Here is a 144179-nt window from a genome sequence, read left to right as displayed (position 1 = left end):
AGTTTATTCAGTCTGAAACGCATAAATATAAATTGTAGTTTGGGATCCGGGAAACATCTCAGATAGCTAGGGGCGGTGTTGTATTTCCTAATAGTTTTGGCAAATTCTTTTAAGGCGACAGGTGCAAATACCTACACATTGCCTAACCCAGTCAAGTATATGAATGTTTTGTTTAATTCTGCCTGGGATTGATGACAGAAGGACTTTGTCACATCCCGCCTACCATAGTGCCATATTACAACATTCTCTAAAAGAATTTAAAACGGCCGACAAACCTTTTAACTAAAATCTCTTTTAAAATACAATACATAGCATTTGCTGGAGGGTTTAGGATTTTGTAGAGTATCATCAAATTATTAGGTAGTACAACAAAGCTTATTGATTGCAGCCCTAGCTCCAAATGAATAGCGACTAATGGAGTACATTTCGGAAGGCTCAGGAGACCTTACCATACCTGCCCCTCAATAACATTCAACTCTGTCCCCAGCGGTGCCCTCTACTTCAGCACCGTATAAGGGTGGGAAAACCTTTTGTTTATAGAACCTCAGTATAGGGATCATCAAAAATGTACATTTTTGTTTGATTTATTTCAACTGTGTACAGAATGAGGTAAATTTACTACATAATGTCCCTATAACCTCGGCCCTGCTAAAAGAGTTGGATATAGAAAACCCTAGACATGTCATACATTTGCAGGAAACTAGTTTAAGCTTGTCAGTAAACCGGTTGCCCCCAGCTAAATTCGTACCTTTTTTAAACTTAAGAATAGGTGTTTTAATGGTATTTAAACTAAGGTTATTTTCTATCGGGTAACACTGCGTGCCACTTAGCGGACATAGTCCAATTGCTGTTGTGCCCATTAGTAATAGCTAGGAATCCAAGATGCTTAGGTCCAATTTGTGGAGGAAAGCATCTGGTTCCAGCTAACGTTTCTACTACGTTGCTTAGGTACAGATTAAATGCGCAGGGAGCCAACACTCATCCCTGCCTGAGACTTGTCTTGGTTTCTACTTCCTGTGTTACCCTCCCTTCCATATCCAACCTCACTTGTATTTAAGTATCACTATGCAGAAGAAGGATTGCCTTCAACAGCCCCACTGGCAGCCCGCTAGACCACAGATTGTTCCACAGACCATTTCTATTGATGTCATTTAAGGTGGTATGGATGTCAGGAAATGCAATGTAGAGATGTGCATTTTCCTTCCCATTTAATTGACCTTTTAATATTTTCACGATAAACCTGTTTGGAGATACCCTACCCCCTTCCTAAAACCTGCCTGGGATGGTGATAGTCTGCCCAAGCTCTTCACCCAATCTTCCAGATACTATAGCACTATGCCAGCAAAGATTTTAGTTAGAGAGTCTAGTTGTACTATTGGCGTATAATTCACTGGCGAGTCACGGTTTCCCTTTTTCTTATAAATAGGGACTATAAAGCTTTTATACGACAAGCTAGGCAGTCTTCGACTCTCTTTATATTTGTTCAAACAAGGGGCATTAAATACTAGCTGTGAGACGCCAGGTATGAGACGCGGACATAGATGACTAATGATTTTTGGTTATAAACTTTTATTCATATCAAGTAGGGGTTAGAAAATGCTTCACTATCCCTAATCTAGGAGGTATTTCCCTACCTCAAACACAAACTAAGGGGACTATCCTTTGTCAAGATGTCCAACGCACAATATATCCTGTGCCTGCAATCCTATTCTATCCCTCACACTCTAAACTAACTCTGAGGTGCAAAGGATAGATAGTCTCTGAGTCTCAAACGTGTTCAAATGTTCAAATCCAACAGAAAGGTATGATTCAAACAAAAAGTTCCAAATGGACAAGGTTTATAGCTCCAGGGAATGGCTCCCTTCCCCCAGCTTCCTTTTCACCAATATGCAAAAGTTCAAACAATGAATAAGCAAGCTCCTTGTAACCCAAGAGGTTAACTCCCTCCTCTCAGTGTGCTCACAGGTCCAGGGAATGTCTCCCTTCCCCAGATTCCTCCTTATATATATTTTATTTTTATTTTGTTATTTAAACAAGTTTATTACAAACCTTTTTAAAACACAATTAGAGCCAACACCAGGAGACAATACAATTTACCTTCCTCTTATCAAATTTCATGACAATTTCAACTTTCTGAGTCATCGTGCAAATGAATTCATTAATAATGTAGGCACATTGTCTAAGTAGAATGTTAGGGCAAAAATAATTGTTTTGTTATTTCCCTCCATAAAAGCAAATCCACCATTCTTCCGCACACATCAAAGCACTTTGCATTATGTGTGCACTAGGTGTTTTGTTCGCAGTGATATCAGGGCAGGGCAAAACAGGGTCATGTGTTTTAGAGATTCTTTTGCCCTCTAACAAAATCTGCATCTCCCTTCACCATGAGCATGGAGTTTCAACACAGTCTCTCTTTGGTTTCATAGAGGTTTAGCCGAAACTTCATATATTTAGAAGGGAATTTTTCCAGATAATTCGGTAACTTATTGTACCGTCTACATTCAACTGCAGAGTTTTGCATCAATCTGTGCTGTTGGTGTTGATCAATGGTATCCACACAGTCCTGGTTTCACAGGTTTTTTTTTTTCTCACTGCGTTTGGGTTTGTTTGAAGGGTGTCATTATCTGTATTCAATTGCTTTAGAATTTTTTCACATTGATCTATCCAATTACATAAGATTGTTTCATTTTTCATCCATCTAGATTTGGACGAGATCTCAAATTGTGGAAGTGGGTCTGCAGAAGCCATTTTGCGATATACAGCAAGCGTATTCCATGTCACTCTTGCATTAACTGAGATGAGCCCCGGCTCATATCAAATGCATGCAGTTGGCGTTCCCTTTGGTAGCCACAAGACTTTGCCCCAAAAGCTGTTATCCAATGATGCCCACAAGGAAGACGGCATCCCAGAGCACATTCCGCTCCATACGTTAGCACAGGCATCACCTTTGCTTAATATAACTCTATCACAGACTTGAGTGAAAATTTGCCACATTTTTTATTTAGCAAGGCGTCTTGTGCAGCGACTTGTTTGCATTTCGCCTTAGTTTTCAGAACCCATGGAGCATCATTGATGTTACTGTTTATTAGCATACCCAGGTATTCCGTCTGGTTAACGCATTTCACAGATTATTTTCCAAGGTTCCACTGATGTTGTTTTATTGTGGAAGTTTTCTTTCCTCTAAGGTTTTGAAGTATGAGACTTTCAGATTTTGCCGGGTTTGCTTTTAACCCATTCATTTCTACATACTTCTCCAAAGCCATCAGTTTTCGTTGTAACCCGATGGGGTTACATCCAGCAAGACTAAATCATCTGCAAATAAGATCCAACCCAAGTGTGTTCCATTACTTTTGGGTGGAAATGCAGGTACACTTCCCAAGGTTTCTCCTATATCAGCGATTAAACATATTGAACAAAATTGACGCTAATGGGCATCCTTGTTTGACCCCTCTGTATGTTCTTTTTGGGGCAGATAGCGTTCCTTCTTGATCTTATCTGATTCTTATCTCAGTGTCTGAATGCCAGGCCTTAATTGCCAAGATCAGGCTTGCTGGACAGTTCTGTTGTTTTAACTTTGTCAATATGAGTTCCCTATCCACGCTGTCGAAGGCGTGGGCTAGGTCAATAAATGCGAGGTAGATTTTATTTTCTTGTCTGATTGCCTCCATTTCTTAGCACATTAATCGGGAAGAGATTCTGACCACAGCCCGTGCCTTTAACGAAGCCTGTTTGCCTTTGATTATATGTTGTTGTTAATTTGGTCCACTGTGTCAGTTGATGTTGCAATTGAGTGGCAAAATAAATTCCTAGCACATCAAGGAGGGCAACTGGTCGGTAGTTTTTAGGTTCTGTTCGTATTGCCTTTTTAGATATACCTACCGTATGCCTACCCCCGGAGGACCAGGCCAGGCCCAGCACCCCCGGGAGCAGGCATCACGCCCCCGGGTAAAAGCCCAGCGGCCCTTTATAGGGGCTCTTTGGACATCAGTCCTGGCGCCATAGGCGCCAGGCTCATAAGGGGAAGTGTTTGGTGCACTTACCTGAAGCAGACCATGCTGCACACTCACCTGATGCAGACCATGCTGCATGAAGAACCAAGCCAAATGAGGCTTAGGAGGGACTATTTTTCTGAAGGAACTATTTTGTTACTTGGGTGGGGCTGCGGAAGAATACTCACCTGGAACTTCTTCCAAGGCTATTTAAGCCACGCCCGGACAGCCACACGTGCTTCGCGTTGTTCTGCATCCCAGCAGCTGAACGCTCACCGTGTCTGCTCCTGCACCTGGACCACCTGTAAGGAAGAAGAGAAGAGAAAGGTGAAAACCAAGAACTTATTCAACCTTCTTACCTGCATCCGGAATCTTCACGCCAGCATTCCTGAAGGAAGACTTCCATTTAAAAGCACGGCGTTGCTCGCTGCAGCGCCGCGCTTCACTCACCTGTTCCCGAGACGCCGCCCGGCTCCATCGCGGCTCTCAGCACCGGTCGCCACATCTCTGCACCTAGGGGAGAGAAGAAGAGACAAAAGGTGAGCAAGGGAACACAAGAGGAAAGCCGAATTTTCAGCCATATTACTTACCGGCTTTTCTTGGTGAACCATTCCACATCTCGGGTCGGCGCCGCATCTTTGGCAGGTACCGCACCCCGGCCCCTATGGGGAAAGGACAAAAGACATTACTGGGGAATTATAAAGACATTTAGAGGGGTCGCCCTCATCACTAACTCACCTGATTTTACCACCGGCAATTTAACCCCTCAACGCATCGCCTTTGTTCTGCACCTAAAATAAAGGACAGATCACAGGTTAGGAAAAAACAACATAAAAGGAGGCTCACACTTGAACTTTTGCATCTTCATACTTACGGCGTATCGCTCAGAAAAGTCAAGTGGATTTGCCAGCGCCATTCTGAAAACCAGTGAAGTAACTGGACGAACGCGCGCCCCTGCACCAGAAGCAGGATGGAGAGTTCATCCTTCCAAACCATAAGAAGGATATTCCTACGGGCCAGACAAGCAAGATTTGGGGGTCCTGTTCAATCGGTGGTCCGAATTCTGCGCATCACGCTTGAAGAGGCCACAGCAACCCAGACCAGACCAGCGCCTCCGTGGGAGCCAGGTGAGCGTTACAGAACGCGAAGCCTTCCTACAAATTCCCACCCAGGCGCTATGGAAACTTCTGAGACTGACCAGTTGGCCCAACTACTGGGGAAATTACGGGCCAAAGTACACGCTGCTCGTCAAGACACTAATGCTCTCAGGAGGGAAGTGATTGTAACAAAGGAAAGAGCTGATGACCTGGCTAGACAGCTTTTGCAAGGTCAAGCTGGACAAACTCCTTTACCCAGTTCCGGAGGGAACCCCGCTCCTGTGCTTTCCAGTAACCCGGTGCAGATTAATCTACCTGGAAACATGCCGCTGGCCCCACCCGAACGCTTTGCTGGGGACCCCAAACGATTCGCCGTATTCATGAATCAGTGTCGTTTGCATTTCCTGTGCAGACCTGGGGCCTTCCCTAATGACCAGACCAAGGTAGCCTTTGTATTGTCATATCTCAGCGGCAGTGCTGCCGATTGGTCAGTTCCACTGGTAACTCAAGATGACCCGATTCTTCGTGATTTTCAAGGATTTCAAGCAAGCATGGAAAGGTTATTTGCTCGTCACTCCCAGGGGCAGGCTCTAGATGACGAACTTCTATCTCTGCGACAGGGCAATCAAGACCTCCTTTCCTACATTGCAAACTTTAATAAACTAATTGTGGAAACTGGGTGGCCAGAGGATAAAAGAATCACGTTATTTTATCGAGGTCTATGCAGAGAACTTAAAGATGTCCTGGCCCAAGTTGTAAATCCGCCCCAAGAATGCTCAGAATATATAGACTTAGTGGTCCAATTGGATCACAGACTGCAAAACAGAAAAGCAGATCGGTCCAAGTTTGAGACCCGGGTGTTAGTCAAGACCCACGCTAACCGCAAGGGGGCTGAAGCCTCTGAGCCAATGCAAATCGGAGGAGTTAAAGGACCTTTAACTCAAAAGGAACGTGAAAGAAGACGGCAGATGCACTTATGTCTTTATTGTGGTTCCTCTGGATACTTTCTACGAGATTGCCCGGCAAGGCCGCCCAGGAAGGAGGTAGGAACCGCTGATAAAATCCATGAAACCTCTGTATCGGGAAATGACCCCGCCCGACAAGCGTAGGGGTCCGCTTGCTGAGCTTGAAAACAAACTCTCAGACCTCGCATTTCATTGTGCCAATGATCCTCGTAGATCCGGAACAGCCTAAGCGGTTGCATGCAATAAAGGCATACATCGATAGTGGGGCTATAGGAAACTACGTGGATCGTGAATTGGTCTCCAGGATTAACCTCCCTCTGCGTCCTAAAACCAGCAAAGATGTCATCACCACAGTTGATGGAACCGAAATTGCCTCGGGACCGGTAACACATTCCACAGCTGAGGTGACACTTGTAGGTCTGGACGGCCATCGGGAGGCAGTTGTGTTTGATGTAAATAAGGCTCCACAGTTTCAGGTTATTCTCGGAATCCCTTGGTTAGAGACACATAATCCTCGAATTGATTGGCGAGCGAAGAGAATAACCTTTCCAGAGTGTGCACGAACCTGCTACCCAGAAAATCTGAAGATCAGTCTAGCATCAGTAACCTCTGTCTCCATGCAATTACCTCCGGAATACCAAGACTTTCAGGACGTCTTCCAAAAGGAACAGGCCAACACGTTACCTCCTCACAGATCGTACGATTGCCAAATCGATCTGGTGCCCGGTGCACAACCCCCTTGTAGCAGGATTTATGCCCTTACTGAGCCGGAGAATCTGCATTTGAGACAATATTTAGATCAATACCTAGCCAATGGTTTCATTCGCCCGTCAAAGTCTCCGGCATCCTCGGCTTTGTTCTTCGTGCCAAAAAAAGAAGGCGACCTTAGAACTTGTATCGATTACCGCGCATTGAACCAGATAACTGTTAAAAATTGTTACCCTCTGCCTTTGATCCCTGAACTCCTTGACCCGGTGAAGGACGCTTGCATATACACCAAGTTAGATCTCCGGGGGGCTTATCATCTGGTACGAGTAAAAGAAGGCGACGAATGGAAAACGGCCTTCCGTACAAAATATGGACTATTCGAATACCAGGTGATGCCTTTCGGGTTGTGCAACGCGCCTGCTGCCTTCCAATTCTTCATGAACGATGTCCTCGGGAACTCATCGATGTCTGTGTTGTCGTGTATATCGATGACATTCTGGTGTACTCCTCTTCAGAATCAGATCACAGAAAACATGTCAGGGCCGTCCTTGAGAAATTGTGCCAGCACAAACTGTTTGCAAAACTGGAAAAATGCGTTTTCCATACCACCGAGGTTGAGTTTCTAGGATTCATCCTGACACCTAAAGGGGTCCGAATGGACTCACGGAAAGTGGATGCCATCCTCAAATGGCCATCACCTAGTTCGGTGAAAGGTGTCCAAAGCATGCTTGGTTTTGCCAATTTTTATCGCAGGTTTATCCCGGAATTTTCACGGGTGCTGCAACCCATCACTGCACTCTTGCGGAAGAATAAACGTTTTGAATGGACCGAGGAAGCTGAACAGGCCTTTCAGGAATTAAAAGCTAAATTTACGTCCGCACCTATTTTGAAACACCTGCGTCCTGATCTCCCATATATAGTCGAAACTGACGCATCCAGCTTAGCCATGGGAGCTGTCCTGTCTCAGAGAGACCCCGAAACCAACCAACTGCACCCCGTAGCATTTTGGTCCAGAAAGTTCTCGCCGCCGGAGATAAATTATGCAATCACCGATAAGGAATTATTAGCCATTAAGTCCGCCTTTAAGGCTTGGCGGCATTATCTTCTTGGCGCCAGGCATATCATCACCGTGATCACTGATCACCGAAATTTACAATATTTAAAAACTGCCAAGGCTCAGTCTTCACGACAGCTCCGATGGGCTTTATTCTTTGCTGAGTTCGATTTTGTAATCACTTACCGTCCCGGCTGTAAGAATGGCAAAGCGGACGTGCTATCTCGAATTGGAATGGGAGAAATGGACACAAACTCAGAACCTGTGCTGATAATTCCCGGACAAAGAATCTTGGGGATAACCACTTTACAAACCCTTGAAGACATTCAAGCACTTGTAAAACTTTTCCTGGACTCTTCAGCCTTGCAGGATTGGATCAAAAGGGGGTCTGACTTTTCAATCAACGATGGCTTACCTTCCAAGGACGTTTATTTTTGCCAGAAAAGGAATTGCAAGAACTGGTTATTTCCCGTCATCAGGATACTCTGATGGAAGGACATCCTGGCATTGCCAAAACAGAGGAAAAAATTAAACGACAATTCTGGTGGCCGTCTGGCGAAAGGATATTAAATCTTTCGGGATGTCCTGTGGAGTTTGCGCCCAAAACAAAGGTCAAAAAACAAAACCCGCCGGTCTTCTTCAACCCTTAGACATTCCACCAGCACCTTGGCACACCTTGTCACTAGATTTTATCACGGACCTGCCCTCTTGTAATGAATACAATACTATTCTGGTTGTGGTGGATTTATTTTCCAAGATGGCCCATTTTATTCCGTTGAAAGGATTACCTTCAGCTTTTGTTCTTGCCAAGGAATTCCTCGAAAATATCATCCGTCTGCATGGATTCCCATCCATACTAATCTCCGATCGGGGAAGCCAGTTTATTTCTCATTTTTGGAAAAAGTGTTGTCAACTGGCACAAATCGACGTAAGACTCTCAACCACACACCACCCACAGACCGATGGTCAGATGGAGAGAACAAACCAGACCCTTGAACAATATCTACGATGTATGTTGCACCAATCGGAGGGTAATTGGAAGGATATTTTATGAATGGCTGAATATGCATACAATAACTCGATACACTCTGGAACTGGTCAGAGCCCCTTTTATACCCTATATGGACATCACCCTCGTACTTCAGACTTGGACTCACCTTTGAGCCTCGAAATGCCCGCAGTGGACCATTTGCATTCTACGATTACTCAAGCCTTCAAGGATGCTACTGCACCCTTACAACATGCGAAAGGGAAATACAAAAAGAATGCGGATCTGCATCGAAAGGAGGCGCCTCCATACCAAATAGGGGATCGAGTATGGTTGGCTACCAAACACTTATCGCTCAAGGGACCTCGGACTTTTAATCCAAGGTATTTAGGCCCTAACTCGATCAAAGCTATAATTAACCCAGTGGCAGTTAAGCTAGATCTACCAGCTAACATGCGGATTCACCCCGTTTTTCATGTGTCGCTTTTGAAACCAGTGCAACCAGGAACCAGATTAATAAAGCCACCAGAACCAATCCAGATAGATGGGGAGCCTGAATTCGAGGTGAAGAACATTTTGGACTCTAAGATCTCAAAATCAAAACTTTTCTATCTAATTGATTGGAAGGGGTATGGGCCTCAAGAAAGATTTTGGGAACCCAGCAACCACGTACATGCACCTCGGCTAGTAAAAAGGTTCCATCGGAATTTCCCGAACAAACCGAAACCTCCTGAGGGAACGACCTTGGGAGGGGCCTTGGGGGGGGGGGGGAGAGGGCTGTCATGATGCCTACCCCCGGAGCACCAGGCCAGGCCCAGCACCCCCGGGAGCAGGCATCACGCCCCCAGGTAAAAGCCCAGCGGCCCTTTATAGGGGCTCTTTGGACTCTGTCCTGGCGCCGTTGGCGCCAGGCTCATGTTGGACATCAGTCCTGGCGCCATAGGCGCCAGGCTCATAAGGGGAAGTGTTTGGTGCACTTACCTGAAGCAGACCATGCTGCACACTCACCTGATGCAGACCATGCTGCATGAAGAACCAAGCCAAATGAGGCTTAGGAGGGACTATTTTTCTGAAGGAACTATTTTGTTACTTGGGTGGGGCTGTGGAAGAATACTCACCTGGAACTTCTTCCAAGGCTATTTAAGCCACGCCCGGACAGCCACACGTGCTTCGCGTTGTTCTGCATCCCAGCAGCTGAACGCTCACCGTGTCTGCTCCTGCACCTGGACTCCAGCCACGCCCGCCTCGAACCTGGAACACCTGTAAGGAAGAAGAGAAGAGAAAGGTGAAAACCAAGAACTTATTCAACCTTCTTACCTGCATCCGGAATCTTCACGCCAACATTCCTGAAGGAAGACTTCCATTTAAAAGCACTGCGTTGCTCGCTGCAGCGCCGCGCTTCACTCACCTGTTCCCGAGACGCCGCCCGGCTCCATCGCGGCTCTCAGCACCGGTCGCCACATCTCTGCACCTAGGGGAGAGAAGAAGAGACAAAAGGTGAGCAAGGGAACACAAGAGGAAAGCCGAATTTTCAGCCATATTACTTACCGGCTTTTCTTGGTGAACCATTCCACATCTCGGGTCGGCGCCGCATCTTTGGCAGGTACCGCACCCCGGCCCCTATGGGGAAAGGACAAAAGACATTACTGGGGAATTATAAAGACATTTAGAGGGGTCGCCCTCATCACTAACTCACCTGATTTTACCACCGGCAATTTAACCCCTCAACGCATCGCCTTTGTTCTGCACCTAAAATAAAGGACAGATCACAGGTTAGGAAAAAACAACATAAAAGGAGGCTCACACTTGAACTTTTGCATCTTCATACTTACGGCGTATCGCTCAGAAAAGTCAAGTGGATTTGCCAGCGCCATTCTGAAAACCAGTGAAGTAACTGGACGAACGCGCGCCCCTGCACCAGAAGCAGGATGGAGAGTTCATCCTTCCAAACCATAAGAAGGATATTCCTACGGGCCAGACAAGCAAGATTTGGGGGTCCTGTTCGATCGGTGGTCCGAATTCTGCGCATCACGCTTGAAGAGGCCACAGCAACCCAGACCAGACCAGCGCCTCCGTGGGAGCCAGGTGAGCGTTACAATATGGTACAATTCAGTGTAATGGGATATCCACTGCTTTTCGGACACCATGTTACTTAGGATTGTTTTTTGTGATGCATCTAGATTGTTAATTATTTTCCAGAAATCTTTAGATGTTTTTTGTGTAAGCATATTCATCATAAGTTCTGCGTCCCTTTGTTCCATCACACACTTATGTGCAATTAGTCAATTCTAATGCTTCTGCTTGGCTTTCTTTTTTCCTTAAGTGCCCTTAATGCATTGCTGGTCTTCATGATGGATCAAATGTCTTTTCACAAATTTCTCTTTTTTATTAAGACTTCCATTTCGTGCGCATGTCGCCTGGTAAATCCCTTTTTGCATGAGTTTCCATTGTTTTCTGCATATTGTTCCAGTAGGGGGCCATATTCCTGAATGTCACGAGAGTTGTTGTTTCTCGTCTCTTGAAGTCCTCTTGTGATGTAATTCACTCTGTTTGCGTCCATTTTTAATCTAGATTTATTGGGTTCCACAGTAAGGGTATTTCTCCAAGCCAGACCCTTCTTCTTTGGACTGCCTTCAATTGTGATTTTTACCAGGTTATGGTCCCTCTGAATCATTTGTATTACATGCAAGAATCTGGTTTTCTTAATAATTTGTTCTGAGGCCAAGACATAGTCAAGATCAGATTTTTGACCATGTCTTCTCCATGTTGCTTGCGGTGGGACATCTCCTGCTGTGTTTCCATTCATTATCAACAGGTCCCTGGTCTCCATTTCCTCCAGCCAGTGGACCACCTGCAAACTCTTGCTTTTGTGTTTAGAAGCCTTCAGTTTTTCATCCCTGTCTAGTTGGACACATTCAATGTTCAAATCTTCACAGAGTATCAAATTTGGAGATGCTTCTGTGGACATAATATTGCCAATTATGTTTAAAACCTCATCAACAAAAGAGGTCGTTCCAACAGCATTGTGATTCCAATACAAGTTTATAATATGGATCTGTTTTCCTAGGTCTTTCATTTGTAGTGCTGTTTCAATTGCAGTCACTTGTATATAAGGGGATTGGTTGTACATGCTCATTATACGAAAGCCACTTGTTTTTTTGATCAAGGTTAACAACCCAGCCATTGGACGGCCCCTAACTCCTTTAACAGCAGGATTCATGTTTATTTCGTAGCCTTCTACGAGTGGGGTAACAGCTAGCCAAGTTTCTTGAAGGCAAATAATGTCTAGTGCTTTTAGCTTCACCGATGTATTGTTATATAAATGGCTAAATCCCCTCGTATTCCAAGTGCCTACCTCAATTGATGAGGCTGTTGACTGCGGTTGGCATTAACTTTGATTGTATCCTCCTAAAGCCCAAGCTAACCAATTCCATTCGGCTTCTCTCTCAGTGTCATTGGCTTGTTCTGCATTTTTATTTTTGCTTCTGCATCTTTACAGTGTCCTGCAATTGATATTTTTATTTGGTCTTGCTTTCTAGGGATGGTCATCGCAGAAATCAAAGACTTTGGGCCTCATTACACGGATGGCAGAGAACCATGGCGCTATTAGCGCCATGGTTCATGCCGGTAAAATACCGGCACCGCCTTGGCGGAAAGGGGAATTACCGCCCCATTCTAAGGTTGGCGGGGCGGTAATTCCCCCTTCCACCATTGCCCTTCCCCATTCCCATTTTTGGCCCATAGGGCTCAATGGGAATGGGGAAGGCGCTAATTACGGTACCGCAAATTGCGGTACCGTAATTAGCTCCCTGGGTCCCTTTGCAGGTTGGTTTTTAATGCCTGCAAAAAGCAGGCGTTAAATCCCCCAACCCGCAAAGGGACCTCGTAGTAAGGCGGTAAGGATTTACCGGTACCAGTAAATCCTTACCGCCATCCATGTAATGAGGCGACTTGTACCTGTGAGCTTAGAGCAGCCTGCATTCTCCGACTGAACCAGGCCTCTACTGGGCCTAGTCACTGGTTCACTCCTCTGAGACTGATTGCCAGAAGGCTCCTTCATGTGTCACTGGGTAGGGGGTTACAGCGCCTCTTCTCGCTTTAGTCTACTGTGGTGTTCACTATGACAAAAGCCAATGGATTGAGAGAAGTCGCAGCACTTAGTAACAGTCGCAAATAATTTGCGATTGTATATGCAACTGCACTCGGCCGTGGATTGATTCTTCTGTGAATTCCACAGTTTTTATATTTTTGGATACAATTGTTCTCAAGCAGGGTATGTGGTGAAGTAACCGCAGCACATTTTTCCTGTTTAAGATAAGGCCGTCCTTTATGGGTAGAATACGTTCTAACAATAAGCAGTGATTTGTGGAGGATTTTTTTGTTTCGTTTTTTGCCACGCATAAGCGCGGGGCGTTTCTTTTCTAGTCGCCCCACGTTATCCGACCGTTATTTTGATAATTTGCCTCAGACTCATCCTTTTCATGTGAACGCTCTGCTGGTTCAACTCTGTATATAGTTTGTTGAGTGGAGTCTTGTCCTTTGTGGTTCGCAACTCGGCCTTGTTTTGATAGCAGGTCTTTTACTAAGTTTTAAGATTCAATCCGCTCTCTTTTTTCAGCAATGGTCATGAATTTCCAAGAGTCCCTTTCACTATTATTCTGTTCAAGGTTGGGGCTCCGTTATTCCCCTTTTTGTAAAAGTACAGCAGTGGGCAGAATTCTAAGACAGAGCTTAATGTACAAATATTTTTCTAGTTTGGAGATGATATAATTCAGGTAGTCTTCACAGCTTTTGTGGTTTTTAATAGCAAAATATCGGGCCAGGGATTCAGAGGCCCTGGATTTCAGCACTATTTTACCAGCCACCTTGGCCAACACAGCCCTCTTTACCTCTTGTTTTAGAATCAAGATGCAGGGCAGACAGGTTGGACCAATAATCCCCAAGCCCCATACCCTCCCAGCGAGTTTCTATCATGTGTAGCCCATTTCAAGGAAGTGCCCCCTTGGTGGGACAGAACATCCAACAGTGCCTCTCTATATTTGCAGAGGTTTTTGTTTGTCCATAGGCAAACCCAATAAAGCACTGATTCGATCCCATTCATACCAGTCTCTAGAAGGACTGGCATATTTGTCGCACTGCTGGGCAGCCCAAGTATATTTTTAAGATATTTATTGTCCACCACCGTTAAAGATTGAGTGTTCATCTGACCCCACAACTCTGCCCCATAAAGTGCAGCTTGTCTTGCCTGAACTCTGTATACCCCCAAGGATACACAGACAGCCCCATTGATATGCTCATTGGTAAACCGGGCGAGGGCACCCCCATACCTAGCCAGCTTTGACTTGGCCTTCTCAAGGTGTGAAGACTAGCTGCAAGAACCCATGACTCTCACCCCAGGTAGTCATATGTAGAATCTTGCTCAATTCCCCCCACCCCCCATCCAAGTGAAATCCCTTTGCTTTCTCCTGACATTGGTGTTGAAGATCATGGACTTCGTTTTACTGATATTAAGTGACAGCCCATTCCTCTTGCAGAAGTCAACAAAAATGTCTAGCTGCTTGCTGGCACCAACGGGTGTCAGGGATAAGAGCACTGCATCAATTGCAAATAACAGGGCTTGTATCCTCTCACACGCTAGGGAAGGAGCATCAGTTTGTACACCCAAGAGCTTCTTAATAAGACCATTAATAAAAATACTGAACAGTTTGGGAGCCAGGATGCACCCCTGGTGAACACCCTTATCAATATCTATGCTACCAGAGGTGCTCCCATCAGTTTCCCACTGAACCACAGCAGTATTTCCAGTATGTAGACCCTGGATGGCTAGGTCACCTCTCAGAGCCAATGTCTTGCTATGGTGTCAAAAGCAGTACGTAGGTCTATGAAAACTGCTTAAACACTAGTCTTTTTGAGGAACAAAAATGTATCGCATACCAACCGCAGGTGCCAACTTTGGTCGATTGTGCTCAAGCCTTCGCAGAATCCTGCCTGTCGGTGATCAGTGATCCCATTAATCCTAGCCCAATCATCCAGATGAAATAGTAGTGCTCGAGCAAACGTTTTCCATCCTGCATTCAATAACAAAATTGGCGGGTCGTCACAGGGGCCTTTTTTGTGGATTGGGATAATTTCTGCGCTAGTCTAGGACACATGTACCAGATCTTTGCTCAGGATTGCGTTCAATAATTTAGTCAGGTATGGCACCCAAACGGTGAGTTCGTTTTTGTCGAAATCTATCTGAACCCTATCCGGGCCTGGTGCTTTGCCCACCATTTGGGCCAGAAGCGCCTTCTCTATACCTCTAGGTTAGAGAGTAACAACAGGGCACAGTTGTGTACACTCCCAGCACCATCACCTACCCTATCCTGGCTCATTCTTGGGCATGATGCCCCTTCAGGCCGATAAAGGTTCCCATAGGGGGCATGGCTATGAAGCCATGTGATAGGCTGTGCTTTTGGTGGAGCTCCTGTTGATCCTGAATGACAGTCAAAAACTGTGTAAGAAAATGCGAGATGCAACACAATATTGGAGGAGCAGTTTATGAAGATATACGGCACACAAGCAACATGGCATCGCAATGATCGACGCTTGTATGTGCGAATTATGAGCAGTGGAAACTTTCTGAAGTTTGACGGATTCAAAACCAAAATGGCTGCCCGCTCAGGACAATGGAATAGAACAGAGACATAAAAGGCTGCAGAGAATTCTCTGCCCAAGTGTGTGCCAAGACCACTGACAGCAGCGAAAGTGGTCGTTTACGTGTAGCAGCAGAGCAATGCACGGCTGGCGCAGCTTAAAGATTTTCAATGAAGGCGCTAGTGTGGTCTCCATTGAATAAGAAGAGTTTCTGCAACAGTATTAGGGACGGAGCTACGAAGCGCCCATGATGACGGGGAGGCTTGCTGACGGGAGTCTGCTACTGTTGCAGATTCAGTGAACTGACAAGGCTGCAGGAGAGAGACACGTGAGAACAATCACGGTGGGAAAGATACATTGTGACCCATACGCGGAAGACACTTTCAGCAGTACATGAAGGTTGCTCGCTCGGGAGATAAGAGCAGCGAGGTCGGAATGGCACGGAGGCATGCTGTACCCAGTCGCTCTTCAGAAGCAGAGTGGATAGAACCTGGGTTATAACACGCCGACTGCGGTTATACAGCAAGAGAAAGAAAGAGGACATAATTGTGGAGTCCAGGCATGGCGGGTGCAGCCTGGTTTATTGTGAGTACAGCCAATGCGGTTGCCGGTGGATAAACTGCAGATGGAAGGTTAAGGCAGCAACAGAAGTATAATCTGTTCTACACAAGGGTATATGTCCATGGCCAGATGGGATGAGACACCAGATCGAAGCTCTTTAAGGAACGTAGTGCACTGGCAGTCCCAGGATCCTTTGTCCAGCGCTGGCCTACCTGCAGGTATGTGACTGGCCACTGGGGCACGCGGCCGCCGGTACAACAGAGCATTGACCCGCATGGAACTTGGGAGTTCACCTCGCAGTGTGAATGCCAACCCAGGCCTGTGGGGACTACACAGTGGGATATACGCGGGCACCCAAACAAACGCCTCGCTGCGTGTGCATGAACAGAGAATGTGAGGTTGCCAGTGGAAAGGGCTAAGGGCATTGGAGCTTGGTGGATGGACATATAGTCAGAAAACATGCAACACCCCACAAGCCAAATCACAGTGAGGAAAGGCCAGAAGGTACATGAAACCCCACTCACCTGTCATTGGATAGCTTAACCAATACATAACAGAGGTCGGAGTACCAGAGGAAAAGAGAGCGGAGCTGTACGCCTATGGGGGACTCCCACTGGGACTTCAAGGCACTAGCCAGCAACAATGACAAGCGTGTAGTCGCAGTGGGGGCAAGAAGTGAAAGGAGTCGGTGCATGCAAGGGCATCTCACTCGTAGTCAAGTGCCAGACGAGTGCCCGGGAGAGGTGACGGAATAAGACCCAGTCGAGTCAGGGATGGCAGACAGCTCCTGTAGTGGGTAGCCCAGAGGAGGCAAAGCAGGGTGGGGGATGCTTCTAAACCAAAAGGGACCCGAGGACTTGGAAGCCTGCAATAAGGATACGAAAGGCACCCAAGGAGCGGAAGGTCGCCAGACCACGACGAACCAGAGGTTCATCGCATCACATATAACAACTATAAAACAGAGTACAGTGTCAGAGGCGGGATGGCATCCAAGCCCAGCAAATCTAAAGGGAAGCAACCCACAGTGGAGAATTATGCAAAACCAGCACAAACCATGGATGCTGTAAAGACACTAGGGAAAGGAGAACAGAATGCAGATGACCCTAGAAGTTTAGATCAACATATTCTAGATGCCATTTCAGAGCTGAAAACGTCCCTGGAATTCAAAATCGATGCTGTGAGTGTTGATGTTAACCTCCTGAGGCAAGATGTTAGAGCATTAGCAGAGCACACAGGTATGCATGAAACAGAGATGAAGGCGAACACGGATACCTGCATGGCCAACTCTCAGGAAATGCCAAACTCCGGCAACACTCCAAAACTTAGAAAATAGAGCAGAAGAGGCAGAAGGAAGGGCACATAGAAACAACATATGGATTGTTGGGCTCCCAGAGGGAGAGGAAGGCTCGGACCCGACCGACTACATTGAAAACCTGTTGCTGCAGGAGATTGGCGGAGGGTCCCTCACCCAAGGATTCACAGTCGAGAGGGCGCACAGAGCACTGGCTAGGAGACCACCACCAGGAGCTCCACCCACACCAATTATTGCCAAAATACTGAACTATAAGGACATAGAAAAGATCTTGGAATATTTTTGGAAAGGAGGGCCGATCGACGAGGCATCGGCGACCATCACAGCGTACCCGATCTACACGTTTTTGGTACAAAAGCAAAGAATGCATTACGTGGTGATCAAAAGAAGATTACGCGCAGCTAATCTTAAGTATATGTTGCTTTACCCAGCAAAGCTGATGGTCATACACAAAGACCGCACAATCTTCTTTGAGACCCCAGAGGATGTCACGAAGTGGATGGACGCATTGATCTTTCCATCGGATGCAGAAGACCCTACCAGGAGCAGAAGTGATAAGTGAATCCACGTTGTCCGTATGATGTACATTTGAAATGCTTAACAGACCATTGGATAACGGATAAACTAGCGAAATCGCAGATTTATTGGAGAGCAGTAACAATGATTGGCATAACGCAGGAGCACCTAGGTTGTCAGGTTTAGACAACGCCGGGAGCACACTATCACCCCAGTAGAGTAGTGTTTCGATTTGTGGGTGCTAGTAGTATAGTGTCTGCCCGCTGTGCTCCGTGTTCTGGCTGCAGAGCTGAGTCCGGAACGAGATGTGGGGAGGCCTGAGCTTCATATTAAGAGCTGGGCAAATGTTTGGGACAGTCTGGGGACGCGAGGGTAGGGGAGTTGGGGTGTTTTTGGGGAAGTTGGCCTACGTTCACATACCACAAGAGGGGGGTGGAGAGAGGATCAGGAGAGCAGCAATGGGGGTGATCAATGAGAATGGGTGACCTAAAGTTTATGACCTGGAATGTCAGGGGGCTGAATAGTTATATTAAAAGGAACAGAGTAATGACTTATTTGGAACGTCAGAGGGTGGATATAGCCCTACTGCAAGAGACACACTTAACTAAGGACAGGCAGAAGACCTTGGCATGGAAATGGCGTGGGGTGACCCTAGGTTCTACTTACTCAGCCTATGCCAGAGGAGTGCTGATTTGGGTGGCACGGAACGTCCCACTTAAAGTATTGCAGACCTATCGGGATACAGAAGGTAGGATGGTTGTATTGCGGGGCAGGGTGGAAAACAAAGAAATTTGCATCATGAACACATATGCTCCGAATCATGACACAGCTGCATATTTCCAGTCCTTATGTGCCAAAATAGGCCAATATAGAGACGGGGTGCTACTATGGGGGGGGGAGATTTTAACTGTATGCTTAACCCATTATTAGATAGATCAGACTGGAAAGTGGTGCACCCAACTCCCGCAGCGAAGGCCTTAAGTGCACTGCTGCGCACTTTCAAATTGGAGGATCTGTGGAGATGGATGCATGGACTAGACTGTTTGTATTCTCACTATAGTGCCCCTACTAACCTCTACACGAGGCTGGACTATGTTATGATAGGGGGGAATTGTTAGGGGAGATTGTTGGTGCTGAATATAAAGCAAGGGTCCTATCGGACCATGCACCTCTGATGGTTACATGGCAGGCGCTCCCCCTTACCCCCCCGAGGGCCAGGATTCCAACATGGAGGTTCAGGGTTGAGGCACTCAGGTCTAAGATGTCTAAGAGAAAGAGTGAAGGAGTATTTTCTTCATAATACAGGTAGTGTTAACACAGCGGGCACACTGTGGGAGGCTTTTAACGTGTAGGTGAGGGGGGAAGCTATGTCACAGTCTAAAGGAATGCAAGGTGTGATACTACAAGAATTGCAGGGGGGCAGAAAAGAAGCTGGAGAGCATAGCTCGGACGGGGACAGGTCCTCAGAAGAGGCACGGGAGGTGTCGCGTATACAGCAGGAATGTCAGAAACACTAGGACAGATTGAGCAATTTAAGTTAAAAGAGATACATTGAGAGACAGCACGCCGAGGGGGACAAGCCTGGGCGCTTGTTAGCCTGGCTTTGCAAGGGTAAGAATAGACGACAACCGATAAGGGCAGTAGTAGGGAGTAATGGGGATTGCTAGAGACACATGAGGAAGTGAATAGATGCTTTTATGAGTATTATAAACATTTATATGAGGAGTCCTCAGGCTGTGATGTAGCGCAGATAGTGGATGCACTGTCGGAGATAAGAATGCCCAAGTTGAACGCAGAAGAACAGGAGGGATTGGAGGTTCACATTACAGTAGAGGAACTGGAGCACGTGATTAGAGAGCTGTCGACAGGCAAGATCCCAGGGACAGCTTGGCTCCCCAGCGAATTTTATAAGGAATATAAGGCTGAGATACTACCTCCACTACTGGATATGCTTAACGAAGTGCTAGAAACAGGCAGACTGCCTGAATCGCTGAGGGAATCGGTAATAGTTCCCCTCTTGAAACCGAACAAGCCAGACACTGACTGTGGTTCGTACAAGCCCCTCTCGCTACTGAATCAGGATGTGAAAATACTTACAGCGGTAATGGCACGCAGACTTAGGCTGCTTATAGCCAAGCCCATACATTCAGACCAGACAGCCTATGTCCCGCATAGAAATATAACTAGTAATCTGCACAGATTGCATCATGTGATAGATTGCACTCAGGGAGAGGTGCGACAACTAGTTGTGGTGTCCTTGGACGCAGTCAAGTCTTTTGATTCGTTTAGATGGCCATAGCTGTTGAATGTGTTAGAAGGGTTTGGTATGGGACCGACATATTTTAAATGGGTGGAACTGCTCTAAAGCAAACCGGTATCTAGGGTGAAAACAGGTACAATAATCTCAGAACAATGGCAGTTAAGTAAAGGTACAAGACAGGGATGTCCGAGTTCTATGATGCTATTCATATTCGCGTTGGAACCGCAGGCGATATATTTGAGAGACAAATATGGAGAGGCAGGGATAGCAACACCTGAAGGACAACATTTAATATCACTGTATGCAGACAATATGTTGCTTTACCTGCAACATCCAGAGACCAATTTACAGGTTATGCTGGATGTGATGGAATGTTACGCTACTCTGTCGGGTATAATGATTCATCCGCATAAGTCCATTCTGTTCCCGCTGGGGGAATACCTGGAGAGCCTGTTGCACAGATTGCCGGTGATGCCAATAAAATGGGAACTAGATACGTTTCGCTATCTCGGAGTGTATATTTATCATGGCCAAGGCACTGCATGGGATTGAAAAGTCCAGAACATTTTGGGCAAAATTGCCACTATCCATGATGGGGAGGTGGCGCTGTTGGAGATGGTGGTGCTGCCAAGATTACTACACTTTTTCACGAATTTCCCATTTGCGATACCTAGGCAGTTCTTTACTAAATTGAATAGTATATGTAGAGATTTCTAATGGTGTAATCCTAGATGTAGGTTAGCACTATGGAAACTCCAGAACATATACAACCTAGGGGTGATAAAGCTGCCTAATTTTGAGGTGTACTTTGTTGCTAGCCAACTGCAATTTGTGGCAAAATGGCTGGTGGATGTGCAGACACATGAGTTACAGTTGTTGCAAGCACCAGAAGAGAGGTTTTATTTGAAAGAAATTCTATGGATGGTAAACCCTTGCAAGGCCCAAGGGAGTGAGTGGCCAAATGAGGTTGAGTGTATGAAAATATTGTGAACCTAATGGAGTAGTGACAGTGGGAGATTTGATTAAGGGAGGGGTTCCTAAAGAGTTTGGGGCTTTGGTAGAAAAGGATGGAGAGCACCCAGGTCAACACATGACGCACTCCTGTCTATTGCGGAGTATACGACAAAGGTGGCCGGAAGCGGGATGGCAGATGGACGAAACAATAGAGTCACTTCATGATGTGGCGGAAAGCGGGCATGAGGTGTCAAGGATATATGAGTTACTAACGTTCAAGGTGGGGGAAGGAGCTAGGACAGATGAGACAACAGTGGGAGGCGGACCGAGGAGAAGCCATGTCAAATGCAATGTGGAACAGGGCCATGGTGTATCATAAGAAGGTGTCTAGGAACTCTAGGTTGCAGCAGATACAATTGTATATGACCCACAGGGGGTATTTAACCCCGTACAAAATAGCAAAGTTTGGGCACGCAGCGACACAAACCTACCCGAAATGTGGAGAGGTTAATGCAGACTTGACTCATATGTTTTGGGCTTGTGTGGAGGTGGGCAGGTTTTGGGGAGAGGTGGCTCAAACGCTAGCAAAAGCCTATATAATTCTGGATATCGGATCCCTCTGGTGTGCTTACTGGGGGGCTTTACCAGACCAAAGAGGGCCAAACATTTAAGCAAACTTAAAGATCTGGCATATATATTGGTGAAGCGCTGGATAGCGATGGGGTGGAAGGCACAAGCAAGACCTCAGGTGCAGCTATGATGGAAGAACATGGTAAAATGGGCGAATGCAGAAACGGTGGTATGGCAAGAAGCAGTGGGTAGGACGGAAGATCAATGGGAGGGAGGGGTGGTAGCCTGGAGGCAGTTAATTGAGGAGTTGGTCACCTCCACAGCAGGTGGACAAGAGCTGGCACATGATCCGGACAGTGATGGACAGCCTTGTGAGGTACGGAATATAAATGTTGATGTGGTATAGATATATGTGGTAAAGTAGGCTAGGGTAGGAGGGAGTTGGGGTGTGTGCTGGGTTTAAACGGACCATGATGATGTAAATGTACTGAAGAGTATAACATGATGTGATGACTGTATGTAGTTGAGTTAAATTGAAAATATATATATATATATTTTTTAAAAAGGTTCCCATAGTGCTCAACCCAGGGTTGCTCTGGGATGCATCCATGAAGGAGATTTTGACCTGACCCTTGAACCACCCCCATCATGGCCCAAAAGCCCTTTGAATCACCTCTGCCTATTGCTTCCAGCAGGGTTTTCCAGGTCTCTTTTTGCCACCCCCTCTTTTTATTCTTCAACAACTTCCAGTATTCCATTCCAGCCATCCTTACCTCCCCTCCCAGAGTGGGTAGTGGGCATTTCACAGCGGCTATGAGCCGTCCCTTAGCCTGCCTGCAGTCCTTATCATACCAGGGGGTAACTATTTCAGTCAGGGTACGCACAGCCTACGCAGGCTTGGAAAATCAATGTCCACCACGGGCCATGATTTGCTCATGCAAGGAGATTGGAGAAACAGGCTCACATGGGTCTGCCCTTGCATAATCATCCAACAAATGGATGATATCTTCATAAACCAATGGCAGGACTGCCTCAATATCAACTCCTCTCCACCTAATATTTCTCCTAGCATGCCCCACGTTTTCCAAATGTACTGCAACCTCCCCTGTACCGGTTGTCCTGCTACTGGGTACTGCACAAAAATAGTCACTCATCTCCAGGACCAAGGGATGATGGTCACTCTCAGCCCTCTTGTGTACAGAGAATGCTTTTATCGAATCCCAGGCCTCAAGTTTCACAAACATGTAATCAATTTTACTCATGGTCAGGTTATTATAAAACATTGGAACTGCTGGTAAATCTCCTGGGAATCGGCCATTACATGCCCTAAGGTTAGCAGACATTAACAAGACAGCCATATCGCCCGCATGTTTGTGCTGTCTCAACAGGAAAGCAGAATTCAGAGCACCCAATCCCCAGTGACTATCCTCTTCAGACATTATATCAACCAAGCCACGAAGTGGCTCCATCTGGAGATTAAGGTCCTCCATAACTAATATCTTCAAAGGTCTAGGCAAACTCAATCGCCAGTCCAGCACTTTGCTGATGATCCTCTCATTAAGATCCATACCATTATCCGATAAGACCCTGTTGTAAAAATGTATCAGCAGGATCGACAAATCGTCCCAAAATTTTAGATGAATCACAAGAAGATCAGGGGAAGCCATATCTGTTTGCAAGGCTGATTTAAACGAAGCAACGTTCACCCACATCACCAAGCCCACGCTGGGACCGGCTTTCGCCGCCTTGCTCACTGGAATAAAGAAAGTGGCGTACCCTTGGATATGAGGGAATTTCAGAGCCCAGGATTCCTGCAGACAATTCACCCCAGAGCCCCGAACAAAGGTGAGCCAGTCAGTATCAAGGAGATACTTATTAAGCCCAGCGATATTCCACGATAGAACCCGCACCCCAGTGGAAAAATGAGCCAGGCTGCCCTGCAACCCGCCACCCCACCAGCAAACGCAGACGGTATTACCAGCACCAGTATTACTGGCAAATCTCTCAATAGTGTCCTATGGGACTCCATGGAATGGGGATTTACCACCATTGCTGGCATTTGGAATAAAACAGTAATTCCGCTAGACTGAGTGCCGGTAATGGTAATACAGGTTGACGGTATTCTGGCGGTATCACTGCCAGGATACCAGCAGCCTCGTAATGAGGTCCAATGAAGGCCTGTATGTTAAGTGACCCTAAGACCTTTCAGGACCACTCTGATAAAGTCCCCTCTCCCCTGTCAGGACTGCAAAATAATGGAATCAAAGAGTTTATGACACAGGGGCGAGAGTGCATTGAGCATTTGAGAACTGTAGCATGCCAGAATAAGGACACAGACTCTTGTTAGACATTTCTGAATGTATATTTATCAAAGAAAAGGGTTAACGCCTATCTTTCCCTACTTCTGTGGGGGTATTCCCTACCTAGCAAACTAAGGTGCTCATCAGTCGTCAGTGAATGCCTTAAAAGAATCTGTCCCTATTTTAACTAAGGACAGGAGAATGGCTCCCTTCTCCTGGGTTCTTGCCCGTCGCAAAGTTATATACAATAACTAATCTTCAAATAGTTCTTTGTGACTTCTTTAATTAGCTCAACAGTTCCTTTAGCACTTCATTACTCTTTTTGTTCATCTCAGCAGTAGCTTCCTTGGTTCGATACTGATATCCTTTCTCTTGTCAGTGTCTCTTATTGGTTGGTTACTTTCTTCTTTAATTCTATGATTACTCTCCTTCAATTCTTTATCTCTTTGGGTTATACTCCTAATGTCCTTACTGAGACGCAGGGACCTAAATGGATGGCGCTAATTATCTCCTGGTTCACATGAAGGGGGGGGCTCGATAGCATTCCCTTGTTTGCAGGCGCCAACATCAGCGCCTACTGTATATTCAAGGTATTGTACCATTTTCCACTATCACCTCTAGCTGGTGACAGAGCGCTATTCCAAGGAAAGCAGGAGGCAGTGGTGAAGGACCTGTGCTAATCTGCCCAGCACTGGAGTGCATGTTCAAAATGCATTCAAGCTATGTGGCGGCCTGAAGAGAGCGCACACTATCCAGGTGCCATGCTTCTAATGTTGCTCCCAGACGATACACAGTCATCTACAATGGAAATAATCTCCCACCACAGGCAGGAGGACCTACCCTAATTTAATATGAAGCCTAGGAGCATTTGTTTTGTGAGCAGGTCTGCACTACAGGTCGGCTGTTTGATCTGTGGTAGACCCCCGAGCTAATCCATGGACATTCTACAATTCATACGGGGGAATGATTCATCAAGTTAAAATTCAGCTCCACGAGTAAGGCTGTCACGTTTAGCAGTGAATGCGCGCTAGGTAGGAAGTGATAAAGTGAGTAACTTTGTAATCTGCATCCTTCTAGCTCGGGCCACTTTCATGTTAGCATTGTGACCCTCTTCCTTTTATCACCCATGGCAGTGTGCTGCTGCTCTTTAGTGCTGAACGTTTTAAGGCATTTTAACTTGGCAGACCTTTTCACACACCCTCCCTAAACGTTCACATTTGAACAGTATGCTATAGCAAACTAGAGTATCTTACCAAATAAGTGCATGGGGGTGAAAGGAAATGGTGAAGTCAGGTGAAAGGGGGTGCTTAGTGCTGCGGTTTTAATCCTCCAACCATAACCTACATTTACGCTGAAAGTGCCAGAAAACAGAGTGGAAACTTTCTGTAAAGATGTATTCCTACTTTATTGTTTATTATTGGTGGTAGTGGGACTATCTCAGAAAGCAGCTCTCTGTTTGGCTCAAAGTAAACCCTATTAGCCAAATGTTTTTCTTTATAATGCTCATGGGCAGAGTTGCGATTCAACTGAAAGAGCAAAAAAAATACCAACAGGTTTGCACCAGGCTGTACAATAAATAAGGGATAGATTTAGTGGCAAATGTGAGAAACCTTAAGGTGTCTCCCTGACTAGTGCCAGGGGACCTGTCATCCAGGTGGCCAGGACACAGCAATCGCTGTTGGATCCAATTCCTGGGGGTGGGCCAGTGAGGGAGCATCACCTGGATGGGGGTTCTCGGGGAGTGGAAGTGGGACACCAACGGGTGAGATGCGATATCCCCCTTATGTTGACACCTTTTCCCCAACCTACCAAGTATATTGTGCAAAAACTCTACCCCCCCTTTTCCAACATGAACACTTTCGCATATCAAGAAGGACAACAGACTAACACCCAGCCCATTTACCTGATATGTCCCAATACAAGGGTCAGGCAAAGTCAAGCAGTTGACCAGAATTACACACACCCAATGGCCCTTTCCCTTCCCCACAGGGATGAAAGTGGAGCACAAGAGCACAATACGAGCAAGGCAGACCGCACGTCGAGAGGGCTAACTCAGCACAGCAGTTCAAGAGGAGCAGAAAGGCATTGCAAGCCGAGAGGGTGACAAGGAGAGAAGTGACCTTGCCCTTTCCGACCAAGACCAGTGAAACCTCTGCGGAAGGAATCGTAAGATCGCGAACAATAGCCAGCGTGTGTTGCAGCAGATGTCAACGGTACACAAGACCCACCTCCGCTGATAACCAAGGCTGGGAGAGACGCTCGTCTCAGTTGTACCAACCTTGACTCCAAGGAGAAGAAAAGCCGAGCAGTTCATCACTGCCAGTGAGTAGCAGGGAGAGCCTGATACGAAATGTAACTCTGTTGAATGAAAAGTAGCAAACAGCTAATTGAACTGTGAAAGCATAAAGAACCACTGATACGGAAAAGGGGGAAAACCAGCAGCAGAGGCGTCCAGCACCACGTGGGTGCACACTCAGGAAACACTGGGCGATTACCCGATTGTTGAAACTACCATTACCAGAAGAGGTTGGGAAAGGCCAGAAAGGGGGTCAAAGTGGTCATACAGGGGTCCAGTAAAATTCTCTGTACAGTCAAAAGTCTTCGACAGGCAGATGATTGTGAAGCTAAGAGAATTGAATCCCGCTTCGTAAAACTGATGACAAAGTTGGCAAGAGTGAACCCGAAGGAGGGATGCCGATAAACAAGGGGCAAAGTCTAAAGTCCCAATATACACTGTGTTGACAAGAGTGAACCTGGCCGAGTGATGTCCACAGTGAACTGTTTAAAAAGACATTAAGGTTTGTGAACGTCACAGACAAAATTACACTGAAAGCCATAGTGAGCCTGACGAAGCGAAGCAAACATTCGAGAAGGGTGTGAGCCCGAGAGAGTGGGATCCAGGGGTAGAGAAGGCATCACCCAATGTATGTACCAAAAGGAACTTTGTTTATTAGTACCCCGGAGGTGTGCGCAGCCTTTGTAACAGCGAACTTGATTGGTGCATACCTGCAAGACCATCCTGCGTTCTACTCCTCGTGCTGCTTCACTCGCTGTCATTTCCTCCATTTCATGTGCGTTGCTTCCTCAACAAAAATGTGACATTCTGCTCTTCTCCGATGCAGCACTTTGACATCGTCATATTTCCTTCTCGCTGTGCCTATCATCCGCTGCTCGGCTCGCATGGCAGACCAAGTTGAAAGCACCTCTACGGAAAAGTTCATTACACCGGTTTTGCAGAACCAACTGAACTTCAATGTCCTCGGCAATCATACTGTGGAGGAGTGGCTGGAAAGCAGTGACAACGAAACTAAAGACAGACACCAGGGTAATAGTGCCATTGGTCCCTTGCCTGTTTCTACTAGTGTGGCATCTGTAACTAAAAGACATGCAACTGTGGGCACCATGGACCTCGATACAATAGAATTTAGCAAATCTGAGGCAAATTCCCAGCTTGCAACAAAATTGGCTATTCACACCCTTAAAAGTTGGCTTTTCCAGAAAGGGTTCAATCCTTCCTTTGAATATGAACCTGTGCATTCTTTATCAGCACTCCTTTGCCAATTTTATGCTGAAGTGCACACCGCCTCTGGAACCGAATACCAACCACAAAGTTTGATTGCACAACGCGCTGGAATCAATCGGCATGTCAACAACCCCCCCAATTAGCCAAAAGTTGAACATAATGCACAACAAGGCCTTTGTAAGTGCAAACAATGTTTTTTTGAGCATCATCAAGCGTCTCTGCCGTACCGGAAAAGACACGTCTGCCCACAAACCTTCTCTTTCGTCTGCTGACCTACACCAATTACGTACCTGTGGAGTTTTTAGCCTCAAGTCTCCAGATACACCGCAGTTTAAAGTTTCGTTTGACATCCAAATTAATTTTGCATGGCGTAGGCGTGAAGGACTGCAACAGTTACCGCACAACACTTTTACTGTCATCCCCGATGAAAACGGAAACAAATATGCCAGCCTTACGTTCAATGAGGTCACCAAAAACCACCATCCCCTGCTAGAACGAGATTGCAGTAACTTTCGTGGCCACATGTATGCTACTCCTGATTCCCCCGACTGTCCTGTTCATTCCTTGCTCCAATACATTTCCCGGCTTCCAGCAGATGCCCCTTCTTTCTTTTTTGCTCCCCGCAACCTCACCAAGGAACAGCTACGCACCGAACATACATGGTACTCCAACAAACCATTAGGAAAGAACACACTTGGCACTTTTATGGTTAAGATTGGTCAATGTGCACATTTACAAGGTCACTATACCAATCATTCCATCCGTGGCACAGCTGTGCAACTCCTCTCCAATGCCGGGCTTGAAGCACGGCAGATAATGTCTGTCACCGGACATGGTAACCAGTTATTGGAAACCCCAATCTGGAGAAAGATTGAAATTGTCTGCTATCCTTCATCATGGATCAAGCAATGTATCCTCTTGTTCATCATCAGCAATGTGTACCTCCACAAACAAACAGTTTTCCACCACTAGCAAATGATATTCCCTACTGTTCCGCCACCTCATCTGTCACCTTCCAAAACCCTGTTTGTTCCTCCAATTCCTTCCCTCAATTTGCAAATTGCTCATTTACATTCCTTGGGAATGTTCAATTCAATGCTAAGTGATGCATTTCCTTCTTTGGTTTATCAAATTTTATGTTACGGCTAGATAAAGCTCTCTTTTGTATTTGCTCCTAAGTTTGACAACCTCCCTCCCATGTATTAATCTCCTTGCTCCTTCTCCATTTTATTTTTACTTTCTCATTTTGGATCCCTCCACCTTATCTTCCTTTAATGTCTCCCTAATGATCTCGCTCTAAATTCTGCCCCCCACCTGAAACTCTCCTACTATTTTTCCCCATTAAACCTCTCATTTCTGTCCACTTTTTTCCCAGTCAACTCATTAACCCTCACCCTGTAGATCCTACTTTCCTGCTTTGCCAAAGTTGATGTTATTGTTACATAAAGCTACCTTTTTATTTTTGTTCTCCAAGCCGCACATTGCCGCCTATAATATATTGCTCTGTATTTCTCTTCTTCTTTTCCTGAGGCAGTCCATGCTGTCCACCATAACGCTGTCTTAATTGTTTTTAAATTAAAGTCATGTTTCAACCTCCTATTTGTTTAATTTGTCATTTAACTTATGTATATGAAAAACTGTTATGGTTGCATTTAGGAATCCTCACCGCCACAACCTCATGTGTGCTTAATGTGTTTCTAAAGCACTGGCACCAGTGCAAATGAATGTAGAATATGGCCAATGCAAGTGTAAAAGCCTCCTTTCCCCCTTCCCAACATGGCCGCCCGCCGTCCCGCGTCACCAAAGAAATGAAGCAACGCACATGAAATGGAGGAAATGACAGCGAGTGAAGCAGCACGAGGAGTAGAACGCAGGATGGTCTTGCAGGCATCCCATTCGCTTCACTATGCACGGCGTTGTAACGATCCGAATGAGCACACGCAGATCCGATTCCACGCGCAAGGCTGGAACAAAAGGTAAGTTTAAATAAATCACAAGATATTGCTTTTAATATTCCGGACTCACGCCTGGAATACCAATAGCAATATGCCCCTCACGGCAAGGGCATTACCGACTCTGGTAATGCCCCTGCTGCGAGGGGCATATTGCTTAATTATTTTGAAACCCATCAGATCCTCAGAGGCAAGAGACTTTTTGTATAAAAGGACTTAAACACTGAAGGCCCCGATTGTTGAAATTGGAACTGTTTGCTCATGCTGGGAAAGCTCAAGCGTGTGCTGTGCTCCAGAATCCTACCTTATCCTGTGCTTAAAACATGGGGAAGAGAGACACCAACTACTGCATCCTGATTTATTATTTGCGAACACTTCCTTCTTTTCTTATGAACATTATCCCACATTTCTTTTGTATTTAGCGTAAGGATTGGCAATAGGTTTGTTTTAGTACAGGCCTTTTTATTTGACAAGACACCACTAGGACTGCCTTATTATTGTTTGATGGTCGAAGCTTGCTCCCATCTTAGATTTAGGTTTAGATGAGCTGTTTTTCCAACCTACCTATACAGTTTGACAAACTCCCTTGAACTGTGATCACTTGTGTCTGTCTTTACTGTTGCCACCATGAGTTCCTTACACTACATGTGCACCAGTGAAGAATTACATCAGGGCAGTGTGCCTGGGTTGCTAGAAACCTGTGATTAGTAGGTTCTATTTGCATCTCTGCAATGTGCGTGACGCATGGTGATGTGCAATGCATGCAAAAGTCTTACAAAAACAAATACCCTATGGGACCCACTTCAGCTCTCATGTGCTCTAGTACATTGCAAATATACCATTGCCTCACTGCAATCTGCTCAAGAAGTAGAACCCGACATGACTGCTGGAAGGCACTGGTCAATCAGTGCAGTGTGCTTGAACATATGGAAACCACAGTTAAATCTAATGGACAATTTTTACTTCTGTAACGGTGTGGGAAATGTAGAATTGCAGCAGTGAGGTCCTGCTTGCCTCTACCCCCAGGGAGGGTATTGCGGAGCAGGCTCATGCCCCTAACTTCATGGGGGTGGAGAGGGCTCCCCCTTGGGGAGAAATTAGAATTCTTGAGCTTCGTCACATACCTTTCCCCTTCTCCATTGATCAGAAAGCAACTTAGTAAGTGCACATTCTCTTGTTCTGGTCCCTTTCAATGTTCCACTGTGAGGAAAAAGGACTGTAAATCCAAATACCGCCTCATTATTCTGGCATGGTGTCCTTCCTTAGGCTCAACCACGTTGAGGGAGAGTGTATAGGGTGTTCGACGCCATCATGTTCTCAGGAGAGTATGGCACTGAGTCCTGTTTTGGAGGAGCCTGTCTGCAGTATACAAGGGTGCTGACTTTTGGTTTTCATTAAGAGGGTGAGATTTATTTTTTATTTTGAACATTATTTATCCGATTGCTGCAAAAGTTAGCACGATTTGTACCAAGAAGTTGTTCTACACATTTTAAAATTGTTGTTTAAAACATGGTATTCTGTTGTAAGATGTCTAAACGAACATAGCATAATGGTTTGCATTTAATCACGAGACTAGTACAAACAGAGCTTTCTGAATGCAATACAGTTTACTGATATTACAACTACTACAGGCAATCATTAGATGAAAATGTGTTTTCACGTTCAGTACCCATCTGATAAATTCATCCACAATGGTGTCCATGTCTGAAAATTGCAATGTATCAGTATAACCATTTTAAATAAAGCAATGCTGATGACCCAAGATCTGCCCACCACAGGGGAGTGAGGTAGACCATAATGCATGCCCATTCAAGCCAGCCACACAGCTCAGACAGCAAACAATGAGGTCCGAGCCGGCTCCAATGTGCTGTGATTTGATATAAAGCACAGGCCTGCCTGCTGAGAATGGAATGCTGTCTCAGACATGGAACCATTCCTGATTTTCGATCCATAACTGCATGAATCGGATCTATAAATCATATTTAAGCCAGCGACCATGGTTTCTAAGGGCCAGAGGGTTGGGAGAAGTGAATGCACATGGAAACTACAGGGCTGGCTAAAAATGTGTCAGGACTGATGGAACCATTTCAAAATGATGTTTTTTAGCCCTCTTACCTTTAGCCGAAAAAACCAGTCCAAAGTACCCTTGGGATGTATATATTTATAATAGAGTCAAAGAATGCAGCAAGGGGGTTAATAGCTGCAGATTATCACGCACAGGCAGTGAGCCGGGAGCTGAAACACTAAATGTCCAGTGGAAATCGATGAATCACTCTTTGACAGCAAGCCGCTTATGTAGAGGAAACAAATGCAATGAGGTGATAAGGTTGTTGCAAACTATAAATGGCCTAAGGCAGGTGATGGCCTGAAGGAGCCAGCAACGGGAGCCTGCAACGTCTGCACTGCAAAGCACACCTTTAATTCATGACTAAAAGGCGCACGTTGCTGTGTTGTAAACTGCAAACATAGGGCAGCTTCTCGGCTGGGAGGGGAGGGAGGATCGGACCCCTGAGGCTCGGGGCTCATTTCAAATGAAAGCATTTTCTCAGCACCGTTAGTAGGGCCTCAGAGGGGCCTTGCACTTCAGAAGGTCTGTGGTTCTGCTGCACCGGTTCGAAGGTGGCAAATCTCTTCCTGGATCTTTGCTGCCTCCGCGGGGGTATTGATGATTTTTCTGTTTTATACCTTTTTTGTTTCTCAGAGTTTGTGTCTTCGCTGATCTACACAATCCCTGCATCCTCCCCTCTGCACTTGTCTTCCCTTATGCCCTTCCATCTCGCTTCTCATTCCAATATCTCTCCATCCTCCCACTTCCTTCCCACTCTCCCTCTGCCTTCTCCCATTTGTCACTCCCTCTTCTTCGCCTCCCTCTCTTTATCCTTCAAATGCCCAATTTTGCTCTCACACGAGTTGCTCCCTCTCATCCCTCCTGCTTCCTCTCTCCACACATTCCACCCCAATCCCCACCCCATTCCTTCTTCCTTGCTCACCCCTGCTCGACCCCACTTACCCATGCTCTTTCTCTCCCCTTCCTTGACTACCCTCCTCTACTCTCCACATTTCTTTCACTTGCCCACCCCCTGCCTCTTCTTCACATCTTTACCTTCCTCCATTTCCTTTCCTCCACTCCTCTCCATATTTCCCTCTCTTCCATTCCTTTCTGCCAGTCTATTAGGTAGGTGGACCTCTGGTTGCACACAGGCAGGTGCATTTGCATGCTGAGCCATCTTTTTGGAGTTTGAATTAGTGGCCTCGAGTTTAAAACAGCCAAGGAAACGTGGCCCTGGAGAGTTTGGGGGCTTACTCTCTGCTTAAGAGAGGGTTATTGAGACGGCAGCAAAATCATTGGGGTCAGCAGAAGAAGCAAATAAAAAGAGGAGGTCGACAGGTGAGATGAATGGGAAAAAAGGATTTAAAAAATGGAAATTAAATGAAAAAAGTAAAAGTAAAAGCAAGAGGTGATGTTGAGGCGGCCTTCCCACTTTGAAGTTAGAAGCACTTAGCTAATTTTGCAAGATGCTAACACCTCACGCCTCACAAAGTGTGAGCTCAGCAGGAGAGGAGCCAGAAGGCCCGTCTTGCAGAGTGAACGTGTAGACAGCCAGTGTACATGCATTTTGAGACTGCCAGGCTTCGCTCAATCCGGATTTTGTGTCAGTTTTGTTTTTGGTTACACATGCAAAGATCCTGCATGCAAATGCTTACAAAATACAGTCCACGGGGCAAAATGGCACCTGTTTTAGGGGAACGGGGTCCACTACCCCTTTTGCCTCATCCCCCGTGTACTTAGCGCCTATAGCTGTATACATTATGTGTTCAGGTCTGGCATCTTCAAGACAGGGTCACTAGAAGAAAGAAAGAACGTGCTTGATCTTCCTTATTCTACAAGAGCTTTCTGAGCTGTGCATTCTTGAGGTTATCTGTAAGGTTGCGGCTAAGCTGTAGTAATTAGGTATGCAACTTCTATAATAACCTGTCAAACCTACAAAAGCCTTGAGTTCCCGCTTGGTCGTAGGTGGGGAAGTTTGTTTGGCAGCCTTAATCTTTTCACTGTGTGGTTGGACTAAACCATTCCCCAAAAAAAACCCAGGTAGTCTATGGCAGATTGTGCAAGGTGACATTTTCAGGGGTTGGCAGTTAGACCAAACTTTGGAGCGCACAAGTAATTTTGTATAGATTGAATACGTGTTCATGCCAACTATTACTATGTATGACTATGTCATCTCTGTACCCATACAGTCCCCCTTTTTTCTTCCTGCACTTATCAGACTCCCCCCAGAAGCTCACTGTCTCCCAAGCCCTAGTTCTCTCTAGGTTGGACTATTATAATAGCCTCTTTCTGAATCTACTGGCCTCTACTCTACGCCCTTTGCAACTAATCCAGAACAGGACTGCGAGACGTGTCCTTGAACCTCATGCCCTGGGACTGTATCTCTCCAGACCTGAAATCTCTCCATTGGCTCCCAGTGGATGCAAGGATTAAATTCAAAACCCTCTGCATTGTCCACAAGGATTTCTGGGGCCTGGGTCCAAAATACCTTCAGCTATCCCTCTGCAAATACCCCCCTTCTCGAGCTCTTCGCTCTTCTACCTCCAACTCCCTCAGGGTCAGTCATTTTTCAAAGAAATGAGTCAAGGGTACATCCCTGTCTTCGGCTGGGGCCTCCATCTGGAACAGCCTCCCTGTCACTATGAAACTTGAGGAGAACCATCTCTGGTTCCGGAAGCACCTCAAGACCTTCATCTTTGCTTCTACATTCACCCCTCCTCTCCCCAGCTGATCTGTTCTCTCTTGGCACTGTGCACCTGGCCTACCCTCCGTCTTCCGGGCCCAGGTCTGGCCTACCCTCCGTCTTCCGGGCCCAGGTACCTGCTCACTCTGCCGCCAACCCGCACTGCCTCCGGACCACCCATTGCACTGGGGTCTGTATCTGTACCCATACAGTCCCCCCCCCCTTTTTTTCTTCCTGCACTTATTAGACTTACCCTGTCTGCTGCCTTACACCCAGCACGTGCCACTTGTTGGCTGCACTACCATCGTTTGTTGCCTTTATTATTTATCTGCCTTTTCTTTTTCCTATGCTCCACACTTTCCATTTCTCCCGCTTTCATGCACTTTTCCTCTCCCATGCACTTGCACATTCTCAATGTTACTGGGCCTAGCAAGATCGTTGTTTTTGTTCTCCCTTGTTCCCCTCCCTTGCCTTGTTGCGCTCTGAAACACTTGTGTGCGGGCGCGATACAAATACAATTTCAATATCTAGGTAAGATCCACGAAATGTTGAGTAATGTCTCAACATCTTGTACATAAGGTGCTGAAAGGTGTCAGGTACCCAATGAAGACCAAAAGGAAGGACGTAAAATTGAAACAGACATTGAGGTGTTGAGAAGGCTGTTTTCTCTCAGTCTGATGGATTCAATGGGACCTGCCAGTAGCCTTTAGTTAAACCTATAGTAGATATGTATTTGACTCAGTTTTTCAATTAGGTTGTCTATCTTCATCACAAGGTAATTATCAGATATAAATATCGAGGTGAGTTTATGATACAAAAATGCCATGTTTGGTCTGGTTTCGCTGCCAACACAATGGTGGAGACCAGGGGCTCTCAGATGGTTCGATAATATTGGCCTTCAGCATCTCGCTATTTCCTTCTCGATTATTTTCCTCCTAGCTTCCGGAATTCTTTGAGTAAGTTTATTTGCATCTTCTGTCTCCGGTCTGGTTGTGATATTAGATAGTTCAGTGGGCCTTTTCTCTCTAGTATCTTATAAGGCCTGAACCACTTGGAGACCATCTTATTTTCCCAAGTGGGTAGTAGGATCAGGATTGATTGTCCGACTGAAAAGGAATGGGGACCGCATGTTTATTATAATTTGCCTGTTGATGTTCTTGGGATTGTCTCAGGTGTCTCCATACAATTTCTCTTACCATCACCATGTGAGATCATAGATTTTGAGTGATTGGAGAAACTGGTGCGATGGCCTCTTCTCTCTCGTCCCACATGTCTCGCAACATATCCAATACATCTCAGGGTTTTCTTCCATAAAGGAGTTCAAAGGGGGAGTATCACAGAGAGGGTTGAGGGGAGGTCTTCTTTACTGTAAATAAGGCCGAGGTTATTAGTGTTTTAATATAAAGCAATTCGGTCACCTCCTGCATTATCCGGCACATAAAGGCAGTACCTTGGTTCATAAGCATCTCTTTTGGAAAGCCTACTCTGGATAGAAAAGGTAGTAAATGTTTTAGTATTTGATGCATGGTGTTATTTCACAGAGGGAAGGCTTTTGGGTATGGAGTAGCGTAGTCCACCATCACTCGGATGAAACTATTTCCTAGTTTGGAGGTTTCTAGTGGGCCTATGATATCCATAGCTATCCTTTAGAAGGGAATGTCAATGATAGGCAATGGTGGTGCAGTGGGAACCAGGGTGGTGGTTGTTTTCTGACAGATCCCACATGTCAGTACAAACCTTTGTATGTCTACAAATATCCCTGGCCAATAGAACTTGGGTGTTATCTGGCTTTGGGTTTTTCCCACTCCTTGATGGGCTGCAGTCAAGTGAGAGTGGGCTAATTCTAAGACCATCCTTCAGTGACTTTGTGGGACTACTAGTTGGGCACAATGTACTCCCTCTGTGGTGGTATAACCCGGATATAACAACACCTTTCTTAGAAAGAAAAAGGGACCGGCTTGATTCCTTGTGTCTTCTTCTGTTATTTCTTTAGCTGAGGCTTCTGTGAGTATGGGGTAATTCCTTTGGGCAAATGCTAAATCAGGAAGGGGGTTAATCTTGAGCTTCTTGGGGAGGTTTTTCCATACTGGGTAGATCTGCTTCCCCAAACCCTTCTGTGCCTCTATCTGTTTTGTCTTGGTTAATTATCTCTTGGGGTATCGGGAATAAGGATATTTCTAAGATTCCCTGCGCTACCTTTTACCCTCTTTTACTGTGTATGGGTTATTGCTATGATTGTGTAGGAGGATTTTAGCATTGCTTCGATAGTTAGGATCGATGACTCCCGCCATAACATCTAACCCATGTCTCCATTTTAAACCTGATTTGGAGGTTAGTTTTAAGTATTTTCCTTTAAGAGGGCTGTTTAGAAGGGGCTAAAGTTAGTCCATTGGGGATTAGGCATCTTTCACCTGGTGGTATTAGGATTTCAGTAGTGTTTTGTCAGTCAAAGCCTATGGATTCTGCTGTTGCTACTGTAGGGGCTTTGGCCTTAGGACTTAAAAGTTGGAGAACCTTGCTATTTACCAAGTTATCAGTTAGAACCGATCCCACCCCGACACCATATGTGACAGGTCAGAAGAAGGGCACAAACTCTTGCTAAACATTTCTTAATGTATATTTATTCAAGAAAAGGGTTAACAACCATTTTTCCCTACTTCCATGGGGTATTCCCTACCTAACAAAGGTACTTGTCAGTGAATTGTCTTAAAAGAATGTGTCCACTGTCCCAAAAACTAACGCTAAATGAACCTGAAAATATTTTAACTAAAGACAGGAGAATGGCTCCCTTCTCCTTGGTTCATGCTCCTCGCAAAGTTGAATTCAATAACTAATCTTCAAATAGTTCTTTGTAACTTCTTTAATTAGCTCACAGTTCTTTTTGCACTTCATTACTCTTTTTGTTCTTCTCATCATGTAGCTTCCTTGGTTCAATAGTTGTCAAAGTCTCTTATTTGTTGGTTACTTTATTCTTTAATTCTATTTCTAATATTTAATCTTCCCTTTTCCCAGGGTAGGGTTATCCAACCTTTCTGTAATTCTCTGTTGCAGGTTCTTTCTCTTTTATTGGATTCATGGTTCCTGGTCTTTGTAAGATACATATCCTTTAAGATATACATTTCTTTAGCCTTACTCTCAGGACTTTTTTTGGCATATGTTCCTTCCATAGAGGGATGATATTTTCCTTACTTTGACTGTAAGAGTAAGATTACTCTCATACAGATTAACCTTCAATTCGTTATATCTTTGGGTTATACTCTCAATGCCTTTACTGAGACGAGTAGGAAGATTTTCATAACTATTCTCAGTCACTTCTCTCAATGGTATATTCTCATTATTAAGACTGGGACAAGTATGCATGTTCACAATGATTTTCATTCTCTTTTCTTCTCAGTGGTAGACTGACGAGTATGAATATTTATATATTGATTTTCATTCACTTCTCTTCTTCTCATTGGTATATTTTCCTTGATTGGGAGGAGTATGCGTGGTCATATAATGATTTTCCTTTCTCTTCCCCGGGTCTCCCGATTCTCTCAGGGATAACGTCCATTGCCTATGTGTATGTATTATTAGATTGCTGTATTAACAACAACACTTCAATGGAACGCTTCTGTTTCTATGAGCACATTTTGTGATACATAGAGTAGTTCATGCGAGGTCTCCCGATCACCATTCATATGTTGCTAGCAACCCCATGTAGGGCCATTTGTGATGTCATCATTGATGTCCTATGTGTTCGTTTTAGCAATGCATCGTGGTGGCCTGAGCTATGGTTGCATAGCTTACCATAACTGGTGAATTTCTTTGGTGTTTCGATTTTATCTTGCAAACTTACCGTCCCTTTAACAATGTTTTTCCATGAATTTTATAGGATTTTATTAGTGCGACTTAAACGCAACATCCCTTTAAGAAAGTTTTTGCAGTGAATATATATTTGTACCTTTCCTTCATAGTTCCAAAAACATAATTATTTAAGGTGCAGAAAGAAAAGTTTTATAACAAGAAGGCATTTCAGAAAAAGAGACCCTCCCTTCCCCCCATGTTTCTTCTGCTCTTTCAATGTCTGTCCAGTGCCTTTGGTTAAGGATCCACAAAGTTTTCCTATTAAACAAAAGTGGGAACTCCTACCCCGTGTTTCTCTTCCCTTCCAAGTCTCTGTTTTACAGGCGGGAACGACCTCTCCCTTGAGCGTCTCCACTGGTTTAGATTTTTACACTTTCTTGAAGAAAAAGTTCCCCTTTTCATTAGCTCCTCTTCTCCTCGCTGTTCAATACTTTACTCTTAGTGTTCACAATTCTAAGGGGTTTGACTCTTCCCATCAGTTTCCTTCATAAATATGATTCTCTTATTGTTCAGCCTCTCACATTCAGTGTTTCCATTAGTTTTAATTGCCTACCATTCTTCCTTTTTCCATTCGCGGTTCTCTTTTTCCATTCCCCTTGTGTACTCTCCTGTCAGGGTATTTGGGACTTTCTCATTCTTCCTCCAATAAGGGGTATGGTCCCTCCCTTTTATACTTGTTTCTCACAATTGCACATTCACTTTGCTTCTTACTCCTGGTTTACTCTCCTGCCAGGATGTCAAATTAGTAAGTCACTGTCATTTTCTCATGGTTGCAAGTCCCAGACTCACTGTGCATTTGGTTCACTAACCTGCCAGGGCTTCTCCCTTCTCCAATTACTCTTTCTTCTATCCACAATATTATAGTTGACCAATATTGTGTCACTGGGCCCTTGTTTAACAAGGTTCATCGCAGTTTCCACTTTCCCTTTCAAACATTGGGCTTCTGCCCCTTTTCCAATACTGTTCATATTTACATTAACTTCTCTTTTGAAACATTGGGTCATCCACCCATTTTCAATATGGTTCACAAAATTCCAATGCCTTCAAATGTTTCTCTTTGCCCCTCTCGTGCTGTTTCTGTGACAGAGCATACATTTTCAGATGGTCTGGTGACCCATTGTTTTCTCTGGGCTTACCGGGCGGCTTGAGTGTCTCTTGCGTCTCTCCTTCTACGTTTGGTTCAGTTTGCGTCCCGTAAGTCGGTTGGCACTTGTTTTGCTTTCTTCTGCTGCATACAGCTCCCACTGCCTCAGGCTCTCAAGCAGTGAGCATCCGTTGTTCCGGTTTCTCTGCGCATCGTTGGGGGTCAGCCTTCGTGCTTCTTCAAATGCTTTGTTCACATCCAACGTTCTGATTGGCATTAGAACAACTTACCATCAAACTCCATCTCACCTCTCTCTCAAGTCTGTCAGCTGTGGCAGTTTTAAACTTCCCGGCATGGTTTAGCTATTTTCATAGTTTAGACCACAGCCTTGGCTTACCGCTTATGGTCATCTACATTGCTCCATCCCTCTTCCTCATCTGAGTACTCAAAAGTGTGGGGTGGGGGTGAGGCGCATAAAGTAATATAGAAGAAGAATATGCAAATATACCCAGTCTATCACAATAAGCCATATAGGTATTTTGTACAGGCACATGGATGTAATTATGGCTGCAAGATTATTTTGGTGTAGTATTTTCTTGTCTCTCTGATTTATTTATTTATTTTATTGTTCACTTGTTAGGTGCTTATATAGGAAGCAAATGCTATTTCAAAGCGCCCACAGGGCAACAGGGAGGGGCCAGGGGATGGTAGACAATGACATTACAATGTTAAATAATTAAATACAACAATATAAGAAGAGACAATGGGGAGGGGACGACAAACCTACTATGCCTTGTGAGTGTTCAGAACGTGCGAGTGGAGAGGGGTATGGGATAGGTGCTGTGGTGCTTATGGAGAGCAGCAGGTGAAGTGCTATGAAGAAAGGTAAGGTTAACCTCCCGGGGTGGAGGGTGAGCAAGACAAGTGCAGAGGATAGACAGCAGTAGGGATGATAAGATTTGGGAGGTCAGGGCCCCGAGGATGCATAAGAGCCCTACACACCAATCAATCTACTGTGCGATTAGCAGGGGAGAGGGGGAGGGAAGGAAGGAAGAGGTCAAGAGGAAGGTCTTGAGGCTTTTTCAGAGAACTTAAGAAGGTGCTGCTCAAGACGAGGGAGGCTGTTCCAAAGAAGGGAGCCCGCTGAGGAAAGCGATCGACCACCTGCTCCCCGTTTAGCAAACCACTTTACAAGGAGTTGGTGCCAGAGGAGCGCCGGTGTCTAGAGGGGGAGTATTTAGTCAGGAAGAGTTGTGGATAGAGTGGTCCCGGCCCCAGAAAGCCTTGTGGATGATGCAGAGGGATTTGAATTTAATCTGTGCTGCGATTGGGAGCCAGTGAAGACTCTGTAGGGCAGGAGAGATGCAGCCGTTGGGCTTGAGGCCAAGGATAAGTCTTGCGGCCCTCTTCTCGATTAGCTGGAGGGGTTGCAGAGTGGACGAAGAAGGAGGCTATTGCAATAGTCAAGCCTAGAGAGAACCAGAGGCTGGGTAACATTGAGTCTCTGGGGGAAGGTGAGGAAAGGTAGAATTACTTTCAGAAGGAAAAGCTGAAAGTGGGACTTCTTGGCAATGTCTCGAGTATGAGGGGGGAAGGAGAGAGAGGAGTCGAAGAGGACTCTGAGGTTTCTGCCTTCCGAAGAGGGAGTAGGGAGAGAGCCATGGAAGAAGGCCAGAGTGAAGGAAAGAAGTTGGGTGCCGAAGTCCCAATAGGGAGGATCTCTGTTTTGCTGGCATTGAGGCAGAGATATTTAGAAGTGTACCAGGCCTGGATGGCTGAGCGGCAGTCTGGGATGATGGAGGGTGCAAAGGCATCTGTAGGAAGTTTGAAGAAGAGTTGTGTGTCGTCAGCATAGCACTGCAAGTTTGGGGAGAGGGAGGGAATTAGGTGTGCCAGCAGAGTAAGGTATTTGTTAAAGAGCCAAGAATGGAGCCCTGGGGGAACTCCACAAGTGGAGAAGGAAGTGGGGGAGAAGGTGCCTAGTATGACTTTGGAACAGCGGTCAGTTAGGAAGGAGGTAAGCCAGTCTTGTACCCGCGCCGAGATACCAAGGGTGTCATGGAGCCTTTTTATGAGGATGGATTGGTTCACTGTGTCAAACGCAGAAGAGAGATCAAGGAGGATGAGGACAGCAGGGGAGTTGGAATCAAGGGATGCGAGCAGGTATTCACTGGTGTTAAGAACAGCAGTGTCCGTGCCTCTGGGCACTCAGAATCCAGATTGATGGTCATGGAGACCACCAACAAGTTCAGTGTGGGAGTTAAGTTAGGGCAGAGTTGGCTTCTCAAGCAGTTTCCCCAGGAAAGGGGTGATAGAGATGGGGCAATAGTTGGCTGGGCAGGAAGGGTCTGCTGATGATTTTGTACGGAGGGGGCACACAAGGGAGTGCTTGAGAGAGGATGGAAAAGAACCAGTAGCAAAGGAGTGGTTACAGAGATCAGCCAGAGTAGGGGTGACAGAGGAAATGTTGTCCTTGATGGTTCTAGATGAGCAAGGAGCAACCTGTTTGGAAGAGACCTACATGGAGTTGACAACTCTGGTGACTTCTTCCGGAGAGAGGGGGGTGGTGGGGGGTGGAAGCGGGAGTGGTTAGCGGAGGCAAGAGGTGGGGAAGGGTTGGAAGAGTGTGTGACAAGGCTGTTCAGTATGTCCTGGGTTTTGGTGCTCAAGTGACTGGCGAGTGAATTGCAAAGGCCTGGGAAGAAATAGGGGAAGAGGATACTGTGGACGGGTTGGCAGGTTCCCTAGATTTTGAAGAGTTCAGCCGTGTTGTTGGATGCATCAGATACTTGTGCCTGAATGTGGGCTCTTTTTTTGGCACGGATAGTCTGTGATACCTTTGGAGCAGGCAGCAGGCCAGTTTGTCAGAGGGTGAACCTGAGGTTTGCCACTTCCGTTCTGCAGTCCTGCACTTATGTTTCAGGACTGCAAGTTCAGAGTTGTACCAGGTGTTACACTTAGAGGCAGGTTTCAAGCAGATCCTCATGACTGGCGCAAGGATGTCAAGGTTGTTGGTAATGGAGAGATAGGTTTCTGGGAGCAGAGTCGGAGTTGGGTGGGCAAGGGGGAATGAAGGTGGAAGTGAAGGCAGCAGCTAACACTCGTTTCATCAGACAGATGTCTGTAAACAAGGTTGGCAGGGCTTTTGGAGGAGTTGTCACAAGGCCATAGGGACCCAGGTGGGAGGCGAGAAGAGAGTGGTCAGATCAAGAGGGAGGGGTGACCAGAGGGGAAGTGAGAGGGAGGTTGGTATGGTTGATGGCGTCCAGCGTGTGTCCGGCAGAATGGTTAGATCAGAAGGAAGAATGGAGAGGGATAGAGAAGTGCAGATGTCAATAAAGAGGGTGGATGCTGTGCACAGGAAGTGTATTTGGATGTTAAAGTCACCCAGGAATAGCAGGTTGGAGGTGGTTGAGAGTAAGGAGGAACTGAAATCAGCCCACTCAGAGAGAAACAGAGGCAGCGTCTGTAGGCCAGTAAATGGTAGCAATAGTCAGGGTGGAGAAGGGACTGATGGTCAATTTGAATACTAGGCTCTCAAATGATGAATAGAGCTGAGTGGGTAGAATGGAAGGAGGAATCCAATCACGGAAGATTAAGGCAACCCCACCGCCAGTTCAGTGAGGTCGAGGCTTGGAGGTGATCTTAAAGCCGTCTGGTAAGAGAGAATCAAAGGAAGTGACTGAGCTGGCATTGAACCAAGTCTCAGTGAGCATATGTCAAGATCAGTGTCTTCAAGGAGAAGGCAGATGTCAGCAGAGTGTTTGTTGGCTGAGCGTGCATTGAGGGTCGCCAGGTGGAGACTATCACTGCCTTCGAAAGTGTTTTGAGGTGGAGTACAGGGGCGTGGTACTTTAGTTAGAGGTGGCCGAGTGGGAGGGAGTAAGGAAAGAGGCAGTAGAAGGAAGAAAGTTGATGAGAGACAGCAGGATCCGGTCCACAAGAAGGAGGTTGGCCTGAGGGCCTTGAACCAGGATGGTGCCTGTGAAGTAGACATCAATGCAGCACAGAGATGAGAAGAAGCCCACCAAGGAGACTTCCCACTTGGTGCTGCCATTAATGGGAGAGGAAGAGTAAGGGGAGAGAGTAGAGATTAGAAGTTTATAGGTCTGCAGATGGGACAGAGAAAAGGATGTCAGTGAAGATTTCTCTGGAGGATGCATTGGCATAGGTGTCTGCAATTGGGAGGCCAGGGCTTGCAGCAAGAATGTATTTTTATGCTTTTTCCGTCCAGATTTTGTGAGAGAGGGTGGATAGGTGATAGAATAGCATCAGAGCAAGAGGAAAGACGTGAGTGGCAGTGATAAAGCGGGGGCTGCATTGCACAGTTCTGACCTTAATTCACAGGCGGCCGCATGGATGCTAAGATTAACAGTCACAAAGCAATGCAGGATGTAGGCAGAGATTTTCTTTCAAATTACAGTAACAAAGCAATGCAGGATGTGACCACACCTACATTGTCTTCCCCTACGTGATCCTCCTGCAGATAGCCCCTGCCAGAGTCATGTAGCTTCTGCCTTTCCCTGGCCACGCAAGAGAAGCTTCCCTCCAGAGAATCAGTGACAATATGGCTAGATTTGTCACAGAGTGAAAATAGTGATAAACCTGGATACTCACATGCATGAGTATACGCAAACGGATGACTTCCCCATCCCCAAACAATGGAGAGCCCCATTACTCCTCCTGGGTCAATATTCTCATATCCTCAGGAACCCCACAATTGCACAGAGCACTGGGTACATTTCGACAGAGGGGGAATGCTGCTACATGACCTGGAGTCCGGATGAACGCGTGAGATGTGGCAGTACAATATGGATACCCAAAGTGCCCTATCTGGGAGAGAGCAAAAGAATAGGAGTGGTCGAGGACTTTGTTAGGAGGCAGATGAATATGTCATCCATAGCTTCTGTCCCTCCCCCACATCAATACCGCAAAGGTGCAAGACGTTACTCACTGAGACAGCCGTTCCGCCCTTATCCCCCAGAGGTACAGCAGAGCCTGGGGACAACGTGATCTGAAGGTGGCCAAAGTATTCACACTAACGTGACAGTAAGAAAGCATGCATTAGACACAAAAAAACAGGCACTCCACATGAAGAACATGTATAATAGGCAATATATGCATTTATACATGAAGAAAGTTAGCATAGCATCCACAGACATGAAGAACACAACATGACCAATTTATAAACTGAAGGCAACAAACGACATGCAAGAGGGTAGTCAGGCAGCCATCTTCTTAAAAATGGGAACCAAAGCTCGTCTCTGAATGAGCGCAGACCTGAAAGCCTCTAGAAAACTCAAAAGGCTGAATTCACAAAAACACATCTGTGCAGAGCTCAGACAGTAGCTGGCAGCTATCGCCAAGCTTAGAGTAAAATAAGGGAGGGTTGGTCTGGCTGAATGAAGGCATGAGATAGCAATTCCCAAAATTACGCCCAGATGAATTAAAGTTTTACAAGAGCACAACCAGCCTGTGTTATCCAGGTGCAGTACAACAGTAAGCCAAACGATTCTATGAAGAATAATTCAAGTGTCCACAGTGGCAATAGAAAACACGACCCATGCATTAATATTAGCTGAAATCTTAATGAATAGAAGGTAAATCTATTTCAAACACGGTCCCATTGCACATGACCCATAATTGGAGAACACTGGCCATTCATTAAAAGTGAAAACAGATAGGACACCTGCAGTACTCCCTAAAACGAACAGGTAGAAACAAGACACCACGCAAGGCGAAGTACAAAAGGATGGCCCGACAATTAACTGCTAATCGAAGGAAGAATGTTCCATGGGCCTCTCTCGCCCTACTATCAGTTTGGCTCATATCCCGACGACCTGTCAAGTGTTCAAGGTTTGTTAGCAATGTGCCAACCTATCAAAGTCCTTAGAGACAGGCCACCAACCAACCAGTAGTATGCCAACCAACCCCTTGCCGTGAAGATGTAGTTTAACCTTTTATCAATATAGGGGTGGTTCCAGGTGGAGCCATCAGATACTTGTAACCCAATGAAGTGTTTAACCTGCATGGAATTTATATGTAGCCAAACCCACTAACCTATCCGCGTAGGTTTTGTAAGCTGAGTTTATGTAGTTTTGTAGTACTTAAGCAATTGTTTTTGATAAGCCTGTCGAGAGCGATGATATTTCAATGCTTGTATGCTGTCCCGGCTTTGTTTCAATGTGAATAAAGTTGGGTTTTGCTGTGCACTTGGTCTACTCCGTCACTGAGTCGGGTTTGGATTGACTCCCCATTCTCTGGGTCTATTTGGGATTTTGGGCCGTATTAAGACCACTAAAGGCTGTTCAAACACCTGAGGTGAAGAATCAAAAGAGCCCTGAAAGAAGGACATGACATGTTATATGGCATTTGTATAGCACCCAATGACATTGGTATGGCCTCAAAGCACTCTGGGGTGAACACCCTTAGAGGACCGAAGTCTGAGGTATGAGAATTGAAGTTGCATTTTTTAGAATGCGTGTTTGCATTTTAGCCAGCGCAAAAGTAGTGAAGGGATGGCTAAGTCCCTGCTAGCGACCCATTGAGATCTGGCTAGTGGATGGGTGCTGTGATAGACTGTCAGGAGAGTAGGGGAATCAAGGAGACGGATTATGTGCCCAGCTGGAAAGAATGTTTCTCGTGGTACTCAGCTGGATTCTAATGACAGAGGTGATGTGCGTTATGAAGTCAAGCAGTGAATTGCTGCAGATTTATGCGGGATGCGGCTATGTTCCATTGAGGTGGAGTGCTATATGTACCAGGGGGTTCCTGTAGGCTTTGAGATGCAAACCTACAGCTCTATCCCTGTGGGAAAAAATGCAGGGTAGTGGCACCAGACAGCAGCGAGATTCAAAACTTAAGCCTACAACACTGCCTCTGTGGTAAAGATGCAAGGTAGTGGCAGAAAACAGCAGCAAGATTCAAAGTGCAGGACTACAACACTGCCCTGTGGGAAAAGAGGCAAGGTAGCAGCACAAGCAGTAGCTAGATTCAAAATACACCCAGACCCAAAATACAGGCCTATGGAAAAGGATGCAAGGTAGTGGTACAAAACAGTAGCTAGATTCAAAGTACAGGTAGATACAAAATACCGGCCTACGGCACTATCCCTGTGGACAAGGATGCAAGGAAGTGGCATAAAATAGTTGCATCAAATCGAAATTACAGACCTTTAGCTGTACTAAGGGTACAAAACAGGGCTAAAGGGTACAGAAAGTGTCGCCCTTACCGGCTTGTTACAGCAGATAGGGTCATGGACTTGCAGGGGCTGGGGCACTCAGGGTGAACAAGCAAACAGGTGATGTAGGTGCCCAGGGAGGGCCCCTTTGCCTGAGCCCTAAGCCGGATGCCCCGTGCAAAGGGCTCAAATAGGTGTTCTGGATCTCGTGGCATGGAACATCAATCAGAGGCAGCAACGGCGGGAAGTGGCAGGGGACAGGAGTGGCCTGGCATCATCCCGGAAGGGTCCTGGGCGAGCCCTGCATCGCTGGGATTGCTGCAGAAAAATAAATAAAATCAAGCCCCAAACAGGGCTAATACCTGGAGAGGAGGAGGGCTGCTAGGCCCTGGGGAGTGCTCTGTGAGTCACGTGGCCTTCAATCTCAAAGCAAAACCTACATGCAATGGCTGGCTCCCCCCTTGGACCTCTAACCCCCACCCCCCAAAGGCACGCAGAGACTGTGCCTGCTTTCTAAACTTGCTCTGGAAATAGAAATACAAATCTTAATCTATAAATTGGTCTCTTCTAACAAGGTTGACTCTCCAAATCATAAGATCATTGTTTACAATGGCCATCTCTCTCGTTGCAATTAGATATTTCTTCTTTCCTCAAATACGTAGATGTTGCAGCACTTCCAGTCTAATCAGACGGGTACCATCCCTGTTCTGGTTCTTGACATTCTAGAAAAGGCAACCAGACTGTGGCATACACGGTCCTCTTATCGCTCAAGGAATAGGAACCGTTTTTCTGTAACGGAATCTCACATAACTTGCGTACCAGTCTACGTGGTCAGGGGATCCCTATGATTTTCGTTTCTGGGCTAAAAGCAGCACTGCCGTGAAAAGCCTTTTCCAATAATTCAGGGGATCTGCAAGCTAATTTAAGCTTCTGCAACTGTGTTCCCAATAGGTCCATTATTGGGCTACTATGCAGTTTTGCAAGATTTGTCTGCCTCTTTAAATATGGAGTCCCAATACGGTATCAATTTAGGATAAAACAACCAGACATGCATGCAGAAACCTGTCTACCCCCTACAGAGACCAGATTGCCCTTTATATAGACCTAAATTACCTGGCGTAGTAAACCACCTATGAAGCATCTTGTCTGATTGTTCTCCATGCTGACTACAGGTGGATGACTTAAGGGCACACTTCTAAACCTGTACCCAATCCTTTAGAGTGATATCCCACCCTAAATCTCTTTGCCAGGCCTTAATGCGGGGCCCTCAACGCTAGAGTGTATAGAAAATACATGCGCTCTGAATTCTGGATATCAAGCATTTGGATTTGGTGGCAGAAAGACCAAGCCTTCAAAGGTGGTTGGTGCCATGATGCTCCTCCAGCCCCTCTTTACTGTGAAGCCAGTGTCTCAGTTGCCAATATATAGATCTTTCGGATTGACCCCACTTGAATTTATCTTTGAACTCCAGATAAGATTTAACTATACCATTCTTAAACATCTGTCCAGTAAACTCACATTCCCATCTAACCATTTTTCATAACAGAATCGCAATATGCCAGTGTCAACTGGGAATTCCCTTGTATTCTAGTGGACAGGCCCAGAAATTAAGTAAACCCATCTTCACCACTAGTCTATCGCAGACCTGAAAAGTAGCTGCAGAAGGTGAACACTCCCTCACTGCCATCTATCTCCTTTGGAGGGAGCCAGAGCACATACCGAAGTAGCTGGTCCACAACATCTTCCTCTTATTTTCCATGCTATGTAGGGCTGACCTACTCATTAAAAAGGTGCAACTGTTATGCTTGGTAGTATCTTAAATCCAGAAAGTCTAAACCCCCCAGTCTCCATGCCAAGGTCTCCCTTGGTTTGCCCCCTCGGCAAATAAATCACATTGTGTCCCTTTGCAGCATTATGATTGTCCATCTGGCATATCTAATGATACGTTTTGGAGGCCATAACCTTGGCAAAATATTAATTTGGTCTCAGATGAGCCTACCTGTGCATGAGATAAGAGGGTGCTCCCAGAATCTTAAGTTCTCTATATTTGTTTGTTCATCAGAGTGATGTCCATCTTGCTAGAAATACTTCAGGGAAAATAGTCTTCAGGGCCTCCCATCAATTCTCCAGTGTATTGAAATTGAACATTTTGGATTTCAAAAGATTAACGCCACTTCAAATTTCACAGAATCTGCTGCAGTGATGGCAGAGCAAAACGTAAGCAAACAAAGAGATATTCTATACCATTGCCTCCGTTGTAAATACACACCATCTCAGGGAATTCCCAGAGGATCAATCACCAGGGAAAATAGAAGGGACAAAGGACACCCCTGCCTGGTCTCCTCCCTAGCCAAAAAGGATTCTGAAAGATAGACGTTTGAAGAGATCTTTGCTTATGGGCATTATACATGGCAAATATGCCATGCATTCATTTTTGTAACTAGGTTGATTGTCCCCAGAAACCCCACTCCCCTCTCAGGAAGTCCCTTTCAACCCGGTCAAAGGCCCTTTAAGCATCTAATAAGCCCAGGTCAATGAGTTTACAGACATTGTCGGATCCATGTGATTTGTTTCACATTTGTTTTATCAATTTTTTTTTTTTAACAGATCTTAAATAACGAAAAATACAGATTTATTTTTTCTTTTTATTTTTGGGGTTCCCCCAATCCACGTTTCCCTATGTCTATAACCCTTCCCTAACCCCCTGTCCATCCATTTTACTCCCTTACCCCACCCCCATATATGTTTAAAAAAAGAAAATACGTGTTTTTTCAGTATTTTGGATTTGTTACAAAAATGTTTGCGAAAACATTTTTTGAAAATATCACTGGGTGCCACATTGACAGCTGCTTAGCATCCTGCAACACCACTACATTGGTCTTCTTTAACCAAGTTGTGGGAGAACTTGTTCTATCCTTTTAGCTAATATGGTTGCATATATCTTCACATCCACATTTAGGAATGTTATAGGTCGATAAAAAGCATATCATTCAGGATCTTTCCCTTGTTTTGGCAGCACTGAGTGGGTCTTCCAACTAACCACAGGCCTACGATGGAGAAACAACATACTTTGGAAAACAGAAGACACAGAAAGACACAAAGGCTCTGCTTTTTCCATTATGGGGGCCGAACACTGGAACGTGCTACATCAGGAAATTCACACCCTAAAGGACCACCTGAAATTCAGGAAAAGACTAAAAAATAACCCTCTCTGAAACATCAGAATCTTAAACTTCTAACTACAACTGACCAACACATGCCAATACTACAGTCATGAGGCAGGCCCTCTGGACACAAAGCATTCAAAAGGGGGTGAATGGGGATAAGGATAGTGTAGGGGCAAAGCGTTTGTCTTGGATGCAAGACAACGGAGCGCAACAGGTTCGAATCCCGATCTTGTGCTTAGCAACAACTTGTTGGTATTAAGCGCGTTATAAATTAACAATTATAAATATTTATTTTTTTATTGTGGATTTGATCAAATTGTGATCTTACACACATTTACTTCAAATATAAAAAACAGAATTCATCACATAATACATTACATGTCATAAAAAAAGGAAAACAGTTTTACATAAAAAAAAAGGAGTTATCAGAATTACTTGGGCTTGTCAATGAATCTAATTACTGTGAATCGTGACGGCTCCTGATTTTACAATTACACCCAATTCTTTCAACATTTTCACGATCGCATATGTTAAAAGGGTGTCCGTTCCTGCAGATATCGAATTCCACAGATCATTTGGATCCATATAGTTATTTACCAGACAAATAAATCTTCCCAAGTGTTTTGTTCTCGTTAGTGCCAGCATCGGGCAGTCCACAAGTATGTGCAGGAGAGTTATTTCCCCATCTGGCATAAACCTTTGGAAAATGCCATCACCCTCCTCTTTTTCTTTTTTCCGCACCTTGTTAATTTCCCTGGTTGGTAAGAGGTTTAATCTGAATCTTAAGAATTATGATCTTGTGATGGGGCATAGAAATAGGTTAAGGTAATTTGGCAGTTTACCAAGGTGTTTGTCAATTATTGAGAAGCTGGAGTGCAGTTTATATTCTCTAGTAAATATGATGGTATAATCCAATACATCTCTCTAAGCCTTTTCTTTACATCTAAAGGATTGCCTATTAAATCTGAGCATACTTTATTTATTTCCTTCTGGAGGCTGTCTGCGCCACAGCTAGAATCTCTTTCAGGAATGGCAATGTTCCCGTCATCAGATGATTCAATAGGTTCTCTTAGGTGCCAGGATATTCCTCGCCGGGGTTAGGACCTGCCAGTGAAACCAGTATTCCAATGACAAGAGGCCTAGTTCAAATCGTAGTGAGGCCATTATAAAAGCTTCATCCACTTCACACCTCGAAGGTTTACAATTAGCAGAGATCAGGGTACATTTCTCGATAGTACTCAATACCCTTGTCATTATTCGGAAAGATGTTCTTTTTGCTGCTTTCCTCCCATACGATTGATTGTATGGCCGATTGCTTCCTTTTTGCAAATAACCTATACTGGTGATAGTTAGACTCTGCAGGCATGGGCCAAAGATTTGTCATGTTCTACTCACAATTGTGCCAAAAGAGATCTCCTCATCTCAAGAACTTGCTGGCACATGTGAAAAAACGATTTAGTTAAGAGTCCATGAGCTATAAAGCACCAAGAGGAGCACTTCCTCTGTGTTCGAGGTAGAATGGGGCCCTTACGGATCATTATTGGCCATTCTCATTGGCATGGAGGAAATTATAAATGTGTTAGTAAGAGGTGGGAGGCAGGATGATTTATACCCTTATCAGGGACTTTGACCCCCTAAGGGGGAGTTTCCTCCAGAGGGAGCCTGGTTACCCTGTGCCCTAGGCGGTTAAGTATAGCAGATTCTCCCCAATCTTAAAGGAGGTGGCTCCACTTTGGGGAGAGATGACGATCTCCCCGGATTCATCACACCACAAAAGGGACATCTAGGACAATCCCTTAGCAGAGGGACACAGGCCTTCTGGGCTCACTATCACTCACCTGCTATTGTTCTCTAGAAGCCACCAGCATTCCTCTGGAGACATTAGCTGCAGCCCCTTTTCCTCCTCAGTGAAGCCATTTCAATAGATCCATTGCTACCTGCACCCCCAGTTCTCCGGACTGGGGCCTCAGGGGCAAGCTTGGTGGCTTCCAGACAAATAGACCTGCATAGTATCGCAAGGCATCAGGACCAGCAAGAGGGTGCTGTACATGACAAGCAAGGCAGCTTAATGAATTGGGACTAGCGATCTGGATGTCAGAACCACCATGGCAGCAAAGGGCACAGGGGATTGGGTGGTGGTTCGAGATACTAGTGCAACAGAGTATTGTAGATTAGAAGGGAAGGCATTTTGAGAATCAGAGGTACTTTTCTAGTAATGACAGTGGCTTAGGTTGGACTTTGCGGCCCAGCGGGACTGCTGAGCCTAGAAGACATTTGGTTTTCATCTAGATAAAAAAATTATATGGTGCCACACTGCAATCTGTCGACCATCAATTATTTTCATTAAACATTTGTTAGATGGTAAATTGGGATATTGCATTCCAGTTCTAACAGGCATGCCTTCTTACCATCACATTGGCTTGGAATACCACCAAAACGGCCAGCGACAGGTTGAAGATACATCCCCAAGGTGTCCGGTCAAAGGGTCCGAATACATGGTTTCGAAATACAATAGTTTCGAAACAAAAACAGGATTTTACACTAAAAAGGGCGGTTGGGGGGGGGGGGGGGGCTTTTTCCACCTACTGTTTAATCCAGTAGGCATTTTTATTTATGTGTGCTTTGTAAACATCAGTTGACAGTGAGACTATTGAAAAGGGTCATCCCTTCTCTGCATACAATATTACGGCAGTGAAAGCCTAATCGCCAAGTCCTTGACAGGCGTGTGTCATGATGGATTAATTTACAGAATATATTAAACACTTCTGGGAGAACCCATCCATTGACCTTTGGGGTGGTAAAAGGGCTCCACGATGCCGGTTTAAGGTGTTGTAATGGTCTTTTTCCAGCCGGCCAGCCAGCAAATGACACCTACTTTGGACAAAAAGGTTCATCAAGAATAGACTACACCCTGGTCTCGGGTAATAGGTCTTGGCATAGGGTTGGGGCCTTCGAGGTCCTTGAGCGACCACAAACCAATTACGGTTTCTCTCATAAATCCTATTGTCTCACCATCCAGGGTGATGGGACCAAACTACTGGTTCAGTAGCCCATGGCCATGCTAGACGACCGATCAAATATCAATTTGGAACTGCTGAGTCGAATGCTGTATGATAGAGTCCTGTCTCAAATAGAAGCAATCTGTAAAACTAGCACCCGCACCAAAGATATAAGTCTTGAATTATGTAGCGCTGCAGGAGGGACTGGGGTTTCTGCTATCTGCCCCAGCCAAACGAAGCAGGGAAGGGCCCAATAAGTGGTTAACTTGGTTTGATAAGGACAGTCTATTAGCTAAAACGGCACTAATTGCATATACGAGAGGGGCCGGCCTGGCGGACAGGGATTCCCTCCAGCTCATGAGAAGATTGTATAAGATATTACTAGCCACTAAAAAGAAACGGCACATGCAGAGATGGTCACTTATCCAAGAGTGTGCCAAGGCCAAAAATGGTGTAGGCTTCTGGAGGTTGATTACCGACTCCGATCCAAAAGGCGACATTAAGGCGCCGGAATGTATAAACCCGACCAGGTGTCGTAATTATTTTGAGACCCTGTACAGTGACCACCATACGCCTGACCAACTGCCCCCCACGAGAGTACCCTGCCCAGTTGCACTTGCACCTATAAACCCTGCAAACCATCTAAAAATCACAATTGATGAGGTGGTAAGGGCCATTCGAGTGCAGAAAGTGGTGGATTTGTATAAAAGCGAAACGGTCGTCTGGGCACCAGTGCTTAATAGGGTTTTTAATGCTATCCTGTCCCAGGGCCCGGCCCCAGAGACTTGGACAACAGCAGTGATTGTCCCCATATTCAAGAAGGGGGGCAGGGGTGACCATATCAACTACCGACCCATATCGCCATTGGATGTGACAGGAAAAACCATTCCAAAAAGGTAATCATGTAGAGCATCCAACGACGTGGATCGAGGAGACCAACCAGCAAAGCCACCTCCAGACGGTGTTCCAAGTAGGAAAAAGCAATGTCGACCAAAGCTTGCGGTTCAATTTAATTATCCAGAAACATCTAAGGATACTGTATGGGGTCTTTGTGGACCTATGCAGCTTTCAACAGTGTCCCCAGAGAAACCCTTTGGACAGTCCTGAGGGCCAAAAATATCCCTGAAGAACTGCTACGCCCGATCCAATTCCTCTATTAAAACAACAGGGCAGACGTTAGATTGGAAACGGGGGGGCGAAGTAAAAAACCAGTTCCAGATGGTTAGAGGGGTTCGGCAGGGATGCACTTTGGCACCCATTCTATTCTGCCTATATATAAATTCGATAATTGAGAAACTTCAGGAGGGAAATGGTGACTCCCCGAGGATGGGGAGCGAACGTATCCCGGTCCTCTTTTTCCCAGACAACGCTGTCCTTTTGTCCATTTCCCCGATGGGTTTGCGGCGTGTCTTGAGCATGTTTGAAAGCGAGTGTGCTAACCTAGGATTAGTAATCAACACTTCAAAACCTAAGGCTATGGTCTTCTCAGCAAAAAACGCAAATACAAAGTCTTCAAACTTGCAAGCAAACTGTAGTACGCTAGAGCATGTGAACTGGTATGACTACCCGGGGATCTGATTTTCTAACGGGCAGGGTGTCGAAGGGAAAACCAAGTGAATAAAGCCAATACCGTACTAGAAAAAGCCAGTGGGGCGGTTAAGGCTTATTATGTAAGACATGATAGGGTGTGCTGGGCCAGGCTTTGGATCTATCAGGCACAGGCAAAGGCAGCGGCTATAAACAGCGCATAGGTCTGGGGCTATGTGGATAACTTCGCCATGAGAATAACAGAACATTTCTGAAAACTATCCTGTCACTAGCCCAAAGCACGGCAACTAGCTCCTCTTGTATGGAATGCAATCTTCCACCAATTGATGAGGAGCTTGCAATTCGACCCATTTTTTATTGGGTTAGGATTTGGGGTAGACAAGAATTAGAGGAATATCGACAGACCTTGATACATGTGTTCTCCTTGAGAGGCTGGCAGAAGATCCCTTGCCTGTCGCATGTTAAATACTGGGTGGCCTAGTTATGGCTCTCTCCCTATTGGCAGAGCCCACGTCAGATGGAGCACAATGCCAAGAACAGAGTAAAGGATGCTTTCAGAAGATACAAGGACATGAGAGCCTGGACCACAACACTCGCTTTGGCCCAGGCCCGGCGCATCTTGCCACAAAAGAGTCCCCAGGTTTTGAAGATGACCTGAATACCCTCAAACCAGCATATGCTTGGGCACTCTACATGAGGCTGCCCCTGGGATTGCTGCCATTACGAGATATAACTAAAATGTGGGCACAGTCAGAAAATGTATTGCATCCACTGTGCGAGAATGGGGTGGAAACAATGGTGCACTTTTTTATTATTCTGTGAGTCATTCAAAGATCTGAGAGCAATGTACCTGATACCCCTATTAGAATTGTTAGCGAAGCCACCCGCCTATGCAAGGAGACTACTGATTTGAACGTGGTTCACTTTGTCGCCAAGTATATCCACAGTGCCTGGCAAAGGAGAAACAGGGCCACTGTGGCTAGCCTGTGAAGGTTTATGAAATGGATGAACCTCTATACTAAACTGTTCTCCTGATGTAGAGATCCATGATTGGAATTTATCGGGATTTTGGTCAAATAATTGTTGTACCGTATGTCCTACTTTTTTTATCCTATCAAATGTAACTTAAGAGTTTATGAATTAATGACGATTTTTATTAGTATGTATTGTTGGGATTATTTACTTGTGTGATGCTAACAGATATGGTTTATGCCGAATAAGGGTTATTTTGAATTGAGAATATATTATGCACATGCTCCAATTATAACTAAGTAATTATACTGTACACATTGACAGCTCTGCAGTAGAGATCCTCACAGCCACCCAACTACCGCCATTCATTACCCCCACAAAGTCACAATACTGATTCTCTGTATACCTAAGCTCTATTAAAATAAAACAAAATACCTTGAATGGTATACAAAAGGAGTATATTTTGTGATAACTGAGCTTATTAACATGGAAAAATCGAATGTGGACCGACCTACTAGCTTTGTGAAGATTTACATGATCAGAGTAGATCCAATGAATACAAGCAAAAACGTGTATTTACTTCAGATGCAAAGAGCATGAGTGGCTATATCTCCCATAATCTACCCTGCAAATTATCTTGCAGACTTTCAGCCAAAACCGGTCATGCAAGTGAAGCAGATTTCTAGGAAGGCAGATTTTAGTGGATAGTTAAAAAAAGGTTTTTAAAAAAATACTGCAGAAAAAAACTTTTCTTGATTCAAATACGTAACCATGGATAACCATTTATGAAAGTTAAAATGTTTTACGAACAAATCAAAATAATTTTTATAACAAAAAAGGTTGTAAATTGATGGTAAAATGATACTTTATTAATAAATGTAAAGAGATGAGTGATTTCATGACTACTGTATTAACCCAACAATGAATATCAATTTTAATAACCTAACATTTTTTGCAATTTTAACGGTCTAAGGCTATTTAAAAAAGCACATGCATTGTTGGCACAGTTTGTTTTAATTTCACTCAATTAATTTGTATGTCTTTTACAGTAGCATCCCATTGCCTAAAGATAAGCTGGAAGTATAAGGTGTATAGTATCTCTAGTCTAATGTTATTTTTATTATTTTGCATTATATTTATATAGTAGTTAATAATCAGTTACTTTTTTTTATTTATTAATTAACGTGTTCACAAAATGTGTAACAATTGCATACAAGCCAAACACGTTTTAGGAAAGCAAATGTCTTGTGAATTGTATTTTAAGCACAAGTATTTATGTTTTGAGACAGTTGACTGGACTGTATAGTGTCCATAAGAAGAAACCAGTGAACGACTAAGTAACATGACTCTTAAATTTGCAACAAAACCTTCTGAAATATTAGAATGTTAGGTTGTACAATCTCTTCCGTACTTTGCGAATTTAGATAGTGTAGCTGGGTTTGAGCCAAGTTCGTTATGCAATTTCGCTGTCCATCTAAAATAGGCAATATGGGGAAATGCCAATGCTTCCTGCACCCAAAACAGTAATCATGTTTAATTGAATAGTTAGCCATGCAAGATCCCACCATTGAAAGCAAAGACATTTAGCTGTATATTTGGTAAAGAACGTTTTTGTCATTCATTTTGTTTTCCGCTCAAAGTAAACATTCTATACACTCTCCTCTGTATGCCATTGATTGCAGAAAAAAATGAAAGTAACAAATATCTACCTATTTTAGATTTTATAAAAAGTAAATATTTTAAGATTGATTTGCAAAAAGCTGGCACTTAAATATATGCTTTGCAGAAAAGAACAGAAAAAAAACATGAACAATTTAACAAGGATTAATATGAATCCCTCATTTCATGAGGAAAAATAAAAACGTTATGTTAAAATTATAAACATATATTTAACTTTCGTATAACTGAACAAAAGCAAGGATTATGCTTCCATCCCAAACAACTAAAACAAATCTTCACATTTCTAATCCTGGGTTTGTCAAAGATCTGCAGAGATGGCAAGGGAATTGTAGCCAAAACCTACCAGATTCTCCCTTGCTTGAATTAAGTTTGCATTGCCCTAGTTTGCACAAACATGGCTTTACCATGACCCTATTGAGAAGGAGTCAAATTTCCAGCTGTGTGTGATGCAGGTCTTTTTGTAGCGAAAGTAGAATGTGCCTTAAGTTCAATATCACCAAATGGGGTCAAGTCTTTCCATATATCTAATTATGAAAGGAATCATCAACCCAGCTTAAGAACATATGAAGATAATGCCCTGTATTGTAAGTAAAATAGTACTAAATGTCAGGGTTGTATATGGTATCCATATAAATGATCGAATACAAAAGAAACGAGGAAGAAATGGCCGAATTTGTGTACCTATTAATTTTCGAAATTTGGGGTAATATAGGTGGGGGGTGAGGCAATGGTATTAGTTAAGGAAGGAGGGTGATGAAAAGGGTGCGGGCGTGGTCCCCCCACATTCTTAGAAGAAAGAACAATTCAGTCATTTCTACTTTCGATTTTTAAAATTCTGTTTTTTCATGGTAAAACTTATATATAGTGCTTCATGCTGGATTGCACCTACCTGTAAGAACAGTAATAATAGCTGTCATTATTACTAGGTTTATTGGCATTAAAAGGATAAAGGGTTCAGACTTCCCTGCAAAGTGCAGGTTTGCCCCATGTCAGAGGTGAGAACTTAACCAAATTCAGTAATCTAGTGCAGTTTGCACTAAAGAAGGGTTGCCAATACTAGTAATTCACACTATGGATATTCGTTTATTGACCAAATGCACCCAAATGAAGAAAGAGATAAACTTAGTCTCACTGCAATTTTAAAGACATCAGCCAATACAATTCCTTTACATGTGCCGAGCCAGGTTCCATCATTTGGATACCATAGGGATATATAGACTTTTCACACTCATGAATACTCTGTTTTGTGAGTGATGAAGGGATGTCCACATAGCTCCTTATCATAGGTGAGCTCTTGGGGCTTTTGAGAATATGGAGTTGGTGTTAAAGTTCCTGATCTGTGCTAAGAGTTCAACAATTTTAAATACAAAAATCATTTGGTATACTTGACAAAACAAACAAATCCTGCAATTAACTTTAACATAAGATCACTGATAAGAAGTAACTCCAAACAAAACCAAACTGACAATAAAAGAATGACAGCTCTTTCCAATCCTCCGATTGGGCTACAACTGTGGCTTGTTTGTTAGAGATCAGTGTTTCCTGCAGTAAGAGGACAGATGTGTAGTGAGCGGGAAGTGCATTTCCTGTGGAGAGGATGTGGCAAGATGTCTGCACTAATGTGTAGGTGTTTTCACAATCACAGGACCACACCTATACAAGGTTTAGGTCGATTTTACCGCAAACAAATGGTCGTAATGATGAAAAGTTCTAAAAATGCTACCACCAAAGGTTCGAACACCAAAAGTTTGTACTTTTGGTGGTAGCATTGCAGGTAAGTATAATAAGAGAAACAAAAAAAAAAAAAAAAAAAAAAAAGACTGCAGGGGCTGCGGGGGTGTCCCCCGCAACACCCCGCTCACTATACTTCTAAGTATAGTGAGCGGGGGAACACCCCCTGCATCCCTCGTAGTATGTGTGTTCGCATGAGAAAGGTGCAAACTTTTGGTAGTTCGCACCTTTCTCATGCAAACGTTCCGACCGCGGCCAAATCAGCCGCGGTCGGATCACTCGGATTCCCTATACAAACCTAAATTGACATTGGCTAACTGTGCAGGTCTGTGTTCCAGAATGGAGTGCACTATGTAATGCAACACATCCTTGTATAGTGCCATTTTGAGGTATCTTGGCGCATGGTTCTGCAAAAACAGAGGGTGGTTGTCTGGAGCAGAGGAAGGGTGAATATCCTAACGAGTTGGGGAGTGCAGACTCTCAAGTACTCTCTGTCTGTGAGCTGGTGAAATTCTAGGCTACTTCAACTTTTGGTTTATGTGTTGTCATACGGCCCCGGCTGTAATCCTCTATGAGGATGGCTAGGTGTGGAAATGCAACATGGTTGGATGGCAAACCAGATCAGTAGTGGCTGATATACGAGTAATGAGTCACTGCTAGGTAGGTATTAGTTGGATGATGCACAGAGTGTAAAGTGGAAGAAAGAGTATGACGGTCATGATTGAACTGGTTAGCGGAAGGGTTTATTGCAAAATAATTCATACAAGTAAACCTCCAAAGAGAAGGTTTGACTCAATCCGTGTTGGCAGCTACAGAGGTTCGATGATGAGCAACAGGAAGGGTGACTTGCCACGAAGACATTGGTACAAATGTTATATTAGGGAAAGAGGACACTTTGTAAAAGAGGACAGAATGACTGCTGTGCTGTTATGCTAAGAGAGGAGCGACAACTGGCCTGATATAGACTCCAACACATATATTGTTCCTATAGAAATTCTGCAGATAAACAAAGAGAACAGGAACTGAAATTGATGGATTTTATTCATTGTAGGTGCTAGGTACTACAGACTCTCATATAAAAACAAATACCTCGTTTACTATGCTACACCTCTCAATAACTCCATAGAGTAACAGTACTTCATCACTTTCTAGCCTTGCAGAATCTTGGGCCCCAGTACTGGGCGTCGAGGTGCAGGCTGACTGATTCTCATTCCTACTTGTAAAAACGGAGGCAGGGAAGGAACTAGATTATGTGCGGATTCGCTATCTTGCCCCTTTGTTCCAAGAGGTTCTTCGCTATCTTGCCCCTTTGTTCCAAGAGGTTCTTCCCAAAGTGCCAGCATCAATTTTCACTCCTGAAGGGCGTATAGGAGCGGTCCGACTCCACATACAAGAATGCAGACCCAACATTTGCAGCTTAGGATTGATATCCATGGTCCTTTGCCCTATAAGAGCAGGTTCTCCTCTCTGTGCCGAAGGGGCCCTTCAAAGCAAATGAGTCAATGTTGTTAAATTAACGAATGAGCGAGCAGATCGTACTTCACATCCAGGAATAAAGACTGCAGAGGTGCAACTTAGCATCTCTCAGGTGAGAAACCTATAGCATTAGGTGTCCACATACAGAAATGAAGACCATAAAGGTGTTGCTTTGCCTTCATATCCATGGACGATTAACCTACAGCAGCAGGCATGTCTCCGTGCAGGAGACATCCAGAAGCATGTGCGTCAAAATTGATAAATGAGGGCCTCATCAGAGCTGATCAGACTCTACATCCAAAAACAAAGAACCAATTAGTGCAGTTTACCCCCATACACAGGCCTAAATTGGTCAGCATGGTCTGTTTTACCCATCATTAACGTTCTAAGTTCTGTAAGAGGAAGTACATCTAACTTTGAAGGTATGTTGGGCAATCCTGAGCAGACAGACACCCCCCACCCACCCTTCAGTTTGGATGGATTAACTGAGAATGTGTGCATATGAAAGATGCTTGGTGCCAGAGGGGAGAATGACTTTCTCAAAGTTGGGGTACTTCCCGGTTGTCATGTTGCGGTTGTGAAGCTGTGATGATCTTGGGTTTTCTTTCTGGGTAACATCGTGCGATGAACATCATGCTGATGCACAACAGACAAGCGCGGACCCTTGATAATAGTGGAACTGCTCTTGGAGGCCAAATCCTCCTTCAAATCAGGGAGTTCATCATCTCCTGGGCCTGCTTCAACTCTGAAAATAAACAGGGAGACACACAAGTTATCTGGGAATTAGCACAATGTACACTACGTCTGGCATGGTGGGATTAAGAGAAAGTTACATATAGAACAACTACAGATAAGGACTGCTGGACCCACAACCATCTGCTGTTACAACATAGACATTACTAGTTCTTCAGCTCCGTCTTTGCAGTCACTCTATGGTTTTAACAGGGTCTGTTTCAGACACATCGCTTGTCCTGCCGAAAGGCAGCACCAGGCATAAACACTTCTGAGAATCAATCACCTGTATTACTGCTCAGCCGACAAGAGGAAGGGATCTTGTTCTAGAGGCACACTTCCTGTCGAGGGGCGATTCCTCTCAAGTATGTATGCCTTAGGTGTTTATATGCTTTGATCATTCTTTTCCTCTTCCTCCTCCATTTCAGACTATGCGTACTTATGTCCTTCCATCTTCTTATAGGGTTTTTAATGCAGATCATACCCTCGTATTTAATCAGTCTTTGTATTTGTGGAGATGTAACACCAGAACTGTACATATTACAATACATGGGACCTCACAGATAATAGCAATAATACTCTTCCCCCCCCCCTGCTGCTTAAAGATGCATCAGTAGCCAATAAACTGAGGCCTCACCAGGAACACTTGGATGGCTTTTGGAATTAAGTGTAGGCACTCAAAGAGAAGGTAATGCCAAGGGATCAATACATGTCTACTAGCACTCTGTGGCGATGTGCTGCATAATCCTATTGGCAGGAACGCTGGCTCCATTAACTCATTAAAGGCTACATTCCACCATGGGCTGCCGGCTCCGATCCTGAGACCACCATTATCCCCCTTTCCTGCTCTCTCCTTTGCCCCCTGCCTGTGTCCCTCATGCCTCACCACCTCCCTGGTGTGCTTCCCCGCCCCCTTTATACAACCCCTAGCCCACTTACCTGTTGCTCGCTCCCTCCATGTGATGTACCCTTCTCCTGCGATTGCCACAAACAACATACAGAAGGAACTTATTCCCTTTTCTATGTTGCATCATGGCAGCCATCTAGTGTTTTTTTTTAAGTGAATAGAGCTTGCACTGTTGGTGTGCACCCGAATGCCTTAAAAATAAATTATTAGCAGCTTGGAGGGAACTGGATGTCCTAATAACTTTAAGCATTTGGTTGGGGGTGTGGGCATTGCCGATAATGCCCCTAGGCCCTCACGAGGGCCCTCGCTTTGCTCAGGCCCACCATGACATTGGTTAGCGAGCGATTACCAGCCAAGCCCGCCCGTCCGTCAGGCCACCAACCAACCAACCAGGTGCTTTGCGCATAACACAGCCAGAAAATGGTTACACAAGAAATAGGGGTGGAAAAGCAGCAGGGTGATTAGTCTTCCTGACGTAGGCCACAGGAGGCACGAAACCAACAGAGTTAAGGTGTAAGACATTACAACCAGAAGTGGTAGTGGTCCTTCTCTTTCACCTACCCTGCAGAAGGCATGATTCCCAACCGAGTTATGACAGAGGGATTCTGGGTCAAGACCGGAAGCTCGCATTATGCTTACTCTTTACTTCACAAACTCGAGCAACAAACAATAACTTTAACCATAAACTGAATAAGAACTACCATTTTCTATAATGTAGTTTTTGCAGTTTGAAATCTAATACTGCAAGGCATGTCACGTGACACAGTCCACCAATCACAATGCTACGGTCCCATCACCTCACAAGTCCTCCTTCATACTTCCTCTTTCTTTCGCTGTCCACTTGCAGCTTTCCGATATGCGATGCCACGCTTAACCTTGAAAAGAACGATAAACCATAACTTCTTGCCTTCCTTCTGCCCTTATACATGGGGGCTCTCAGCAACCTGCTGTTTTGGCATCCATACCTGGAATGAAAAGCCACAAACACAAACCATGCTCATATTAATTCTCTGAGTGGTCAATCGCAAACATTTGAGCCACGCTCCTCTTCTAGTCGTGCCTCTAGCGCTTTGCTGTTGCACTCTTAGACCTTGCCTCACACTTTCTGTCTAGTACTAAACAATTGCGCAGGTAAGAATACTTTGCTTCGGTGTCTAATAGAATCCTGACTTTCCTGAATGACAGTATGGAAAATCTGGATTATATGTCCAGACCGGAGGCTCGTATTATGCATGTTCAAAGTTTATTTACCACCAACGATCGGTTAGAAATAAAAAGTCTTAAAAGTAGACTTGTTCAACCAGTCTGTGGCCTTAAGAATGTCTTACAGGCAGGCTCCGTTGGCAAAGGCCTTAGAAGCCATAGCTCCTCATGCAAAATGCACCCTGAAGCAATATGTATCTATGCATGCCTGCCTGCCTGCTGCATGGCCCACTTAACCCACCTTGCTAAGGTGGCTGTGGACACTTCCTTAAAGGGTTTCCAAAGAGCAATAAACACGCGGTTTTCCCTTCATATGCTTTCAGACTCCTGACCGGACCAAGTTTAGGCAGATCCAGGAAGGCAGGAAAGGTGGCTGTTTTAATTGACGTTTTAGTTCTCCCCCCGATCTGGAAAGTAACCCTTCTGGTGAATAAGACTTGCTGTCACTCAGGCGTCAGGGTCCAACACCCTTTTACAGTCTAGCAAGCATAAAAGCATTGCTAACTTAACTCACAGAGCCTTTATAGTCAACTCGTCATTGTTTGGCCAGCTTAGGAGACGCTGGAGGACCCCATTCATGTCCCACAGGCGCAAACACGTAGGTGCCGGTGGCCAGATAGCTCTTGCACCCATAGGCTGTCAATTGGTGCGCCTCACGCCCGTTCATGGTTCGTTAAAAGGGCCGATCGGAATGTATTCACAGTCCTGTAGGTCTTGCCTTGTGCGGCTAAGCCTGCTAGGAAATTCACTATGTGGATTACATCCACAGTAGCGGGATGCCCATTCCTAGCCAGACACCAGCTGTACCATTACTCAAAGACGCTCTGTAGAATTTAGTTGTATTTGGGGCCAGGACTCTACGATAAAGCGCTCAGCCTCTCCCAAAAGCCCTGGCTTTTTCCAGGCACTCCTGAAATCATGCAGGCTACAAATATTAGCGTTCCCTGAAGGACCAGGGGGTGAGAGAGTCCCGTCAGGTCCAACTGGGTATCATGTTCGGAAGAAGAATTGGGGCGTCACAAGATAGTTCCAGCATATCCGGGAACCAAGCCTGGCCTTTCCAGGCTGGCGTCGCCAGAATAAGCTTTGCTTGCTGCGCCTTGCATACGCCAATGTCCTCGCGATCATCGGAAATGGGGGAAATGCATGGTCCTTGTGAGGCCCCCATTGCTGCAGGAAGCAGGCTGTGGCTGCTGCATCTGGGTCCGGACTCCTGCTGAAAACTCTCCCCAGCTGGTGTTTTAGCCTTAACACGAAGAGAAGTCTTGCAAAGGACCTTTCAGCTGCATCTGCCTTTGGAACACTGAGCTGTTCAACTTCCAGTCGCTGGAGTCCCTGATGTGCCTGGAGTTCCAGTCTGCCACTAGGTTGACGGCTCTGGGAAGATATTCCGCATTGACACTCATTCCCTTTTCCAGACAGAAGTCCTTGGTCAACTCCGCTAGCAACATGGACTTTGTTCCTCTCAGCCGGTTGATGTACTGAACGACTGAGACATTGTCCATCTTCACTAGTATGTAGCATTCGGCCCAGTCCTGGGTAAGACACTTCATCACAAAGGAGCCAGCTAAGAGCATTGTGATTGGTGGACTGTCACGTGACATGCCTTAAGAGTACTAGATTTCAAACTGCAAACACTACATATTATATAAAATGGTAGTTCTTATTGAGTTTGTGGTTAAAGTTTTTTTTTCTAAAACAATTTTTATTGTTTTTTTTTAATCACCACAATAACTTACAAACATTGCATTACAAACTACATTATATCACAGTACACATCTTGTCTGTTTATCCCCCCACCCCCCAACTCTCCCCTCCGCGACCCCTCCTGGCCTAACTTGCACCACATTACTCCACAACCCCCCAGCTTAATCTCCATCAAACCCTGTGATGTCCGCACCCACTTGTACAGGATTGTGTTCCGATTAGCTGTTGTCCCGTGTGGACGTGGTCAGTTCCGCTATCAACTGTCTCCAAGCTTCCACCCCCTCCTCTTCCTGGTCCGAATTCCTGCCTACTGCATCTTGCCACACCACAGTTTCCACATTCGCCCATTTCAGCAGGTCCCTCCACCATACTTGCACCAGAGGCCTAGTCTGCGCTTTCCATCCCATAGCCATTCTGCACTTTGCTAATATATATATATGCCAGATACCTTAATTTACTCACATGTTTAGCTCTCTTGGGCCTTGCAAAGCCCCCCAGTAAACAAGCCAGGGGAGGGGTCCGATTTCCAAGGTCATATCCGCCTTTGCTAATGCTTGAGCCACCTCTTCTCAGAATCTACCAACCTCTATTTAGGCCCCGGAACATATGGACCAGATCTGCATCCACCTCCCCACACTTCGGGCACGATTGTATTACTGCTTGGCTAAACCTTGCTATCCTAGTCGGGGTCAGGTATGCTCTGTGTGTTATGTATAATTGGATCTGTTGGAGCCTTGCATTTCTGGACACTTTTTTGTGGTACACCACAGCCCTGTTCCACACGCGTCTGACATGGTTTCTTTCAAGTCTGCCTCCCATTGTTCGCTCGTCTGCTTCAACTCCCGCCCCACTTTGGACATTAACAGCTTGTATATTCGCGAGGCTTCATGCCCACCTTCTGACATCATAAAATGTCTCAATCGACTCCTCTGGCTGCAATGGCACGTCGATCTCCGGGCCATTTGCGCCTTATGTTCCTCAGTAGGCAGGAGTGTGTCAGGTGATGCCCTGGGTGCACTCCAGTTTCCCTCATCAATTCCTCAAACTGCTTAGGTGAGCCCTCTTCCAGCAGGTCCCCTACCATTGCCACCCCTCTAGGTTCCCAGTATTTCCTCACATTCAACCGCAGTTGGTCACTCATTCCTTCTAGCGCCACCAACAGAATCTGCGGGGAATACGGTGTGATGTTCCCCATCAATTGGCAGGCTCTACACCACACTACGCACCCCAATCTCATGAACCTGGACGAGTGAGTTTTGCGAGGACTGGTTATCCAGATAACTTATTTTAAAAATAACTGGGTTCTTGTTGTTTGTAACAGCCGCGACTCATGTGTTTGTTCATCAGACAGCAATTTAGCTATAAATTGCAACTGGCTAGCCACGAAATATACCTCAAAAGTTGGGCAGTTTTATTCCCCCTAGTTCATACGAGTTCTGGAGTTTCCAAAGTGCCACTCTGCACCTTGAGTTATGCCTCAGGAATTTCCTACATATACTATGCAGTCTATTGAAGAACAACCTTGGTATCGCGAACTGGACATTTGTAAAAAAAAAAATGAAGGAGTCTCGGGAGCACTACCATCTTCAGCAGCGCTGCCCGTCCCATCATGGATAACAGTAATCTAGCCCAGAAGGCTGTAGAGTTTTCGATTCTGTTCATTGCTCTCACTGTGTTCCGTGTATGCTCTGTCTGGGGGATCATGATAAATGTCCAACCCCCAAATAACGAAATATGTCTAAGTCCCATTTAACTGGCAGCCCCGGCAGCGTGCACACTGGCTTTCCGATATATCCCCCTAATGGGAACAGATTCTACTTCTGCGGATTAATTGTTATGCCCGACAGAGCAGCATATCGTTCCATCACATCTAGAACATATTGAAAATTTGTCTCGGGGTGTTTTAAGTAAAGAAGCATATCATCTGTGTACAATGAGATCAAATGCCTTCCTCCCGGCATGTCTATCCCCGCCTCTCCATTTTCCTCCCGCAAATAGACCACCAGTGGCTTGACAGAAAGATAAAGAGCATCGGAGACCACAGGCATCCTTGTCTTGTACCCTTGCTTAACTGCCATTGTTCTGAGATGACCGTGCCCGTTTTGACCCTAGCTACTGGTTTGTTATACAACAGTCGCACCCATTTAGTATATGTCGGTCCCATACCAAACCTTTCCAACACTGACAGTAGCCATGGCCATCAGACCAAATCAAATGCCTTGACAGTCTATTGATGCCACCACACATTGTCCTTTATCTCCTTGGGTGCAATCTATTACATGGTGTAATCTATGCAAAAGGATGGTAATATTCCTGTGCGGGACATATCCTGTCTGGTCCGAGTATAAGCTTGCCAATGATCGGTTTGAGCCTTAGCGCCATTACTGCAGTGAGTTTCTTCCCATCTTGATTCAGTAACGAAAGGGGTCTGAACGAGCCAGTGTCGGTATCCGGTTTATTCGGTTTTAGGAGGGGGACAATCAGCGACTCCCTTAAAGATCCGGGCAATCTGCCCATTTCCAAAGATTCATTAAGCATTTCCAGCAGTGGGCTCAGGATTTCGGTCTTGTATTCTTTATAGAATTCGCCAGAGAGCCCATCCGCCCCCGGGGCTTTGTCTGTCAGTAGTTCTTTGATCACATACTCTAGTTCCTCTATCATGATGGGGAATTCCAATCTGTCTCGTTCTTCTATGCTAAGCTTGGGCAGGCTCATCTCAGACAGTGCTTCCTGTATTTCTGACATGTCACACTGAGGTTTCCGCATACAATCACTTCTAATATTCATAAAACCATGTATTCACTCCTTCTTGTGTGCCGCACAACCCTCCATCCGTTCCCTCCACTGCTCTGTCTCCCGTTTGTTCTCGCTTTTGTAGAGCCAGGCTAACAATCGCCCCAGCTTAGATTGTGGTCTAAGTTGTTTGCTGCTCGCGTTTGTGAAGTAAAGAGTAAGCATAATATTTTGTCTCTGCATCTTTAATAGAATTCTGACTTTCCTGAACGATAGTATGGAAAATCTGGATCATATCCAAGAGAGCTGGTGGACATTCACTCCAAGCTACACAAGCCCCAAGTTATGACAGAGGCTATAAAATGCACAATCCTCTGTTGTTTCCAGATGCTAAGTAAATAAAAATTATATTCTGTCTTGGTGTGGCAGTGGCCATCATCTTTAATCAATCCTCCTGGAAGCATGATCCCAGTAGAGTTATGCCAGAGGATATTTGTTTTATCCTATTAATATGTGCATCTGGAATGTATGTCAAGGCTGCATGCAACGGAGTAGAATGTCTAGTGCCTTGCCTGGGTGAGTGTTTTCCGAGTTTCCTGAGAGAGTCAGTTGGTACCTACGAGCTAAACGTGGTGTGTCCGGTGGATTTTCTCAGAGCTCATCTCCATCCTGTATTCTTATCTAACTTGTAACCTGAGAAGAATAAATCAGCCCAAACTCTACCTGAAGCTCCTGCGTTATCCCTGAACAGGTTACTATAATCTGGAGACAAGTTTTGAAAGAAACCAGAGGTACTCAGTTACTGCAAGCTCTGCTGTGTGAGGGGGGTAGCTGTAAACAATCACCACCCCATATTCTCACATAAACCATCAACTAGCCTAAGCAAGTGAAAATCTGTGAACAATTCTTCAGAGAAAATGGCTCAATATGTAAACAACCCATTTGCTAACTTGCCCCAGAGAGGCTAAAGGCACCATACCCGTTCCTGCATACACTTGTTTTTGCTGAAGGTGAGATAGTGGGCATGGAAGAGTGCTGCCAAGTTCATTGGGGTGCCCATCCTTCAACACACTTGGAAGAAGGGCAGGCTGTGGGTCTCTGCATGCCCACACCTCCTTACGCATCTGAAGAGTGGAAGGTATTAAGATACTGTCTGGCCCTCCCTGTGATGTGGATACTGGCAAGACCCCAGTGGACCTCCAATCTCCATTTTGGCTTGCCATGCATCATAGCGTGCTGGGCGCCCTGCTGGCTCGTGCCACCTCAACCTCAAATCACTGCACGTGTAGAACTGAGCGCATTGCTGAGTGACATCAGGGAGCCTCAGTGTAATGGAAAGAGAACGTGGCCTATATGTACACAATGGCATCAATGTTCTGTGACGATCTACCATGCAAGAGTTTCTCTGTTGGTAAAGACCAGGGACCATTGCCTGGATTCTTCCTTCTTACATGACGCTATGCAGCTTCGTGGGGTTCATGATGTACTTATGTAGTAATGTTTCGTTTTGCTGCCCCACCACATTTGGGACTGCCTCAGAGCATCCAGCTATTGCAAGATTTACTTCCCATCTCTAGTCATTTTGACATTGGTGTTTCCGCTGAACCGACCCAGTCAGCCCATTATCCTTGTGTAGAACACAGGATCGGGTCAGAACAAAGCTACTGAACATATCCATGTTTTCCTTATCAATAGGCTTAAAGTACATGAGAATATGGATAAACCTTGCTAAGTGTCAAAGCAATAGTAAATGGTTGGTTTATGTATGAGAGGCATTTTCCAACTTACTGCTGATCATGCAGAAGGAGTGCCTTCTCTGTGTGTTTAGATTAGATGTGATTTGAAAGGTGCTAGTCTTCCTTCTCCAGAAAGCAAGTCTCATATACACACACCCTACTATAGATCTAATCCCCACTTCAGTACTTTTGATTTGTAAAGTGTGGATTAGTGCACTGTAGATTACTGTTATGCACCAGTCTCCGGGCACCGCAAGCAATGAGTGCCTGGGTATGAATGCACAATACGGTTAAGCTGGATAGTAGATTCAAAGAGTTAGACTACCAGTGTTCGTCTACTCGGCAAAGAGCGAAAGGGTGCCTGGATTGTGAATGCACTATGTTGTCAAGTTGTGTTGTAGGTTCACAAAGCTGATTTACCAGAATATATACTGTTTTTTGCATCCATGTCACAGTGAGCATGGAGTGCCTCGATTAGGTGTATGCATGCACAATCCTTTCTAGCTAGACAGTAGGTTTGTACAGTTTGTTGACTAGAGTTTACGCTGTGCTATTTCACTGCAGAGTGAGGTAAGTGTGCCTGGACAGTAAATGCACTATGCTGTCGAGCCGAATGGTCGGTTCGCAGCCTTTTTTTTTGCGTTACATAACTAATAACCAATCATAAACCTCTCACCACTGCCCAACTTTAGAGAATACAGGGGGAGTCTTCCACCAACACGCTAACCCATAGGCGGTCCTGCTAATTTTCCATTGGAAAGAGTAGTACATGCCATTAGAGGGTTTCCCCATGGGCCACCCTCTGCCCTTCCCCTCCAACCGCCCGGGGGGGTGGAGGGTGGGGTGTAAACAGATTTTGTCATGAAAGCCCGAAACGCTGTGGTGTCGACATTGGTTTTTTATCCAATGAATGTTTCGAAATTTCTTTAAGAAACAGAGATATGATGGAACAATGAATCTCGAGGGAAGTTGAAAGATATGACATTACTGAACCATGAGAGCGTTTTTATTAGAAAATGTATAACTGAAAAAAATAACTATACCTCATGTATATAAATGTTAAAAGTGAAGCATCTATTAAAAAAATAAATACCAAACTCCCGGAAAAAGCCTGCTATAGCAAGCAGAAAAAGTGTTTGCACTATTAAACACTTTTTCACTAACCCTCTTTTGCACACACTTATATGATTGAATGATATGATATGGCATTTATAACGTGCCTATACACGTGTTTCAAGGCGCGACGAGGCAAGGGAGGGGGAACAGAGGGAAGACAAAGACAATGATCCTACTAGGCAAGGTGTCATTCAGATCGTGCAAATGCATGGGAAGGGAGAAGTGCGGGGGAGGGGATAGTGCAGCTCATGGGATAAGAATAAATAACAGTAGGTAAAAAGTGCGAACATCAGGTGTCAAGTGCTGGAAGTGGAACTGAAGGGATACAGAAGAACAGTCCCCACGTGCGGGGGTTGCCCGAAAGGCAGTGCAGCTGGCAGGGGTGTGGACCTGGGCCCGAGATCAGAGGGTGGCCAGGTAACCAGTGCAGTTTCAGTTTCCGCCAGGAATTCAGCAGTGGAGAGGGGGAGAAAAAGCAGAAGCAAAGAGAAAGGTTTTGAGGTGCTTCCGGAACCAGAGATGATTCTCATCAAGTTTCAGGGAGGCAGGGAGGCTGTTCCAGAGGGATGCCCCAGCCAAAGAAAGAGATCTCCCACCAATTTGTTGCTTGGAGAAGCGACTGACCCTGAGGGAGTAGGAGGCAGATGAGCGAAGAGTTCGAGAAGGAAGATATTTAGGAAGAGAGAGTTGAAGGTATTGTGGCCCCAGGAATGTATTCTGGTATTTAAAAAAAAAAGAAAATGTAATTGAAAGACATTGGAAATGTGTTAGAATAAGAATATTAAAAATCATTGCATTTGTTTCTAAAAAAAAGTTTGGCGCTTTCAATATGCAGCCATGAAATTATGATACGCTGTAAGTGTTACAAGGTCACTTTTTTTGTAATCAAAATAGGAGGAGAGGGTAGGGTGTGCCATCTGTTATTTGTTATGTATTATGGTCCCCGTTTTAGCACACACCCCCAGTGAAGAAAAAAATAAAGGGATAGACCTGTTATTGAACTATGTTGAGAGTGCTGCCTGGGTGAATGTTCTGAGAAAGTCAGTTGGCAGCCTGGAGCTGAATGTGATGGCTTGTCTGGCGGGTATTTGCTGTGCTGCTCTCTGCCATGTAACCTAATCTGACCCATAACCTGAGAAGATGAAAACATCATCCTAACTATACCCGAGGCTCCTCTGCCACCCTTGAACAAGTTACCCGGAATTGCTACTGACCATTCTCTTTGGCCTAGCCCCCAGGTGGCACAATTCCAAGAGGGTTGTAACAGAGGATACTATGGCCAGGAGTAGAAGTTGCCATTCACTTTGACCTAGACCAAAGGGGGCATGATCCCAACAGTTAAGACAGAGCAATTATATCCAGGAATTATAGTGAGCATTCACTCTGATCTATCCCGCCAAAGATTTGATCCAGATACATTTATTACAGGGAATGAATAGGCAATGTACAGCTCGTTGTTGCTTCCTAAAGGTTTGTTTTTATTCTGATTGGGGTGTTTATTGAGAGCAAACCAAAGACATTCAGGCCAGGGCTGGTAGTAGGCATTCTCTCCGACCTAGCCTGCAAGAGTTTGTATTCAAATAGTGGTATGCCAGATGATATTTGAGCCTTGAGAATTAGTGGATATGCTGACCCAGGCCGCAGAGGTATGATCCTGAGAAAACGAACACAGATGATATGGTGGTGAGGAGTGGTACAGGGCATTCTCTTTAAACTCACCCGAAGGACACATGATCCCAACAGAGTTATGAAAGCCAATATTAAAGCTAGGAGTCATAAATTACATTTCAGCTCTTGTCTCAGTCGATTACATTTATGTGGCAGTTTGATGAACACCTCCAATCACATTCACCAACCTGCTAAGAGGACTCGGAACTTCTCGGCAGAAACGGTCATGGACACTGGCTTTGGGCTACCTTCACCGCCATCTCGCAGGTTCAGTTTTAGGTGGATCAACGGCTCATTTACTTGTGCCAACACACTGGAGCCGAGTGTATAATCCACCCTCCAGGAAACAGAATCCAGACGAGTCACTGACGAATGTGGCGGTACACAGCAAGACAACCAGAAAAAAATAATTGTGACTGAGACAGAAGGTGGGCTTAAGCTCACATGATCCAAACAGGGTTCCCAAAAAGAGTATGAGACAAAAAAGAGAGAAACAGCACACAAGAGACAACGAGATAGAAATATTGTAAGATAAAGATACTTAGTGATGAGAAGAAGAGTTGGAGATCAGACAAAAGTGAAGTAGAATTCGAACAAAAGAGAAAAGCAGGCAGTCAAGAACAGAGGGCTGGGCAGACCAGAAGTGAGAGGTGAGAGACTGTGATAAAGAAGGTAAATACATTCTGAGGTATCAGAAGAGACACAAAGGGAGAGTTGAGTGATTAAAGGAATTTGAGGGATGGAGGCTCTGTGAAAAGGGTGGAGCGAGAACAAAAGAAAAGCAAGGGGAAAGCCAGAGAAACTGCAAAACAATGGAAGAGAAAGGAAAGATGAGGCCCGGGGTGGAGGTTGGCTGTCAAACCAGACACTAATGTTTGGAAGTCAGAATATTATCTGACTGAAAAAACAGAATTCAGGAGCACAGACACCTGCCACCCTGCAAACGATGCGACACCTCCGGGTCTGGGCGTTACACAAATGTAAACCCCAACAACATTTTCAGTGACTTCAAACAACCTCAGTCAAGATAAGGGTCCTTAATTAGTGACAACCCAAGGGAGCATTGACGGAGAGACCCTTTCGGTCTTAACTCTATGGGTAATGCTAGGTCAGCTCCCCTTCCCAGATTCATTGAGGTCTTGGAGCAAGCTCTTAGTGAAGCTGCTAATCAGAATATTTTCTGCAAAATAAATAGAAATGATGTATATTACTGTGTACTTGGGAGTCACTGGGCCTACCACAGCCTTGGCCCCACACTTCCCTCTTCAAAATTATTCCACAGATAAACACACTCCCCTATTCAATTTGTTGTCCCATTCCTTCAAAAGGCCAGCATTGGTGGTCACCTGTGAGAATCCCCTCCAAAAGAAACAAAATGCTCACCCCAAAATTCCCTGCCTTTGATAAAAGCCTAGTATTAACACAGTGGCAGCCTGAAGCCACTCTGCTGTTCGGATACACTGTTGATCTCCATATCGCAACATAACTTTTAATCAGACAGTACTAGAGCTGCCTCCCAACTGCAAGCAATTCTCCCCACTGCCTCTCTGCAGCACAGAAGAAAGCAAGTAGCTGGGCAAGTGCTGGTCCAAATTTCACTATTTCTTTTGTAGTACAAATATGCGCCAATATGGGCTCAACGTAGAATAACCAATGTGCAAAGTATTGACAGCAAATGCCTGGGAACGTTTCCTGTTACCAAGGATAACAACCAACTGCCAAGGAATATGTCCCAATGCCAATGATGAGAATCAAATACCGGCGGAGTTGCCACATGACCAAGGATCATCATCAACTGGCATAGTATTTGTGCCACCACTGGAATTGCCATCAAATTCACAAGTACTTTCCCCCCATTACAAGAATAGCCAAAAAAGGCCCAGACACATGCCGAACTGCAATAAATTGTTAATCTCTGCACAAGTATATGTACCACTGCTAAGGACTGCCATTAAACGCCCCAAAGCATGCACCATTGCTACGGACTGACCCACTGCCCACATACTTGCTCTATTGCCAAAGATTGCCAACAACTGCCAGATATTTTTCCCACTAAAGAAATGCTATGAAATTCACAAAAGGTTGGACCATATCCATGGACTGCCGCAAACGGCTAGAAGCAGGACCTATTGTCTAGGACTGCCGTGCTAAAGTCCTACTGTGCCTTTTTTCGCCAGCATCCATTTCTTCTTTAAAACTGGTGCACAGGTGAAGAGCTGAGTGTTGCTAAACCCTATTCAATGGTGGCCTTCTCCCGCACACAGGCTTGGAAGATGAGTAGTGTGTAGACGAGTTGTCCTGCTCCAATGCATCAATAGAACTGTACTTAGGTAGTCGAAATGGGTCAAAATGGTGAAAACGACCCCTTTGGTAGGGGGCCGTGCTCTTTTTTTCCCCACTGCGCACATTCTGTTAGGGCATGGAGAGTGGGAGAAAAACACACTGCAGATAGCACAGCATTGTCATTTGAGAGGCTTGCGGTTATCTCTGCATTCAAGGAAATCTGGCAAATACCCAAACTCACGGCAATACAACACTAAGAATGATTAACAGTCCAGTGTGTGTGCTGCTGCGAGATATGGTTTCACGCAAAATAATGTGTGCATAGTGCACTACAAGCCACAGGCATTGCTGCTCCATAGTAATGGCTTTGCCTCTCTAGGAGTACTGCAAATGAGCTGAACCCAAAATTAGACATTAACAGTCGCAGTATAGATAGCCTGCAATATTTTACCTAGCACAATAGGTCGGTAAAAACGTCAAACAAGACATGTTATTGCGTGTGTTACTTTACTTATCGCTGCCCAAACCTACGTACACACATTTAAAATAGATGTCCCTTCCAGGGATATTCTTTTGAGTCTGTGGACTTGACAGTCACTTTCTTCCCGTTTTCGAAAATCAAGGAACTATTAGTGACCACTATCAGAGAACACGGGGAATTAATTGCTGTATATTGCCTATGCCAACCAAGGGCTCAATTTATACTAAACTGTGAGTGACATCTAATTGAGGCCTGCTGGCCGCTGTTACCGAAAGAATGATGCAGAATAGAGGGTTGCTAAAAGAGCAGGCAAGACCACAGGAAGAGAGTGTATAACGTGCTTCTAAGAGCAAATGATTAAGGTAGCGAGATGAAGCAAAGGACAGCAGAGTAAAGGCAAGAAATGAATGGATCTAAAACATATCAGAGAGATGTTTAACAGTGGTAGACTGCATGACACAGAAATGGAGGCGAGGAAAGAGAAACAGAAACGGATATAAAGACTGCTAGGTTGGGACAGGCGACAGAATGTAGACATTGGACTGTCATTTCCCCCCATGGTACGACACCGCACATCTCTCAAGCAGAGTATGGACTTACACCGTAAACTACAATCCCGCAGTCTCTCCTGAAGTACGCTCTGTTTATCTTCGTAGCACCTGCACAGCCCGGTGGCGTGTTCTGCAAAACAAAGCAAATGTGGGCATCAGATGTTCCAATTCTCCATTGAATGCCCCTGCACTACAAAGGAGATGGTGCACTAAGTTTGTCTCCTCCTTTGCCATGTACAGGCCAACCAGCAGCAGAACCAATTCAGCCTGTTACAAGTAACCAAAACGTTTTCTTCACCCACTCTGCCCCAGGTACCTTTTGGCAGGCCCAGCTGCTGCAGCTCACTGGAGAGAGATTCGCTGTCCACATTGTGCTTGGCTGCGCTGGACAAGATGAAACTCAGGACTGCAATCGTGGCCTTCACATCTCCAGACTCTAAAGACGAGTCAAGTGGCAGCGAAGCATTCCAGGGGAATGTGAGAAACAGTGGAAATGGAAGGATTAAAACAGCATAGCACCTTGCTTACACTTATTTCAACAAGCATAGGTCTGCATATCTCTGCGTGGGCTGCTCAAGTTTTTCTCTGTATGGCTTTGATTGAGGTGCCGTAAATGGGATGCAGGCTAGCCTGGCTGAGAACACTGCTGTTATAAATGGACATTTATGCTTTCTTTTTCAATTGTTTAACCTTTTCATGATACACATTGGTGTGAGACATGGGGCCATTTGTAAGACTGCAGCATCCCCCGTTACTGTGGCATCGATACCAAACATGGTTACAGCACTCCCACTCATCTGCAACGTAGGATCTAGGACCTAACATCAATGCCACTAGATCGCAAACTTCAGCACTTTCTGTACCCTAGAATTGGGGCTCTCACAAAAAGATGTGGCAATGATTCACAATACAGACCTACAGAATGCTCTGCAGTACTTTTCCATGGTAGAAGGACCCACAAAGTGCGTCCCAGACTTACTTGAAGAAAGTGCTGCTAGGCCAGCAAAGAGGCCGCGCAGAACTTGCCCACACCTTTAGTTGCTGTATTCCCTTTCTGTGGGATAATACATGTGATCACCTCGAGAAAAGAAGTCGAGAACGAAAATGCCGATTTTTTTTATCGCATTTCGCTGCATATATGTGCGGTGGAGACACCCGCAGCCCCCATACACCCCCACCTTTATTATTACCCTTGCCCTTACCCACACTAACCCCTCACATAACATGCAGCAAAATGCGGCTTTTTAAATCTGCATTTTCGTCGTCTGTATTTTCCCGTTCGGTATTTTGATACGACACCGATAATACAAGGCAATAAATGCATTTACTTTCTCACCTGCCACATACCCATTCCAGCAGAATATCCACACAAACAGCTACTGATTATGCCTCAAGCATCACCTTACAGGGCTCTCTACTGGACTATAGCTACCGATTATGCCTCGAGCATCACCTTACAGGGCTCTCTACTGGACTATAGCTACCGATTATGCCTCGAGCATCACCCTACAGGGCTCTCTACTGGACTGTAGCTACCGATTATGCCTCGAGCATCACCTTACAGGGCTCTGTACTGGACTATAGCTACTGATTATGCCTCAAGCATTACCTTACAGGCCTCTCTACTGGACTATAGCTACTGATTATGCCTCGAGCATCACCTTACAGGGCTCTCTACTGGACTAATGCGAAGATCTCCTTCAGATCTTTGCTGATGTGTATTAAATGTGTGACGAGGTACCCTTTCAGGCTCGGCAGACCACCAAGAGGGTGACTCAAGAACCAGCGCCTCCCTGGGCCCCTTGAGTCATGATGGGCTTAGGGAGGCCCCATACATGATGGATGATGGGCCTGGGGGAGGTGTGGGTAGGTCTTCGGTCACCCTCCCTTGGTCACCAGTGCATGGCAGGGGGCAGTCATAGAACCACCTTGAAATCTACCCCCTCCCACGCCTAAAGGAGCATCAAACTAGCTCTCTAGGCGGACAAAGCCCTGTGAGAGATGAACAAAAAACGTCACTGTACTCCGAGCCAGTTTTACGTATTTGCTGGTTATAACATTTGCCCTGAAACTGTTTCACTTAAACCAACAGTAACAGAAAACCTATTTCAGAGCCCTGCCAAGACGCTCCGGGAGCTCCAGAGGAACATGCTAGAGATACAAACTTGAAAGTGCAGTGTGTGTGACGAATCAATTTACCAGTGGTGATATCGGTTTCTAAACAATCAATCAACCCCACACCTCTAGTACACTAGAAGGGATCCAAACAGATTGGAATACGAGTGAATTATAAGTCCTCCTAGTCCAATTTTGGTTGTGTGGACGGAACAGCAGGCTCATCTCCGCAAGGTTGTGGATCGTTGGTTAGTTGCAACCCAGCGAAAATACAATTATTACCCAATGAGAAAAGGGACTGTCCAGTCAAGGTTGTATACAAATATCTACTTTATTATTACTACAACAGACAGTTTGTTTGTTTATTTGTTAATGTGCGCCAAACCCGTGGGTAGCCGGGCGCAACAGTTTACATGAAGACTTAAGCTTGTTACAATGTTTGGCATGAGTATGTACAACACAGTGGAAAGAGAGCAAATATGAGTGAGACTATGTACAATCAAATATATATAAAACAAGGGCAAAAAGCAGATATATACAGGAAAATATACAAGCAAGTACCCAGAGGGCATATCTTGGGGTGTCCAGGCAAAGGTAGGTCGTGGCTAGGTAGGAGGTAGGGTAAGAGTTATATGTCATTGGCACGCAACCAATTGATTATCTTGTGCCTGAACTTTGGGTATGGTTGTTCCGTTCTGAGTTCAAGTGGTAGTTTGTTCCAGCAGTGAGCAGCTTTGACAGGAAAGCTGGAACCTCCCGCGGTGGAGCGTTTAAACCTTGGAGTCTCTAGTTTAGAGGTGTTAGCCGATCTTGTGGGTCGCAAGGACATTTTCCTGTTGATTTTTTCCATGAGATACAGAGGGGCTAGGTTATTTAGACATTTAGATGTGTGGGATACTATTTTAAGTAGGATTCTATCCGTTATTTTTAACCAGTTGACCTCTTTCCTGAAATTAGTGATGTGCTCTCTGTACGGGATATTTAGTGCTGCTCTTAAGGCGTTGTTCTGTAGTCTTTGAAGTTTATCGGTGATATATTTGTTGGTTCCAGAGTACAGGGCATTACAGTAATCTAACCTAGACAGGATAAGGGCATTGGCTAGAGTGATGGAGCTAGTACTAGAGAGATATGGTCAAGCTGCACGGGTAAGTTTGCAGGTGTAGGTGGTGGAGGAGGCGAGGGAGTTGACCTGTTTCTTGCGGGTAAGGGAGGAGTCTAGATAGAATCCAAGGGTTTTTACCACAGACATCACCTTGATAGGGTTGTTATCAATGCTGAAGGATGTGTAGTTTGGGCATAGTTTTTGAAGGTTTACTTCAGAGCCTAAGATTAGCAGTTCTGTTTTATCGTCATTCAGGCAGACGCCGTGTACGGCCATCCATGCCTGAATGATGGTGTATATCTTGTTCACCAAGGCTAAGTCTGTTTCGTAGTCGCCCGAAAGGGGTATAAGGATCTGGGTGTCATCTGCGTAGTTCATGTAGATGACACCCAAACTGTCCAACTTGTCAAACAAAGGCTTGGTGAAGATATTATACATGGTGGGGGAGACACAGGATCCTTGTGGGACAGCGCAGGTTATTTTGATGGGGTCAGCTGAGTTGGTAGTGGAGAAGACTCGCATGGTGCGATTTGCTAAGAAGGATTGGACCCATGCTAGCATCTCCGGTGAAGTTGGCGGCAGATTCAAGGTGGTTACTATTATTTTATTAATGTGATATAGTTTAGTACATACGTACAAACATAAGACTGCATGGTCCACCAGGTCAAATGCAGCCGACAAGTCCAGTAGGAGGAGCAAGGCTGTTTTCCCGTTGTCCTTAAGTTCCTCAATTTGAGTCTTGAGGTCTAACAGAGCTGTTTCCGTGCCGTGGAGTGGGCGGAAACCAGATTGCCGTGAGCCAAGCAGGTGTTTGGCCTCCAGGTAATCCTGGATTTGTATGTAGGCAGCTCGGTCTAGGATTTTTAATAGGAAAGGCAATGTGGTGATAGGTCTGTAGTTGGTGGTGATGGTGGGATCAAGAGTTTGTTTTTTCAATAGTGGCAGGACCCATGATTCTTTAAGGTTGATGGGTACGTGTTGGATTTAAAGGAAGAGTTTATAAGCTTGGAAATGAAGGGAGCTAGATCCCTAGCTGCACCCTTTATTAGTTGTGCAGGACAGAGGTCGCCCTTATAGTTTGAGGGAGAGTATTATTTTTTCTGTGTCAATTATGGAGATAGATTTGATGGTGCATTACTCTTATTCTCCTGGGATTGGGGTATTTGAGGGTGCAGGGGTGGAAGAGTGGCTTTTTTTTTTTTTGCAATTTTACATTGTAGCAAGGAAATTTTATTACGAAGGGCGTTTTGTAGATTTGTGCACCAAGCTTTGCTTTTAGGGGCGTTGCCTATAGGTTGAATGGGGGATATCATCTCACGGAGGATGGTGAAGAGCTCTTTAGTATTGGAATTAGCTTTTGCAATCCTGTTATTAAAGGTGTTCTTCTTGGTTTTGATAATTTCTTTTTTGTACAGTTTGGCAAATTCGGTTAGGCTATTTTTGTTGTATTCAGTGGGAGAGTGGCGCCAGATAGATTGGAGCTTTCTTTTTTGTAGTCTTAGGGATTTGAGATGGGGCTTGAACCAAGCATTTAAATGGGCTTCCTGTTTAGCTTTACGTAGTTTGGCTGGAGCGACTGCGTCTAGTGCTTTGGTCATAGCATTATTGAAAGTATTTACCAAGGTGTCTGGGTTGTTACTTTCCAAACCAGATATGGCTGGAAGGAGGAGGGGGATAATGTTTTCAACAGTCATTGTCCTTCTTGCTTCTGGTCAGGAGAGGGGGAACCATGTTGTTTATTTTGGGGCTGAGGAGATCCAGAGTGGCGGAGAAGGTTATTAAGTAGTGGTCCGTCCATGTTTGTGGAGCAATATCGGTGATATTGATGTTGCAGTTCAGTTCCGATACCCATCAAGGGTCCTTCCTTTGATGTGGGTAGGGGAAGAGGACTTTTTGGACAAAGCTGTGGTCCTCGAGCAGGGCTCCAACTCACTCTGCATGTTTGTTGTCAGTTTCATTGAAGCCAATGTTAAAGTCTCCCAGTAGTAAGGTTTGGGAATGGTCTTTAGTGTTGATGGCTATAAGACTAGTTAAGTCATCTTCAAAAGGTGCCTAGGGGCCCTGGGGGTCTGTATATTAAAAGGATTGAGAGCGTGCGATTGTTAGAGAGGGGCATTTTGGCTGCAAGTACTTCACAGGATGTGTAGGAGACTGATGTGGCCTGTCTGATGGGAAGGGTAGATTTGCAGATGATAGCTAGTCTGCCGCCTCTGGCATTAGGCCTGTCTGCTCTGAGAATTTGGTAGTTATCGGGCACTGCTAGCATCAGTGCTGGACCTGCCGCCTCGTGAAGCCATGTCTCAGTTATGGCTAATAGATCCAGGTTGTCCTTATTTAGGATGTCCGCAATTTCTGTGGCATGGGCCACATTGATGAGGGATCCTAGTAATGTTATAGAACTATTAGGTTTGCTAGTTTGAGAGATTTTGAGTGATCGGGTGTCCAGAGTTGCGCAATTTATGGTGGGGGTTTGATCATCGGTGTAGTTGGATTGTTTGGATGGGTGGTACAGATTTTTAGGTTGGGTAGTAGTGCGTCTGTTGGCGTTATTCTGGTGGTTTCCTACCGGTTCATAGATGCTAGGTAGTCTGGACCCAAGTCTCTGGTTTCTGTCCTTAGTAGGGCTAGTTTTGGGAGTGACGGCCATAGTGCTAACTATAGCCGTGAATAGTATTAGTGTCAAGGTGACTTTCGTGGGGAGCATTTCTTGGCTATTCCAGAGTTCTAGCACACTACACAATACAACCCACCCTGTAAAGGAACACAGAGGACAGACAGTTTTACAAAGGAAATGGATGCACTCTGGATACTGACAGGAGGGTAGTTGGTAAAGTAATCAGTCTTACAGTTCAAGGTTATTTTTATTTTTTTTATTTCCTTAATTTAATCGCCATGGCAATTTTTATAAGGTGAAGAAGAAAAAAAAAAAAAAAAAATCGAAAGTCAAGTAGTTCTTGATGAACAACAATGTAACAACGAGTTTGAAAAAGGCAGCTTCGCCAGATGTCCTTATCTAGTTCAACCGAATCGAGTCGCCCAACCCGATCGTGGATGCTACTGATAAGGATTGAATTTGGCCTTTATCGTTGATTGTGGAAAAGATCGATTGCAGAATTTTCGCTGTGGTTGTCACACATGAGGTTTTTTCACCGGACAATCAGGCGGGCAAGTCCACCAAAGCTCCTCTTCATGAATCTGTGCTGAAGCTAGGTGGTGAAATAAGTAGGGAGTTCTTAAGTAGGACGTGCCAGGCCATGTCAGTAGTAAGTGATGTAATGATTCAATCTCAGCCAGATTTTTGCAAAAACTGTATTTGTTTGAGTTTGAGAGTCCTCTGGCCATCAGGATTTCGTTTGTCGACAGGAGATGGAGCCGGGCCCTCAAAAAAGTACTCCGTAGCCTTCGATCTGGATATTTCTTCAGGAACGGCTGGGTTTCGTTCAGTTTTCTGGGCCGAGTGGGAAGATGAAATGTTAATTTATATTTCGCTGCTGAATCCAAGGTGAGAATCCAGTCTGTTTCTTCCAACTTCTTTTTTATTTTTGTGGGGTTTTGAATTAATTCTTCCACAGAACTTTGGATCACTAGAAGTTGTTCTTTACATTCTTGGTCCCACCATTTAAGCATTTTGCAGCGGCCATTTCTAAGCTCTGTGTTTATCAGTGTGAATACTGGTGGCCCATTCGGTTCTAAGATCTTCCGGTAGAGCATAATGCTATTACACGCCACAATAGCCGAGAGGTAAAGTTCAATTCTCATCTGATTAGAGTCATCAGTGTCGATTTTGGGAGGTTTAGAACTGGACTCCAAAAGAAGCTTTCCAGTGTCGGCCAAATAGATTTCGGTAAGGTTGGCATTGCCTCTGCTACATAGGTTATGGCAGGTATCATTTTTGTTCTATAAAGGTTGGTAGTGGGCTGAAGTGAGAATCGTATATATTTTTTGTCCACCGTTTTCGCCTGTGAAGTCACGTTTCTTATTTTTGTATGGAGCGCAGACTGCAGAGCTTTTTCCATTTTAGAGCTGTCTAACATAACTCCCAGATATTTAAACTCAGACACCCTATCAATCACACAGTCTTCCAGGTGCCATCTGAGCCTTTTGTTTTTTCTGTGACGTTTTTCAAAAAGGTCATGATCTTGGTTTTGGATTTGTTAATTTCAAAGTTGTTGGAAGATGTATACTTGGACATGTTGGTCAGCTGTCTTTGTAAGCTGATGGAAGTTTGGTCAAACAAGATCAGGTAATCTGTGTAAAAGAGTCTGGGCACCTTCTCTTGACCTATAGAGGGGGGAAAGCTCTCATCTGTGCAGACGCATTTCCTTAGTCTCCTAGGTAGGCCAGAAAAAGAGCTGGCGCAAGCAGGCATCCCTGTTTTACTCCCCTAAAGGTGGGGATTTCCACCAAAAGGAGGCCTTGGATGTTTAGACAGACCTGTACTCTTTTTTAGAGGCCCCAAGATTTCGTTTGAGCATTTCCATGAAGATAGATTCTGCCACAGTTTGTCTCTATTGACCAGGTCAAAGGCTTGTGAGAGATATATAAAAAACAAAACGACCCGTGGTCCCCCTTCCATGGTCTTAGCTTTTATGATACTCAAGATCATGATGTTGACACTTGTTCCCATGTTTTTTTTAAAGCCCGATTAAAACGGGTCGGCACAAGGTGCTGATGCTGACCAAGATTGACATTTTTTCAGAAGTAAAGATCTGTAAACTTTGCAGATGACGTCCAATAGGGCAATTGGACGGAAGTTTTGGGGATCGTCCTTGCAGCCCTTTTTAAAGTTGGGAACTATTATCGAAGAGGTCCAAGATGTTTGGAAGGCCTTTAGTTCTGTACATCTTTTCAAAACAAGGGCGATGAAGAGTAACCAATCATCAGGCAGTGACTAAATCAGCATTACTGATTCCGTCCGGGCCCGGTGCTCTTGAGTTTTTCAATTTACAGATTGTGGACCCGATGGTTTCTGTGTCATGAAGGTTTATCCAGGGCCCCTCACAATCTTTTGATGTCAACCGAGTGTTTTGTGGAGGAGATGCAAAAAGGTCAGTGTAAAACCTTACCCAGGTCGGTTCCGGAATACCATTTGACAATGCAACCACTGTGGATCTTCCTGTTGCTCCAATTAGGGACCAGAAATCGAGAGTTTCGATTGTTGATAGCATTTCTTCAGTCTCTTTGATAGAGTCAGGCGATAGCTCTTTAGCCAGGATTTATAGGTCTTTAGCGTTACCGAGGCTGCATCTCTGTTGGTCATGGTGTTTCTATGAATGGCTAGCCTTCTGGCTTTGCGTACTGCTCGCCTTTTGGCAGCCAGGAAGGGGTCAAATTGGTGGATTTGTTGTCTCCCCGGTTGGCCCTTATTACAGCTTGCTGATGGCTTCGTTCTATAGTGTACCAAAAGCAGGATATAGTCAACATGTGGACGATGCTGGTTTGACTTGCTCTTGTGTGTGGATCTCTTATAGGCGATAGTTAGCTCTTGAATGCTTTTTGCGGTTAGTCTGAAGCGATTGCCCTTGGTGTTCGGCTTTAATTCCGCTGGAAAGTGGGGCTTTTTATGGTGCGCTGAGGACCATTTTATAGTCAGTAGGTTGTGGTCGCTCGCTGTAGATTTCATGACTTTAAAGTCTGTCAAAACAGGAATTAGCGACTGTGATATGAAGATATAGTCAATGATTGCAGTTTGAGAGCCTCTCTCCCAGGTAGGAGTATTGTCCATCTCGTGTATGATGGTTGCTGTATCGAAGAGATTTCCCCGAGTCCATTAGCTTGAGCAGTGCTTTGCCTCGTATGTGTGCAGGATGCACATGAAGACCAGATTTGTTTTGTTACGCCAGATGCCTGCATGTGGCGTTTAAATCACCACAAAGAAGCAGGTGTGCGTCGTGATGGTCTAGGTAGATATTGTCAATTTGCTTCGATATCTCCTCCAGGAAGACTTCTGTTGTAGTTACTGAGGGGTTCCAGTAGATGTTCATAATCACGAGAGGAGTTGTGAGAGAAATGTCTGTAGGATTTTCAAGGTGGGACTACTGCAGTAGGACTGGCAGTCAGTATGTGTTTGATCTGAAGACCACTGCCCAAACATACTGATGTTAGTAAGCCGGAAGAGGGTCGTCCTTTCTCTCCTTTAGAGGCGGCAGAGATTGCTAGCTCGTATCGATCTAAGCTGGGCTTATCAACCAGCCAGGTTTGCTGGAGGCAAAGTATATCGAAGATTCCCAAATCAATTTCACCTGGAGCCGCGAAGTGCGAGAAGCCCCTAGTGTTCCAGGATCCCAGTGTTAGTGAAACAGAGATCGAAGGTTGGTGTTGGTTGTTGACGGGTTGCTACTTTGAAAGATGGGCTGACAATGCTTTAGGGATCCATGCCCATAGGTGGAAATCTGAGGCTGGCTTATTTGGTTCAGCCACACGTGAGCTCCGAGGAGGCAAGTCCTGCGTGGTTGTCCTTTTAATTAATGACAAAAGGGCCAGATCGGCATCTGTCTGGGTCCTTCTCAATGGCACTGTCCAATAGGCTGTTTCGTCTAGTGTTCGAGTTGGGTGTCTTTGAAGATCGTGCTGGTCGTGTGTGTAAGACTGTTTTCGAAGAGCACGCCAAAGATATAGTCCCTTTCTTGTTTGTAGGATCACTCTGCTCTAGAGGTCGATCTGAGTCAGAGTGGGGGAAGAGTTACTGTCTGCCTGGTTGGATGATTCACTTTCCTTTTCAGGTTTGCCGACTCCATGAGAGATGTAGACTCATCAGATCTTTATCGTGGTGAGCTCAAACCTTTTCTGAATAGTCTTTCTGAGGCTTCCTTTAACATTGCTTCTACCTAGTGGGAGGATATGTAGAGGTGGGAAATTGCTTTTTTTCCATCATGGCTTGGCTCCACGATTTTGAGGTCTTCTAATTTTAGTGTATGTAGCGTAGAGATACTTTGTAGCAGCTTTAACACTGCGTCTGTTCAGGACAATGTTGTCTCTGTTGTTCGTGTGTTGTCTCAAATTGAAACTAGGACTGCGTTTTCCACTATCCGCTGATCTGTGATGGTTTTTGGCACGTCTGGAGCCTTGGGCCCGAGCGGATGACTGTAATAGATCACTCACACCATTTATGTATAGAGGCTGTCTACTACTTTGAAAACTGGTTGCAGATTTGGTATTGGCCTGATTTCTTGTGCTTGGTTCTTTCGTGGTCATTGTTGGTCTGGGTGAGGATCTTACTCTTGATCGATAGCTGATTGAATTTGGTTTGTTATGCTTTGGTTCATTGCAGGATGGTGCGGCCCTAGGAGCCCTGGTTTTGTCATAATTTAGACTTTTAAAACGCTTGTTAAGTGAAGTAAACTTCGGGCAGTCGCCTTGGGCCCCTGGGTCTCTTCCTTGAGTGGAGCTCATGGGAAGGACTTGATCCAAGAGAGAATATTCATCCGGATCTTCGTGGTGTTCGCCAAGCTCCATCAGGTCGCTGGTAGTCAAAAAGTCCTCAACTGTTCTAGGGGACGTTGTAAGGTCTTTCAAAGGAGAGGCTACCTTGTTGTTCTCTTTTCGATTTCCTCTTTTGGTAAGGGGTTTGAAGTTGTCCGGGCACTGACCCCTGTGGGTTTAGAGGGTACCTTCTGGTCTAATCGAAAGACCAGCTGCTTTTTGGGGGGGGGTTGTTTTGGGTGGCAGCTTTGTTGTCTCAAAGATGGGAAATTCTTTGTTAGATGGCTCCTGGCTCTGTGTCTCCAGTTGTTTAGAGTTTTCCCTGTCTTCTACTAGAATAATTTCGTCATCCAAAGTAGTGCAGTTATTTACAGTACTTGTTTTTTTGGTTGCTGCTTTAGGGGGCCCGTCATTATTATTGGCTTTTGTTGTTAATGGTTTAAGAGTTGGTATTTCTTTAGTTGGGCCATGAGATGTTTGAGTGGGGACTTCCATGCTGTGTGTTAGATATTCAGAGTTGGAGGTGGTCATTAAGATGGTTGTTATTTCAGCCCTTTGTATTTCTTTCTCAGCAACTTTAAAGATAGGAGTTGGTAAAGTCTTAAGATGGTTTTCATTTTCTGCAGTGCTGACCCTCTCAGGTAAATGGTTGATCCTCTGGCTGCGTTCTATGGCGTCGATATATCCTTCCAGATATATGAGTTTTGAAGGCATCATTGCAAATAATTGATGTGTGATCTTTAAGAGTGTCATTGATAGACTCAAAGTTTGCAGAAGGGAGCCAGCACGATAGTGACCAATGACATGACAGAAAAAATGTCTGTTTTTGTTGCAGAGGATTCTTTTGAACCGGTGTAGGTCACGTCATTCTGTCTTCTAGACCTAGGAGGCAGAGATAGGAATGGAGGAAGAGATGCCCTTCAGGATGGTAAACCTTTTGGTATGGTGCCATCTATAGATTTTGTTGAGACAGGGAGTTCTAGGAGGGGTGATTTAGGTCCATTTAGAATGGAGAGTTAATCTATGTTTCTCTGAACTTTATCTTTAGGTGGTGGGGTCCTTGGTCTGGCGTTTTCATGGCTGGACTCTCTTACTGCGTCTAAGTTGGTCCAAACCAAGGGTCTCGTATTGGACGTAAGGTTTCCTGAAAAAGGCACAGGTTGGTTTGCAGAAGGATCCCCAAATGAATGTGCGCTGTCCACTGCTGACGTCACAGTTAAGGAGGCAAACTGCTGAAGTCCGCCTGATTTAAGCCGAGATTTTGCATAGAATTGTTCGATGAAGAGTTCTCTTCAGTTGTTGAGTTTTGGCCAGGAGTAGGGGTATAGTCTGTTGGTTTTCCAAAGTGCCATTGTGGTGGTGTGGGTAAGCTTTTCTTCAGGTTTGCCGGTGTCACTGACCATTTTTCGTGTTTTGATTGGCAATTGTGTTTCATGGACTGCCTCAAGCGTTTCAGCGTCTGAGAGCTCTTCCACGATGCCAAACTTACGCTTTCCTTGCTTTTTAAAGAAGTCTTTCAGGGTGTTTGCAAGTGTAGTCTGTCCGCTAGCGGTTTTCAATAGAGCAGTGGTCTTGAGTACTGGTTTGTATGTGCTCTCACAAAGCTGCTTTTGATTTTTCTTTGGAAATTCGCCTTTTGCCCTTTTTTGCGTTGGTATTTTTGTTTTTTGTGTCCCTTTAGTACAGTAGGACTTGATTTTCTTTGCAAAGTCGTTTTGGCAAATTTTTTAAAAGTTTTGTTTTTGTATTAGGTGTTCGTTTTGGCATTTCATTTAAGGAAATCTGTGATGGTAAAGGAAGCTGCAGAGATTTCGGGACATACAGATCCTCTGCAATAGGAGACCTCACAGGTAGAAGCAAGAGACTGCCATCTGCCGGCGGCTCATGGATCTGCACCCGTGTTTGCACCAGCGTCTTGGGTGCTAGGTTGAAATCCTGTGAGTCCGTCTTCGCTGGAGGACGAGCCGCCGCAGCCCCATTATCTCCTGGAGCCGCGAAGTCAGCATCAGCGATTTCTTGTTCATCACTGCCCACCCACGAACCGGGCACAGAGCCAGCGATCCACCCGCGGCCTGGGGATACATCTCTCCTCCAAGAGGCGGAGCCACCACGCTGCCTTCAGGCGATTCGCTAGGAGGGCTCCGGAGCTCACAGTCCGTGAGGGGGCAGGGCGTGGGGGCTGAGAGTCCAGGCTCGTTGGTGCAGTTGCCAGCGAGAGTGTTAATTGCCGGATGTTTGAAGGGGTTTCCTTTGTTGATGTCTTAACAGTTAAAGACATCTTTTTCAAACGAGGCTGAGGCCCGCTCGGCTCGCTAGTACGGGGCTGGGTTGCTATCGGGCGCAAAACTTGATTCAAGGAATTCTGAGAGTTTTGCAAGTCTTCATCGTGCTCGTATTCATTTGCTTGATCAACTTGAACAACTTTGACAAGGCTGAAGGAAAAACAAGTTCTAACTCCCACATTTGTAGAGTCTGACAAGGGACGTTGTATAGATTGTGAGGAGTGCTTTGTTTAGAGAGGTTGATTTCCAATCTCATTTCCAATAGTAACTTCTGTCCGCGAGCGCAATCTTGCGAAGGCAGCGGCACTCCTCCCCCAGCGGTGTACGAGCCGCATTTCCCGCAGTGGGGGGGGGATTAGCACCCCCTGCAGCCCTCGCAGCCATAGACTCCCTGAGACTGCCACTCAATCGCCACTCCGCGGCCGGTGTCAGGAGGTATATGCAGTATGGTTCACCTCCAGTAGAAACAGGAAACAGACTGGAAAGGGAAAGGGTGACTGTCTGAGACGGCCACTCAATCGCCACTTCGTTCAAGGATATTGGTTTCAACACCAAAGGGGCAAAGGGTTGTAACTGTCTCTAAGGGCCTTCAGAGAAGGACCAGGGGGGCAGAACCACAATGTACCTGGTGCTGAAGAAGGTCTTGGTGCTCGACAGTGTCAAGGAGGTTCAAGGGCGCTTTGCAGCCCGTGAGACAGTTAGTTGTCTGTTAAAAGATGGACGCTGGATGATGCTTGCGTGGCACTCCTCCTAGCTTCTTTGCAGGGCTCGTGTCCTCTTAAGGCGGATGGCCCAAAGCTCAGGAGCGCGATTGCAGGCAATGGCCTTGTCCTTTGTCCAGAGACTCTCCAGCGCTTCCCACCTAGGAAGCTTGCTGTTAGAACCTAACAGGGCACACTCTGTGCTGGCTGGGTATCAGTTTTGGAGCTGCTGGACGGGTCACCCGAGTCTGGTATCTCCCTCTGTTCCCTGGGAGATGTTTAGGGGAGGGATCTTACTTCCCTCTTGGACTCCCAGCCTTCCTTCACTGGCGGAAGATGCAAGGTAGACTGTACCTTCAGCTCGGGTCCCAACAGGTCCTTCTTACTCCTTGCAAAGTCTTCAGATGATCTGTTAAGTGAGGGGGTTCAGCCCGCTTTTAAAGCCAAATGGGCCCCAGGGATTGGTGTAGGCTTAGCCTACCTTAATGAACCAATCCTGGGTGCCCACCAACAATCTTCCGTTATGCATGAGGTCAGACCAGAGTGCTCTGCAACAGGACAGACAAAGGGGTGACAACATATACCCAAGTCCCAACTATCATCCTGTCTGTTGTAGATCAAAGGGTCTCTCTGGTTAACTGAGCCCTCTGTGACTCTTGATTAAAGCGCAGGTTTTCCCTTGAAGTATGTGCTCGGAGCAGACGTCCCGTCTCCCCCAAACCACATACTTCTCCCCTCTGAAAGGGGTCAGCTCTGCAGGGGCTTGCCTATGGTAAATAGTGGACCCAGACATGCATTTCACTGCCTTTCATACAGAGGGGTGGGAACTAGCTTCAAGTTGACACATTGCACACCTAAGGAGTGTTAGTCCCACCTTCCTGTTGTCGCTCAGTTAACCAAGCCCACTCGGCAGGCTTGCCTCAATTATCTCTCATTAGTATGCATTGCCACCAGCCAGAGAACAAAGGAATGCAGATCCATGGAGCCTTTGATATTTTAATTAGGCTGCTTTGATGTACAACCAGGGCTGTCACATTCCATGTGAATATGACAGGGGAAGACGGCACCTGTAGGCTTTGTCTTCCCAAAGTACAGGTGACTGTGTTTGGTGCGGGAAGCAGATAAAATGGGTGCGGAATGGCCACAGTCATTTCTCAGAGATTGGTGTCCCATCATTCATTTATTAAAAAAAACCCAGGCGAGTGCACTCCGTGCCGATGGTCGAATTCCTCACAGTGTGACAAAGTCCCATGCTTAACTCTGGGGAGCAACATCAGTGGGGTCAAAGAGTCAGAGAGTTGCCCCAATCTAGTTGATGCTGGACCCGGAGGAGGTACATGGAATTCTCAGTTCACCCTCATTTAGTGTAAGCACTGATGCAGGCAGGAGTCACAGAACATATGTCACACTTACAATAATGTTCGTTTTGTTTCAGTGGAGGGCACGGTTTCCCGATCAAGTGAGGACCACAATATAGGACGAATATCCAAGAATGCATCATCACTAATAATAAGTGCAATCTATGCACTCTCAAACCAATGCGGTTTTGACATACACAACTGTGCCTTTTTTTGTACTAATAAGGCAGTTAGCCCCTGAGGAATTTCCCATAGTAGTATTTGAATTTTATGTAGAGGAAAGAAACATGTTGGGATGGACGAGTATGATTCAACAAGAATGTGTGAGTGAGTAAGAGTTGGAATTAAAGGTCTGATGCGAGTTTTATCTTGAAATATATTCTTTTGCACAGCACTTGACACTATAGCAATATTAGTATAGAACTGTCTCCATGTATTGTGTTTTTTGCACCAATCAAAAATAGTTTTAACCCATGTGTCTAAAAATAAAATATGCATTTTTGTGATCACATTTCAGATGTTTGACGAGTTGATTGAAAAGCTCGTAGTTAGTGACCGCCTAATAAGAGCTGAATCTCCTCTGGATGGGGCCCGGTACACCCCTGAAACAATATTCTACCAACAAGCATCTGTGTTGTTATTTAAAGGTTTAGAAACCTAGTCGAGGGATTGCTTGTAGAGGTAGGTTTATCTCCCTCGCAGTATTAGATAGGAGTCAAAGGGGCACATGCACACCAACATTCCTTGGAGATAACCGACTGAAGACATACACGATGTGCAGTCCTAAAAGAATAACTATAGCAGTTCTACTCTGGGCGAGTTAGACCAAAAACCCAGTGTAGTAATGGATAACGTTCCCTTAGAGGAGAAGTACACTCAAAAATGTTATTCTTTTAAAAGGATGGACCATAACAAAATATATACATAAAAAAACATTTTTTACAAGTTCCTAGGGAACATTTTCAGCAAACGAGCCTCAAAGTCATACCGTTCAAGCACTAGGAGGTATTCATTTTGTGAAATGAATGTGCCTCCTGTGCTTATGTTAACTCTGCTCTTGCGGCAATAAGCAAAAGCCCCCTACTGGGAGCTTTTGCTTATTGCTGCCGTAGAGCACAGAATGCTGGCAGGCAAGTGCAAGTGTTATATTGATAATTGCAGTTACTTTCTTTTTTAAGTTTCCCGGGGGAGCCCTGGAAACATAAAAAAAGTAACTGTAATTATTAATATTCTGCCGCAATTAGCGGCTGGCGTAGTGTTCATGATAGCCGGGGCGGGGGAGCCCAGGAAATGTAAAAAAGGAAAGTAACTGCAATTGTCAATATAACGCTGGCAGGCTGTAGCCTGTGAGCATTCTCTGCCCTCCAGCAGCAATAAGCAAAAGCTCCCAGTAAGGGGCTTTTGCTTGATTATTGCTGCAAGAGCAGAGTTAACATAAGCACAGGAGGCTTATCATTCATTTCACAAAATGGATGCCTCCTAGTGCTGGCTTTGAGGCTTCTTTGTAGAAAATTCTACATAGGAACATTTTGTAAAAATATTTTTTATTGACATGTTTTATTATGGCCCATCTTAAAAGAATAACATTTTGAATGGATTGTGTCCTCCCACGTATTCCTCATCTACTGATAATCATCCTTCCCGCTTCAGCTGCTTCCGAAATTTTTTCAACAGGGGGCGCTGCCACCTTGTTGAGTCGATGTCCCTTGAGGGCCTCTGTTCGACTGTCAATGTCATCATTAGTATAAGCAGTGCACGTAGAGCCTGTTGGGTTCAGTTATGTTTTTCCAAGCTAAAGCTTCGAAGAATTACGGAACACTTCGGTTCTACTGTGAACTTCGATAGTTATTTTCAATCTATTTAAATGTCTTCCCTGCCAGCTCCATCAACACCGAAGACAGGCTTCAAGAAGTGCCAGGACTGTGGATCGAAGATGTCGATCACCGACCCCCACCGCATATGTCTGTGGTGCTTTGGTACTGATCACCGTACCTCCGACTGTAACTCCTGTCAGGCGGTGACCAAAAAAGTTTGAAGGGAGCGTAAAGGTAAATTGGCGGTGGGGAGGTTGCCTTCAAAGAGTTCAAAGAGAAAGACTGATGAGTAGGGGGATTCTCCTCGACAAGATAAATCTAAACGTCTTGATCTAGAAGTTGATCACACTATTCTTCGTCTACGAAGAAGGCCAAGAAACTGTGTCACAGGTTATCTTCGACATCTAGTGATTCCTCAGCTGAGGTAATCAAACGTCCAACTAAGTCGGACTCCCCAGCAAAATGGGATGCGTTTCGTAATGAAATGATCGAAATCTTCACAAATGCGGCCCCACGCCCCTCGACGGACAAGCAGACAGCTTGTGTCGATCTGCATAAAGACGACAAAGGGAAGTTCGAAATCTTCTAAACTGAGCCATAAGCTGGTACTGCATCAAAAAAAATCTCGATCCGATGAGAAATCGTTGAGGGCTTCGACAAGTCAGGAATCCAGTCAATCAAGGGTTCCTTCGAAAAAGCATAAATCGTCGACAACGTTGACGCCTTCGCTGACACCATTGCATCGGAGCCATCGACAACAGTATCAAAGTCGACTGACAAAATCGACTCCGAAGTAGTTGTTGCTGATCGAAATTGTTGAAGCCAGTGGTAACCCCAGAAAAGGTTTTCAAACCTTTGCCCATGAAAGATTTTTTTCAGTCTTTAACATCCATCTATGAAGATAATGAACCTTCAGATGATAACACACCACCATTTGGGTTACAATATGGCACCCTTAATGTGCCTGATGAATTTATCCCTGAAGAGTCTAGATTAAAAGATGTCTGCCAGTGGTTTAGATAACTCTCCCGAATTGGAATTTGGCAAACCAGATCCTACTGACCACGCAGACTCCTCATATAGGAAACTGATGAGTAAGGTGACAGAGTTTTCAGGTTGGAGCAGGCCTACTCCTTCTTTTGAGCAGGATGACCCGACAGATATTTTGGATCAGGGTCCCCAAAAAGATCACATTTTGCCATTTCAGACTGCACTACAAAAAAAGGGTCTCAGCAAATTGGGAGACACCAGAGACTACGGCTGTAGTGAATAAAAATGATTGCTAGAAAATAGCCACCCAGCAGCGACCCGGAGTACTTGACAAAACCTCCAACACCAGAAAGTTTGGTGGTTCAGGCTGCGACATCTACCAAGCAGTCAGCATACCCATCCATCCCTCCTGATAGTGGATGCCTGGACGAGAAAAATATTTACTGCTGGCAGTATGGCATTAAAGTCAATTTATGCAACTTGTACCCCTGGGACTGCGTAGCTATGGCGGCTGGCCACAGGGCTGCGTGGTTGAGGAAGTCCGGATTTGCAACCGATGTGCAGTCTAGACTCCTCAACATGCCCTTTGACGGTTCAAGGCTGTTTGGCAGCAAGGCCGATAAAAGTTTGGAAAAGCTGCAGACCTCGAAAGCGGCAGCTAAATCCCTTATCGCCGTCAGACAGCCTCAACACCCCAACTCTGGTTCATCTTCTTGAAGGGGTAAGTCCTTGCGATTCTATTCCTCAATTGGAAGAGGACAAGCCGGTCAAAGAGGTCAGAGAAGATTCCCTCGTAGTGGACTAGGGAGAGGTGCTAAGCCAACCCAAGCAGCAGCAGTTTTACTGCCGCTTCAGCCACCTCAAAACCACTCGGAGGCCTTCACTCACAAGACCCCGGTGGGAGGGAGACTTACTCAGCGTATGAAAGAATGGCGGGGCATTACTTAAGATGCTTGGGCACTGGAAACTGTAGCTCAAGGTTACTGCCTTCCTTTTAAAAAAAGGCCTCAGGATCATCCACCGGGGAACAACTCTTTCAAAGTTCCAGATCTGCTCCTTGTGCAGGACATTTTGACCCCTCTAGAGAAAGGTGCTGTAGAACAAGTACGTGTGGCTGAAAGGAACAAGGGTTGGTATTCCCCATATTTTCTGATTCCCAAAAAGGACAGAGGATTGAGACCCATCTTGAATTCAAGAAACTTGAACAAGTTCCTCAGGAAGGACAAGTTCAAGAAGGTTACCCTTTCCCAAATCCTTCAGGCACTCCCAACTCCAAGACTGGATGGTGTCATTGGACCTTCAGGATGCCCACTTTCATGTGCCTATCCATCTCAAGCACAGAAAGTACATGAGGTTTGCGGTTCTCATTATCAGTTTCAAGTTCTGCCATTCGGACTGACCTACGCCGCAAGGCGGTGGTGGCAGCGAGTCTCAGTAGAGGGGGGAATTCACGTCTACCCCTACCTCGACGATTGGCTGAACAGGGCTCGTCCACCCGAACAAGCCAGGAACCTCTCAGCGTAACCTGCCACTCTCTTCACAGACTGTGCTTCTCCCTCAATTACAAGAAGTCCCACATGATACCATCTCAAAGGCTCTAGTTTATTAGAGCAGTCCTGGATGCCTCCTCTGGGAAAGCCTCGCCAACCGAGGTGAGAGCTGAACATATTCTGCAGATGGCCATCCTACTCCAGAGTGCCCAGCATCTTCTGGCCTTCGATTTTTTGAGGTTGCTCGGTCTCAGAGCAGCCTGCATTTTTCTGGTGCCAGAGGCTCGCCTCAGAATGAGATCATTCCAATGGGCTCTCGGGACTCAATGGTCCCAATTCTCAGGCAGAATGTGAGACCATCTGAATGTTCCAAACAAAGTTTCTCAGGACCTTCTGTGGTGGGCTTGCCAGGACAACATTCTCAAGGAAGAGTCTTTTTGGCATCCATGGCCGGAGATAATGGTAGTGACGGACGCCTCACTCACGGGATGGGGAGCCAACGAGCTGACAATCAGCAGTCGTTGGTCTCCATTGGAGTCCAAACTACACAACCTTTTGGAGCGGAGGGCAATAAGACTAGCGCTGAAGGCCTTTCTGCCCTCGGTACCGGGAAAGAACGTCCCGATAATGACGGACAACACAGTGGCCATGTACTACCTCAACAAGAGAGGAGGTGTAGGGTCACTATCACTGTGCAGAGAAGCAATGTAGCTCTGGTTCTGGGTAATTCAAGAAGGAATCTCTCTATCTGCAGTTCAGCTAGCCAGAGAGGACAACACAGCGGCGGACGCTCTGAGCAGGCAGAGCACAGTCTTCCACGAGTGGGAACTAGCTCAGGAAGTCATTCAAGAGATCTTCACCCTTTGGGGAACCCCTCAAGAGAATCTGTTCGCAACCAGTGTCAACCGGAAGTGTGAACTTTTCTGCCCCACGGAATTTCCCCCAAGAGGAGCTCTAGGGGACGCGTTCGTAGGGGACTGGGAATTTCCACTCCTGTACATGTTTGCTCCAGTCCCGGTCATTACTCACGTGATCAGGAGGTTGAGAAAGTTCGGGAAACCCATGATCCTATTTGCTGCGGATTGGACCAGGAGCACATTGTACCCAGACCTACTGGACATGTCCATCTGCCCCCCAATAAATCTTCCACAAAGAGAGAACCTTCTCTCGCGAGAGGAGGTTCGGGGTCTCCATCCAGAGGTCAAGCCTCTCAACTTTCACGCATGGTTTCTGAGGGGTTGATATACAAGGATTGGGACCTCCCGGATGACGTAATGGAGATCTTGGTTTGGCAGAAGGCCAGCAAAAATCTTTGTACAGCTGCCGTTGGAATAAGTACAGCAACTGGTGAGGGATAAGAATGTGGACCCCTTTCTTATGACACACCTATGGTGCTTTCTTTTATGTTACATTTGGCGAATCTGGGGCTCCAGATTGGAACAATTAAAGGTCACCTGACGGCGCTATCCATTTTCAAGAGCTCTTCAGAGGAGGATCCCTCCAATTGTTCAATTCCTAAAGGGTCTTACTAATGTAATTCCACCAGTTCCATTCAAAGTCCCTGTATGGGATCTTAACCTGGTGTTAACATTTCTAACATCCATTCATTTTCAGCCTATACACACACATGCCCATTAAGACGGTTAACCTTCAAAACTGTTTTGCTGATTACAATAACATCAGCCCGCAGGGTAAGAGGGTTGCAGGCTTTTTCCTGTAAACCTCCACATACGGTTTTCTATAAAGACAAGGTTGTTCTCAGAGTGAAACCTTCTTTTCTACCGAAGGTAGTCTCTGACTTCCACTTGTCGCAAAAAATCATTTTGCCAATTTTCTATCCACCTCCTAATCCTGGAAAAGAGGAGGAAAGATTACATAGACTGGACCCAAAAAGGGCTCTACATATCAAGACTGTCAAAATGACCAATTATTAATTGGCTATGCTGGCCCTAAATTGGGTTTAGCTGTTACAAAACGATCCATATCCAGATGGATCATCCTGACTATTGGGGAATCTTACAGGTTAGCAGGCAAAGACCCACCGGAAGACTTGAGAGCACATTCCATAAGGGGCACGACAACCAGGTGTCCCAATCAAAGACATTAGTTCAGAGGCCACTTGGTTGTCTAGTCCCACGTTTGAGAGACATTACTGCCTAAATTCATCTTCCAGTCAGGAAGGACAATTTACAAAAGTGGTCCTTCATTCAATCCATGACAACAAAACAAAATATAATTCGTACTCCCACCACCAAATTATTACTGCTTTGGGAGTCTACCATAAAATGAATACATGGGAGGACAATCCATTTGAAGAACAAGTTACTTACCCCTGGTAATGTTCTTTCGATTTACGTGTTCTTACACTTTATGCTTTCTTTGAGCCTACAGTCTTACGCCTGGTAATTCTTCTTCAGGAGGGGAAAAAAACAGAACTGAAGCCAGCGGGCACTGCATGCGCTACTTATACTTATGATGACGTTGACAGTCGAACGGAGGCCCTCGAGGGACATCGACTCGACGTGGCGGCACACATCGCCCCTGTCGAAAGAATTTCCAAAGCAGCTGCAGCTGGAAAGGAGAATTACCATAAGATGAGGAGTACGTGGGAGGAACATCCAATCGAAAGAACATTACCAGGGGTAAGTAACTTGTTCTTTTGAGTGAACTCAAGAGAAAAAGAGTTTTGTTACTCGCCAAACAAGATTAGTAAAACAAAGCATACACGTTCCTTCTGCATGAACTTCATAATAAACACTAATTGTTTTCTCTCCACAGGCTCGCAGCGGATGCAGTGTTACTGTTTGCCCATTCAGAAAGCATTACATTGACGCTACCCATTGCCCAGGTTTCTCTGACTTCGGATTCACACGCTGGGGAGATAGTCACCTAGTTTAATGCAGGAAACGCCAACAGAGAACACAATGGGTGTTAAGACCAGCCACATGCTCAGAGTAGTTCTAAAAACCTAAATGTTTCCATGCTTTGCTATGAACTTGGACCAATCTCCAATTTTTGACAACAGGCACATGCCCAACCACAGATCAACCCAGCACCCATTACTCAGGTGCCGTCCATATCACAAGGCACCCCCGCAGGTGAGAAGAGACAATACATTTTATGAAAGCCTGTCTGCCCAATTTATGGTGTACGAGAATGGAATGGCAGAAGCTGAGATGATTGGCAGTGAGAGGTTTATTGAGAGGAGATTTATTTGGAGGAGGGAGTCAGGGTTGGAGAGAGGAAGTGCCATTGGTGGAGCAAGGTGTAATTAAGAGAGCAGTACTGGAGGATGAATGTTGTCATCAAGAGGGTTGTTCAGGAGGCGGTGGTTGTGGTCAGGACAAAGAGAGGTACCATCTGGAGTAAGGCAGATACTGAAGGACAGAAGGAGAGGGGGATATTGGAGGAGGAGTGTGAACATCGAGTGGATGTTATTGTGGAGGGTGGGAGTAGCAAGATGCCTCCTCATCTGGAGAGAAGCTTGGAGGTATATCTTCTGACTAGAGGGGGAGATAGAGCTGCACTGCCTGAGATTGAGGGAGGAGAGAAGGAACTTTAACTAGCCAATAAGACCAGGGAGATTCCAGCTAACCTGGTTGGTTCAAGGCAGATTACAGTCAGGAGTACAAATGAGAGGAGGCAACTTCACAGAGGGACTGGAGGCTGCAACCGGTGAAGCGCAGGGAAGGGGTGTATCCTAGAGCAGGTAGGTGGACAGATGGCAGAGACCTACCCAAATATGCCAGATAACTCCCGGGGAAAGCAGACTAGTGAGGGAGAAGAACTCTGTCTTCAACTGCTGTATTAAACAGGACACTTTGCCAAAGCTGTGTCAGTTGAGTATTAGAGTACCCTTCCTTGGGAATACATAGAAGCTGATTCAAGAATGCCAAAAACCTGCAACCCAAAAAGAAAGACTAGAATATCCAAGCAGATACTGCACTGTGGCTGGGAAGAGCTATAAACATTGCAAGAGACTTATTTCTTTAACACTTCACTATTGAAGCGCTTAACTCCAGTTTTGGTTGTGTATATAAAATGGTCTGTTCCAAGCTGCATCATTGTGTTTTGCAATTGTCTGTGCGACAGCAATTTCCTGACCGCAGCATTACCAGAGTATGAGACCAAAGTTACAAGTACATTGTTCACTCTCAGTGTGTTGTCTCAAGGGCAAAATGCTGCACATTTACAAGGTTTAAATTTACAGAGAGAGTTTCCATCACATCAATCTCTGTCAGAATTGGAGAATTGAGCGCTGAACAGGCAGCCAGAGAAAGGCATAGAGAAGGAGGACAGGGATAGAAGATTGCAGATAGGCAAAATGAAGGCTTGTTCTTCATCCCTCCCCCTTGCTCCCCTCCCATCCCATAGGCCCAAAGGTAGGTCTGGTGTACCCAGCTGCAGCAGTTAATCCCAACCCTGCCCCAATTACCAAACACAAGTGCAACTACTCACAGAGCCCATACATGGGAAAGTACTATAAAACCCAGGGATCCCAGTCAGCTAGTGTGAGTTGTTGGAGAAGGTGGGGGTAGGAGGCTGGGAGTGATACGAAGGGTGTTGAGGTGGTGTTGTAGACAAGAAGGGGGAGAAGGCGGGGAAACGAGGTGCAGGAAAGAATGAGTTATTGGGAAGTGGTAGTAATAGGAGGAATACTGGAGCAGAAAAAGGGAATATCCAATATGGCCAAAATGTATTTTATCAATCGGCCTTCCTCGGTCATGTGACATGAGCCAGAGAGCAGAAAGGGATGAGAAAAGGGGCAGGGATAAAAAATTGAATTTAATTTAAAAGTAAGAGAAGCTCCCTACCAATCCTGGTTCAGGAATAGGGATATCAGAAGGGCAAGATTGCTGAAGGAGAGAGCGTCATCGCCTGGAACCGACGAGGTACAGTCTAGCTGCTGTACTGAGAAACTGATGGAGACAGTTTCTGGTTCCCCAATACCTGGCTCCACACAGAGCGGTTGATGCTTAAAGAGCCTCCTGAAAGGTTTTAGAATATGCCTAGAATCAGAGAGCTGTGCTAAGAACTCTAAAAGATGTAAAGAGCCTGCAATGGACGTGGAAGGTTTTACATGCACCTAGAACCTGAGAAAGGCACAAGAAGATCTGAGCATTGTGAAAGACTTGGCAGGATACTGATAAACCAACTATAGCCTGGTAACCTCACAAATGGAGTAAAGAGTATAAGATCATACTCTGAGATGAAGTAATGGCAGAATGTTTGTACTCCTCTCAAATTACTGTTTTTTGTGCTTTTCTGCCCACAAGGCCCTGAAGTACATATTGTGAGAAACCTAAGGGTGTTCTCCCAAGTAGACCCCAAGAATCCCTTATTCAGGTGGCCAGGGAAGGGCTGGCACTCTCGGATCCCAACTCTCGGGGTGGACGAGTAAGGGAGGATAACCTGGGTTGGGGAACCCGGGATACGCTCAGGGGAAAACCCCAGGTGAGACGAGGCATCTGCTTCCTTGTGACACCTTTTCCCCATCCTGCACGGTAGGATATTTAGGAACACAACCCCCCCCCCTACCCCTGCCTCTTCGCGACACAGACACTTTCTCACGGACAACTCCCTGTGAGCGACAGGACTACACCCCTTTCGACGGTAATTTTCTGGACTTCCCTAAACTTACTAGTGAAAACTGCAATCCCCATAATTCCTTCCCTCGGTTCTTTTCTAAAGTCGCTGAGACGAGGAGGAGAGAGATTGGGAGGATGAAGATTACCAAAAGGGATCCACAGACTCAGAAAACAGACTCTCCCCATTCTACAGCAGACTGTCTCATTAATGAGGCCAGGCTAAGTCAGGCCTCCCTCTAATTACTCACACCTGCCTGCACTTGTCTCTCCTAGACAGCATAAAAGGCGGAGCAGGAAAGCACACTTTGAGCTGGTCGGGGATGCTGGAAGGTGCCGGAGAGAGCCCTAGTGAGCCCTAGTGAGCTACAGAAGCCCTCGAAGACCCGGAGGAGGAGAAAACCGCCAAAACACTGACCCTGCTATTTGAGAGGAAACTTCAGTGTGGAGGTGGGAGTTGTACTTCCAGAAGGCAAGACCAGGAGCAGCTGGGGTTATCTGACAGTACATACAGCAAGACTCCCAACCCCCCACCCCCCGGGGCCAGACAGTCACCCCCAGGTCCATGAGGGGCAGGAGGTAAGGCCCTGACCTCATTGAAACATCCTTCTTGTGGCTCCTACTGCTCCCAAGACATGGAATGCCGTTTTGGGAGCTATGAAGTGGGAGCACAATTCTCCCAAGTGCATTCTGGGACTGGGAGTCCAAAAACATACTTTGAGATTATGAACTTTGTGAAAAGGGTCCGAGCCCGGCAGAGGGAGACCCCTGTGAACTTTTATGAGAGAAACCGGCACCAGAGATAGAGTGGTCCAGCGCCAGGTGGGCGCTCATTTGAAGGCATCTGGCCGGTGCACCCTCTCCCAAACCAGGAGAAACAACAAGAACCAAGAGGCCTTAGGGGAGGCTGGCGTGAGGTGTCAAAGTGGTCACACGAGAGTCAAACCAAACCCCTTGTACAGTCGAAAGTCTTTGACAGGGCATGGAGGCAGACGTGAACCCAACTGAGGGATGCCTGCGAATTGGAGTAAGCCCTAACACACCCCAGAACATTGTGCTGAATGAACTGTGCAAGGCCTGACTGGGGGTTTTAGGGAACGCCTGACTGGGGGCTGAGACCCAGACTTAGGTAAAGTGAAGAACCTAAGGGGTCTAGAATGACTTTTTATTGAACTCTGAACCATGGCAAATGTGAACCCGATGGAGGGATGCCCAAAGAAAGCCAGGGGAAAGGAACCCGCTTTCTGATGAGATTATGACATAGTGTTACTGTGGAAAATGTGAGCCCAGTGAGGGATGCCTGCGAAGTAAGCTGAACAGTAATACTCCCGTGAACATTGTAACGACAAGCTTGAACCCGACCGAGGGATGTCCATAGCGAATGGTTGGTCTGAGCCCTACTGAGGGAGGCTATCGTTGAGAGAAGGATTGGAGCCCGGCTGAGGAAAATCCTGGCTTTGAATGAAAGAGACTTGTACACAGAAGGTCCCGATATTGAGAAAAGGAACTGTAATCTTGTGCTGTAGAAGCCCAGGAGTGTGTTGTGCTCAAGAGTCCAGCCTTGTCCTGTGCTAAAACGTGGGGAAGGTAGACCTCGGCCATAACATCCTAATTTATTATTTTGTGAACACTTTTCTTTTCTTGTGAACAGTATCCCACACTTTGTGTAGCGGTAAGGATTGGCAACAGGTTTTCTTAGTGTAGGCCCTTTTATTTGACTATACGCCACTTGGACGCTATTCTTATTATTTGATGGTGGTAGCTTGCTTCCATCTTAGATTTGCGTTTAGATTAGGCGTCTGTCTCACCCATTCTTACAGTTTAATAAACACCCTTGAAATGTAAACACTTGTGTTTGTCTTGCTTTGATACCATGCCTTCCTTATAATATAGACACATTCTAGTAGTTCTTCCAATGAACTAGAAACTGCCAAAATTAGAAAACAGTAATGACCCCTCTTTCTATATCAGCTATTCCATCTAATCAATGGTCTACCATTAGACATGCAACCCTACTTATAAAACCATATTCCCTCTAACCCTAGCCCATAAGGTCTTCCCAGTGTGTTAGTTCTGTGTGCCCCCATCCTATTTCCGCTTATCCCTAACCCCAGTTTTGGGATCTACGCGATTACATTAAATATATTTTGATGAAGCAGATGTTATTGAATTATTATTATTTTAAGCACCCCACCACCCCTCCCAAAAAACTTGATGGATCCCATTTCAGCGAAATAGCCTGCAATTTAATGGTAGAAGACCAGTTTTTGCACTGGTCTCCTTACTTTTTCCTTCAGACTAAGGCTGGTTACCTTGGGTTGGGGCATAATACAACCGCTTCTAAGACAACATATTTATGCTTTAAGGCCTCTATGTTGGTGATTGCCACAAAAGCTTTATAACATAACACATGGCCATACTCTGCACAAGCTCTATGATGTTTATATACGATAACAAGATAAGGAAGGGGTTAGTTCTTGAATAAGGCAGTGAGCACATGGCACAGCAATCTTCCCAGTCTCATACCCTACTAGTAACTTGCAAAAAAGGCCTGCTCATACATCAGATACACCACCCCTTTGCATTCTGTGCGAGAGCTGGGATCCCAACATTAAGTACAGCTTATCCATCCTCTAGACACTACAAGACCCCTCAATGGCTCAAGCCTCCAATGCCCCTCAGGAACCCTTTGCAAACGTAAGAGAGACATTGGTCCCTTAGAGGAGGCCAGGCTTACAGAACCAAAAGAGCCATATTTACCAAACCGGGCATCTGTAGTCAGCTTCAGGATCTTTTCGTACTGCAAGAAAAAGAGGCTGTCACATCATCTATGTCTCCTCCTTATCCCGTCATGCAGTGCGCCATTTTCAAACATTTCACAAAAGCACAAGCAAATGCAGTAGTATGACATCGAACACAGCCTACCCGTGTACACAGACACATTTATGAAATGCTTGACCCAAGGCTGCCAGTGTCTTTGTTCCAAAATTGCATAATCGAAAACACTGTAAAATGGTTATCCTTTGACAACCCCAACCTCTTCAGCATCCCCACTACCTGCACACTTCTGTAGTAGCTAAGTCTAACCACCAACAACAATCTAGTGCATCTACATCTACGTCACACTTACATGTGAATCCTACACTTCAGAGCTTTCAAGTTGTCTCATGTCTGGTGTAAGTTTTCTAACCAGTAATGGTTAATTATTTCTGCTGGGGGACACAGTTTCCCTCCTCCCATTAGAAATGCAGGAGTGGAGTTCCAGAATGCAGAGAAAAAACGGCACCCCACAAAATACATACATGCCAAGGTGTCTTATTTTGGAGGAAGATATACATTTTTGGTAAAAATAAAATCCACTCATTTTCATTGTCACTCACTTTAATTGTCCATTATTCCAATTCAAGTGACTCAAGTACATAAAGTACCTCTTTCATTCCTCCCAAACTCTCCCTTAAGAAAACGATGGCATGCATGTTCTAGAGCCACACAAGCTCCCCCACCTTTACACACGGTCAGGGATCAGAACTAATGTGACTATTCCAAAACTACTATCCATTCATCAGCAGCTTCATTGGGTCAGGATCATTTAAACAATGTATTTAGACACATGCATAAAATCTCTGCAGATAACGGAAAAACACTCAAATACAAAACCGTCTGCAAAAATGGAGACATACAAAATGTAGAGAGACAAACTCCAATGCTTAATGCAAACACTAATAGTGCATATACACATTTATAGTGATACAATGAGAAAGCCATTCATGATGTATATCGAATGGCAATCCACTAGTGGTGTCAACACAGGGTATTTCTGGCTTAACAGGGAGAGCAGTTTTATTGACATCCGTCCTTATGTAGTTGGACCCTTTAAGCCGTCTTCAGGATACGTCAGTATTGGTAATACATGGACGTTGAGAGGCTCATCTCCCGTCAAGTACTATCACTTCTTAAGGCTGAACTGATGGATGGCACATCGAATCATCTTTCAATGATGCAATCAGGGTTGCGATTCTTTAATTCGTGCGTCTGCCGAGGGGACCCAGGATATTTTGCTCATGCCTGTGGTCATCCAATGAGGACCAATCGTAGTCCTCCAACTGGCAGCATCTACTGCAATTAGGAAAACCTTGGGTGCGGACGTAAATACAAATGTCTGACAGAATGATGTGAAAGCTTAGGTTTAATGTTCAAGTGTCTTTATATAAACAGAAGAGATTGAAGCAGGAGAGAACTTCTAGCGATCAAAACCAAGGGGTTTGGTTGACATGAGGTGGAAATCAAAGAACAAATCAGGCTCTCGCTCTAAGACCTAGACACTGCCTCCTAGTTGTCATGCTCTGCTCATGCTCTGCTCTTGCCCACCTCCATCTCTAGTTTCCCCATTGTTTTCTTCTACCTCTCCTCGTTACCCGCTTTCTCACTCCTGGGTTTTCATGTCTCCTCAGTCTGCATACTCCTCCTTGCCACCACCTTCTCTGCTCCTTTCTTCCCCATTAATTTCTTGCTGCCTCCTTCTGAAGGCATTCAACTCCTTCAAGTCCATTCCTCCCTTGATGCTCCCTTTTACTTCCTTCCTTACTACTCTACTCCCCTTTTCTTTGCTGTGGCTCCTCTGTTCTTTGCACCTTCTCTCCCACTGCCATCTGCCCATTGCTAATCTTATTCTCTAGTGTCTCCTCTGTGCTTTCAACCTCTGCCACCTTTTCACTGCTCCTCTTACTCTCCACCACATCCGTCCCAGCTCTATCCTCCTCACAAACACGATCCACATCCTGGCCTTATAATTGTGTGATCAACTTCAGCTGGTGGCTCACTGTGGGCAAGCAATGGAATTGACTGGCTCTTTGGCCTCTTTGGGACTGTTTTATCTGGCTGTGCACGGAATGGAGCAAGCAGTGTGGGGGTTAGGAGGTCTCAGGTGCCTTTTTCTCAGTTTAGGGCACTTTAAAGTTTGGATTATCTAGGGATTGTTTCCTGTGCCGGTGAATGCTGCCGGTTCTGGAGCCACTCAAGGGAATTTAGCAGTAGAGCCTGCAGAGGTAGCCTGTGGGGTTGGAGTTATCATTCTCACAATTTGCTAACCTTCTCGGGTCTTCAAGGCACAATCTATGCCTATTGAGGGTCCATGCCCAGGTAAATGTCCCTCAAGTGGGTGTACGAGGGGGTGAAGTTAACCTAGGAATGGGTGGTGTAAGGAGACGGGGAACAGCCTCTATTGGAGAGGTTACGTTGATGTTGCCGTCTAACACATTGTTCCATCTGTTGATATTTTGGGGTGATTTGCTTTATCAGCTACTATGAACACACAAGTGTGGCCTTGTTTCCGGAGTGTAACAAAGACAAGTCGAGGACGTTATGCAATTTTTTTTTAATGTTTATTGGCTTCACCAATTTAAAACCTTTCACATTATCATCAACTTCAACTCCTCAAAAGTGATGTGAACAGCTTCCTCAAGGAGCATAGGAGGGCATTCAGGCAATCGTTTTTGGATCGCCTTCCTTAAAGATGGGGACGATGATGGCCTTCCGCCATGCTGTTGGAACTGGTCTGGTCAGCATTGTCTGTCTAAAGATAGATACTACCAATCCTCCCCATACATCTATGTTCTTCTTTAGGCTCTGATCAGACAGTCTGCCTGGACCTGCAGCTCTCGAAGAGGCGAGTCTACTTAGCATTAATCTTGCATCTTCCTCCTCAAATGCAAAGTTCCAGCTCCTGATGCCCCTTGCGTCCCCATTATGATTTATATCATGAGGTTTAGCAAACAAGGTTGAATAGTGGGACAACCATCTACCTTCAGTAACTCGGCCCATCATATGGGTCGATCTAAACAATCCTCCATCATTTAGGATGTCCCACAAATCTCTTGTGTTTTTTTGGCAAACAGGTTCAACATTTTTACTGAATCCTTTTGCATTCTTAGTGCCCTTGATGCTTGTAGCCAATTACAGTATTTATATTTTCGGGCACAAATCTTCTCATTTCTATCTGGCCTCTTTCCCTTCGTAGTCTTCTTACATCAGCTAACAATTCTCTTCTAGCCATCAGTAGCGTGTAGTTATAAGCGTGTTTTGGAAGTACCATTGGATTTCCACATTTGTTATTAGTTTCACTATAGTCTTTCAGAATCTAAAGATCGTCCACCTTCAACTGATTTTTCCCTATAGTGTGCTCATATAGCGGAGCAATGTTCTTAACCTCATGGCGTTTTATCCTGAACCTATTTTTCCCCAGGTTACCTCGACCCGCCCCATAGTCTTCAGAGGATGAACCAGATTAATATCACAGAGAGATGGCCAGTGGCTCATGATCACTGTGAGATTGCTTCACGATTTCAACATTTTCCACCATTGTGATCATGTTTCTTGAGACAAAACAGTCATCCAAACATGATCTCTGTAGACCCCTTCTCCATGTGCATACCCCCGGTTTATCCCCTTCTGTGTGATCATTTAGCATAAACAGGTCTCTAGCCGTTGCTTCGGACATCCAGCTTCATGCTCTAGCTAACATTTGCGCCTCATTTAAGGGCCATTCCCCTTCGATCATTGCGTCATCGACCTTGTTCATTACCGATTTCACAAATTTCTCCTTTCGACCCATATTAACTTTCCAATACACATTAACTAAGAGGTATTTAGTTATCTCTGGCTGGGATCCTCTGCTTAGCTTTATGATTTGCACATAGGGGTTCACATTTTCATGGCTGGTTACTGATATTTCTGCTTCCACCTTGATCAATGTTATGAGTCCAGAATAAGGTCTGCCTAGGAAGGCTGGGTTTAAGTGTAACTCATATCCTTCAGAGGGTGTCGTCCTAAGCCACGTTTCTTAGAAACATAAGATATATTGGCCCAACATACACGCATTTCTGGCAAATAGAAATTGAAATCCCCTTATGTTCCATGATCCTATTGAGAGTCTATGTTCATCAATGGATTGTCTAATCTATTTCTGTTTGCAATTATCCAGTGCACCAGCTAGCCAGTCCCAATTAATAATCCTTGCTCCTTGATGGTTTCCAGGATGGGTGTTGGGGCTGCTCCTCTGACTATAATTTTGATTTTCAATGGTACATTTTAGAGGGACCAGATCCTTTTTGGCAAAAGGCTGCTGCTTTCTCATTAGAGTTTCGCCCTCATCAGAGGAGTCTTTTCCATCAACTGTAATTTTCTTACAGCTTAAATCCATCGTTTTTTTCTTTTGGCCGTCTCTTTCGGAGTGTCTTTGGGCCTCTCTTGGTGGTCACTACTCAATTCATAACCCAGAGTTAATAGCTTATCATTAACATAGCCTCCTTACTTGCCTGTGAGTCCGTATGAAGTATCAACCAATCCATCTTATTTTCTACCACAAACTCCCCCACTCTGATGTCGTCCGTAGTTATATGTCTAAGTGCAGGGATGTATTGCAGCAGCTTCATGACGTTTCTTCGATTCAGGATTGGAGCATTTGGGCCTGATCTAGTTCTTTCTAAGTGTATCGTTAATTTGTTTTGATGCTTCCTTTGTTGAATTCAAGTTTGCATGTTGTAGGATCTGAGGCCGTCGAGCAGGACTATTCACTTCTAACTGGAACTCTTCTTTCACCCATCTCGTTTCCTTTCAGTTCCTTCAACACCAGCCTTTTTTCTTCCATTATGTATCGCTGGAATCCGCTAGTCTTTATCCATAGCTTTTGTCTTTGAACGCTTTGGTTGATTCAAGGAGATTTGAATCCCACTCCGATCGGCTTACGTTGTTCCACTCCCCATCATCCTCTTTCATTAAATCAATTGGGTCACTTAAGCATGTTTTAGTGGAGGTCTCATTTCCCTCGGTCTCTCCATTTGTTTGCACGGCTGAGGGCACTGATTCTATTTCCTTGGCTTCCCGGGACAACATCAGCTCTCTTCTCGTGCGTTTTAAAGATTGTCTCATATCAAGGGGCGGCGTTGTTAAGTTCCCTAAAAAGGCCCTTGAGATACCGGATTTTCGCTTCTGCGTGGTTGTTACATTTTTTGGGTTTTTTTTCTCCAGTTTTCCTTAGTTTTTCCCCCTTTCCAATTATTCCAGCCGGGACTTTCTGGTTACTTCCTAGTTTGAATATTGAGAACATAGCTGTCTCCTTCACTGGGCCCTGGGCTGCGGTTTTCGTAGTAGCCACCACTTCCACAACTTCCAGGTCATAATTAGGGTTGGGTAGAACATTCGGCTTTGGGAAGTTATCACTTGGTTTACAAAGGTCTTTTCTTGTTCCCGTTTCCATTGTGACCTCATCCATTTACAATCTTCCAAAAATACATCCATTAAAAGTACCTTGTCCGAGGATGCTCTTCTCGCCATGTTGCATAGTCTATTTTGTCATTGGAGAGATGCTTCCGCATCCTTATTTAGTCTCGCTTCAACATTAGCAATACAGCCTTCCAAGCCCATCAGTTTTGTCTGCACCATCACGATTAGAGTAGCTTGATCATGCAGAAAGCTATGAATGGATGCATATAATTTTGGGAACAGAGATAAGGAGATAGCAAGGGTCACAATCAGCGTCCTTTGGAGGGGACTAAGGTATTCACTTGATGGTTTCCACTCCCGTTTCCGAGGATCCCGATGAGACTTGTGTGAGCTCATCATAGGAGGGGAAGAGGAACTGATGTTCAAAGAGCTCTTTTCACAACTAGAGTCATCCATATCTGATGGTGAAGAGATAGCGTTATCACTCATGCTTAGTTGCTTAGCTTACTTAAAGCCTCTCAGCCCATCTTCATTCTCACATAGCTTTTTGTTCTTTTGTGTAAATAGAGCGCCAGTGTGTTTACAGACCATTAACGGTCCAGAGGGGGTTTCAATCCTTCCACCCACACCCGGATTTTATAGATTACGGGCCGGTGGGTTCCCAACGCTCCTATCTGCATTGGGCATATCCTGATCTAGAGCAATCAGCCTGTCCTTGATCGGCACCAGAGTTTTCCTTTTTTGCTAGGTCATTTTTTCCTGTCTACGCAGACAGTTCTCTAGCCAGCTGTGCTGTTAGTTCAGAATGTTTAAGGTCTTTCTTGTCAATCAGGGTTGCCTGAATAGGCAGTTGCGTTTGTGCCTCTGACCCCGCCCCCCCACCGCCTTGCCAATGTAAAAGTTCTGCATCATCCACTTGATGTTCAGCAATCAGCTGATCCTCGGAAGCTATAACAGGCAAGCCCAATGCATGGGACGCAACTTGAGGAGCGCTTCGCGGGGGCCGTGGGGGTTATCGGCCCCTGCCCTTTACATCAAAGCAAAATCTGTTAATACTAGCCACTGCGTCCTCACCAGCGAGGGCGATCCGTCTGCCTTCCTCGGCTGCTCGGGCAACCTTTTCTCCTTCTCCATTCATACCGGCGGGTGCAGTTCCCATCTGGTCCAGGGTTGAATTCTCCGGCGTAAGCGTTGTAGCTCCCGCAGGGTCACTCGCACTGCACAGGCCAACTCCCAGTTGGGTTTTTCTTAGCTGTGGCTCTCAGGCTGACCACGTCCTGGTCCATACGGCAATCAGGGGGACAGTCAGAAAGAGCACACCGTCTTACCTGCATTCTAGTCTGCGTTCCCAAAAGACTCTTCATCTTTAGCGCCATTCACTGCCGAAGTGGAGCCTTCATAAGTACGAAAAGTAGTAGTTGGTAATATGACAGATTGTATCAGCAATGCGTGGGCTTCTTCAGCGAACACCAGCAAACACCACTTGCCTCCGCTTCGCGGAGGGAGGGCGTTTCATAAGTCCCAAGACTTCCTGGTCACACAGTGCAGCATTCAAAAAACTAAAGGGCCAGTGTACTCCACAGCATAGAACAGCAGCAAACACACTACTTGCCACCACTTCCAATGCAATACTCTGGACTTGCTGCTCATCTTTTACCAAATGGTTGGTTTCTGTGCACTTCACTATACCTTATTCTTCCTCAAATTCTAGCGCAAGTTGAGGCATTTGTCTCCATTCCCCATTTCTGCCAAATGTTTGCTTAGTGCTTCTGCTTTACTCCCCCAATATTTTTGGGCAATGATCAGCCAACACATTACCCCATTGATTCCAGTACTCCGCTGCGGTACATCGTGGCAGCATTATTGTGTCTCATTTGGTCATTCCATCTTCTATTTTAAGAGAACAGATCAACCTATCAGCATGTCTGGCTTGCTCACCAGTGGAGCAAGACCAGTACACCAGCACTGGAGAGGTTCGGAAATCGTGCTGGGGACCTACCTTGATTTCAGGACTGGAGAGCCTCATACAGCTATGATCAGTGGGGGCTCCTTAAAATTACTGTGGTAGCACAATTTTCTTTCTCCATTTTCAACATGAAGCGAGTGCCCTTCACTAGCCTCATAATAGAAATGCTGCCTTTGCAAAACCCCTGAACATATTGTGCTTTGTATGTGGATTAGGCCGGGGATATCCATGCCCAGATCCCGTCACAGATACAGCGCTATAAAAAGCATTATAAAGACATACCTAAAAGGCCCAACTTTGTTTCTCCTGCCTGGGCGCTGGAAAGCTAGCCCTCTGAAGACAAAAAAAAAAAAAAAAAGACCTCCACACACTTCGCCTCTCAGAATACTGATGCAGCCCAATCCTGACTCCACAGCAGGGAAAGAGAGGGGTGATAAAAGACCACCTACATGGCTCTGGTGCCTGCACTTAGAATGCAGAGCAAATAGAGGACACCAACGCAGCCCAGGTAAGCAAATACCAAAGACGTTTATGTCGGCTTCCTTTTTTGGGTGCGTGTGTTCGTGTCAGAGAGAGAATGGGTGTTTATGTGTGTTTGTGTGTAACTGTGTATAGGCGACTGCTTATGCATATAAATGAATATGGTTACATTTTGTGGCGAGATTTAGAAATACAGCTGAATGACAGGTAAAATATCAGGGCTGACAAAGCGGTATACTATTTTAAAATATATTTTCCAGACCTTACTATTGATATTGAGTGCAAAGCAATTCAAGTGCTCTTTTGTGGAAACTGTCCTATACTGGCACAGGCTGCATGCACATGGTTTCTTAGAGTGGCATTATTAGAGGCAAAAATGGCAGAGGCACACAATTGTTCTTACATGCTGATATGGACTTATTTTGGAACAGCCTGCCATGATATGTTTTCACGACACCAACATTCTTCCTGGCATTAAGGGCAAAGCAACACAAGCTTTACTGCATGCAGATAGTGAGGTAGATTAGCACAGTCTCCAAGGACATGCATTCATACAGTGGCAATATTGCTGGCAAAAAGGGCAAAGAAGCAGGAGCACTCTTTTATGGACATGCTTTTTTAGTGATATTGTTGGCATTGGAGGCAAAGCAACATACTCATTCTTACTTGGGAATAATTTCAATTATTGGAATACTAAAAAGTATTGGCACAGCCAGCAAGGACTTACAGTGGCCTTGCAGGCATTCTGGGCAAAGTCGACATGAGTGTGTTCTTACATGGTAACCTGCCATATATTTGCATAGGCAGCATTATGTCTTCTGTGATGAATCAGTGAGGATTCCCCCAGAAACTGGGGCCTGGGACCATTCTCATGTGGCCAGGGAGAGGCAGACACTTTCTGATCCCAACCTTGTGAAGGCGTTCTGTGGGAGGATCACACAAGGGGGTGGGGGAGCAGGTCAGGAGGAATGGGAAAACCTTGTGTTCAATTTTTACCAGAGACCTCAACCTTCTAATGTCTTATTGAAAAACAGAAGAAGTTAGAAAAACACATTTTTGCATTAGGGACTTCAAGTCCCATAGTCCCTGAAGTACTGGGACGAAGAGGAGTGCTATAGAGGAACTGGGCTGCAGAGTACTGCTTTTTAGTGAGAATGACTCACACCTGGGGAAGACTGGCAGGCTTGAAGTCCTGCTCAGGTGTTCAGGATCACTGTTCAGCAGAGAACAGTAGCCAGTCCTGACAGGGCATTTTCCTCCAGAAGCTTTAATTGCAGAGGCTGCGCAGCGGGAAGTGAAAGTGTGGAAAGCTTTCGTCCCCAAAAGGCTGTCTCCGGTGGCCGACGAGCACCAGAGAGCCTCCGGAGCAAAGAAGCTCTGAATACAAGAAGCTCTGGTACGGGCGTGCCGTACCAAAAGCAGCCGAGTGGCGGGTCACGAGGAGCCGCTGGGGCAAAGTACCTCTGCGCAGCGAGGGAATCGGATGCGTACGCCTTACTCAGTGAGTTCACCAGTTGATACTGACATTGGAGCACTCCAAGACTACTTGCGTACTTGCTACAGGAGTTTGCATATTGGAAAACACTTGTGTCTGTATGAACTTAATACTGAAGGCAAAATTTAATACCAAACTATCAAAAACCAGAGAAAACATTTTTCAAAGCCAAATGACTGTCTTTAAGCATGCAAGTTTATTTAAAACCCAGCAACAAGATGGGACAATACTATTAGAACCGAATGCAACCCACCATTAACCAAGACAGAAGAAAACAAAAGCAAGGCAATTTAAATCCAACAGATATTGCCAAAGTCAGGAGGGGTCTAATGAGAGTTCGAAAGGTTGTAAAGCTTACTGGCCATATTTGTTGAAGCCTATAACAAGAACTGGTATAAACCCCCATTGCCAAAGCCAAGGAAAAAGCAGAATAATACCATATCCTTGTCAGCGTTTTGTTAATAACGCAGTGGGGTAACAAGAATGGCAAGATGGCTGCCCTTCTGGGAAAGGTTGTTCAGAAGTAGAGCAGCATTACTCGCAGGGTGTTGGAAAGTGCAAAAGGGTACTAAAGAGCACCAATGTAAATATTTTTGCTGTCAAGTTGAAGTGTTCCTTTTGCGAGAAAACAGTAATCAAGTTTGAAGTTGGATATGCATGCCAATGGAAATTGTGATTCACGTTATCTTTTGAACTGGCATACTGTGAGATGTTATAGGTCTATTGTCGATGCAAAATGTTAATCTGAAAGCAACATGTTTTTGTCTATGCAACAGGATATTCTCCAATTGAAAAATCACGTTCTTTATTTCTCAACACTGAAAAGAATTGTAAGAATGTGCAATTCATAGCTGCAATGTAAAGTAATGATTTTGCAACTTTCGCTTGAATCTAATTTACTTTGTGCAAGATTGCTGCAATTGGTAGCACTGTCCCAGAGTTCATTGTGACATGTTATGTATTATGTGGTGGTCGGTCAAAAGACCGAAAAAAAAATCTCGAAATACAATAATCTCGAATCCAAAATCCCGAAAAAAAAAAAGTCGAATTTTTTATTTATTTAATTATATGCTTTTTTGGGGTCAGGTAAGTAAAAAAAATGGGTTAAAATAAAAAAAAAATAGAAAAAAGGGGGGTTGGGGGGGAACCCCCCCATTTCGAACAAAAAACGTCATTAAAAAAAAATTCGACTTTTTTTTTTTCGAGATTTTGGATTCGAGATTATTGTATTCGGGATTTTTGTTTTCGGTTTTATGACTATAAACCGTATTATGTGTGCTAGCTTGCTACTCTTTACATAGCAATAGAGAACATGATTTGAGGTGTGAATGTAGGTCTTTTTGCATATTATGCACTTGGTAGTTTTCTCAACATCGTTTAAAGCAAATGTGATTTTAATGTGTATTTATATGCTTTTATGACTATTTTAAAATCTAAACTTTTGTAAACGTTTTGTTCAAACTAAATTTAAAAAAAAAAAAAGAAGTCACCAAGAACTGTGTTACAACTTAGTTACAAATCAGGATTTTCTTATTTCTTTTTGGAACTGTGGAGCAGAATCCGGATTGAATCTGGGGAAGGGGAATCCACCAGATTATAAGGAGAGACTGTTGTCATATTGTGAATTTAACTGTTATATTTGTGTTGCCTTTGAACTGCCATACATTACCTTATTGAGTTACTGTATATGTAAGCGCAAGGGACAGATATCCCTAGTAAGAGTGTTCATTATTTTATTTTAGGCAGGGAAATACTAGACAGCGTAGGGATAGTGAGCCATTTATCCAAACCTTTGAGCTAATAAAATGGCATCTTTTGGAAAACCTTCACAAAGTTGTCATGGCATATTGGTATTTTTGGGCAGTCAGCATGAAAATGTCTTCTAAGCACGGCTAAATAGTGGCATAAATTGACAAGCCTAGGCATTCTGAGACTACTCGTTTGGGGACTTGGCATAGTATAAAATCCTTATAGCACAATATAACATTTTGTGAGCAAAGGTATCATGCAAAAGATGAATTACCCAACAAAACACACTGTCAATTGCATGGCTTTGTACTGGATTTTCCACCAAAACGGTGTGACAAAAGGCACCATTTCGGCCCATTTATATAAAAAAAGTTCTCGTAGGGAAGGAGGAGAACACTGTCACCCCCTTACAGTGTTGGTTGTGGCTATCTTGCTATGCTTTGTCGTTCGTGCACATTCGTGGCACCTACGAGGCAGTGTTGAAGCCGATAAAAGGGCTATGGATCGAATTGTCATGCTGCTGCTGCTCACACTTTTGATACATGTAGGGGATGGATGCAAGTTGCCAACACCTCAAAAAGTGTTTAGAGATGGTCCTCACAGGCTAAAGTCTTTGGTTTTCTGAACAAATCACAAGGCAAGGATCCAGCACTGAATAAAGTGTGGTGAAATTCTCATCCATGTCCTCAGATGGTAGAGCAATTGGTAGCTTTTTTATTCCAGAATGTTTTTTGCTCAAATAAATTCATAGCGGAAAAGGTGCTTTAACACTTATTGGTGCAAGTAGGTTTATGGTCATTGCATCGAATCCCTTGCATCAAATTTTTTTAAATCTAAAAAATGGCCATCAAATGCATTATTTCTTCTTTTTTTTTGGGCACCCCCCTACCAAAACCCGTTTTTTACCCTTAAAAATCCACCTAAACAAAAATTAACCCTTTACCTCCCAAAAACATGCAATTGATGCTTATTTTTTAAATTTAAAAATTCGATGCAAATGCATTCGATCGTATGGCTTTTGATGCAATGACCAGATACCGTGCAAATAGTATTTCTTCATCCTCTGTGGGTGTTGGCTGTCTTGAGCACCACCCTATGACTGAGAAATGGAGGCTAAAAAGATTAACTTGCATTTTCACAGCCCGTTACGGTCTGCATTTGTGCCCTCTACTGCCATGGAAAAGGCAGCACGTGTGAATTCCCCTACTGTAGTGACAAACTGAGTTCTTGGGCAGGGATCAGAAATGTACCCTGGCTGCCATAATCCTATTACACTGTTCCTATTTACAGTAAAAGCTTCCATCCCATGTGAAGGGTCACACTAAACTACAGACGCAGGGGCCAAGGGTGTGTTGGTCCAGCTTTCTAATCCGGGCAGACTCACTCAGACATGTGAAATCCAAAGGTTGCTTACATCAATGCAGTCACCCAGAAGTTCCTTCAGCACCTGGGCACAGATCAGCTTGAGCTTCACAGAAGACTGAGAGAGAGTCAGAGAGAACAAGTTGTTAAACTGGTTGCACACAATCACTGCTTGGACTAGCCTTTTAAAAAGGTGCTGCTTTGTAAAACAAATCATGGGGGTGTTCAGGTATTCCAAATGATAGTGTCCTTTGACCTCCTAGTAGGGTTTACAACTCTCTCGTGGCACCATACATCATATTCCCAATGGCTACTCAACCTGTGGGCTTGGCATCAGTATCTTATGAACTTGCGCCTACTGCTCCATGTATATCCTCTTTGTAGCCCCACAGACCACCGCCAGTAGACCCTTCACCTCTGCAGCTCCCTCAATGACCACCATACAGCCCCATTGGTGGGAACTCAGTCACCTCACCTGTTCTGCCCTGCACATACCAAAGGTACAGGCACAAGACCCACACCCTAGGACAAATTACCCTCGGCTGTGCCAGACTGCAGACACATTAAACCACATCCCTTTGTAATGCCACTTGTGCTAGCCTGTGAATAGCAAGGCTACAGGCCAAAGATCCATGACCCAGAGTAATCTCAACTCTGTTTTTGCTCACAAAAAGCCATCCTGCAGACCCATTGTTCACTGCCAAGCTGCACCTCCACTCTGTTGATATATAAATACTTAGCCTGCAGGCCCACATACAAAGCATCTGATAATGATCCAGTACCTTCGCCAATTTGTTAACAATAATCCTGCAGGGCTAGGAAACATTTCACAGTGCAACGGAACAACTCACTGGCGTGAATACCTATGAACTGCTGCCTTGTGCCTTCTCACCTCTGCTGCCCACTGAATACCCAGCATCTAAGCCCATGAAACATTGCCAAATGTCACATATCTTCTTTGTTCTGCTCATAGCCATGCACTACTTATTTTGTGTTACCTCACTGATTCTGCCCTGTGAATATCCAGTCTGCAAGCCCAGGATCCACTAACCAACACTACCACACCTCGACTGCCCCATGAATAGTCATGATGCAGAATCATGGATGCTTTGGTTTGTGTTCAACCACTACTGTTGTGTTGTTCTATGGATAACCAGACTAGAGGCTCAAATACCACTGCCCCATGTCCTTATACCTAGGTATTCCCAAGGATTCTGATCAACAAACTTCTCTGCCTTCGCTCATGTTTTACCAACCCTCGTCTGGCGCTCGCACATGATTTGCCAAGCCACACCCCGCTCTATACTCCTCTCAATCCCATGTAACACCATTTAATAACCACAAAATTATTGTTACACTTTAGATATTAGCTTGAACAGTAAAGGATGCTCCTTAACTATTTTGGCCAAGGTGCTGATCTCCGCCAGTACCCAGTCGGGACAGTCCAAATCGCCACAGAACCGGAACCGCTAAGGAGAGGGAAACAAAAACAAGATGATTAGATGAGATAGATGAGAACAATCCAGTCTGAGGCTTGTTGGACACCCAATATGGTGAGACAGGTGCAATACAAATGCAAGAACCAGCCATCTCTGCTAATCAGAGCCACAATAGAGCGAGCCAAACATGAGTCGATCCTGCTTCCTTTAGTTCTCTCACAAGCATACATGTCCTAAGAGGGCAAGTCTCCATTTGTGCCGGAATGTGCCTAGGGCCAGAACTGCTGCTCAAGGCAGGAGACGCTGCTGTGGTCACCCTTTGCCTGAATCCTGCTGCCCCACATAGGGATCTTTCCACTCAGTAATTATCCATTCTCTGTGAAGCGGTCATTGCCTCACATGACCACGGATCATTACTGTTTTGGGCCATATAGCTGTCTTTTGGTTACCTATAGCCCAATTTGAGCCCAACTCAAAGCTTACAACTGCTTCCTCTCAGCTAACCTTCCCTGCCTCTCTTTCTGCTCACCCACCTTCTCTCACTCAGGCCGTACCCTTTCTTTGCGGTTTCCTCTTGCCTATTTGTTCTACCATCCACAATGCACTTTGACTTCTCTATATTCCTCCCTGCACCCGCTCTTCTCTCCTAGCCTTCAGCCTCAACTTGGTCTAACTTCTGCCTCGCTCGCAAACTCCCCATCTCCCTTCCTTCACATACATATACACACACACCTCCACTGTGACACTCCACTTGCACTTGGGATCCTCAACCTTATCTATTCCCCCTCACCTGATGTGCAACACCTGCTCCTCCTCCACTTGGCCTCCAGAATTCACAATATCTTTGCAACAAGTCTTTCTACATCTGTGACCACGTTCACTCTTATTTGCCCTCATTACCTCTTACCATCACATAAACCTGGATATCCCCTCAGGCTTTCGTCACTGACTGATCCCTTATCCCACTCCCCCTTGACGAGTTGAATGGGTGGTGGTGTGGGGTTCTTTATGAAGAAGGCCATAACAGCTGCCCCTGCCTCATCTGACATTGCATCTTCCTCTTTTTAATATGCCATTATCTAACTCCCGTCTCCTACTCCTCTTGCTGTTCTCACTCTATATTAACCCCCTGTTCGTCACAACAACTCTTTCCCCGACCTGAAAATGATCCTCGAGTCACTTCCTACCGACAACCCACTTGTCTTGTTGGGGGGGGACTTTAACCTTCCCAAGCACTCCTCAATCACCCACCTTGAATGTAGCTCCTCTACGACCAGTCTACCCACTTGTGTGAGAACTCTTGACCATGTCTTTCCCTCTACTTTGCTCTCCTCATCTGACCTCTCTAACTCTGATTATTCCATTGATCACTTTAAAATCTCGGTCCCTCCACACTACTCCTCCTCGCCCCTCTTCAATGACTAAGACAATTCAGTCAGTACTCTTGCCCTTTAAATTGATGTTGCAAAGACAAAGGGAACACCAGTTCTATGAACCCGGTGTGCTTAAGAGTTTCTCCATATTATGAAGTTAGGGATACTGGGGCACAAGAAGGTTCAATGTCTCATGGACTTATGCTATGCCACAAACATGTTTTGAGTTCTTGAAGTTGGCGGGGGGATTTTAGTTGACTAATAAAATCTTGATTGTCACCGGAGAAGCATTAGAATTAATGCTATGCTATAGTTCCATTACTTGTTGTCGTTTTTGTGCTCATGATGATTTCTTTTAAGTGAACTAAATGTATCATATGCCTCTGGTGATGACCATTGAATAAATAAAAGGTTACAAAAAAATTAAAACGATACAAGGACCTCTCTCATGTCTTCCCTTTTCGCTAGGCACTTCGATCGACACTATCTTGCTCACACATTCACACTTTCCCATCCCGTCCTCCGCCCTGGAGCTTCTGAAGTTCAGACCCTCAAAATAAAAATGTGCCATGATCTACAACACTGGGTAAAATCATGGACCTAACTCGATAAAAACGCCATCAAGTTTACCAACCAGGAAACTTCTGCATGACACTTGCATTAGTAGACTCTCTGTAATAGGAGGGCACTTCTACAGCTCCCATTATGGATGGCCAACACTAGCAACACTTTACAGTGCCAAGACAAATCCTGATAAATCTGACTTTGCCTGCTTATGCTTCATTTTATAGAAAGGACTCAATTTAAAGAATGAACAAAACATTTACTGAAACACGAACAGAACTGCAAAGACATTCGCAAAGCGGAGGACACTTGTCACTTGAGCATAGCTCAGCACTGCAAGCTGATCCAGCACTAAAAAATCTATGCACATTAGAACGCCCCACAATGTTTACTTTTTGATATATCGCGCTTCTTATGGCAGTCGGTTTTCTAACTTTGACACCTAAGTGGACTAGACTGAGGCACAGAGAGAGAGATACGTACTTTACACATGATCACAAATTATGGTATAGTGGGGAATCCAGGATTTTAATCCAACTCTCTGGTCCAAATGTTATTCATGTGCCTACAAATGTATAACACAAATATACACCAAACAGTAATTATCTTGATGAAAGAAACTTTTGATTGCTAATATTTAGGTTAAAGATGGCAGGACACCGAACAGAATGGCAAGTGCTAAGCATGTAGATGACAGAGAGGAATTTGGGTTTTCGTCAAATTTATGATTACGATTATTTGTTTTCCCATAACCGAAAACACCTTTTCCATTTATTCTTCATTAGTTTGGGCTATTAGGTAGCGGTTGCACTACCTACATGCCAAAACTGCATTGGAGTACGGATAGGGACAAAAGTCATATGAGGGCGACACAAAGTTTGTTGGCGTTATTAGGTTATTTGCCCGGGGCCGGTGAAGTCTTTGGGCATTTGGGGACCAAATGGTTTGATAGGAGCACAAGATATGTTGGCACTGAAAGGATGAGTGCTAATTCGATAGGAGAGATAATGGAGAAATAGCCAAGAGTAGAATTGGCATGGAGAGTGGCAGCGGGAAGAAAGACATTGGTGGAGGGAGAGAAGAGAGGGCTTTGAGAGAGTCATGAATTTTAGAGATTATGGAGGGAAAGTAATGAGCACATTTATTAGCAGAAATGGAGGAGGCAATGTATATTGGTTTGGGATGTGTGAGCACATTTTGGAGGGATAGAAGTTTGTGGTTGGGGATTGTGAAGGAAGATGAGGATTTGTGAGGTAGGATGATTTTGCCAATGCACAGGCGAGGGCACCAAGAGCATTTTTGTAGGGTGGGGTTCATGATTTTAGCCAGTCTTGAAGATCAAGGCGCATGTTTGTTTTAAGGGTCTGAACTTCAGAGGTGATTGAAGAAGGAATGGGAAGGTGTAAATGTGCAAGCAGGATAGTGTTGGTCAAAGGGAGTCATAAGTGCATAGCAGGAAGGGAAGACCTGAGAGAGAGGTCCTTGCATCATCAGTTTAACGGGCAAGAGAGTCATGCCTGAATTGTCTTAGTCATTGAAGGGGGGAGAGGTGGAGTAGGGAGTGGGATGACTAAGATGTTAAAGTTAACAATGGAATGATCAGAGTGAAAGGGGTTAATGAAGAGGTCAGAGGAGCAGAGCAAAGGAGAGGGAACAACAAGGTCAAGAGAGTTCTCACCAGAGTGGGAAGGCTGGTCATAGAGAGAGTAGGACGAGTTAGGTTGAAGGCGGGTGGTTGCAGAGTGCTTGGGAAGGTCAAGTAGAATGTTCAGGGAAGGAGTTGCTGATAGGATCAGGGGATCAGGGGGTCGATGGAGAGCGAGAACAGTGAGCGGGGTTGGAAACAGGAGTCGATTAGTGGCATATTAAAAAGAGGAAGATGTATTGTCAGATGAGGCAGTGTCAGTGTTATGGCCTTCTTGATAAAGACCCTGCACCACCACCCTTTCCAACATGTCAGGGGTGAGTGGGATAAGGTTGTCAGTGAGGAAAGCCACCAGTGTAGCAGAGTCATTAGGGGAGATTCAGGTTTCTGTGATACTAAGAGGTAAACATTGAGGGAAATATGAGTGAAAGTGGCCACTGGTGTAGAAAGACTTGTTGCTGAGATATTGGGAATTCCAAATGCCAAGTGAAGGAGAGGAGCAGGTGTTGCACAGTAGGTGAGGGGAATAGGAGGTTGATGATTCTGGGTGCAAATGGAGTGTCATAGTTGAGGGGTGCATGTGAAGGGATGGAGAGGGATGTGGGGAGTGGGAGAGTGAGACCGAAGTTAGACCGAGTTGAGGCTGAAGACTAGGAGAGAAGAGAAAGTGCAAGAAGGAATGGAGCGAAGTCAAGGTGCATTGTGGATGGTAGTACAAATGGGCAAGTGAAGACCACAAAGAAAGGATACAGCCTGGATGAGCGGAAACAGAGGCAGGTGTATGTTTTGAGTTTGCTCAAAGGGGGCTATAGTTAACTGTCTTTTTGTTATAAGGCCCTAATCAGTAATGATCCTTGGACATGTGAGGCAATGGCAGCTCCATGGAGAGAATGGATAATCACTGGGTGGAAAGATCCCTATGTGTGGCAGCAGGCTTCGGGCAAAGGGTGACCACAGCATAGTCTCTTGGCTTGAGCAGGGGTTCTGGCCCTAGGAACATTCCAGCACAAACCGAGACAAAGCCTCCTAGGACATGCATGATTGCATTGGGCACTATCAGCGCCATCAGATACAGTTTCCACTTAAAGCACTCCCACATCATGTACACTATCTCCCCCCCCCCTCAATGAAATTGATAGATTGCCCTCTCACAACCCAACCCCATTGTCTGCCCTCTCACAACCCAACCCCATTGTCAGGCACTGTCACCCTCATGCAGTATGCACTGCTACTTCATAAGGTACAGGTGCCCCTAAATAAGTGACTAAAGAAACAGAGTGCTAAAGAAAAATGGAGTAAAAGTAAATGAAAGACTAAAACAGAAAGAACCAAACCCAGCAATAGAGAAATACCGAAAATTAAATGGAAAGAGACAAAGGCTACCAAAGAGGAAAAGCAGCCCAGAGAGTGAAAGAGCAAAAGAGAGCAGAAAGCCACAGCCCTATCGCGCAGAAGACCCACATGCAGCGGTGGATAAAACAGTGCGAGGACAACAGAAAAGATGACACAGGTTGGAGGAAGTAAAAAGCAAAAGGAAGGGGCAGAGCTTCTTTCGATGGGGAAGGAAGATGAAAGGAGAGCCAAAAGGGGAAGGTGAAACGAAATGTAGAAGACTCACCTCTCCCATCTTCATATTAACACCCACCCACTTTGCTTTTGGTCATAAAGCCCCCCCCCCTTTCGCATCACCCCCACACCTGCTTGTGTTTGCATTGGCACCCCCTGTTCTTGTAAACCAGCTTTTCCAGGCCCATGCATCTATTCATCCACTCTTCCCCAGGTATGCAAGGAGAGGCTGCCACCCCTCCCCATTTCATCACTATTCCTCTTTTTGCTTGTGCCAAAATTAGGCTTTTCTGGGTCATTTCGTCATCCTAAGCACAAATAATTATAACCGAGACAAAAACAGGTAGGGGTTAATAGCCACCAATTATCACAAGATGGCCAACCCACAGGCAGCTGAAACCCTAAATGCCCACCGATTATCACCTCATTGACTTTTCACACTCGGTTCCTCCACATTAGTCCTTGCTGACAAAGAATAATGTATAGCTTTTCAGTAGGCATTCAGTGTTTCAGTTCCCTGCTGGTTAGCCATCTCGTGATAATCGGCGGCCATTAATACCAGGGTGTTGCTCTGCTTTAAATGTGTGCTTTTCAGCATTCGCCTTACAAACTGCAAAATGGGCTCCAGAAAGTGAGCTTGTAACGCAAATGCTGCAAACCACGCGTGGCGACCTGAAGGACTCCAGCAAATGAAGCTTGTAACACAGGTGCGGCAAAGCACGCATTTAAAGCCCCAGAACGAAAATGATATAGCAGGGAATCTATTGCCGTATTATATGAATGCTGACTGGCAACACGGGAGCAGTTGCTGGGGGTCTCACTGAGGGTCGAGGTCCCTATCATTTAAAAAGACCTATTCACCCACGGTGTACAAACACTAACATGTATGAGCATAGAAACGGCTAAACATAAACTGCATTCACACAGCCACACGCCAACCAATAATTACAACATCATTGTACATATCCACTTACAACGAAAGTGTACACACTAGACAAGCACACACCGATACAAAGGTTATGCCCAAGCACATACTAAGTGAAATCGATGTTACTCGCATTGTTTGGATTTCAAATGTAAACACGTGTCAAACATGCACAATGGACGTACTTAAAGGTACCATGCTATATTCGCGTAAGCAGACGTTAAAGTGTCTAAATAAAAGCAAAAACACAGATTTCCAAAGCATCCTTTTCCTCACCATGATTCTCACCAGCTTCTATAAATCATGTGATCCCACATCGTCACCCGAATCACGTGATTTTACACCTTCAACCGGTCCAGTCAGCTGATTAGTAAGCTTCGCCCTTCTTTAGAACTCTGTGGCTTCACCGCTGTCATCTGCCCAGAAGACAACGTGATATGTGTGGAAATAAAAATACGACAGCCGATGGCACTCCTCTCTCCCCTAGTCTCTCTGCATGTTGATGAACGTGGCGGCCATTTTTGAATGTCATACGCATGAATCTTGTATCATTTCGATAACAGATAACTTAAGTTACACCATGCCAGTTTTCCCCTTTTCATTCTGGTATTTTGTTTCTTTCTGATCTGGTATGTACAATAAGAAAATACAAATAACAATGTCTGTGTAAACTGTCTTCCTTTTGTATGAGGATAATAGTTTCTATATTGGCATCTATGATTAGGCTGAAAGGGAATGTACATTACATCCCGAAGGTAGTGCAGGCTTGTTTTTTTTTCTTTGCACTTGTAAATCTAGGACTGCAAGTCCCACAATGCAAATCCCAAAAAGTATTGCACTTCCATGTCCCAAATGGAATCGGCCATCTTGGCATTTTTGCCATACTTATGCAGCTATCATGCAGTAGGGCATATAACTACAGTATCGACCTATGCTAGGGTGGCCAGCTGTCCCGGATTTTGCGGGATTGTCCCACAATTAGAGACTCTGTCCTGCAGTTTGCAGAGTGGCTGTGCTGGACGCAGGTAGCCTCCAGCACAGCCACTCTGCAAACGGAAGTGGCCATTTACACAGCATGGCGCTGCCGCCTGCTGCTTTCTTACTCCGGTGGCTCTGCAGCCCTGGCTCCTTTTGAGCCTGCAGGTCGAGCTGTAACGCTCTGACACTTGGCTTCATTCAAACGCTAATGCTTTGTTCCTGGGATCGTGATGGTCATGTTTGCAGTTAAAAAACGTGACCATCACCTCCCAAGGACAAACCATTTGCATTTCAATTAAGCCAGGAATTAAGAGCCATTAACAAATTTAAATTACAAAAAGGGGAGGGTCAAACGTGAATGACGATGTGACGTCATCACCGCCTTGTGGGCAAGTGTCCTGCAAAAGACTATCAAAGAGTTGGCCACTGAATCCTATGGTAGTATGCATACCATCCAAAACATGAGCGCAAGACATGCCAAACCTCCTGATTTAGATGGGAAACTCCCTATTTTCCTACCAAAAATGGAGCTATTTATTTACTTTCTCCCTCCTAAAATAATTCGAGCTTAATGCAATTCAATAGGAAAATTAAATTCTCCAGCTTTTTGCGTGAAAATCTCCCTCTAAGGTGATCCAAATGTTGGCATGTATGTGAACACCAAAAAAGGTACAGTGGACATTGTGGGGATTCGTCCCACAAGATCACGTTGCCACGAGATCTCGCAAGATTTCGGTGCAAGAAGCGTGCACAAAGCCGGTAGACGTGGAGCCGACTGCCAGGGTCATGCCCCAGCGCTCCTCCTGAAGTGGGGCCCTGCACCCCGATTCAGAAGCCACACACCCTGGCGCTGCAAATGACTCATCCCCAGATCGTAATTCCATGGCCATATGATGAGGCCTCGTGGGAGCTCAGACAAACAGGTTAAGATTCTCAGACAGAACTGTCAGGTCAGTGCAGTGAAGTTAACTACACTGACTCACTAAAGATTCAAGTGTGAGTATGTCAAATGCTCTTCATGTTACAAGGTGTATATAATAAACACCTTGCAATCATTTCAGCGTCCTGGGCTGATTAGGCTACCACGGATATTTTATGTGTTTCATCTCCACTCCCAAGCCCTCTTCATGAAAAGTGATTTCAAAATGGTGATAATTCCATCATTTTAAAATTTACTTCAAATGAAAACACCTGCTGCTAAAACCTACAACTAAAAAGCATAGCTCTCCACCTTTTGTGTCGCCAAGGTGGGTGAAAACACCAGTTTTTTCTTCGGGCGAGTGAAAACCCATTGAAGTGAATGGGTGTATGGGGGGCTTGCTGGGTGAGTCAGCTGATTGCAAGGCAAGTGACACTCACCAAAAGCATGTGAGTTGAGAGCTATGACAAAGGAGATCTGTTGTATGCACTGCTAATATGTTATGTTATGTTATGTTATCGGTACTTGTATAGCGCACCGTCACCAACGGAATTGGTCCCCAGGCGCTCTGGCGGATCTGTAAACAGGAAGGGTGGGGGTAGAGTTAGTCGGGAGGAGGGGAGAAGGAGAGTGGGAGATGTGGTGTGCTGTTGGCAGCTTCAGCTCGGTTGACACCGAGTGCTGGGCTTTGGTGCTAGTATCGGATCGGATGAAGGCCTCGAGTGCTGTGGGTGAAGTTTATGTGTTATTGATGCGGTGTGGTAAAGTGTGTGCGGATTGCTGGGAGAGAGATGGTTGTGTGGTTTTGTGTGGGTTTAAGTAGGCAGAAGATTGAGGATTGGGTTAGTGGGGTCTGTATCCAGGTTCAGGTACTTACGATTCCGTTAGAGTTGTATACCTGTGGGTTCGGATGTTGCTGTGGGTTCGGATGTTGCTGGTTCCTGGTGGCCGACTTGATTTGGTGGTGTATCGCCGGTCCAGCTGTATCCTATTGAGTATAGTATGGATTGGTGGGTGCGCCTGAACCTAATCTTCAGGTGTGGGACTGGGTGGGTGATATCTATTCTTAGATAATCTAGTGTGACCCTGGTCAGTTAAGGCTTTGAGTGGTTCAGGGTTGCGGTCATGTTGAAGTGTCCTAGTGGGTCCGTCTTGGTGAGCGTGTGTATTCAGACGTTCGTATCCTTCTGTCGTGACTGATTCTTTGATTTCCGTGGAGCGAACATCCTTGAGGCTGTTGTTTAGTTGTAGCTTGTGTGGTGGGGCATTGTGCTTCCTGCACGCTATGCATAAATAAGCTTTAAGCAAATGTAGTCCATGAAATAGGATCCAATGCGACACTGAGTTCCTTGTGAAAAGATTTTTTATTGTAATTTTTAACAGAATGTATTTATGGAAGTGAACAAATACACAACCATATGGAAGTATACAAACATTTCAGCACCTACCTTAATCTTTTTCCAGCAATCAAAATGTTCCTTAAGATTCCCAATGGCAATTCATTTAAATTGCGAATGGCTCATAACAATTAACTCAACTGGATCCATTAGGGTTGTGCATGGACTAAAGTGGCGCCACCTGCCCCAAACTCATACATGCCAACCCTCCCAATTTTTCCGTGAAAAATATTGCTATTTTTCAGTCTCCCACCTAAATTAAATGTAGCCTCAGTGCATTTCTATGGGAAAATGTAGGCCTCCTGATTTCCCTGACGAAATCTCCCTCCCATGTGCGTTCGAATATTGGCATGTATGCTCAAACTATACACCATGATACCCTGAAAACAAGTACTTTAGGTTACGCAGCTTGGTCGCAGATGGCCTTGTTTGCATCCTGTCTGCATATTGTAAATACATTTCTCTGGGATTGCAAATAAACAGCTTTCTCACTCAGCATATAAACAATTCAATCAGTGAGTAAACCACCATCATTCTGTAAAGAAATCAACTAACGGGGAGGGGGGAAAATTGCACCAATGTGGGTTCCAGCTAATTCGATAAATCAAAGATAATTTTGGGAACATAAGAATGACCAGAGATATTTCTATTTAAAATATGCCTGTGATAGTGATTCAGAACTGCAACACTGGGGTGCTCATTTCATTTGTTGCAGCTCTCATTGTAACAGCAAAATGTCTGCTAATCCCAGACTATATACATAGCTCTAAACCATTTGTGTCGCAAAGGCGGGTGAGAACACCTGATTTTGTTTTTGGTGGGTGAGAGCCCCATACATGCCAACCTTACCGATTTAGGCGTAAGATACTGCTTTTTAAGCAGTCCTACCGCCTACCGACTTTCCTGACAGAACTACGGATTTTACAGGCCTGTCTGCCTGAGGCCCAGAGAGCAGAGCACTGCAGCATCCAAGGGGCGTGTTAATGGCCCATCTCAGATTTTGATTGATGACAGAGGCATGCGCCTGGCTCTGCACTGCGCACCCTTGGTAGTAGTGTCAGAGCCAGTGTCAGCGTGACTTGCCGTGATCACGCGGCGGTGCCTCAGCTAGTTGAGTTCACTGCCAGCCGGGTGTCTCTAGTACGACTCCACTCTCTCAGTCATTAGGTAACTTTTAAACTTGTTATGTCCATGATGTAGGATCTTATTGTATGCGCCGTTGTAATATGCTTTGAATTTTTGCAATTCATCCCTGGACCACTGGTGCCCCGGAAGTTTGATTCGTCACACAGGGACCCTGCACTGTAAAATCTGTACCTCCTCCTGTTCTCCAGCCTGCCTCTACAAATATCTACTCAGCACGCACGCAGCACTGTGCACCCTTTCAATCAATACCTTAACATCAATAAATCCAAGGGCTGTAGCCATAGCTTTTAATATGGTACCACAGAGCGTGCAGGGCCCATTTCCCCCGACGCCCTGGCAAATGGAGGCGCTGCCGGCGGCACTGCAGCCACAGAGATCCACAATGACACTTCAAGGCGACTCAGCGCGGTGATCAGGCTGCTGAGCCCTTCATTACCGCTTCCTTTAAAGGGCAAAAATGACTTATCACTTTAGAAGGGGCGCTGGTGCTCGATTTATTTTCCCCTTGATTTACAGTGTTGAGATGCATACAAGAACCGCGAGCCAACCGGCCTTTCATTACCAGTCACTTCTCCCTCCTGGTCCCAACTTTGCCAGCATTTCTCCCACTTGCACTGTGAGGTATCCCAACTGCCCTCTGTGTTACACCAGCATGTGATTTCAACTTCATTTTGAATGGGGGTTTTGTCTTCCGTCCTTTTCCATTTGTGTTTTGATTAATAATGCATTCACGTCATGGGGTTGTTATAGTGTGCGTTTGAGTATGCCCCGGGCTTGTATTGGTTAGTGTGTGAGCTTGCGTGTTTGTTTTTCTCTGCATGGGTGTATTTCAATGTTCATGTGTTTTATGTGTGGATTCGAGTTTATTTTGCTTTCCGGTGCACATTTCTGTTCTTTGTGCATGTGCATGTGTATGTGTGTTTGTATCCCGTGCATTTCGCATATGCTAGACTAGTTTATGTTATATTGATGTGACATAATTTCCTGAGATGTCATCATTATGCTAATTACTATTTTTGAACCTTGAAGATTCCTACAGATTTTTGGTCACCGTGTATGGAACTGTTCTATTTCACTTCCGCGTTCATTGAATGTCAGTAATCTATGGTGACAGATTGCCATCTAGTGGTGTAAATGCGAATGAAATGGAATTGAACTTCCACGCAAATAAAGTGTTTTTAAAAACAGTACCTCCTGTAAACATTTAATCACTCAAATCTGTTCTTTGCCGAAGGGGGCATTCCAGAGCTCTCCTTACCCCCAAGACCCTTTCCCGTGGCAATAAAGTATATACTACTGATTCAATCAAAACTGGCTTATGTAGACATGCAAAAAAGTAACAGATGATCATTTCAGGGGTTTTCCCCTACACTATGATGATGAAATGGTGTTATTATCCTCAACATCTCCAGGTGACACATATTGCCACCGAGATAATAAAGCTGTAATATTTGTTTTTCTCTCAGTTTCTGTGAACGACGTTGTAGGAAGCGATATTATAACTGTTGCGTGCATGGGGCCGAGAGTGAGTCTTGTATTTGTATTTTGTATTTTATTTCACTTCTACAGTGCTTACTCCTACGCTCTTTACACAATTAAGGAGTGGGTACATATAAAGCAATGATGGCATAATATAACAGAACAGAAAAGACAGGCAAGAACAAACGCGTTTGTCTTGGAAGCAAGACAAGGCAGCACCACAGGTTCGAATCCAGATCACGCGCTTGGAAACCACTTATTGGTATTAAGCGCGTTATACATGAATAATTAAAAAAAGAAAAAGAAAACCAAACAGGACGAAAATGTAGTGATAGTCCAAACAACAACAGTATAGTGAATGTCCAGCAAACCTGCATGTTGCAGGACAAATAAGCCATCACACCCCCACAAAATGCACAGGCACAACGTGGGTGCAAGTAAGGGTTAAAAGTAAAAAACTCAAGTTGTCATCATAAGTCACAAAAACAGTGAGTGCTTGCACTCTCATCATAGCTCACACATCTTTAGATCTTCAATGGTCGTAAATGACCACTAACAGCGGACAGTCCGAATCCAAACTGAGCGAAACAGGGAATCAGTGCAAAGCTGGGGCACCACCAAGCCCACCAAGTCCAAGGACCGCAACACAGTCTGAGGCGGAAAAATCCACAACATGGCGGAAAGCAGAGCAGAGCCCCATGCAGCTCTTCCACCGCCGACAACCGCACCAGACGGAAAGTAGCAGGCAAACAAGCCCCAGGCTGCTAGATGAATGCCAGACCCCCCCAGCAACAGCCGGAGCAACACCCCAGGTGCTGGCCGAATGACTCCCCGGCAGTATGCCAGCAGCAGTCCCAAGCAGAGGACAGCAGCAGGACGGTATAGAGAGCCTGTTGTTTCCAATGGGTAACCCACATGCACTCCTAATGAACAGGGTCCTTCAACGAAATCTTCACTAAATAGTATACATGTGAAAATTAATGATTTTAATCATACTCTCACAAACAAAAAGAATTAATGCAATTAAACAAAATACCAAATGCTTGAGCTAATGTCTCTGTTATATGGACAGTTTTTTAAGAACAATTTGGAACTCAAAGGCTAGCAAACAAATCTATAAGCACTTAAACCAACAGTACAGCTTAATAAAGAAAAGGTGTTAAAATGAAGTCTCAAATTTCAAATGTAGATGCCAACGCGTTTCGGATATTCCATTGTATCCATCTTCAGGGCTATAAACTGTCCTTTCATAGATGTTTAAAAATCTTGTACATTCCTCTGTAACCTACAGCAGGGTTATATTGTCATATATTTCATTAACCTTTCAAAGGAAACATGCTGATATGGTAATTGTAATTATTTATTTGTAGAGCGCTTAGACACAAGTGAAGTGCTTGAAAGCGCTTCAAGGCGGGAATGGATCAAAGGGATATCGTCATCATTCTTAGGCCTTGAACATTTTGAATGATTTAACAACAATAACTAGCATACTAGGCAAGGGCATTTCAACTAGTGTAAGTGCGTGACAAAGAGTGAGGGGAGAAATTGGGTGGGGGGGGGTGTTGGTCATCAATGCGCCTATGCATGCAGGCACAGCAAATCTGAGGAGGGGAGGCAGAGGAAGGTAGGACAAACATGCTAAACCTAGTACATTCAAGGTTGTGCAAGTGAGCAGACAGAAGTGCGGGGGGGGGGCAGTGCTCCCGGTCCAGCATGGGCCAGGGTTAAGTGCAGAGAGGGTGCCACTGTCATGGAACGTAATCCGAGTGCAGTAATGCAGGCAGAGTGCGAGGGCCCAGAGGGAAGTGTAAGACTGGTGGAGGAGCCTGGGACCTGTGAGGCTCTGGAGGTGCACCAGGCGACCAGTCAGCTGACTGAAAAGGTTGGGGATGAGAACGAAGGAGAGAAGCAGGAGAGAAAAGAAAGGAGATTAAAAAGGGAGAGGGACAGAGAAAGAGGAAGAGAAGGGGAATGTCTTGAGGAGTTTTCTGAATTTATGGATTTCTGCCACAAGACGTAGGGAGGCAAGTGGGCTGTTCCAGAGGGAGTGGAAAGAGTTGGCACTGCTGGGTTGATTACTTCAAGTTGCGAAAATATTTATTCAATATTTGGGGCACACCTTGAAACCCTGGCACAGGGTGTGAGTGAACTGTGAATAAGAAGGATTCAGAACCTAATCTGATCCTAGGTGTGCTGCCCCATGCTCTCCACTAGTAGTTGCTCGTGTTCATTTCTGATATCATTCCTTAACTTTCAAAAACCACTCTATAGTCAATTTATAAAATCATGAAGATTGTCGTTCTCTTCTGTTTTATTGCTGAGGCTTGGGCATCATGCAATCCATCAGCGCCTATAACTTTGCATGACAATGCATTTCGGACCTAGTCCTGTAACTTTCATATGGGTATCGTGCATCGCGCATACTGTATGCGCTCCACCTAGCATGATCACGCTGATTCCTACAAGCATACGGGCCACGCGTACTTAGAAAAGATAGTCTTGAGCAAACGGACTGCAGGGCAGCAGACTGACAACACCGGTCAGGTGTCCTGCGGCCATCCATAAATCACTCTTGTTTCCATGGTGAAGGCCTGCCGGCTGATGCTTCCACGTTACGCCCACGTGGCTGCCATTTTGGATTGGGAGTTTCACTGTTCAGTGTATCCCTCACTAATTAAGGAAATAAACTTAGCGCTGACTAACTTCATGCAGATTCTATTCATAGATATATTAATCCGGTAAATAGTAAAGCTAAATAGTGTTTGTCTCACATATGTGGTGACTATGTGTCACTAATATACTCAACGCTGATTTGCTAAGCGCAGATTCGTTTCATAAGTATATGTTTTGGGTCAGGTCCCTTAGGCCTGGGGACAATACCCACGTGACCCTGAGATTAGAGAGTATCTAGTATCTAAGAGCGCTGGGAGCTCCGTACAAGTTACATTGGTTGAAATTAGGCTGTTACTCCTCCACTCCACTCCTTGACGGCAGCAGAACGGGTGAGGCTGCCACAAAGCTCCTTCACTGACAGCGGTCGCAAAGGTCATCAGGTGCCACCAACACTCGTCGAAAGGGCAGCGGAGAAAAAGAGCCGTCAGCAGAAGCGCCCCTCCAGGATGACCACAGGAGCACACTCTCCTAGCCTGCAGTCTGCCATTAGGCATCACCATGATGTTTCTGTGGCCGTGCTGTGAGCATCAGCCTGAGGTTAGGTATGTTTAGGTATGCTTCGAATGTTTTTGCGGTTTTTAATGTATGAGAAGTGTTGCTGGTGCAGCGGACATTGTTTAGGAGATCATTGTCAAGACACCCATTTTGTCCTCCAAAAAATCTTAAAGAAGAGGAATCTGCTAGTCATTTGCTGTAGGAATGTAAGGATGCAGAGAACATACAGAAAGAAGAAATACGCTTTCTACAAAACTTCATGGATGAGAAGAAGCTGACTCATGAACAGGTACTATACAGAGTTTAGAGAGAGTGTTGGACAAAGAAGGAATGATTGGTAATATGGAGCATCCTAGCATGCATTGAATTGTGTGTTTGTGAGGCACAGGACCTACTATTCCTGTCTAAAACAGTACGAGAAACAGCAGTAGAGCAGTAGAATATACAGATAACTGCGCTGATAATGATTGTTAAACGTTGAGCCCGCTGCCGGTGAGAGGTTTTTAAGAGACAGTGCCCTTCCATCTCAGCAAGTTTACAGTGGATTTGGGTAAGAGCCAGGATCACCTGGATGCTGGATTACTGATAATGTGGTAAGTATACTTTGCTTTAATTTTAACACAATACATTTGAAGTCCTGTCATTTGTTTGTTTATAAGAAAACAGTGATTTAATCACACACTTGAAGCCAACACAGGTCTTTTTCAAGGCTATGGTGAATATACATGATATGCAAGTGATTATTGGTGGTAAGAAACCACACCCAATTAGTGAAAACCAAGGTAAGGTGTTTGTGAGCAGACCAGTGTTCAAGGTGGTTGGTTCAATTGTTAAGTGACATGTTGATATGTTTGTAGATCTTGAGAAATCTTGGTTGAACCTGCGTGCATATGTTTGAATTATGGCAGTGACCTTTCTGCCTTTCTTCCTTTGCAGGGGATAAAATAAATCCAACTTAGTTGGCGTAATAATAAAACCTGTTATTTATAATTGAAATTAATTAATGCACTATCAAACTGCGCAGATTGACGCACACAGCCGACACGTGTATCGACCTCACAGTCTTTTTCTAGGCTGAATTACAGAACCAACAAATTAAACCAAAATTGATTACATAAATATCAATATGTATGACATCCAAAATGGCCAATTACATATACACCCCAAAATGAATGCCCAATCAAAAATTGGTTTAGTGAGAAACACCACATTCATACAGTACCATTATTTAAAAGCATATGAGTGAACCAGGGCATACAATTCAGTTGTGTTTCAAGAGAGCAAACCAATTTAAAAGAAAGAAAATATATGCCCACAATTGGGGTACAACCGAAGAAAACAGATTTAACACAAACCACATGACAACAGCACAAAGAAAAAAACACTCGAGCACAATTTCTATGGTTACATAGAGTGTCAAGTATTCCTATATCCATTTTCAAAAGTCCATTTGCCACCCACACTATTGCCACGCCCTTTGTGTTCATGCAGTTGCATGCTGTGTGTACCAATGCACATTCCACCACCACTTGGTTCCTAATACCACCCCACTAAACCTGCCCCACTATTCCACATGTATACAACAATTCCACATGTATACAGCATTGTGAATGTATGGTGAGCCATACCCTGTTGGCAATCTGTTAGAAAGAAACCTTTAGCACCAATCTCTACAAACACATTCATATTAACCTCCCCAATACAAATACTGATCCTTATTCCAAAATCTACATAAGATGCGTAGCGTTAATTAGAGTGGGTTGGAGTATTAAGGCTCCCAATGTACTGGAACCTATTCATAAAAAGGCCTTTGTTAGGCTTAATACAGAATATCATTGAAGTTCTTCCCCTACCGTATGTATTTAACCAATGATAACTATACCTTAAGTCAAGGCCACCTCTGCACAGTTGCCAGATTTCAGCACGTCAAACCTGCAAAAAATACATAACACTAGCTGAACGACCCGGTTTTGCACAGAATTTCAATTTTCAGATTTTTAAATCTCTGGTCGGTAAGTCTCACATCAGTTTCTTCAGCAGTTTCATTGCTTTGTTTTCTAGATGCACGAATTCTCAGATCAGTAAGTGTCACTTGAGTTTCTTCAGCAGTTTCATTCCTTCATTGTTCAGCAGCACTTATTCTCTTCACAGCAAGTCATGTTTCAGTTTCTTCAGCAGTTCCGTTGCTTTGTTTTTTAGCAGCACAGATTCTCTGATTAGCAAGTCTTGCTTCAGGTTCTTCAGTACTTTCATTTTTGTGTCTCAAAGCATGTGGAATTCTATCAGCTTCATGGTCTTGAGATCTTCCTTCTTCAGAATGTTGATGATGTTTCAGCTTCGATGCGCGATGATAAGCAGTTTCTACAAGTTACCTGTACATGACGATGTAACACCACAAAATGTAATGCTAAAAACAAAGCAGAAAAACAAAAAAGATGAATTGTTTTGGGAACGGGATGACCTATTGAGGCAAAAATAATTGCATTATTTCGGCAATGAAATACAGAATATTCGATGCAAAATTCATGCCACCAGACCTCACTGTTCATGAGGAGATACGTCCCCAAGAACACCACATACAAACCCACAAACAAGCAAAACTTTGTTTTATATATATATTGAAGATATGGGTGTCAGCCCATAGTTTCCTCTAAACTTAGATGCTTGTATTAGTTGTCCCTAAAGGCACATGAAACACCATAAGGATTGTAACTGGTGTGTAGTACCTTTTACCAGATAATATATTCCTGTCAATACGGATATGTTGCACTGTATATGGGGAGAAAAGAAAACAAAGTGGGGCCCAATAAACCATAGTTGTTAATATTGTTGTACCATGCCGTTCCTATCACTTAAAAAAGGATGGATTTATAGGTAATATACCGAATCATCCTGTTTGTTACCTTTCCTGTGACAAGCCTTTCGGCTACTGCTCCCTACGGGGCAACCCCAGCCTGCAACAGCTCCAGTTTAAGTTCCTGAATGCGGCTGCGGCCGGAAGTTGAGGAACGGTTTTGCCGGATGCCATCTTTGAATCATAAAATACACTATTGACCATTATCAAAACAAAATTATTATTAGTGGCTGGGTTCGCAGAGTGCGTGCACCTCATTGTCTTAACAATATCTGATTTGTTCATGATTACCATCAATTAACCCCTATTTAGGCCTAATTTTAGGTGCGGCGCAACAATTGTCTCAGATTTACACCATTGTGAGATGTGTCACCTTTGAGTGGAATAAACTATTAGACAGCTCTCTGAAATAATTAAGAGATAGATATTCTGTTTATACAATTAGTATGCTACCAAAACCTAGACACAGATCGCACAATTTTTCCTGTGATTATACAAAGGATCTCATGCTTGAAATGTAATTACCCACTTGTTTCACAAATTCTATTAATCAATGAGGGCGGTCTTATTCAATTAATTACCTATTAAATAACTAATTGTAATCTGTTTAAAAGAATAAGGCTCACTGTTTAACATCTCCTCTCCTGATTAGGTTTGTCCTTGCTCTTTGAAAATAGCCCAAATGATAATTTCAATATTTTTAGATCTTAAACAAAATTGTTACTAAATACCTTAGATTGGCAACCACACATGTGTTCCTGATTTATTTATTAGGGATGGTTTAAACTTGAAAAGGATTTGAGGTTTCCTATCCAACCTCTCCCATCCTATTGGAGGTAACAACTCCCGAGTCCCTGGCAATGGCCCAAATGTCAATTTTCTGATACACCATAATTGAATACAATGCTTAGGTAAATACCATACTCTAGCAGCAACCCAAGCAATAATAGTGAGGTTAAACTACACCTGATATTTATTTCTCCAATTGAGACATGTGGAGAATACATTGGCATACATTCTTTAGTCAATATCTAAAGAAATACTTCCATATTCCTTAGAGAAAACCAGAGAATTAATGGTCTGTGTTTAGACCTGCATTTACAGTCCTGTATCTACAAATTAGTTGTGCCTCCAGTTGTCTTAAACAAAGTTCCCAATTGTCTCCTCTTTTGGACATTGAGACCTGCATCGGTCCCACAAACCGAATATTCTCTTTTTGTCCATTTGGTGGCATTTCTGCCAATGTAAGAACAGAAGGTACTTAGCTTCCTGACTGCCAATCGTACTCAAATGTTCTCACATCCTGATCTTAAGTTCGCAAATGGTGCTTCCGATGTAATGACGTCCACAAAGACATATTATGCAGTAAACCATATATTCTGTTTTGCAGGTAATGAATTCTCGAATTTGGTAGGTCCCCAGTTCACCAAATTTGACTTTGTCAGTTTTGAACACATAAAAACACATAGAACATTTTCCACATTTGTGAAACCCCACAAGGTGTCCCTTCTGTAGCCAATTCGTTGAATTTTTTGGTGAATCCGACATATATGAAGGACTGTAGATATTCTTAAGGGGTGGTGCTTTACTATAAGTAATACTAGGTTTGATGTCCAACCACCCTCTCAGATCTTTGTCAATTAAAAGCAAATGCCAATGTTTATTCACGTGGAAAATGGGGTACTTGCGCGTCGAACTGCGTGCAAATCTGTGCTTGTCGACTCATGGAATCGAATGCGCTGTACTTTTCACAGTGGCTCGGCACGTCTCTGCGAGTGGAGGAACGCCTTGCGTGTCACTTCAAGCAGAGTTTAGGCCGGGCCTACGCAGCGACCAAAATAGGGGGCAGAACATGCCGAATGAGGAATAACACGTGTAAATGTGGGCGTGTTGAGGGACGGTACACGGTCAAGCAATCGCACACCCATACCAGTGAAAACATATACATATTCATGGATTTGAAATCTGAATGTCAGGTCGCAAAAAGGTTCACACAAATCCCAGTACACTCCCGCCACCTGATAGCAGGCGTAAATGTTAACACGCATCGTAACAAATGTGTATAAAGCATGCAATACACAGCAAATGAAGTATCAAGCCACAATTAATCCTCCATTTGTCAGAGCTATCATACACAGACACCACAGGAGGATGAGGATGACCATGGCCTGGATCTTTAACCCACGTACCAACCTTTTCGAGATGCCGAAAGACCAGGTCTATGGCAGGTACAGGTTCCCCTCATATCATCATATTATACAGACCTGGTCAGGGAGTGGGAAGATGGGCTAACATCACCCACCATGTGCTCCCAGACCCTTAGCTCCCTACAAAAAGTGATCATTGCCTTACATTTCATGGCAACTGAATCCTTCCAGTGGACCACTGCCATAGTAGGCGGTATCTCCCAGGCCACACAGTCAGGCTGCCTACACCAGGTGCTGGCATGCATAACGCAGAAATGTAAATAATAATGCAGGACCTCTATGCTGTGGTGTACTTCACACGAGTGCTTGGTGCAATAGATTGCACCCATGTTGCGCTGCGTCCCCACAGATTGACAGAGCACATATACTGTAACCACAAACATTGACAGTCAATCTATGTCCAGGTTGTGTGCAATGCCAAGGGCATCATAACTGAAGTGTATGCAAATTATCCAGGAAGCACACACAACAGTTATATATTCCGGATGTCACCACTACACCAGAGCTTGGTAGCCGGCAAACATGGGAACGCATGGGTCATTGGTGAGTATGAACCGACACTCACATGCAGGCACATTGCACACTGACCAATAGACAATGGCAACAAATGTTAATGACAACCATGTACACATTTACAGGGGACAGTGCTTACCCGCTGAGCACATTCATGATGACGCCCATACGGAATCCCACCACACCAGCTGAGGTAAGGTAAAATACTGCCCATGTAGAGGCATGGTGGAGCGCACATTCGGAGTACTTAAGTCATGTTTCCGCTCCGTTGACCACTCTGGTGGTGTGTTGCTTTATGCACCACCAGTTGTGTGCAGGATAATTGTGGCAGCATGTGTCCTGCACAATGTCACAACACAACGTGGCATCCCAGTGGACATGCAGGTGAGCCACCACCCGCACCCACAGGTATGACCCTTGTCATTTGGCTGGCCAAAGCGCATGTGGCGAGCTGGTGCAATCCTACTTTACGTAAATCTCTGCTTGCAAATATAATATTTGTGGTATTTGCAAGCAGCTCCATGTACACAACATGCCCGCACTTACAGCCTGCAGAGCATAACGTTGTTGCGCAAGTCCAACTAAAGACGTTGTTTTGAATTTGGAGCATCACTAAAGAGGCACACAGTTCCATAAATGAGGCAAAAGCGCCATGAATGAACAGAGTGAACTGGATCAGTTTATTAACAACACACATCACTGTGAGGAGTGATTTATTACAACGAAGAATCCATTTGGATCGAACCCACTCCGTGACTGGGAGGTCCAACTTGAACAGGGATAAGAGGATGAGTACAATGTGTATCATTGCGTGACGAGTCAGACTGAGATCATTACTCGGTGTGACGAGAAAATAATTTACCCACGTGACGATAAAAGAGGAACAACTCCTTACTAGGCGACTCCACTCTCATGAAAAGCTCCTTGAATTCATGTATTAGGAGCAGGAAGGATTAGATCCACATTTGACACTGCCCCCATAAAGCGATGTTGGAGATTTGCACTGGAAGACATTTGTTCACCTGATGTTAGTGGGTTAGACCACACGGTAGGTCTACCCAGATCCTGAAGAAGGTCGAAGAACATTAGGCTAATTGAAAATAAGCTGTATGATTACGACCGAAACGCATGTAGATCTTGTTAATAAGCAGAAGTGCTATTATACAAAATGATACACTAAACATTGCTATAGGTGTAACAAAACTGTACATTGATGTGTTCTTCACGATCAGGTTCAATCACCCGTGTTTTTGTATGAATTGTTCATTTGGTGTGTTGAATGGGAATGTGTATGAATGGTGAAATGGTTGTAAAGATGTCTAATGTTTATGGATTTATGTGCTCTGTGAGCAAACAGTACTAAATAGTTTATTGGAAAATAAAAATTATTTTTTAGATTAAAACTGTCTACCGAATGCCTATAATATCTCTCTAGTCTCAATTACCCAGGTACATTTTTGCATATTCATGTATCACTTACCTGGAGGACCTGTGGTATTACAGGTACCCTTATAATTTAAACTTGAATAAATCTCCCTATTGATTTACAAACAAGCATTTATTTCCAGTCTCAAAAATATGTATATTATACTCTAAAAGGTAATAGGTATTTTAAATATTTCTATTGCTTCTATCTAGGCAACACAATTTATTTGTATGATAACTTTGCTTCTTTTCAGCCAATATAGGCATTTTAAATGGAATCAATTTAACATTCTACATGAACGCTTCCAGGCCGATTCATGGAATAATTAGCGCGGCGCAAGTGGGCAAAAACGTGCGAATCGCAGTGGAATAGCGAAAATCGCAGTGCAAGTGCGAAAATCGCACGAAAAGCAGCGCACGTCGATTCATGGAAGTCCGTGCGCGAGAAAACCAGCGGATGTGCGATAAAAAGTGCGCCGCGCACTTTGGCGCACAGGCCATCTAACAGCGTGCGCCAGGTCACAGCGAAAATCGCACAGGCCACAGCGAAATTCGCACATAGCGCGGCGCACGCAACAAAAGTAGGCGGAACACGGGCGTAACACTCGGAATGGGGAACAACTTGCAAATACGTGGGCGTCACGGGGGAAGTACAGGGCACAAGTGCGCGGAACGCCCACACGCTCGCCTACAACACGTATTCATGGAATAGAATAGGGCAAAAAAGCGCACGCTCAAACCAGCGCACAGGCACAAACACGACCGCCACAAGAAAGCAGGCGGTAGCGTCTCTGCGGCTGTAAGAAATGTGCGCCAAAAGGTGCGCCAACAAATAGCACCCATATACTGCCATGATGAATGTCCTATACTGTGGCCCTCCAGGACAAATGACGTGCAAAGGGGTACCCACAAACACGGACACGCTGACAAAAAATACGTGTGCGTGTATACCGGGGTGTGCGGGAAGTCTCACACGCGATTTGGCCGGGTACGTGGATTTCAGGGGTGCGCGGGAAGTTCCACACGCGATTCCATCACGGTAGGTGTATTTCAGGGGTGCGCGGGAAGTTCCACACGCGATTCCATCAGGGTACGTGTATTTCAGGGGTGCGCGGGAAGTCCCACACGCGATTACAGCAGGGTACGTGTATTTCAGGGGTGCGTGGGAAGTTCCACACGCGAATAGCCTGGGCGCGTGTATTTCAGGGGTGCGCGGGAAGTTCCACACGCGAATAGCCTGAGCGCGTGTATTTCAGGGGTGCGCGGGAAGTTCCACACGCGAATAGCCTGGGCGCGTGTATTTCAGGGGTGCGCGGGAAGTCCCACACGCGATTACAGCAGTGTACGTGTATTTCAGGGGTGCGCGGGAAGTTCCACACGCGAATAGCCTGGGCGCGTGTATTTCAGGGGTGTGCGGGAAGTTCCACACACGAATAGCCTGGGCGCGTGTATTTCAGGGGTGCGCGGGAAGTTCCACACGCGAATAGCCTGGGCGCGTGTATTTCAGGGGTGCGCGGGAAGTTCCACACGCGAATAGCCTGGGCGCGTGTATTTCAGGGGTGCGCGGGAAGTCCCACACGCGATTACAGCAGGGTACGTGTATTTCAGGTGTGCGCGGGAAGTTCCACACGCGAATAGCCTGGGCGTGTGTATTTCAGGGGTGCGCGGGAAGTCCCACACGCGATTACAGCAGGGTACGTGTATTTCAGGGGTGCGCGGGAAGTTCCACACGCGAATAGCCTGGGCACGTGTATTTCAGGGGTGCGCGGGAAGTTCCACACGCGAATAGCCTGGGCGCGTGTATTTCAGGGGTGCGCGGGAAGTTCCACACGCGAATAGCCTGGGTGCGTGTATTTCAGGGGTGCGCGGGAAGTTTAACACGCGATTTCAGCAGGGTACGTGTATTCCAGGGGTGCGCGGGAATTTCCACACGCGAATAGCCTGGGCGCGTGTATTTCAGGGGTGCGCGGGAATTATCACACGCGATTTGGCTTGGTACGTGTATTACAGGGGTGCGTGGGAAGTTACACACGCGATTAGGCTGGGTGGGTCCTCACAGGTGTTCCCTGTACACCCTCGACGGCCCCTGCAGGCAGCCCACAAAACAGGGGACTACCCTGCACACCTGCTCATGTCTCCCACCACCCCCACCCCACACCATCCAGGGGCACCCTCCACCAGGCCCCCACTCATGTCTCCCACCACCCCCACCCCCCAGCAGTGCAGGGGCAGCCTCCACCAGGCCCCCACTCATGTCCCCTTATCACTCCCACCCCCCCCACCAGGGGCACCCTCCACCAGGCCCCCACTCATGTCTCCCACCACCCCCACCCCCCCAGTCACCAGGGGCAGCCTCCACCAGGCCCCCACTCATGTTTCCCACCACCCCCACCCCCCACCATCCAGGGGCAGCCTCCACCAGGCCCCCACTCATGTCTCCCACCACCCCCACCCCCCTGCCACCATGGGCACCCTCCACCAGGCCCCCACTCATGTCTCCCACCACCCCCACCCCCCAGCAGTGCAGGGGCAGCCTCCACCAGGCCCCCACTCATGTCCCCTATCACCCCCACCCCCCACCATCCAGGGGCAGCCTCCACCACGCCCCCACTCATGTCTCCCACCACCCCCACCCCCCCAGTCACCAGGGGCACCCTCCACCAGGCCCCCACTCATGTCTCCCACCACCCCCACCCCCCACCATCCAGGGGCAGCCTCCACCAGGCCCCCACTCATGTCTCCCACCACCCCCACCCCCCACCATCCAGGGGCACCCTCCACCAGGCCCCCACTCATGTCTCCCACCACCCCCACCCCCCAGCAGTGCAGGGGCACCCTCCACCAGGCCCCCACTCATGTCTCCCACCACCCCCACCCCCCCAGTCACCAGGGGCAGCCTCCACCAGGCCCCCACTCATGTCTCCCACCACCCCCACCCCCCAGCAGTGCAGGGGCAGCCTCCACCAGGCCCCCACTCATGTCTCCCACCACCCCCACCCCCACCCCCCACCATCCAGGGGCAGCCTCCACCAGGCCCCCACTCATGTCTCCCACCACCCCACCCCCCTGCCACCATGGGCACCCTCCACCAGGCCCCCACTCATGTCTCCCACCACCCCCACCCCCCAGCAGTGCAGGGGCAGCCTCCACCAGGCCCCCACTCATGTCCCCTATCACCCCCACCCCCCACCATCCAGGGGCAGCCTCCAGCAGGCCCCCACTCATGTCCCCTATCACCCCCACCCCCACCATCCAGGGGCAGCCTCCACCACGCCCCCACTCATGTCTCCCACCACCCCCACCCCCCTGCCACCATGGGCACCCTCCACCAGGCCCCCACTCATGTCTCCCACCACCCCCACCCCCCCAGTCACCAGGGGCACCCTCCACCAGGCCCCCACTCATGTCTCCCACCACCCCCACCCCCCACCATCCAGGGGCAGCCTCCACCAGGCCCCCACTCATGTCTCCCACCACCCCCACCCCCCAGCAGTGCAGGGGCACCCTCCACCAGGCCCCCACTCATGTCTCCCACCACCCCCACCCCCCCAGTCACCAGGGGCAGCCTCCACCAGGCCCCCACTCATGTCTCCCACCACCCCCACCCCCCAGCAGTGCAGGGGCAGCCTCCACCAGGCCCCCACTCATGTCTCCCACCACCCCCACCCCCCACCATCCAGGGGCAGCCTCCACCAGGCCCCCACTCATGTCTCCCACCACCCCACCCCCCTGCCACCATGGGCACCCTCCACCAGGCCCCCACTCATGTCTCCCACCACCCCCACCCCCCAGCAGTGCAGGGGCAGCCTCCACCAGGCCCCCACTCATGTCCCCTATCACCCCCACACCCCACCATCCAGGGGCAGCCTCCAGCAGGCCCCCACTCATGTCCCCTATCACCCCCACCCCCCACCATCCAGGGGCAGCCTCCACCACGCCCCCACTCATGTCTCCCACCACCCCCACCCCCCCTGCCACCATGGGCACCCTCCACCAGGCCCCCACTCATGTCTCCCACCACCCCCACCCCCCCAGTCACCAGGGGCACCCTCCACCAGGCCCCCACTCATGTCTCCCACCACCCCCACCCCCCACCATCCAGGGGCAGCCTCCACCAGGCCCCCACTCATGTCTCCCACCACCCACACCATCCAGGGGCACCCTCCACCAGGCCCCCACTCATGTCTCCCACCACCCCCACCCCACAGCAGTGCAGGGGCACCCTCCACCAGGCCCCCACTCATGTCTCCCACCACCCCCACCCCCCAGCAGTGCAGGGGCAGCCTCCACCAGGCCCCCACTCATGTCTCCCACCACCCCCACCCCCCAGCAGTGCAGGGGCAGCCTCCACCAGGCACCCACACATGTCCCCCTGCCCCCAGGTCCTGACGATACTCAATCATGGCAGTAATGGGCAGCATACCCAGCACAAACACCCAGGCAAGGATTGCATCCACCCACATAGTGAATGCAATTACATGATACAACCCCAATGGCAAGTATGTAAATGAACACATGTCCGTCACACACACATACACAACGGGTGCAAGTGAATGTCAAAACCCATATCATGACATGTATGAAACCAATGAGAAAATACCACAAGTGAAAGTTAAAAAAACATGTATTAAAGATGAAAAATAAGTAAACAAATCAAACATACAACAATGGGGATAACAAAATAAATGGTCCATGTCCGAGAACAAATGTAAAAATAAAAAAAAAAAAAAGTAATCCAAAAACAAATGTAGTCCAAAGCAATGTCATGTGGAAGGAAAATAATGAAAAACCATTTCCTCATGGTGAACACAATAATCAATAAAAAAAATTATTCTTCAAAAAGCAAACTATATACACGAATATTCCAGGGTCCATGAGCCCAACACCATAAATGAAACCTACTACTACCTAATGAAAAAAATATCTACAAAAAAGTGGCCATTGTCCGAGCGGTCCAAAAAAGATAAAAATGAATAAAGGAAACCTAACACTAACTAACTAAATAACTATATACAAAGGCAGCGGGCAAGTCCTGCGGCTCACTCGGTGATGTTGCTGGCCAGGGCATCATCGAACTCCATGTCGATGTCCTGGAGGCGGGACTCTGTCCTGGCCCCGAGGTCTCGCAGGGATAACCCCATGTTCAGCTCAAACTCCCTGCGAGCTTCCTCGAGGCACTCAGCCCGCCTCAACGCCCGACGCATGGAGAACTCCGCCCTGACCATGGTGAGCCGCTCCTCTTCCGCCCGCTGCTTCTCCGCACCTATCCGCTGGACCAACTGCTCCCACACGGAAGACACCACCATCCCAGGGTTGCCCTGCCCTCCGGCCGATGCCTGCCCCTCTAATCTTGATGGCCCCGAGCCATGATGCCTCCCACGTCGAGCCTGCTGCTGCCTCCGACGCCACTGCCTCTGCCAGCACGACGGCATCCAGGCTGATGGAAACCACCGACGCCGTCGTGCACGTGCCCTGCCCGATGATGCTGTCACATCTTCCATCTGCTGGGGTCCAGTTGCTGTGTTGTCCACC

At 45.5% G+C, this 144179-nt stretch overlaps 1 protein-coding gene across 1 annotated transcript; it reads right to left on the bottom strand.

Annotated features, from left to right (window-relative positions):
* Positions 1 to 59348: 59348 nt before the first annotated feature.
* On the bottom strand, positions 59349 to 122989 carry COMMD4 (COMM domain containing 4). The gene is made up of 8 exons (XM_069624547.1): positions 122838 to 122989; positions 116447 to 116518; positions 115102 to 115167; positions 102538 to 102577; positions 75235 to 75354; positions 74968 to 75048; positions 71792 to 71968; positions 59349 to 60546 (listed from the first exon to the last, which is right to left on the bottom strand). The coding sequence occupies exons 1-8, from the start codon at positions 122838 to 122840 to the stop codon at positions 60506 to 60508; spliced, it is 600 nt and encodes a 199-aa protein (XP_069480648.1). The 5' UTR covers positions 122841 to 122989; the 3' UTR covers positions 59349 to 60505.
* Positions 122990 to 144179: the final 21190 nt, after the last annotated feature.

The sequence above is a fragment of the Ambystoma mexicanum genome, chromosome 11 (genome assembly GCF_040938575.1).
Source record: "Ambystoma mexicanum isolate Mex_15411 chromosome 11, UKY_AmexF1_1, whole genome shotgun sequence".
Classification (NCBI taxonomy): domain Eukaryota; kingdom Metazoa; phylum Chordata; class Amphibia; order Caudata; family Ambystomatidae; genus Ambystoma; species Ambystoma mexicanum.
Note: the sequence above shows the minus strand (reverse complement) of the source record. Positions and strands in the feature narration are given on the sequence as shown.

Bases quoted from the DNA above. Each gene is read 5' to 3' on its own strand.
- COMMD4 (XM_069624547.1), bottom strand. The intron at 75,355-102,537 runs GTAAATATGGCT...ACTCGTCTTTAG, and splicing joins GACTACAGATGCCCGGTTTG to AGTCTGGAGATGTGAAGGCC. The intron at 71,969-74,967 runs GTAAGTCCATAC...CACATTCGTCAG, and splicing joins GCGGGATTGTAGTTTACGGT to TGACTCGTCTGGATTCTGTT.